Source organism: Heloderma suspectum, chromosome 2 (genome assembly GCF_057233095.1).
Source record: "Heloderma suspectum isolate Gila_16-S chromosome 2, 16-S_ref, whole genome shotgun sequence".
NCBI classification, from domain to species: domain Eukaryota; kingdom Metazoa; phylum Chordata; class Lepidosauria; order Squamata; family Helodermatidae; genus Heloderma; species Heloderma suspectum.
Genome location: NC_139459.1, coordinates 395,266,190 through 395,408,792, shown reverse-complemented (window position 1 = coordinate 395,408,792; position 142,603 = coordinate 395,266,190). Strand labels below are relative to the sequence as shown.

General features: G+C 47.1%; 3 protein-coding genes and 1 pseudogene across 7 annotated transcripts in view; 3 read left to right on the top strand and 1 right to left on the bottom strand.

The window, feature by feature from the left end:
* Window positions 1–25,800, top strand: part of LOC146356522 (uncharacterized) — a 29,327-nt gene extending 3,527 nt beyond the window's left edge. The window contains 14 exon segments of the mRNA XM_084830159.1: window positions 528–1,088; window positions 2,982–3,108; window positions 3,402–3,505; window positions 3,929–4,037; window positions 5,912–6,004; window positions 9,180–10,065; window positions 11,263–11,321; window positions 16,660–16,818; window positions 18,196–18,683; window positions 19,208–19,334; window positions 19,598–19,707; window positions 19,926–20,052; window positions 23,623–25,223; window positions 25,226–25,800. Of these exon segments, the coding sequence (XP_084686285.1) occupies window positions 708–1,088; window positions 2,982–3,108; window positions 3,402–3,505; window positions 3,929–4,037; window positions 5,912–6,004; window positions 9,180–10,065; window positions 11,263–11,321; window positions 16,660–16,818; window positions 18,196–18,683; window positions 19,208–19,334; window positions 19,598–19,707; window positions 19,926–20,052; window positions 23,623–25,223; window positions 25,226–25,348 (4,494 nt within the window). The 5' untranslated portion in view covers window positions 528–707 and the 3' untranslated portion in view covers window positions 25,349–25,800.
* A 14,103-nt stretch (window positions 25,801–39,903) lies between these two features.
* On the top strand, window positions 39,904–51,018 carry LOC146356521 (uncharacterized). Of its 4 annotated transcripts, none has more exons than XM_084841151.1 (5): window positions 39,904–40,088; window positions 45,304–45,430; window positions 45,734–45,840; window positions 47,059–47,185; window positions 48,716–51,018. In XM_084841151.1, the coding sequence occupies exons 2-5, from the start codon at window positions 45,397–45,399 to the stop codon at window positions 50,521–50,523; spliced, it is 2,076 nt and encodes a 691-aa protein (XP_084697277.1). In that variant the 5' UTR covers window positions 39,904–40,088; window positions 45,304–45,396; the 3' UTR covers window positions 50,524–51,018. The 4 variants fall into 4 exon arrangements, with proteins under 4 accessions (XP_084697277.1, XP_084697278.1, XP_084697276.1 ...); XM_084841150.1 differs by having other exon boundaries at window positions 40,037–40,088; window positions 45,173–45,430; XM_084841152.1 differs by lacking the exon at window positions 45,734–45,840 and having other exon boundaries at window positions 39,976–40,088; window positions 48,716–51,012.
* Window positions 51,019–78,367: 27,349 nt separating this feature from the next.
* On the top strand, window positions 78,368–124,532 carry LOC146356520 (uncharacterized; annotated as a pseudogene). Its single transcript, XR_014787125.1, has 15 exons — window positions 78,368–78,682; window positions 79,409–79,898; window positions 80,289–80,415; window positions 80,644–80,747; window positions 80,972–81,101; window positions 92,489–93,524; window positions 114,553–114,759; window positions 115,997–116,420; window positions 117,116–117,196; window positions 117,797–117,920; window positions 118,156–118,235; window positions 121,420–121,569; window positions 121,867–121,876; window positions 122,645–123,766; window positions 124,286–124,532. The product of XR_014787125.1 is annotated as an uncharacterized LOC146356520 (transcript).
* Window positions 124,533–130,025: 5,493 nt separating this feature from the next.
* On the bottom strand, window positions 130,026–140,928 carry LOC146356519 (uncharacterized). The gene is made up of 5 exons (XM_084841159.1): window positions 140,693–140,928; window positions 134,529–135,043; window positions 133,767–133,937; window positions 133,420–133,546; window positions 130,026–131,840 (listed from the first exon to the last, which is right to left on the bottom strand). Exons 1-5 carry the CDS (start codon window positions 140,700–140,702, stop codon window positions 130,435–130,437), a joined length of 2,229 nt encoding a protein of 742 aa, XP_084697285.1. The 5' UTR covers window positions 140,703–140,928; the 3' UTR covers window positions 130,026–130,434.
* Window positions 140,929–142,603: the final 1,675 nt, after the last annotated feature.

Sequence of the window (142,603 nt, the reverse complement as noted above, 5' to 3'; positions counted from 1 at the left end):
CAACAACCCTGTGAGGTAGGTTGGGCTAAGAGTCTGTGACTGGCCCAAAGTCACCCAGTGAGCTTCCATGGCTGAGTGGGGACTAGAACCCGGATCTCCCGGCTCCCAGTCCAGCAGTTTCGCCACTACACCACACTGGCTCTCTTGCTAAAATGCCATCAAGGTGGTGCACGGAAATTTAGAACAATTAAGCAGAGGGTTGAAGAAGATGACCTCCAGGGACCCTTCCAACTCTGTGTTGCTTTTGCAACCTTCTCCAAGCTGGTGCCCTCCCGATGTTTTGGACTTCAACTCCCATCAGCCTCAGCCAGCATGGTCAATGGTCAGGAATTTCGGGACTTGTAGTCCAAAATATCTGGAGGGTACTCGGATGGAGAAGGCTGTTCTACAAGACGTTGTTGGGGATGGACCAGTGGGCTGGGTGCTGTGCGTTGTCGTTCCAAACCTGATGTGGGTTTTTGGTCTGTGGGGCTGTGATGCAGGATCCACCTTTGCGTCTCCTCAACCTTTGTCTGCCTTTCTTATAGAGAGAAGCTTGGTTGCTGCCCAGAATCGGCTGCTGTTCCTTGAAAAGTACCTTCCAGCCTCAAGAGCATAATCATTCGCACCCCTTACAAGCTCTTCGCTCTGCTAGGCTTAATAACCGCACCCATTTGCCATAAGAAAGAAATTGGCCACAGAGCAAAGACATTAAGCAAAGAGTGAAGATGGAAGAGGAAGCAGGAAGAAGCTTTGACGTCACTGAGGCTCACAGCGGTGGGGAATTCTGGGAAAGAACAGTGCAGAGGATCATGGGTGGGAGCAACACTAGCTGGGCAGAACAACACAAGAGCTTCAGGGCGTTTTGTTACCAGGAGGCCGAGGGGCCCCGAGAGGTTTGCAGCCGAATCCATCAACTTTGTCACCAGTGGCTGAAGCCAGAAAGGCACACGAAAGCTCAGATGGTGGATCTGGTGATCCTGGAGCAGTTCCTGAAAGTCTTGCCCCCGGAGATGGAGAGCTGGGTCAGAGAGTATGAGCCAGTGACCAGTTCCCAGGCAGTGGCCCTGGCAGAAGGGTTTCTTCTCAGCCAGGTGGGAGAAGAGCAGGTGAGCGTGTTTTGTCCTGGTACCAAGAAGGGGCAGATGCTTTCAACAAAAACATCCCCATCAGTCGTTCATCTTCTTCTAGATTTGACCCTAGGAAGGAGTGACTCAACCCCCACAGGATAGTGGTTCTGAATAGGTGGCGCAGGCCATCCTTGGGGGATGGCGAGACAACTGAAGGGGGTTGTGAAGTTCCAGGGAAAGAAGGGATCTTTCCTCAGCCAGCAGTACAGACTGATGGGATTATTTAGCAATGATGCCTCCTTTTGGAAAGGCAGCAGAGAAAAAAAACAAAAAGGCAAAACAGAATGAGCGTTTACCAGTCCCACGTGCTCACAAGCTATTTTATAACAAGGAGACCACACTCTTCTTCAGTGAAGGAAAGAAAAACAGTTTTCTCACAATATTCTTGCATATACAGTGCAGGTACAGCGTAGAGTTTCAAAAAAGAGTTTGTTCAGACCGTTTTGTGTTCCATTCCACAGGCAGGAACAGAAGAGCAAACATACATGCTCCCAGCAATGGTGGAAGGTGGGGAGGGGGGGGAGAAATCACAGGAAACCACACTGTAGGCTATAGAGATCCTAAGGCTGGCTGTGGTCAAAATTCCCATGAACTAACTAACTGCAACACTGCCCCCTTCCCGTAACTTGTAGACGAGGTTGCAATATTCCCGTCACAGTCATCCCAGCAGAACAGGGGGTGTCTCCAGGGTCAATTTGCTGTGAGCTGGCTCCGTTTGGAGGTTGTCTGGGGCACGTGACGTCATGGCCATCCCATAGCCACCCTGGAGCTATTCGCAGAAAAACCAGATTTCCTGAGACTACTTTCAGTCCAGTTCTTTTCCTTTCTCCACGCTATAGTTGTTGTGTACCCCGACACCCTCATTGACCTTGGGTACGCTAGCCCTGGCCATGGGTGTGCCTCTCACCGTGACCCCGGTCAAGGGGTGTTTCCCAGCACAAATCAACTTGTGTCTACTCAGAAGTAACTTCCCACTGTTGTCAGTGAGGCTTGTTCCCTAGAAGCACACTCCCGAAGTTACTGAAATTCCCATCAATCGAAGTAGCGCACTTAGGAGCCTTAGAACACTGAGTAATTCCCCTGAAGGCTGTGAAGCTCGATCTCGAAGCTGCATTTCTTTGATGTTTGGTTCATTGCTTGTAGGAAGTAACTAATCTGCACCTTTGATCCTTTGCAGCATCACACAGCGGGAGCTTAATGGGGAAGGAGGAAGGGGGTAGAGCCTGGGCCAGGGGGGCAGGGAGGCTCTCTCATTGGTTGAGCTTCAGGGAGAAGGAGAAAAGGGGGTAGAGGCTGGAGGAGGGAGGCTCTCTCATTGGCTGAGCAGCCCTTGCAAATCTGATGACGTTCAGTTCCAATCCCCTCACCCCACCCAGAAGTATGTGCCTGAGAAGCGACTTATAAAGGTGCAGAGCACTCGTTCATGGAGCCCTGTGCGGACCAAAGCCGATTCCTTGACAAATCCGGGTAAGCCACCATTCACTTCTCCTTCCTTTGTCGTGGAGATCCCCTTCTCGATTAGCGGTTGTAGACACCAAAACGGCTGTGCTAACAGCCAAAGTTTCCAAGCGTTGGGAACATCTGGGAGCTTCTCCCTCTCCTCCCAGTTGGTTTCAGAAGGGACTTTAAAATGTCTCGTTCTGCTCCTTTCCTAATGCCCGGGTTGCATTATTAGACCCAACCCACAGATCCCTGTGGGCTCGCCTGTGGAGGTGTTGAAGGTTTTGGCAGGAAGAAAAGGTTTACAACAAGGTTGTCTGGGTCGTGATGGGAGTTGTAGTCCAACACATCTGGGAGGCAACAGGTTGGGGAAGGCTCCTTTACCTAATACCTCTTCCCCTTCCTTGCATGAACTCTTCACTCTTCTTTCAGGTGCAGGGGATGGGAGCCCAGACGGCCACGGGTTTCCCTGAGGCAAAGGGTGTTCCAGCAGACACCACACAAATGCCGATGTTCAGGGGGATCATGCAGGAGGCTGACGGAGGCCCCAGGTTCCTGGGTAAGGATTAGCAGGGCATATTCAAACATGGTCTCCTTCTCTCTCTTATGCCTGAGTTCCATGAGCTGCTTTTATGTTCTTGAGCATTTACGTGGGAAGACACTGTTCTCTCCAGCCTCTCTAACATATTTAAAAGGGAGTCTTGTTTCAACAGATTAAGACGTGATAGAAATGCAAACCAGCACTTTGAATGATGCCCAAAAGCTATGTGGAGAAAGCTTGACTGAGGAACTAAAACGCAAGACGTGCATCAAATATAAAATATTTTCCCGCCTTCTTTGTCTTCCTTGCAGGAAACAGAACGACACTGAGGGAGAGTGAAATGACACTGGGTGTTCCTTCTAGGCCTTCGTCTCTTTCTGCTGGCTTAGACATGGTCGCTGTGAAGTCAGGACAGGTAGGGGAGGGATCCTAAGGGATAAAGGAGAGGGACCATAGCTCAGTGGTAGAGGACCTGCTTTGCATGCAGAAGGTCCCGGGTTCGATCCCTGGCATCTCCAGGTAGGGCTAGGGAAGAATCCTGCCTGAAACCCTGGAGATCTGTCCCTGCCAGTCAGTATCGACCACACTGCTAGATGGACCAAGGGTCAATATAAGGCAGCTTCCTATGGTTGGGTTTTCCACTGCAAATCTTCCTGACCTTGAAAAAAGTCCCTGTCTTTGCTTCAGTCAAAGCTGCGCAGTAAGAAAGCTTTGCACGTGACCAAAGACGCTTTGGATCCTGCAACCAGCTCATCTTTACTGTCTTCTTGGGTTGTTACATTATCTGCTAGGATGAAATGTTTTCTTCTTCTTCTTCTTCTTCTTCTTGACCTTTGAGAAGGTGGCTGGGTATTCCAGAGAGGAGGAGTGGGCTCTGCTGGATCCAGGCCAGAGGGCTCTGCACAGGGGAGTCATGGAGGAGATCTGTGGAAATCTAGCCCCTCTAGGTAAGGTTTCCTCTTTCCCTTGGCTGATTGATAGATTGACAAAAATGGCTGGTCTGTGTTCCTGGGATATTCTATTATTCAAAAAATGTATTAGTTGCTATTCCAGCTGCAGCCCACATAAAACCATAAAAACAACTAAGGGCGCAATCCTATGCAGATAGGCGGCTGCCTCCGAACTCAGAGGCGAGTGCCTATCCAATGCAGGGCAGGAGAAGCGCAGAGGGGATCGTTCCCTCCATGCTTCTCCTGCCCTGAATTTGCGGCTAGACAGCTGATTTCGGCTGTCTAGCCACAGGAAGGCGGTGCAGGGGAGGAGGCTGCCGGACGACACATAGGATGTGTCGTGCCGACATTTCCGCCTTCCTTGCCCTGAAACGCCCCGTTTGGGCCACTCCATGCTCCTCTTGTGAGCGCAGAGCATGAGGCTGTTCGTGCTGCTTGCGAGGCAGTGCAGAAGTGGGGGAAGGTTGGTTCTCCAGGAACCGACCTCGGAGCGCAGGGAAAACCAGGTATCCTATGGCTGACTAGCGGCCATAAGATTGCTCCCTAAGAGTCTTCGTTGTTTTAATTGTGGTTATAATGCTTTTATATTTTATATTGTTTTATCCTGTGCTTTTTGGCTTTAATTTTTCTGAACCGCCCAGAGAGCTTCGGCTAATGAAATGAAATAGAAATAAATAAAATCTTGAGGCACCTTAAAGACTAATACATTTAGGGCGCAATCCAGTGGGGATGGTTGGCTGCCTCCAAACTCGGAGGCGACTGACTATCCAATGCAGGGCAGGCAGAGCGCAGAGGGGACCTTCTCCTCCGCATTCCGGCTGCCCTGCATTAGCAGCTAGATGGCCGATATCGGCTGTCTAGCCAGAACGGGGAGAGGCCAGATGGCGTATAGGAAGCGTTGTTACAACGCTTCTGCCATCCCCTCCGTGCCCCTGGGAACTCCCCCTTTTCCCACGCTCCACACTGCTCTTATGAGCACGGAGTCGGGAACAAGCCGCGTCTCATACGAGGCGGCAGGGGCGGGAAGGCAGTTTTCTGGGAACACCGCTATTCCTGAACGCTGAATAATCCTGTGGCTGTCCAGCCACTGTCTAGCAGCCATAGGATTGCGCCCTTATTCTGGCATAAGCTTTTCTGGACATTGTCCACTTCATCAAATGCATCAAGGGTTACCCTCAGCCACAAACGCCTGTCCATGAAAGCTTATGCTGGAATAAATGTGAGAGTCTGGAAGGTGCCACAGGACTCTTTGCTGGTTTTGTGCAACAGACTCATATGGCTATCCCTGTGTAAATCCATAAAAGTAATGGCAAAAGACTCTCACCCTCCTCTTCTGAGCTGGCAGGTTTGTGGAGTCTCTTCACCTCTTCCCTGATGGCCATCTTATAGCCCCTGTCGATGGACTCAGACTATCCAAGGAACTGCATTGATTCAACTTTGGAGGGAGCAGGATGTTCCAAGAGGGCCCTTCCTCCAAGCTGTTTTTTCTCTCACTTGTGGTATAGCCAAGAAATAGACTGACTGATGCTTCTTATTCCAAGCAGTAACCTTATGGGAGGGGCCATAGCTCAGTGTGATAGAGCACATGCTTGGCAGGCAGAAGGTCCCAAGTTCGATCCCCGGCTTCTCCCGGACAGCTGCTGCCAGTCCGTGTTGACAATACTGGGCTAGATGGACCAATGGCCTGAGTCAGCATAAGGCTTCCTATGTTCCTTCCTGCTGCGTTCCTACATGCAGGAGTTCCCAGTATATTGCCATCCTTCTTTTGATCTGTTGGGGAGGCTTCAACCTGGCTGTTTTTGAACCTCTGTATGTTTGCTATCGTTGGAACTCCCCAGAGTGATTTCTCTGCTTCTCTCCTCTTTAAAAAGGGCTTCTGGTTCCCAGATCTGACCACATCTTCTGGCAGAAAGAAGGAGAAGATCCATTTGTCGAGGGTACTGTGGAACGGGAGAGATCAGGAGGTAGGTGCTTACGGGTGCAATCCTATGCATGTTTTGACAGAAGAAGGTCCTACAACTCCCAGCATTCCCTAGCCAACCATGGTGGCTGGGGAATGCTGGGAGTTGTAGGACTTTTTTCTGTCTACACAAGCATAAGATTGAGCCCTATATGTGGTGGGATCCTTTCTCAGGCATATCAGGCTGTGCATTCTTCTGGCAGACATTTCTTCTGGCTAAATGTCACCCTTTTGAGAGATCTGTTGGAGAGATCTGTTGGAGAATCACTGGGGGGACAACTGGAATAGGAGTAATTTCAGTCATAGAATCACAGAACAGTAGGGTTGGAAGGGGCCTATAAGACAATTGAGTCCAACCCCCTGCTCAATGCAGGAGTCCAAGTCAAAGCACCCCTGACAGATTCCAGCCTCATCTTGAATGCCTCCAGTGTGGGAGAGCCCACCACCTTCCTACATCATGGGTTCCCTTGTCATATTGCTCTAACAGTCAGGAAATTTTTCCTGATGTTCAGCTGGAGTCTGGCTTCCTGTCACTTGAGCCCATGATTCCGTGTCCTGCACTCTGGGATGATCGAGAAGACATCCGGGCCTCCCTCCCTGTGACAACCTTGCAAGTACTTGAAGAGCGCTACCATATCTCCCCTCAGCCTTCTCAAGGCTAAACATGCCCAGTTCTTTCAGTCTCTCCTCATAGGGCTTTGTTTCCAGTCCCCTGATCATCTTTGTTGCCCTCCTCTGAACCCTCTCCGGTTTGTCGGCATCCTTCTTCAAGTGTGGTGCCCAGAACTGGACACAGTACTCCAGATGAGGCCTAACCAGTGCTGAGTAGAGGGGAACTAGTACTTCATAGGATTAGGAAGCTATACTTCTATTAATGCAGCCCCAAATAGCATTTGTCTTCTACTTTTTCATTCCTACAGACATAACTAGATTGAAACCAGTTTCAGTCCCTCCATGCTCAGTTCTTCATAGAATCATAGAACAGTGGGGTTGGAAGGGGCCCAAAAGACAATTGAGTCCAACCCCCTGCTCAATGCAGGAATCCAAGTCAGAGCATCCCCGACAAATGGCTGTCCAGCCTCATACTGAATGCCTCCAGCATGGGAGATGCCCACCACCCCCCTGGGTAATTGTTTCCATTGCCATATTGCTCTAACAGTCAGGACATTTTTCCTGATGTTCAGCTGGAATCTGGCTTCCTGTAACTTGAGCCCATTATTCCATGTCCTGCACTCTGGGATGTCCAAATAGAGGGGGAAATTTCTATTGAATATCAGGCCCTAAGACTAAGAATATCAGGCCCTAAGACTAATTCCACCTAAAACTAATGTCTTAGGTGGAAATTTCCAGCTGTGTTATTTGAGTACCTTCATCTGCAGATGCCAGTGACTGAACTTATGGTCTTAGGCATGCAAAGTACCTAAAGCTCTGTACACCACACTGATTGTCCATTCTACTGATCACCAGAGGCTATTTTAATGTTTTAGGCAGTATATGGGTAAGACTTTCCAAGAGTCCTTACCAGTTGTCCCTTTCTGATGGGGAACAGCTACCTGGGGTCTCTTTCTCCCTCAATTAAAAAATTCCCAGTTAGAATATATTATACTCTGCAACAATAAGGCTCAGAATTCGGTGTTCAGGTAGGAGATTCAGAACAGATAAAAGGAAGTCCTTCTTCACACAACACATACTTAAAGTATGGAACTTGCTATCACAAGATGAAGTGATGGCCACCAATCTGGATGGCTTTAAAAGGAGGTTGGACAAATTCCTGGAGAAGGCTATCAATGGCTACGAGTCCTGATGGCTAAGAGCTACCTCCAGTACCAGAGGCAGTGAACCTATGTACACCAGTTGCTGGGGAACATGGGTGGGAGGGTGGTGTTGCACTCACGTCTTACTTGTGAACAGAATGCTGGATGAGAAGGACCCTTGGTCTTTTTATGTTCTTACTTTTAAATACACATAATTACTGTGAAATGAACAGGGAACCAATAGTATTATTCCCTACACATTCCCCACCAATTGTCCTTTTTTGTCCGTCCGCTCCATCCCCCCACCTTGGAACTCCAGCTCCCTCGGAATCTTCACATATACCCCCCATACACATACTCTGCTCTTGGGAAAGTAGAGTCTTTTTAAAAGTTATAGGGGGGGGCATCACTTTGAAGAGGTTGCAGGAAGACGTATCTCCAAACTAAGTATTTCCCAGTCTGTTATTTATTTATTTTATTTAAGCTGGCTTTAGTATTAGTCCAAGCAGCAATTAATTGGTTTTGTTCCCAGATCTGAGGTCCTAGAGATGACCGATCAGGAAAGAGATCTTGGGTTTGTGGTGGACAGCTCAATGAAGATGTCAACCCAGTGTGCGGCCGCTGTAAAAAAAGGCAAACTCCATGTTAGGCATAATTAGAAAAGGGATTGAGAACAAAACGGCCCATATCATACTGCCCCTATACACATCTGTGGTGCGACCACACTTGGAATACTGTATCCAATTCTGGTCACCACAGCTAAAAAAAAAAAGATATTGTAGAGCTGGAAAAAGTGCAGAAAAGGGCAACTAAAATGATCCAGGGGCTGGAGCATCTCCCCTATGAGGGAAGGTTACAACAGCTGGGCTTGTTTAGCCTGGAAAAAAGGAGCGTAAGGGGGGACATGATAGAGGTATACAAAATTATGTGTGGTGTGGAGGAAGTGGATAAGGAGACATTTTTCTCCCTCTCTCAAAATACCAGAACCCAAAGGGGTCATCCCATGAAGCTGATTGGTGGGAGATTCAGGACAGATAAAATAAAAGCCTTCTTCACACAGTGCAAAGTTAAACTATGGGATTCTCTACCACAGGATGTAGTGATGGCCACCAATGTGGATGGCTTCAAAAGGGGGTTGGACAAATTCCTGGAGGAAAAGGCTACCAATGGCTACTAGTCCTGATGGCTATGAGCTACCTCCAGTACCAGGGGCAGTGAGCCTATGTACACCAGTTGCTGGGGAACATGGGTGGGAGGGTGCTATTGCACTCATGCCTTGCCTGTGGGTTCCCGGTCGACAGCTGGTTGGCCACTGTGTGAACAGAAAGCTGGACTAGATGGACCCTTGGTCTGATCTAGCATAGCTCTTCTTATGTTCTTATGTCCTGTTCCTTTGTGATCAGAATTCTCTTTTGATTCCTTCAGCTGATGGGAGGGAGATCAGCAAAGACAATGAACAGCAGAGAAGGAAAACTGAAGGAAAACAGATGTGGGGGATAAGATCCTTTTCTCTTGAAGGAGCTGACTTCCATGAAATTCCAATACTAGAAGAATGTCTTGAAGGAAATAAAAAGATTGTTTACAATAGGAAGAAACTGTTGAAAACTTCTGAGTGTGGAAGAACCTTCAGTCCACAGTTATACTTTACCAAACGTCAAAGAATTCAGACAGGAGAGAAGCCCTATAAATGCTCAGAGTGTGGGAACAGTTTCAGTAATAAAGCAAACCTTAAATCACATCAAAGAATCCACACCGGGGAGAAACCCTACAAATGCTCAGAGTGTGGGAAAAGTTTCAGTCATAGCATGAATCTTAAATCACATCAAAGAATCCACACAGGGGAGAAGCCTTACCAATGCTCAGAGTGTGGGAAGCATTTCAGTCATAGTATGAACCTTAAATCGCATCTAAGAGTCCACACAGGCGAGAAGCCCTATCAATGCTCAGAATGTGGAAAGAATTTCAGTCACAGCATGAACCTTAAATCACATCTAAGGGTCCACACAGGGGAGAAGCCCTATCAATGCTCAGAATGTGGAAAGTGTTTCAGTCACAGCATGAACCTTAAATCACATCAAAGGGTCCACACAGGGGAAAAGCCCTACAAATGCTCAGAGTGTGGACAGAGTTTCAGTCATAACATGAGCCTTAAACTGCATCAAAGAATTCACACAGGGGAGAAGCAATAGAAAAGTTGAGAGTGTGGAATGAGCTTCCGTCATTGCAAAAGCATGAGATCGCATCAAAGAACATACATAGGGAGGAACTGTGTAAATCTTAGCAATGCTGGGAATGTGGAAAGATCTTTCGGGTCAGCACAGCCCTTCATTTCGAAAGATTCAGAAAACCCAGGGGAAGTGTAGAAATAATTATAGAGGGGGGTTTTCTAGCCAAACACCTTTACCAACCAACAGAAATTCCTCACAGGGAACCAACTCTATCAATGCTGAAAACAAAATTGAAACTTTGATCGAGATGACTGGAGTACTGCAGTCAGTTGTTAGTTCTACTTGGGCATTAAACTCCTGTTGAAGCCAACATCTTCTAGCTTTTTCGATTAGTCTTGTGATTAGGCCTGTTGTGAACTAAGTTTGCCACCAGTGACATATGAGTCCGAACTCCCACAAGGAGAGAACCATAAGTACCACTGCCTGCTTGAGGTGTATTTTGTAAGCCAAAGGGCTTCCATAGTGGCATAATATTGTGTGTGTGTGTCTTGCTTCTCAAAACCCTGCATTGAGAGCATTTTTTTTAATCTCCCCATTCTGTCCACTTTCTCCAATAATGTCTAATTAAACAATGTCATGTTGGACCCTTCACTGCCTACTCTTTCTCATTAATCACTCCTCGGCCCCTCATGGCCTTGGAGTGCAAGGTTGTCCGAGAGCAGCAGTCCGTATCAAAGAAAGGAAGGATAGGATTGTCCCTCTCACATAGTACTAGCTTACCAGAACACTAGAATAGATTTCTCCCTCTCTCAAAATACTAGAACCCAAAGGGGTCTTCCCATGAAGCTGATTGGTGGGCGATTCAGGACAGATAAAAGGAAGGACTTCTTCACACTGTGCATAGTCAAAGTATGGAATTCACTAACACAAGACGTAGTGATGGCCACCAATTTGGATGGCTTTAAACGGAGGTTAGACAAATTCCTGGAGGAGAAGGCTATCAATGGTTACTAGTCCTAATGGCTCTATGCTGCCTCCAGTACCAGAGGCAGTGAGCCTATGTACACCAGTTGCTGGGGAACACGGGCAGGAGGGTGCTGTTGCCTTCATGTCCTGCTTGTGGGTTTTCCGTAGGCAGCTGGTCGGCCACTGTGTGAACAGAGCGCTGGTCTAGATGGACCCTTGGTCTGATCCAGCATGGCTCTTCCTATGTCCTTCTGTTGTTCTTCTGATGATGCTGTGATTTAAGTGAGCTTAAAATGCAAAACTGCACATGCTCAATTTTATTTTATTTTTTAGGTTGGCAAACGGTTCTGTTATTGCTCTATAATGACAAACAGGAGTGTAGAAGCAGTTGTAAATCAGGGAACAGAAATGTTAGTTGCGTGCTTCAGCAGAAGTAAGACACACAGCTATCTTAACGGGGGGTCCATAAGACCATTCAGAGTCTAAAAATTACCTAGCTGCACCGCTCTTCTGTTCTGAGCAAACAAGATCAGAGTGTATCCAGAGTAAATGCAAAAGCCATAAACGGGGGGGGGGGGGGGAGGCGTGTTGTAAGAGTCTTAATTAATCATTTATGAAGTGAAACACTTTCCTCACTTGGATGGTTGGGAAATCTGGGTGGGAAAAGGAGAATGTCCCCTTGAAATCAGGCTGGAATTCTGTCAGGGAAACAACACTATGCGCATTGGAGGCTGGGTGGCTCCGGTTTCAGAGGGGTGGTGATTCCATTCTGGGTTTTACTTCGAACCAGACCGACCTCTAAGGGTGCTATCCAAGGTGCTGTAGCCATTATGGGGATCATAAAATCATGGAATAGTAGGGTTGGAAGGAGCCTATAAGAGACTTGAGTCCAACCCCCTGCTCAACGCAGGAATCCAAGTCAGAGCATCCCTGACAGATGGCTGTCCAGCCTCGTCTGGAATGCCTCCACCTCCCTAGGTCATGGGTTCCATTGTCAGATAGGGTTCAGCACCTTGGATAGCATCTTTAGAGTCCTGGCTGGTTCTAACTAAAACCCAGAATGGGTTCACAGCCCCACCAAAATCGGAGCCGCCAGCCTCCGCTGACCAGCTCAGGGGAGCTATAGCCTCTGACACCGATTCTGAGTCAGAAGGGGACGCTGCAGAATCTGGCCCAGCCATGGGAAGCCAGGAGCCTGAGGACTCAGTTCCGTCAGGCGTCCCAGTGGCTTGCCAGCCGGGAGGAGAGCAGACCCAGGAGACTGATACAGCCGATCTGTCTCAACAGCCAAGAGACCTAACCATGGTGGAGGCCCCTGCTTCTCGACCATGGGAGCCTTCCATGGGAATTGGGAAGAGGTTTCTGCAGGACAAGGAGTTTCAGGGGTGTCTCCTGTACTGTGTCGTCAATTAAAGAGGGCAAGAGGCGACTCTACACATGGACATCACCACGTGGTCAATATCGAAATCAGATTGATTATGTCCTTTGCAGCCAAAGATGGAGAAGCTCCATACAGTCAGTAAAAACAAGACCTGGAGCTGACTGTGGCTCAGATCATGAGCTTCTTATTGCAAAATTTCGGCTTAAATTGAAGAACGTAGGGAAAACCACTAACCCATTCAGGTATGACCTCAATCATATCCCTTATGAATATACAGTGGAGGTGAGGAATAGATTTCAGGGATTAGACCTGATAGACAGAGTGCCTGAGGAACTATGGATGGAGGTCCGTCACATTGTTCAGGAGGCAGCAACTCAATCCATCCCAAAGAAAAATAAATGCAAGAAAGCCAAGTGGCTGTCTGATGAGGCTTTACAAGTAGCTCACGAAAGAAGGGAAGCGAAAAGCAAGGGAGAAAGGGGAAGATATACCCAACTGAATGCAGAGTTCCAGAGAATAGCAAGGAGAGAGAAGAAGGCCTTCTTAAATGAACAATGCAAAGAAATCGAGGAAAACAACAGAATGGGAAAGACTAGAGATCTCTTCAAGAAAATCGGAGATCTCAAGGGAACGTTTTGTGCAAAGACAGGCATGATAAAGGACAAAGAAGGCAGGGAACTAACATAAGCAGATGAGATTAAGAAGAGGTGGAAAGAATACATAGAAGAACTATACAGGAAAGATCTGAATGTCCCTGATAGCCATGATAGTGCGCTCACTGAACTTGAGCCGGACATCCTCGAGAGTGAAGTCAAGTGGGCCTTAGGAAGCATTACTAACAACAAAGCTAGCGGAGATGACAGTATTCCAGCTGAGCTATTTAAGATCCTAAAAGATGATGCTGTTAAAGTGCTGCACTCAATATGCCAACAAATTTGGAACACTCAGCAGTGGCCACAAGACTGGAAAAGGTCAGTTTACATTCCAATTCCAAAGAAGGGCAATGCCAAAGAGTGTTCGAACTACCGTACAATTGCGCTCATTTCACATGCCAGCAAGGTGATGCTCAAAATCCTACAAGCTAGGCTTCAGCAGTATGTGAACCGAGAACTACCGGAAGTACAAGCTGGGTTTCAAAGAGGCAGAGGAAAAGGAAAAAAAGGAAAGGTTCCTCCTGTGCAAGCACCGGGTCATTACTGACCCCTGGAGGGACGCCGCTTGTGCTGGCGTTTTCATGGCAGACTATAGCAGGGTGGTTTGCCATTGCCTTCCTCAGTCGCCAACGTTCGCTGAACCATCGATACAGCAAGATAATTCCAGAAAAAGTCTATTTCTGCTTCATTGACTACGCTGAAGCCTTTGATTGTGTGGATCACAACAAACTCTGGCAAATTCTGAAAGAGATGGGAGTACCAGACCACCTTACCTGTCTCCTGAGAAACCTGTACGAGGGACAAGTAGCAACAGTAAGAACCGGACATGGAACAACCGACTGGTTCAAAATTGGGAAAGGAGCACGACAAGGCTGCATATTGTCGCCCTGATTATTTAACTTATATGCAGAGTACATCATAAGAAACGCCAGGTTGGATGAATCGCAGGTCGGAATTAAGATTGCCGGGAGAATTATCAACAACCTCAGATACGCAGACGATACCACCCTAATGGCAGAAAGCGAAGAAGATCTAAAGAGCCTCTTGTTGAGGGTGAAAGTGGAGAGTGCAAAAGCTGGTTTGAAACTTAACATTAAAAAAACTAAGATCACGACATCTGGCCCCATCACCTCCTGGCATATAGAAGGGGAAGAAATGGAAGCAGTGACAGATTTTACTTTCTTGGTCTCCAAGATCACCGCAGACGGTGACTGTAGCCATGAAATTAAAAGATGCTTGCTCCTTGGGAGGAAACCTATGGCAAACCTAGACAGCATAGTAAGAAGCAGAGACATCACCTTGCCAACAAAGGTCCATATAATCAAAGCTATGGTTTTCCCAGTAGTAACGTATGGCTGTGAGAGCTGGACTATAAGGAAGGCTGAGTGCCAAAGAATCGATGCTTTCGAACTGTGGTGCTGGAGAAGACTCCTGCGATTCCCCCGAACTGCAAGGAGGTCAAATCAGTCAATCCTAAAGGAAATCAACCCTGAGTGCTCATTGGAAGGACAGATACTGAAGCTGAAGCTCAAATACTTTGGCCACCTAATGCGAAGAGAAAACTCCCTGGAAAAGACCCTGATGCTGGGAAAGACTGAAGGCAAAAGGAGAAGGGGACGGCAGAGGATGAGATGGCTAGATAGCATCACGGATGCAATGAATATGAACTTGAGCATGCTCCGGGAGAGAGCGCAGGACAGGAAGGCCTGGCGTGCTATGGTCCATGGGGTCACGAAGAGTCGGACACGACTGAACGACTGAACAACAAAAGGCACAAATCTATTTACCGGAATCATGGCAATAAAAGGCTTTACTGTGAATTGGGCCTCGTCTCTGGGAAGTCAGGTCTTGACACTGTACAGGATATCCGAGATCCCACATAACAGCCTTCCCCAACTTGATGTGTTGGACTAAGCTGGCTGGGGCATGGTTGGAGTTGTGGTACCAGGTTTGGGAAGGCTACCATATAGGATTGAAACCTTACGCATTCTCAGACTGTGGAAAGAGCTTCCGTCAGAATATAAACCTAAGATCACATCAAGAAATGTATACAAGAGAGAAACAGGAGAATACACTGATATCCAGTGTGGTGCAGTGGCTAGAGTGTTGGACTGGGGGTCGGGAGATCCGGGTTCTAGTCCCCACTCGGCCATGGAAGCTCACTAGGTGACTTTGGGCTAGTCACAGACTCTCAGCCCAACCTACCTCACAGGGTTCTTGTTGTGAGGCTAAAATGGAGAGGAGGGGGATTATGTACGCTGCCTTGGGTTTCTTAAAGAGGAAAAATGGCAGAATATATGTAGATGTAATAAATAAAAATAATAATAAATACCTGTTCGGAGTACTGAAAGAGCTCCAGACTCAATGAGTCACCATGCCTAGAAAAAGATATTGTAGAGCTGGAAAAAGTGCAGAAAGGGGCAAGTAAAATGATGAATGGGCTGGAGCATCTCCCCTATGAGAGAAGGTTACAACAGCTGGAATTGCTGAGCTTGGAAAAAAGGTGGGAAAGGGGAGGCATTATAGAGCTGTACACAATTATGCATGGTGTGGAGGCATTTTTCTCCAAAAAATGTTGCTACTCAAAACCCTGCATTGAGAGCATTTTTTTTAATCTCCCCATTCTGTCCACTTTCTCCAATAATGTCTAATTAAACAATGTCATGTTGGACCCTTCACTGCCTACTCTTTCTCATTAATCACTCCTCGGCCCCTCATGGCCTTGGAGTGCAAGGTTGTCCGAGAGCAGCAGTCCGTATCAAAGAAAGGAAGGATAGGATTGTCCCTCTCACATAGTACTAGCTTACCAGAACACTAGAATAGATTTCTCCCTCTCTCAAAATACTAGAACCCAAAGGGGTCTTCCCATGAAGCTGATTGGTGGGCGATTCAGGACAGATAAAAGGAAGGACTTCTTCACACTGTGCATAGTCAAAGTATGGAATTCACTAACACAAGACGTAGTGATGGCCACCAATTTGGATGGCTTTAAACGGAGGTTAGACAAATTCCTGGAGGAGAAGGCTATCAATGGTTACTAGTCCTAATGGCTCTATGCTGCCTCCAGTACCAGAGGCAGTGAGCCTATGTACACCAGTTGCTGGGGAACACGGGCAGGAGGGTGCTGTTGCCTTCATGTCCTGCTTGTGGGTTTTCCGTAGGCAGCTGGTCGGCCACTGTGTGAACAGAGCGCTGGTCTAGATGGACTCTTGGTCTGTTGTTCTTCTGATGATGCTGTGATTTAAGTGAGCTTAAAATGCAAAACTGCACATGCTCAATTTTATTTTATTTTTTAGGTTGGCAAACGGTTCTGTTATTGGCTGTGTGCTACCTCCAGTTTCAGAGCACTGAGCCTACGTACACCAGTTGCTGGGGAACATGGGTGGGAGGGTGCTGTTGCATTCATGCCCTGCTTGTGGGTTCCCGGTTGGCCACTGTGTGAACAGGATGCGGGACTGGATGGACCCTTGGCCTGATCTGGCACGGAATCACATCTGTCAGCCGAAAGCTGCACATTTTCCTCCCTCTCTCGCAAGACCAGAACCCCATGAAGCCGACTGGTGGGAGATGCAGGGCAGATCAAAGGAAGGGCTTCTTCACACGGCGCATACTTAAGCAAGAATGGCTTCCCAGGCTTTGCATTTGATCCACATGCAGCGGTGTGTGTTTTCTGGGAAATTTTGGATAATTTGTGGGGGGGTAATTTGCATTGCTTTCCGGTCTGGATTCAATGCAAGGGTTAAAGAGAGAGGGCGTGCTGGATCCTAGAGAGGCAGCTAAGGAGCATAGGCTGGCTGATGCCACTCACTTCCGGGGCCCCCCATGGGAAAGGAGCCTGGGATTTCCCACGCGCGCTGTGCGCAACCCGCAGCCTCTCTGCCCCTGCAAGAGATCTGGTGAGTGCAACGTGCATTGCGCTCCCAGGCAGGGTGGAGCGGGTGGAAAGTGCCCGGGCAGGAGCGGAGAAGCCCAGCCAGAGAACAGAGGCAGCGAAGGGCTGGGAGGCAGCTTTGGGGTAGGGGGTGGGTGGGTGGGAAGACAGGACCCCCCCCTTCCCCAGACGGCTGACCCCTTTGGGGTCCCTGCAGAAAGCCCACATCTTGCACCTGTTTCCTTCCCCTTGGTTAGGTCAGGGAATCCTGGAACGGAGGGAAAGGCTGGAAAAAGCCAGTGTGGTGTAGTGGCAAGAGCGTTGGACTGGGAGCTGGGAGATCCGGGTTCTGGTCCCCACTCGGCCATGGAAGCTCACTGGGTGACTTTGGGCCAGTCACAGACTCTCAGCCCAACCTACCTCACAGGGTTGTGGTTGTGAGGATAGAATGGAGAGGGGGAAGATAATGTAAGCCGCCTTGGGTCCCTTGCAAGAGGAATAAAGGCGGGATATAATTGCAATAATAAATAAATAATAAATAAATAAAAAGCTGACCCTGCCAGGCACCGAACCGGAAGGGTACTGGGTGGGGGTTCACGATTCCGGCAGGGAATTATATCTGTGAGCAGAAAGGGTGGGATTTTTCTCGCTCTCCGATAATCGTAGAACCCAAAGGGGTCATCCCACGAAGCTGATGGGCGGGAGATTCAGGACAGATCAAAGGAAGGCCTTCTTCACACAGCACAGAGTTCAGCTACGGAACTCACTTCCACAGGAGGTAGTGGTGACCACCAGTTTGGATGGCATTAAAAGGGGATTGGACAAATACATGGAAGAGAAAGCTATCAATGGCCATTAGCCCTGATGGCTATATGCTGCCTCCAGTATCCGAGGCAGTGAGTCTATGTATGCCAGTTGCTGGGGAACATAGAATTATAGAATGGTAGGGTTGGAAGGGGCCTATAAGACCCTCGAGTCCAACCCCCTGCTCAGCGCAGGACTCCCAAGTCCGAGCATCCCTGACAGGTGGCTGTCCAGCCTCATCTTGAATGCCTCATGGGTGGGAGGGTGCTGTTGCGCTCCTGTCCTGCTTGTGGGGTCCCGGTCGACAGCTGGTTGGCCACTGCGTGAACAGAATGCTGGACTAGATGGGCCCTTGGCCTGATCCAGCACGGAATCACATCTGTCAGCCGAAAGCTGCACATGTATTGTTGCATTTTATTTTGTTTTCCTGTTTTAAACTTTGTGAACAAGTAAACCTGGAGTGCCTTTACTTATAAAGTGAGCTTGCTGTTCCGATCCTAAGAGTGGGTGGAAGCCACAAGCCTGGTTCCTGTGGGAGGGGTTTGTGGGGACCGCAGCTTTATCTAATTAACGCAGCTCTACATTTTAATTCCTGCAGGGCATTCCTTGCCTCAGGAAGGAAGCTGGCAGCAAAGCAAAGAGATCCTTCGAGTGCTGTTTGTAGCAGAGACTGAAAAGGTGACGATGGAAGAGCAAAACTTTGCTGGCCCTAAGCCGGGAAAAGGCCTCTGTGTCATCCAGGAAGGGAGCAGTGCAGAGGCCTGGGAAAGAGGAGGGCAGGAGAACCTGGCTGGGAGCAACACCAGCTCAGACGCAGAGCGCTTTCGCTTCAGGGGGTTCTGCTACCGGGAGGCCGAGGGGCCCCGAGAGGCCTGCAGCCACCTCCACCACCTTTGCCTTCGGTGGCTGAAGCCAGAAAGGCACACGAAAGCTCAGATGCTGGACCTGGTGGTCCTGGAGCAGTTGCTGGCTGTCCTGCCCCCGGAGATGGAGAGCTGGGTCAGGGAGTGTGGAGCAGAGACCAGTTCCCAGGCGGTGGCCCTGGCAGAAGGTTTTCTCCTGAGCCAGGCAGAGGACAAGGAGCAGGTGAGAGCATTTCATCGTGGTAACAACAAGGGACTGAGATCTTAAAACTTCCCACCAGTAGCCCACCGTTTTCTGCATGTCCTCCAAAGAAGGGATCTCCCAATTTCCAATGCCCCCCTCCTCTGCCCCAGAAAGTTGTCCTTATTTGTAGAGCAGGCCTTTCTCAGAGGATCAGAGGACACTTGACGGGGTGTGTGAAGGTCCTTCTTCAACTAGCAGCAGTGTCCTCCCAACAGAACAGGAATAGGAATTTTGGCACCAAACTGCTATCCTCACAGCAGAAGATGCTGAGTGTCAGGGAATGTCTAGGAGTTTCTGCCTCTCCCCCTGATTGGTTCTAGAAGCGTGTTCCAGTCCTTCGCTTATGCCAGAGCTGCGAGGCTTGGAAGGTAGAATAACTTTAGAAGGACACCTAAATGCAAATAGATTGGCAAACACTGCTCATGGCCTTTACCTGACCCATTTTCTTCATTTCCTACTCCCTCTTCTCCCTTCCCTACCTGATTTCCTCACTCCTGTTCCAGGTGCAGGGGATCTTGGTCAAAGCATCCACAGATTTCCCTGAAGCAGAGAAGCCCCCCTCGGACACCACGCAGAGGCCGCTGTTCACATGGATCTCGCAGGAGGGTGATGGAAGTCCCACCTCACTGGGTAAGGATTAATGGGAAATATTTCAACATGGTCTCCCTCTCTCAATTACGCCTGAGGTGCATGAGCTGCTTTAATATCCTGCTTTGGGATGAGGAGAAACTCTTTTCTCTAGTCGTCTCTCTAAGATAGTCAGAAAAGAAGTTTTGTTTAGTAATGTGGAGAAAGATAGATTTCACTAAAAAAAAAAAAAACAACCCAAGCCTAAAATGGAAACAGCTTTTGAAGTTCAAAATCTCTTCCCAGTTTCTTTGCCTTCTTCATAGGAAATGGAACAACCTGCAGAGAGAGTGAACCGACACTGGGGGATCCTTCTAGGCCTCCTCCTCCTCCTCTCTATGGTGGAATAGAAACCTCTTCTGGACAGCCAGAACAGGTAGGGGTGGCTTGGGTGCCGCTGTCCCCTGCCCATCTCCCTGGTGCTGGAAGAATCTTACCCCTTCCCTTGGATCTTATCCAAGATGGCTGCTAGGAAGGCTTTGAATGTCACACTCGAAGCACTGGATCCTGCAGGAGAAGCTCCAACCACCTCACAGTTACCATCTTTTTGGATTGTTACATTACATGTAAGGAGAAAATTATTTCTTCTCTCAGGGTCCGGTGACCTTTGAGGAGGTGGCTGTGCGTTTCACGGAGGAGGAGTGGGCTCTGCTGGATCCAGGCCAGAGGGCTCTGCACAGAGACGTCACGGAGGAGAATTATGGGAACCTGGCTTCTCTGGGTAAGGAATGGGGCCCTCTGGGTAAGGCTTCCTCTTTGCCATGTTGACAGATCCTGGAAAGGGGAATTGTGGCTCTTCTTTGTTTTTACCAATATATTGTAAGGATGTCACTACAATGACCGTGTTCCTGAGATACTGTATTCCAGAGAAAGCTCAGAAGGTGATGTACACAGAGCCTTAAAAGCACAACACTCACTTCCTTCTCCTCTGAGCTGGCAGGATTGTGGAGACTTTCCAAGCCTTACCTGTTGGTCTTCTTACAGCCACTATGCGACTTGGATGTTGGTTTGGCTTTGGAGACAGTTGGATGTCCCTTCAGGCTGGGGCTTCCCATCCCTATGAAATGGCAAGACAGATGCCAGTGGCATGTTACCCGTGAGTGCCATTTTAGTATGAATTCAAAGCAAGGTCTAAAAGCAGCAAATACATTCTAGTAGCAGACTGATCCTTCTTTTTCCAAACAGTAACCTTCCACCTTCATTCCACCCCTGCTGCACTCCTCCATGCAGGAGTTACAAGATCTGCTTTCCTTCCTTTGACGTTTTTAGGGCTGTTTTGAAATTCTGAATGTTACACTTGTGCTCAAGGCACTACAATGGCTGCCTATTTGCTACTGGGCCAAATTTAAGGTTGCTGCTAGGATATGTAGCCCAAACATCTTAGAAGAATCTCCAATAGACCCATTCAATTCTTGAGGTCATAGAATCATAGAATAGTAGTAGGGTTGGAAGGGGCCTACAAGGCCATCGAGTCCAACCCCCTGTTCAGAGCAGGAATCCAAGTCAGAGCATCCCTGACAGATGGCTGTCCAGCCTCTTCTTGAATGCCTCCAGTGTGGGAGAGCCCACCACCTCCCTAGGTCATGGGTTCCATTGCCGTATTGCTCTAACAGTCAGGAAGTTTTTCCTGATGTTCAGCTGGAATCTGGCTTCCTGTAACTTGAGCCCATTATTCCGTGTGCTGCACTCTGGGATGATTGAGAAGAGATCCTGGCCTTCCTCTCTGTGACAATCTGGTCAACTGGTGAGGTGGTGTCACATGTTCCTGAGGCCCGCTCCATGATTGTTTAGAGTGGTGGTGCCCACTGTGTGGAATAATCTATTCCCTGAGATTAGATATGCACTGACAATTCTTACTTTTATGTGTCTGTTGAAGGCACATCTGGTCCTGAAATGTGAACTTGCTCAAAGTAGTTAGATGTTCTCTAAAGATCTCCTTACCTACCCCGGGCCGCAAGTTCCTCCTGATATCACTTGTTCTACTTGTCCCAGATTGAACATAACTCCCCTTTTATGAGAGTGGAAAAATACACATTGGTAGTTCTGCCTTCTCTCCTTCACCATCTTCCCTAAGCAGTGGATCTATCCCTTCCTTGATTTTCTTCTTGCTCAGACTCCTACTTAATTGTACATCCCGCTTTCATTCTCTTATACATATCCCTTTTGAGTCTCAGCTGTCCCTGTGCTAGTATCTGCTTTAAATGTACCCCACTTTTTCCTTCTCATGGGAATAGTTTGTGGTTGTGCTTTCGGTGTTTGAGTTTTCAGGATCTCCCATCCCTCTTGAACTCTATTATCTGTCATAATTTCTGGCTATGAGATCCTACTTGACAATTGTCTGAGCTTTTTGAAGTTGACTTTCCTGAAGTCCAACATTCATGCCAACTAAGCTTAGTTTCCACAGCCCTCGCTTTCATGATGTCGAAGATGACATGGTCACTTCCTCCCAGACTAGGATGTTCCATTCTTTGCAGAGTTAGGCTACCAGAGGATGTCAGGATAGTGGAAATCCTACCATTACTACTATGACTTGCTTCTGTGAAAGTTTTGTCATCTGTTCCAGGAAAGCACCATCCATGTCTTCTGACGGGCTGGTCAGTCCTAGTATACTGCCATAACCATATAATTGTTGTTTCTCACTCCTTACCCAATTGCTTTCGACAGGGCCTCCTTTCTCAGAATCATGAGTTTCTCTACAGTTGTATACATTCCTTACATATAACACTACTCCCCCTTCTTTCCTGTTGGGTCTAACTTTCAATATACTTCAGTGACGATATTCCAGTCATGAGTTTCATCCCAACGGGTCTCAGCGATGCCTATCAGATTGTAGTTAAAATCTTGTAGTCCGGAGGCACATGAGGCCGCCACCTTGCTGAACCTAAGCAGGTCTGAGTCTGGTCAGTGCTTGGAGGAGAGACCACCTGGGAACCACATGTAGCCACCATGAGTTCCATGATTGAAGAAAGGTGGGATATAAATGTAATAAAGAAATTAAATAAATAATTGTATTAGGCTTTCAAATTCATCCTGTTTTTTCCCATGCTCCCCGTGTTAGTATATAGACATTGGAGGCCATGGGCGTTCCACCTACCCAGTTTGCCAGCTGTATTTTCTCAGAAATTACTGGGCTCTATGTCCACTGTCTTCTATTTCTATTGTCCCCAGTACTTGGCTCAGTAGTTAGTTCTGGGCTTTTGCTATCCCCTCCTCAGAAGTAAACTTAACGCCTTCTCAATCAGGTTTGCAAAGTTCATCCATGAAACCAAAACTTTTCCAATGACACCGTGATCTGTGGCTAGATGAATCTTTGGCAGTTCTGTTGTCATGAACGGATAATTATATGATCAAGTCCTGTAACTTCCGCAAGGGTGGAGGATCAAATGTGATGATCCAGCCCTGGAGGCTAAAGAGAGTTTTCTGTGATGGCTGGGGGAGTTTCCTGCAGCGTCCTTCCAAGGCCTTGGGCTGTCAGTATGATTACTCCCAAAGACCCTTAACCAAATTGAACAGCCTTGTCACCTTCACAGTTTTCTGAGGAGCTGTAGGCAGTGAAACAGTTGGGTTGATGGCTAAAACACACATGGTGGAAAGTACTCTGGAGGCATGACCAAGCATAGATAATCCATTTATGAATGTATTCTGTGGCAGTAGGAAGCTTACTTTGCCGCCGTTATTGCATCTGCATAATGTTAGATATTAGAGATATTTACAGTGATTCATTGTCTCCTTGATGGAGTATGGCATATTCAGAAGCTTGGTGTGGACAGTTTGCTTTACATTCTGTGATAAAACTAGAGAGCAGGACAAAATTCATTTTAAAACATAGGTGTGGTAAAAACAGTAGCACAACCCAGCAAGATAGTTTAGAAGGATACCACGACTGATGGTTTCAAAAGCCGCTGAGACATCCAAACGAACCAGCAGGGTTAAACTCCCACTTTCCAGTTCCCAGTTAAGTATTCAGCCAAGACGAAATGGCAGATTTTATTATGAATTTTGATTGTAAAGTATTCTGTGTTTTTTTACTTCTTGTGAGCCACTTTGTAAGAGCTATCTCAGGAAACACATGGTGTGTGTGTGTATGTGTGTGGGGGGGGGCATATATTGGTATAAAGAAAATAGAAGCACTGTCTGCTACTCTGGGTGTCAGTTCTGTTGATCATCAGAGGATATTTAATGTATTTGGAAGGATCTGCCTCCCCATTAAGTATTTTTTTATCCTGTTAAGTCCTCAAACCATTGAGTTTGTTCTCTGATTTCAGGAGGATTTCTCTTTTTATTCTTTCAGGTGATTGCAGGGACAGCAATAAAAATAGCATACACCAGAGAAGGAAAGATGAAGAGAAGTGGGAAAACAAATGCATTTCTTTTGAAGGGTCAGATTTCTTTGAAATTCCAACACTAGAAGAACCTTTTGAAGGAAGTAAAAGGAATATTCACAATGAGGAGAGACAGTGGAAATGCTCAGAGGATGTCAAGAGTCAGCAAATTCACCTTACCAAAGGTCAAAGAATTCACGCAGCAGAGAAAAGATTTCAGTGCTTGGAGTGTGGAAAGCAATTCAGTTGCAACTCAGACCTTAACTTGCATAAAAGAATTCACACAGGAGAGAAGCCCTACAAATGCTTCGAGTGTGGAAAGCAGTTTAAACAGGCATCACACCTTAATTCCCATCAAATGATCCACACAGGCAAGAAGCCCTATACATGTTCTGAATGCGGAAAAAGTTTCACTCGCAGCACATACCGTAACTTGCATCAAAAAATGCACACAGGGGAAAAGCCCTTTCGGTGCTCTGAGTGTGGAAAGTGTTTTGGTCATAGCCCACAGCTTAAGCGACATCAAAGAATTCACTCAGGTGAGAAGCCCTATACATGCTCAGAGTGTGGAAAGAGCTTCAGTCAGAGCTGCCACCTTAAGTTGCATCAAAGCACTCACACAGGCGAGAAGCCCTTTAAATGCTCGGAATGTGGAAAGGGTTTCAGCCGCAGCATGAGCCTTAAAAACCATCACAGAATCCACACAGGGGAGAGGCCCTATCAATGCTCAGTATGTGGAAAGAGTTTCAGTCAGAGCATGAATCTTAAAGCACATCAAAACATCCACAGAGGGGAGAAGCCCTATAATTGCTTGGAGTGTGGGAAGAGTTTCATTGATACCATAAGACTTAAACTGCATCAAAGAATTCACACAGGAGAAAAGCCCTATAAATGTTCAGAGTGCGGAAAGAGCTTTGCTCGCAGGACACAGCTTAACTCACATAAAAGAATTCACACAGGAGAAAAGCCCTATAAATGCTCAGAGTGTGGACAGAGTTTCAGTCATAACAAAAGCCTTAAATCACATCAAAGAATTCACACAGGGGAGAAGCCTTATAAATGTTCAGAGTGTGGAAAGCCATTCAAACAGAGGTCACACCTTACCTCACATCAAAAAATCCACACGCAGGAAAGGCCATATAAATGCTCAGAATGTGGAAAGAGTTTCCGTGATAGGGTACAGCTTAAATCACATCAAAGAGATCACATAGGAGAGAAGCCCTATAAATGTTTTGAGTGTGGAAAGGGCTTCATTCGCACTTCACACCTTAAAACTCATGAAAGAATCCACACTGGGGATAAGCCCTATAAATGCTCAGAGTGTGGAAAGTGTTTCAGTCATAGCATAAGCCTTACATCCCATCAAAGTATCCATATAGGGGCAAAGCCCTATAAATGCTGCAAGTGTGGAAAGAGCTTCACTCAGAGTATGCACCTTAAAAACCATGAAAGGATTCACACAGGAGAGAAGCCTTATAAGTGCTCAGAATGTGGAAAGAGTTTTAGTCAGAGCATAAGCCTGAAATCGCATCAAAGAATTCATAAAGGGGAGAAGCTGTATCAGTGCTCAAACAGCGCGGAATGAGCTTCTACTATAGCAAAAGCATGAAATCACATCAACAAGCAGACATAGGGAAGAATCCTGAAAATCTTAATAGGGACTGGAATGTGGGAAAATCTTCAAGTGGAGCATAGCCCTTCATTGTAAAAGATTCAATTCCAGGAGAAAGAATATAAATAGGGTGGGATATTTGTCCATTTAGACCTTAATAACCAATAGAGAATTCACAAACAGGCCAGGTGGGCAAAATGTGGCCAAAAAAAAAAAGCCCAACAGCATGTGACTACGAAGAGGGAACTTTTCCAGGAGCCAGCCACTTAACAAGCTGTCTGATTAGTCTCAGCTCGGGCCCTTGCCTGGTCATCTATGATAAATAAATTTTGCCTGCCAGTGACTATGTGAGTCCCAATTCCCATGAGGATCGATCCATGAGTACAGCTACCTGCTCAAGGCACTTTTGTAAGCCAATATGTATTCAGATTGGAGATTAATGTTATATTTGGTTGGTTTTTTTTAATCTGAGATCATTTTTTTTTCCCCATTCCATTGATTCCCTGCCAGAATGTTTTCATTAAATGATATGACATTGATGCACCTTTTCTCTGTCTCCTCATTGTTACTGAGGGAAATAGGAGGGAGACAACTCCAGATGCTGAAAGGAGTTTTAAGAACATACGAAGAGCCATGCTGAATGAGGCCAAGGGTCCATCTAGTGCAGCATTCTGTTCACACAGTGGCCAACCAACTGTCGACCAGGAACTGACAAGCGAGACATGAGCACAACAGCACCCTCCCGCCCATGTTCCCCAGCCACTGGTGTACGTAGGCTCACTGCCTCTGGTACTGGAGGTAGCTCATAGCCATCAGGACTGGAAACCATTGATAGCCTTCTCCAGGAATTTGTCCAACCCCCTTTTAAAGCCATCCAAATGGGTGGCCATCACTACATCCTGTGGTAGCGAGTTCCATAGTTAACTATGCGCTGTGTGAAGAAGTCCTTTTCTTCCTCCTCGTTTCCTGTTAGTTGCTGAGGGTCAGGAGTCACCCCTCATTCCTGCCTGGCCTAAGAATCATAAAATAGAGTTGGAAGGGGCCTACAAGACCATTGAGTCCAACCCCCTGCTCAAGGCAGGAAGCCTGATTCCCAGGCGGTCTCCCATCCAAGTACTAGCTTACAAGATCGGACACATCCGTGCAAGGTTGCCTGAAGCCACTGGGGCTCTGGCAGCCGGATGTCCTTAATTCCAGCCTCCCCAAAGTCCATTTAAAAGGAAGCAGGAAGAGGCTCTTGGGAGGGTGTTCAGCAGCTCCTGTTTCAGGCTTGGTCCCTGTGCCTGGAAGTGTCTGGAGTGAGCTGGCCTGCCTCTTATTTGGCAAGTTTCAGTTGGTTCTGGCAGTCTGCAATATCTTTATTTTGCTGGAAAGTAGAACTCTTTATTTACAAGAGTTTGGCTTGTTGTTGCCTTAGCCCCCCCCGCCACCCACCCAGAAAACCTTTTTATATAACTTATCTGCATTCTTTTTTTCATTTATTATTTGGGTAAAGTACTTTACTTTAGGAACATAGGAAGCTGCCTTACACGTGAGTCAGACAGTTGGTCCATCAAGCCCAGTACTGTCGCCAGTTGGCAGAAGCTCTCGGGGTTTCAGGCGGGATTCTTTCCTTGCCCTACCTGGAGAAGCCGGGGATCGAACCTGGAGCCTGCTGCATGCCAAGCATGTGCGCTATCACACTGAGCCCTCCACCTTTCAAACTTGGTTTTCTTACCAAGAGGACTATTTAATCAATACTGCCTTAACTCTCCAGTGTGCCCATCCAATGTTCCAGCTGCTGTGTTTGCGTTCATTCCCTAGGTAGTTTGGTCAATGCTCTGCTGATCAGCTACCTTGGAAATGCAAAATCCTCTATAAAGGCATATGCCTGCTCTGTGGTTCTGACAGGTATTGGAATGACATTAAGTGTGAATCAAAATAACTTGAGAGAAGGTCTGGATATTTAAAAAAAAAAAAGTTCTTCAAAAATCAAACTATTTACAGCATAACAAGGTATGGTGTGAGAGCGTAAGAAAAAAATTACCAACTGTGTTAAGGGATAAAAAGCATGAAACATTTCTTAAGCTTTCTAGCAAAGGGCTGGATGCCCCAGATCTCGTCTGAGCTCAGAAGCTAAGCAGGGTCAGCCCCGGTTGGTACTTGGATGGGACACCGCCTGGGAATCCGGCTTCCTGCACTGAGCAGGAGGTTGGACTCAATGGTCTTGTAGGCCCCTTCCAACCCTATGATTCTAAGAGTATTTGAGCTGTTAGCCTTTCTTGGGAAATTGAATGTTTCTTACCCGAACGCTCTTTCTAAGCTTTCACAAAGGAGAAGTCAGGAAGAGGGTGCAGATCTTTCCTGACCCCAAGAGAAAGGGGAATCTGATGGAAGAACCTGGCTGCTGTTTGAATTTCCTCTACATTTATACTCTAAAATCTCACTGCATCGTAGAAATTATTAACTAGAAAAATATCACCAATGACCTATCTCAAATTCAGTTAGTAACTTGTATGGATGATGAACGTTCTTTTTATCTACTTTTGTTTTGGCACATGCTGAAACCGTTTTTGTTTCAACGGGTGTATCCTGACCTTTGAGGCTGACAGCGTACACTACTGCTAAAGCACATGGTGAATTAATTCCATTAACAAAAAATACCTTTCGGTTTAACATGTTAAGGGCTTTCCAAGCGTACTCAAGTGCCAGGAAATTACAGCTGTTAAGGGCCAGGCTCTTAACAGATGCTCTATTTAGGCAATGTGTACATGGCATGGTATTCTATGTGGTAGTTAGTTCCTATTATTATTATTATTATTATTATTATTATTATTATTATTATTTCTATACCACCCCATAGCTTTAGCACTTCCTTGGAGGTGGGTGGCTGTCACTAGCAGAGCTGTTAACACTGGGTCTGTTGGCTAGAGTAGACACATGGAGTCTATGCAACTAAGGGCACAATCCTATCGGGATAGGCAGCTGTCTCCAAACTCTGAGGCGACCACCCATTCAATGCAGGGCAGGAGCAACGCGGAGGGGATCGTCCCCTCCATGCTTCAGCCGCCCTGCATTCATAGCTAGACAGCCGATTTCGGCTGTCTATCCACAGGAAGTCGGAGCCGGGGGGGACGCCGGACGACACATAGGAAGCATCGGAACAGCATTTTCACCCTCCCTGCCCTGGCCTGCCCCCAGGAACGCCCTCTTTTCACTGCTCTGTGCTCCTCTGACAAGCATGGGGCCGATCCGCGCTGCCTACGAGGCAGTGCGGGAGGGGGTGGAGGTCGGTTCTCAGGGAACCCACCTATCCTATGGCTGTCTAACCGCTGGCTAGCGGCCACAGGATTGCGCCCTAAAGGTTTTTAAGCAGGCATTCAAGACTCTATTGTTCCGGCAGGCCTTCCCTTTTTAGAACTCTTGTTCCTTTTGCTGACATTTGTATACCGTTTTTAAGCTATGTTGTTTAAAGCTGTATCGTTTTATCGTTGGAGTTTAGTTTTTTGTTACATTGTTTTTAGTTCAAAGTTGTTTGCATATATTGTCCGTCTGCCTTTATGTAAATGGCTTTTACACTTTGCATATTATAATGTTTTAACTTTTGTAAACTGCCCAGAGAGCTTCAGCTATGGGGCAGTATGGAAATGTAATAATAAATAAACAAACAAACAAACCTAAGCTATCATTCAACATTAGAAGAACTTAACTGGAAACTGATCCTGCTTCAGAGATTGCTGGTTTTTTTTTTTTTAAAAGGGAACATTAACTTCTTTGCCTGTACAGGGACTGAAGCCATGTCTTTGGCACTGTTAGCACCACGTTCTTATCCAGGGCTGTGGAAAATAACTAAGGCAAGGCCATGTTGTCTCGCCTTCTTTCAACAGGGTTCAGGGGCCCCTTAAGAGAGCTGAAAATGACCAAGGCCCACCATTAACACAATGGTAGTGCGGGGGTGAAGCCAGACCCAAAATGGCAGCAGAAGGAGGCAGAGTTTGGCATTATCAGCTGGCAATAACTGCTGTCAATATAAGGTTCCTCCTGTGTCATTGCTGACACCTAGAGGGACGCCTGCTTGCGCCGGCGTTTTCTTGGCAGACTGCAGCGGGGTGGTTTGCCATCGCCTTCCTCAGCTATCAATATAGAGCTATACTTAATTCCTCTTTGGAAATGGCTAAATTCTTTGCCACAGGGATTTCCTTGTAGTTCCATAATTCAGTTAAGTACAGACACTGGCTCTGGAGGTATCCTGGCTCAGCCTTCCCATTTCTAGCAGAATCCTTGGCTCCAAGTGAAGGACTTTTTATGTCATGTTGTTTTCCTCCTCTCTCCACGTGCATCTCAAAGTATTCTTACTCATCTCCTGTAATTTCTTCTCCCTTCGTGCTTAATCTGTAACCTAACCCCCCGCATTGCCAGTTTCTTCAGTCTCTCCTTCCTGCTGGAGGTTCCGGATGATCTGCGTGAAGCCCACCTGGAAGTTTCGGAAACTTTGCTCTAAACTAAAAATGCTACCAAGTAGAGCAAGGCCGGCCACCTCCCTTGGAGGGGCCCTGCAGCTGAAGTACAGGCAGAGTCGCCACAAGTGGTGCGTCCATCCCTGTATGCTTGGTAAAAATAAAAAGTTGCACTTAATCACCTATTGAATATCTTACCTGCTGTGCACCTGGGAAGAGTACTAGGCCCTCAGCCCCTTACGAGGAACTTGGCAAACCCTTCCCGTTATAGAATACAAAGTTGCAGGGTGGCAGAAGCTGCACACTGGGTTGACATCATCAAGCTGTCCACCACAACCCCAAGATGATCGGGGACTGGAAACAAAGTCCTATGAAGAGACACTGAAAGAATTGGGCATGTTTAGGCTTGAGAAGAGAAGACTGAGGGGAGATAGGGTAGCGTTCTTCAAGTACTTGAAAGGCTGTCACAGACAGGAAGGCTAGGATCTCTTCTCGATCATCCCAGAGTGCAGGACACGGAATCATGGGCTCAAATGACAAGAAGCCAGATTCCGCCTGAACATCAGGAAAAACTTCCTGACCATTACAGCAATACGACAATGCAACCGATTAACTAGGGAGGTGGTGGGCTCTCCCACCCTGGAGGCATTCAAGATGAGGCTGGACAGCCATCTGTCCGGGATACTTTGACTTGGGCTTCTGCATTGAGCAGGGGGTTGGACTCGATGGTCTTATAGGCCCCTTCCAACCCTACTATCCTACGATTCTTGTGTGGCATGTTTTCATTTGTTTAACAAGTTGAAGGGGTATCCACTGTTTCCCATAGAATCCCACCCTTAAATCAACGGAACAAAATTTAATAGGGATAATCGCTAAGTTCTGCACCTAGGAAAAAGAAACCAAATGCACAGTTACAAGATGGGGGATACGTGGATAAGCGAGAAGGATCTTGGAATTGTTGTCAATCACAAGCTGAATATGAGCCAACAATGTGATGTGGCTGCAAAAAAGGCAAGTGCTATTGTGGGCTGCATTAATAGAAGTATAGCTTCCAAATCCTGGGAAGTACCAGTTCCCCTCTACTCAGCACTGGTTAGGCCTCATCTGGAGTACTGTGTCCAGTTCTGGGCACTGCACTTTAAGATGGTTGCAGACAAGGGTTCAGAGGAGGGCAACGAACAGGATCAGGGGACTGGAAACAAAGCCCTATGAGGAGAGACTGAAAGAACTGGGCATGTTTAGCCTTGAGAAGAGAAGGCTGAGGGGAGATAGGATAGTGCTCTTCAAGTACTTGAAAGGTTGTCACAGAGAGGAAGGCCAGGATCTCTTCTTGATCATCCCAGAGTGCAGGACATGGAATAATGGCCTCAAGTGACAGGAAGCCAGATTCCGGCTGAACATCAAGAAAAACATCCTGACTGTTAGAGCAAGACAACAAGGGAACCCATGACCGAGGGAGGCAGTGGGCTCTCCCACATTGGAGGCATTCAAGATGAGGCTGGACAAGCCACCTGTTAGGGATGCTTTGACTTGGATTCCTGCATTGACCTGGGGGTTGGACTCGATGGTCTTATAGGGCCCTTCCAACCCTACTATTCTATGATTCTATGAAAAGTGAAGCGGCAGCAGTGAGGCCTTGCAGTTTTGAGGCAAAAAGAAGCAAAATGAAGGAGGTGAAATTATTGTCCTACTACTGCTAAAAGGAGCCAAGATTGCAAACAGGCCTGAAATCTACCTCAGATCCTCAGAAGAGACAGGAGTGAAACCATTCAAGTGTAAAGGCTGGCTTTAATTTCAAGGCATTTTTCCTTACAGAGGCGGGGCATTTTTCTCCCTCTCATAGTACTAGAACCCACTGGGGTCATCCTATGAAGCTGATTGGTGGGAGATTCAGGACAGATCGAAGGAAGGACTTCACACAGCACATAGTTGAACTATGGAACTCGCTGCCACAGGATGCAGTGATGGCCACCAATCTGGGTGGCTTCAAAAGGGGGTTGGATAAATTCCTGGAGGAGAAGGCTATCCATGGCTCCTGGTCCTGATGGCTATGTGCTGCCTCCAGTATCAGAGGCAGTATGCTTATGTACGTCAGCTGCTGGGGAACATGGGCGAGTCGGTGCTGTTGCGCTCATATCCTGCTTGTGGGCTTCCTGTGGGCAGCTGGTTGGCCACTATGTGAACAGAACGTTGCACTAAATGGACCTTGGTCTGATCCATGATGTCTCTTCTTATGTTCTTATGAGTTTCAGATTTCGCCAGCTCTGACAGAATCACTTTTCAGGTTTTTCCAAAGCTAAATTGTAAATATGATGGGAACCATCCCACCTACTGCCTTCCACCCCCCCCCCACCCCAGTTTTTCTAATCTAGGTTTTAAGCTGCTGCTGGACATTTGCAGCAGCATAGTTTATGTGACTCCTATAGGCTAAAATCCCCTTCATGGATCACTGCCTTGTTGTGGCGAAGGGGCTTGCGTAACTCAGTGAAGCCATAAGCTATGCCGTGCAGGGCCACCCAAGACGGACAGGTCATGGCAGAGAGTTCTGACAAAATGTGGTCCACTGGAGAAGGAAATGGCAACCCACTCCAGTATTCTTGCCAAGAAAACCCCATGGAACGTATCACAAGGCTAAAAGAGATGACGCCGGAAGATGAGCCCCTCAGGTCAGAAGGTGTCCAATATGCTACTGGGGAAGAGCAGAGGGTATTTCCAAGTAGCGCCAGAAAGAGTGAAGCGGCTGGGCCAAACCCGAAAGGACACTCAGCTGTGGATGTGTCTGGTGGTGAAAAGAAAATCCGATGCTGCAAAGAACAATATTGTTTAGGAACCTGGAATGTCAGATCAATGAATCAAGGTAAGCTGGAGGTGGTCAAACATGAGATGGCAAGATTGAACATCGACATCTTGGGAATCAGCGAACTAAAATGGACAGGCATGGGCGAATTTAATTCAGGTGACCATCATATCTACTATTGTGGGCAAGAATCCCTTAGAAGAAATGGAGTAGCACTCATAGTCAACAAAAGGGTGGGAAAAGCAGTACTGGGGTACAATCTTAAAAATGATAGAATGATCTCAGTACGAATCCAAGGCAAACCATTCAACATCACAGTAATTCAAGTCTATGCCCCAACCACTGATGCCGAAGAAGCTGAGGTTGATCGGTTCTATGAAGACCTACAACACCTTCTAGAACTAACACCAAAAAAAGATGTCCTCTTCATCATAGGGGATTGGAATGCTAAAGTAGGAAGTCAAGAAATCACCGGGATAACAGGCAGGCATGGCCTTGGTGTACAAAATGAAGCAGGACAAAAGCTAATAGAGTTTTGCCAAGAGAACACGCTGATCATAGCAAACACTCTTTTCCAACAGCATAAGAGGCGACTCTACACATGGACGTCACCAGATGGTCAATATCGAAATCAGATTGATTATGTCCTTTGCAGCCAAAGATGGAGAAGCTCCATACAGTCAGCAAAAACAAGACCTGGAGCTGACTGTGGCTCAGATCATGAGCTGCTTCTTGCAAAATTTCGGCTTAAATTGAAGAACGTCGGGAAAACCACTAAACCGTTCAGGTATGACCTAAATCATATCCCTGATGAATATACAGTGGAGGTGAGGAATAGATTTCAGGGATTAGACCTGATAGACAGAGTGCCTGAGGAACTATGGACGGAGGTCCGTAACATTGTTCAGGAGGCAGCAACGAAATCCATCCCAAAGAAAAGGAAATGCAAGAAAGCAAAGTGGCTGTCTGATGAGGCTTTACAAGTAGCTGAGGAAAGAAGGGAAGCGAAAAGCAAGGGAGAAAGGGGAAGATATACCCAACTGAATGCAGAGTTCCAGAGAATAGCAAGGAGAGACAAGAAGGCCTTCTTAAATGAACAATGCAAAGAAATCGAGGAAAACAACAGAATGGGAAAGACTAGAGATCTCTTCAAGAAAATTGGAGATCTCAAGGGAACGTTTTGTGCAAAGACGGGCATGATAAAGGACAAAGAAGGCAGGGACCTAACAGAAGCAGATGAGATTAAGAAGAGGTGGCAAGAATACACAGAAGAACTATACAGGAAAGATCTGAATGTCCCTGATAGCCATGATAGTGCGGTCACTGAACTTGAGCCGGACATCCTAGAGAGTGAAGTCAAGTGGGCCTTAGGAAGCATTAGTAACAACAAAGCTAGCGGAGATGACAGTATTCCAGCCGAGCTATTTAAAATCCTAAAAGATGATGCTGTTAAAGTGCTGCATTCAATATGCCAACAAATCTGGAACACTCAACAGTGGCCACAAGACTGGAAAAGGTCAGTTTACATTCCAATTCCAAAGAAGGGCAACGCCAAAGAGTGTTCAAACTACCGCACAATTGCGCTCATTTCACATGCCAGCAAGGTGATGCTCAAAATCCTACAAGCTAGGCTTCAGCAGTATGCAAACCGAGAACTACCGGAAGTACAAGCTGGGTTTCGAAGAGGCAGAGGAACTAGAGATCAAATCGCCAACATTCGCTGCATCATGGAGAAAGCAAGAGAATTCCAGAAAAATGTCTATTTCTGCTTCATTGACTACGCTAAAGCCTTTGATTGTGTGGATCACAACAAACTGTGGCAAATTCTTAAAGTGATGGGAGTACCAGACCACCTTACCTGTCTGCTGAGAAACCTGTACGAGGGTCAAGAAGCAACAGTAAGAACCAGACATGGAACAACCGATTGGTTCAAAATTGGGAAAGGAGTACGACAAGGCTGCATATTGTCACCCTGCTTATTTAACTTATATGCAGAGTACATCATGAGAAATGCCGGGTTGGATGAATCAGAGGTCGGAATTAAGATTGCCGGGAGAATTATCAACAACCTCCGATATGCAGACGATACCACCCTAATGGCAGAAAGCGAAGAGGATCTCAAGAGCCTCTTGTTGAGGGTGAAAGAGGAGAGTGCAAAAGCTGGTTTGAAACTCAACATTAAAAAAACGAAGATCATGGCATCTGGCCCCATCACTTCCTGGCATATAGAAGGGGAAGAAATGGAAGCAGTGACAGATTTTACTTTCTTGGGCTCCAAGATCACCGCAGATGGTGACTGTAGCCCTGAAATTAAAAGACGCTTGCTCCTTGGGAGGAAAGCTATGGCCAACCTAGACAGCATAGTAAGAAGCAGAGACATCACCTTGCCGACAAAGGTCCGTCTAATCAAAGCTATGGTTTTCCCAGTAGTAATGTATGGCTGTGAGAGCTGGACTATAAGGAAGGCTGAGCGCCGAAGAATTGATGCTTTCGAACTGTGGTGCTGGAGAAGACTCTTACGAGTCCCCTGGACTGCAAGGAGGTCAAATCAGTCCATCCTAAAGGAAATCAACCCTGAGTGCTCATTGGAAGGACAGATACTGAAGCTGAAGCTCCAATATTTTGGCCACCTAATGCGAAGAGAAAACTCTCTGGAAAAGACCCTGATGCTGGGAAAGACTGAAGGCCAAAGGAGAAGGGGACGGCAGAGGATGAGATGGCTAGATAGCATCACGGATGCAATGAATATGAACTTGAGCACGCTCCGGGAGAGAGCGCAGGACAGGAAGGCCTGGCGTGCTATGGTCCATGGGGTCACGAAGAGTCGGACACGACTGAACGACTGAACAACAATAGGCTAAAATGGGTCAAAATTGCATGTTTAATAAAAACGACAAACAAGTTATACTGCTACTAGGCCAAAAGACACAGCACACGCAGGGGCTGGCCAACAAAAGCCCAATTTACAACGAAGTCTATGGGGAAAAAATGACAAAAGCTGTCAAAGTGCTCTAAGTTACTCGCCAATATTCAGACTACTGCAGATAAGCCATTTCTCACCCTTTCCACCTCAATGTGGCCATGGATTATCCTCAAACCCTCCTCTCCTACCGGCCAAGTTTCAGATTAATATGTTGAGCCATTTCCTGAATATTAACTATAGAACCACTAACATACTGAATATTAACCAATAGAACCACTATTAATATCACTACCATAGAAGCGGTAGTCAACCACTTGGGTCCTTGGCCACATTTGGCACTTGGAGAAACTGTCCTGGGCACCGCCACAAAATGGATGCCATGGGAGACATGGCAAGTCAGAAAGGATAACTTACTGTTCAAAAGACTGAGTACAAGGCAGAGATGGGGGCTCAACCCCAACACACTAAACAACTCCTTTGAACCTAGTTTTCAGCACCAATAGAAACCCATCTCACAGAAGGCAAACTTGTTTTCTTTTCCCACTGCCCCAGCTCATTACCCCTATGTCTTTTCTTCTCACACCCCAGTTCATCACCCATAGATATGTGCACTCTCACTCCTGTATTTTCAACAGTCAAAAAGCCTGCCAGTTTAAGGCCAGAGTTAAAACTATCTCATTTTGGCTCAAGTTCCACAAAAGCCAGGAAATGAGGAAATAAGGCTGATGCTTAACAGACATGCCTCATAGTCACAGATGATGTTGTGCAATGCGACAACTTGGGCTTGCTTACAACCCACCCCGCACTTTCCCTTGTCTTTGAGGCCCAAATACATATGGGGAGGGTAGAGTGCCTGCTGAGACCAGCAACAATCCCCCATTTTTTCCTGGTCCTGCATTGTCTTATTGTATTGCTAGAGGAATCCTAGGAACATAAGAAGAGCCATGCTGGAGCAGACCAGGGGTCCATCTAGCCCAGCATTCTGTTCACACAGTGGCCAAACAGCTGTCAATGAGGAACCCACGAGCAAGACACGAATGCAACAGAACCCTCCCGCCCATGTTCCCCAGCAACCGGTGTTCACAGGCATACTGCCTCTGATCCTGGAGGTAGCACATCACCATCAGAAATAGTAGCCATTGGTAGCCTTATCCTGCATGAATTTGCCCAATCCTCTTTTAAAGCATCAAAACTGGAGGCCATCACTACATCTTGCAGTGGTGAATTCCATCGTTTAATTCTGCGCTGTGTGAAAAGTTTGTCCTGAACTTCCATTTGTTTGTCCTAAATCTCCCACCCGTCAGCTTCATGAGATGAACCTGGGCTCTAGTATTATAAGAGAGGGAGAAAAATGTCTCTCCCACCCACTTTCTCCTCACCACATGTTATTTTGTATACCTCTATCGTCTCTCCCCTGTTGTAATCTTCCCTCATAGGGGAGTTGCTCCAGCCCTCTGATGGTTTTGGTTGCCTTTTTCTGCACTTTCTTTTAATCTACAATGTCCTTTTTGAGGTGCAGTCACCACAACGATGGGCAATATTCTCTCTCTGCTCACACCGTAGATTTGTGTAGCTGGAGTATGCCCTTGGCAATGTTATTTTCAGCTCCTTTTGTAATTATGCCTAACATTATATTTGCCTTTTTCTCACAGCAGCTGCACACTGGGTCGACATTTTCATATTCACTGTCCTGCCCTGTAGGGCAGCAGAGACCACATCTGCTCCATCTTCTGCACAGCAGGCCTTCAGATATTTGGAGGGCCCTATCACATAAGAACATAAGACGAGCCCTGCTGGATCAGACCAAGGGTCCATCCAGTCCAGCATTTTGTTCACACAGTAGCCGACCAGCTGTCGACCGGGAACCCGCAAGCAGGGCATGAGCGCAACAGCACCCTCCCACCCATGTTCCCCAGCAACTGCTGTACATAGGCTCACTGCCTCTGGTACTGGAGGTAGCTCATAGCCATCAGGACTAGTAGCCATTGGTAGCCTTTTCTTCCAGGAATTTGTCCAACCCCCTGTTAAAGCCATCCAAATTGGTGGCCATCACTACATCCTGTGGTAGCAAATACTTTTAAATACTTCTATATCCCAGATGGGATGAGTGGACACTCTTATTTATTTATTTAAGGGTATTTTATTTTTTTTGCGAAGAGAAAACTCCCTGGAAAAGACCCTGATGCTGGGAAAGACTGAAGGCAAAAGGAGAAGGGGACGGCAGAGGATGAGATGGCTAGATAGCATCACGGATGCAATGAATATGAACTTGAGCACGCTCCGGGAGAGAGCGGAGGACAGGAAGGCCTGGCGTGCTATGGTCCATGGGGTCACGAAGAGTCGGACACGACTGAACGACTGAACAACAACAACAACAACAATTTTATTTTTTTAATGTGTATTATTATTATTATTAGGGGCCGCGGTGGCTTAGTGGTTAAGACGCTGAACTGCAGACCGGAAGGTTGGCAGGACAGCAATTCGAGACCCAAGTGCTGCGTGACAGAGTGAGCTCCCGTCTTCAGTCCCAGCTTCTGCCAACCTAGCAGTTCGAAAGCAAGAAATTGCAAGTAGATAAATGGGTGCCGCTTTGGCGGGAAAGGTAACAGCATTCCGTGCACCTCGGTGTTCAGTCATGCCGGCCACATGACCATGGAAGCGTCTTCGGACAGCGCTGGCTCTTCGGCTTAGGAATGGAGATGAGTACCACACCCTAGAGTCGGACACGACTGGTTGGGGACACCTTTACCTTTATTATTATTATCATCATCATTTCTATACCGCCCCATAGCTGTAAGTTCTCTGGGCGGTTTACAGGCATTAAAACATTAAAATACAATATGCAAAGTTTAAGAGCCATTTACATAAAAGCACACAGACAATATACCACATTATACCACATATAACTAAAAACAACTTTGGACAGTCAGTCATAATTAAAGACATATCCAGGACCAATTAAACTCATCATGTGCTGCCAAATGCCTGGGGAAAGAGAGAGGTCTTAACCTGGCACCAACAAGATAACAATGTTGGAGCCAGAGTGGTGGTGTTCAGTCGTGTCCAACTCTTCGTGACCCCATGGACCATAGCACGCCAGGCCTTCCTGTCCTGCGCTCTCTCCCGGAGTGTGCTCAAGTTCATATTCGTTGCATCAGTGATGCTATCTAGCCATCTCATCCTCTGCCGTCCCCTTCTCCTTTTGCCTTCAATCTTTCCCAGCATCAGCGTACCCACCCTTAAAAAAAGCACTTTCCATGAGGCCGCCACCTTGCTGAAGCTAAGCAGGTCTGGGTCTGGTCAGTGTTTGGAGGGGAGACCACCTGGGAACCACATGTAGCCATCTTGTGTTCCATGATGGAAGAAAGGTGGAATATAAACACAATAAATGAATACATACATACATACACACTTTCTTCAGGAAAGGGTGCCACTGTTGTACCATCCTAAGCTGTACAAAAGCATTCCTGGTCATAGTCAAGAGACACTTCGATGAGTGGAAATATCTAGGACAGAAGTCCCTAAACATAGAGAGCCAGTGCGGAGTTGTGGGTAGAGTGTTGGACTGGGAGCCGGGAGATCTGGGTTCTAGTCTCCACTGGGCCTTGGAAGCTCTTCTGGTGACTCTGGGCCAGTCAGAGACTCTCAGCCCAACCTACCTCACAGGGTTGTTGTTGTGAGGATAAAATGGAGAGGAGGAGGATTATGTACACTGCCTTGGGTTCCTTCAGGAGGAGAAAAGGAGGGATATAAAACGTAATAAATAATGTTTGGTGCGGAGGGGGTGGTTCTTTTCACTAAAGATCAGTCTGGCATTGCTTTTCTGCCCCCTTCCTTGGCCTATGGAAGAGGATATGGCTCCCTGGTGCATTCTCACGAACATACTTTTGTCCAGCAGTACATCTGCGCATGCATCCAGACAGAGAGTTGAGGACGTGGCAGAAGCCACTGCTCTCTGTATGACCGTCATAACGGTGGTGATTTCATCTTCTTCTTGCCAAAGCTCCAGGGATTTCCCCAAAGCTCGCTTTTCCTGAGACCAATAATGCAGACATCGCAACCTGGTGCGGCGTGTGGGGAGTCCTTGCCCTGAGCATGAAAGGAATGGCAAATAAACATTTTGTGCACCACACTTGGGTCGTGGTTTAGAGCAGGTGGGGATGCCGCTGGTCTGAGGCTTAATAATATCCCCTTTGGATCAGAAGCCCCGGCTGGACGGCAGCTGAATTAGCTAAGTCACCGGCTGCAGCCTTGGTCTTGCAAGAGGGTTTGGGCTTCCCCCAAGGGGGCCACCACTAGGGAGGTGACTAACGTAGGCATGACCATTGCATGCACCAAACCCTTCCCACATTCCCCAAGCAATGTAAAATGCGGAGGGAAGGGGGGAAGTGACGCCCCCAGCTCACATCCCTTTATTTTTATAGGAAGGGTGGTGGTGGTGGCTTTCAGCCTTTCCCCCTCTCTGTATTGCCCCTCCCACTCGCCTTCCAGCGAGACTCCATCTAAGGGTTAAAGAGAGGGAGAGAACGTGGCTGTTCCTAGAGAGGCCGCTGAAGAGCCAAGGCTGATTCATGCCACTCACTGCCGGCCCCTCCCTCCTACTCCCCATGAGAAAAGAGCCTGGGATTTTCCACGCCCCGTAGCCTCTCTTCCCTGCAAAGGAGCTGGTGAGTGCAAAATGCTCTGAGGTCCCAGGGATGGTGGGAGTGGGTGGAAAGTGCCCGGGGCAGGAGCAGAGAAGCCCTGCTGGGGAATAGAGGCAGCCAAGGGCGAGGAGGCAGCTTTGGGGTGGGTGGGAAGAGAGACCCCCCCTCCCCCGATGGCTGACCCCTTTGGGGCCCCCGCAGAACAGCCCTGTTTTGTTGCTTTCCCCCTCCTCTCTGTTAAGCCAGGGAATCCTGACAGCACCTTCCTGGGGTAGAAGGAAAGACTGCAAAATGTGATGTGACTGCAAAAATGGCCAATACTACAAGCGAGAAGGACCTTGGAATTGTGGTAGATCACAAGCTGAAAATGAGCCAACGGTCTGATGTGGCTGCAAAAAAAGCCAATGCTATTTTGGGCTGCATTAATAGAAGCGTAGCTTCCAAATCCGGGGAAGTACTAGTTCCCCTCAACGCAGCACTGGTTAGGCATCGTCTGGAGTACTGTGTCCAGTTCTGGGCACCGCACTTTAAGAAGGATGCAGACAAGCTGGAGAGGGTTCAGGGGAGGGCAACAAAGATGGTCAGGGGACTGGAAACAAAGTCCTATGAAGAGACACTGAAAGAATTGGGCATGTTTAGCCTTGAGAAGAGAAGACTGAGGGGAGATAGGGTAGCGCTCTTCAAGTACTTGAAAGGCTGTCACAGAGAGGAAGGCCAGGATCTCTTCTCCATCATCCCAGAATGCAGGACACGGAATAATGGGCTCAAGTGACAGGAAGCCAGATTCCGGCTGAACATCAGGAAAAACGTCCTGACTGTTAGAGCAATACGACAATGGAACCCATGACCCAGAGAGGTGGTGGGCTCTCCCACACTGGAGGCAGTCAAGACGAGGCTGGACAGCCACCTGTCAGGGATGCTCTGACTTGGATTCCTGCATTGATCAGGGGGTTGGACTCGATGGTCTTGTAGGCCCGTCCTACCCTGCTATTCTATGATTCTATGAAGAACTGGGTGTGGAGGGACTGAAACTGGTTTCAATCTAGTTATGTCTGTAGGAATGAAAAAGTAGAAGGGATCTGCTAAAGCAGTGGCTCTCAGCTCGTTTCAGTCCACGGACAACCAGGCCAATCAAAACATTTTATGGACCACCTCCTTGTTGTTTTATTTGGCTGAGACATGATTTAAAAGGACAGACACATTTTGGTTTGAAATTTATTTATTTCTTAGATGTTTTGATTCTCTTCTCATCGACAAACTTTTCAGTGTTAGGAGTGGTACTTGATACTGCACAATGAATATCACTTTCCACTGTGAGCCGATTCATCTGTTTGGACTTAACATGCAAGGAATATGAAAATCCCATCCCGCACATATGAGCCAATGGCAAAAGAAATCTGACTGCATGTGCTGACAGATTTGGGTGACTCCTGGTCATGCTGGCCCCAAATTTCTCTATGGTCAACTGCTTGTAAACATCTTGGGTCGCAAAATCACGCCAACCTGATAAATTCAACAAATGTAAAATCCCCATACAAAAAAACCACAAATGAAATAGAAAAGTGTGTAGTAAATTAACAAACATAAAGTTGACAATTGTGTGCAAACTTACATTTTACAACAGAAATTATAAAGAAACTAAAACAGCACATTGAACACAAAAGAAATGACATGATAACCACTCAGCACGAGAGCGGGACCTACGCTCACAAACCACACATATCTGGACAGGTCGCTCCCACCTTCCCATCAAAAACAAGTTTTTAGTTGTGGCCCAGCCATTAAGTGGCAGTTCTGTTGTCCGAAAGTGTTCACATGAAAATAATGGGTTTTATTGTGCTGTTTTCCTCCTGTAAAAAAAGTTAAGTTGTGTAAACACACTGAATCTAAAACATTTTTATTCGAACTGTATAAATATAGATACCCACAAAATTTCTCTGACTATCGTATCTATAAAATTTTATACAGTTATATATTCGTGTGGACCACTGAAAGAGTCACCATGGACTACCACGGAGAACCACTGTGCTACAGGGTTTTTAGGGGTGGGTATGTGGGTGAAGCTGGTTTGAAACTCAACATTAAAAAAACTAAGATCATGGCATCTGGCCCCATCACTTCCTGGCATATAGAAGGGGAAGAAATGGAAGCAGTGACAGATTTTATTTTCTTGGGCTCCAAATTCACCGCAGATGGTGACTGTAGCCATGAAATCAAATTACAAGATGCTTGCTCCTTGGGAGGAAAGCTATGGCCAACCTAGACAGCATAGTAAGAAGCAGAGACATCCCCTTGCCGACAAAGGTCCGTCTAATCAAAGCTATGGTTTTCCCAGTAGCAACGTATGGCTGTGAGAGCTGGACTATAAGGAAGGCTGAGCACCGAAGAATTGATGCTTTCGAACTGCGGTGCTGGAGAAGAGTCTTACGAGTCCCCTGGGCTGCAAGGAGGTCAGATCAGTTAGTCCTAAAGGAAATCAACCCTGACTGCTCATTGGAAGGACAGATACTGAAGCTGAAGCTCAAATATTTTGGCCACCTAATGCGAAGAGAAAACTCCCTGGAAAAGACCCTGATGCTGGGAAAGACTGAAGGCAAAAGGAGAAGGGGACGGCAGAGGATGAGATGGCTAGATAGCATCACCGATGCAATGAATATGGACTTGAGCACGCTCCAGGAGAGAGCGCAGGACAGGAAGGCCTGGCGTGCTATGGTCCATGGGGTCACGAATAGTCGGACACGACTTAACGACTGAACAACAACAACAACAATGTGGGTGAAGCAGACACAACTGGTCCAGGCGGGAGGGCAGATAAATGGGATAGAACGTTAGGGAGGGGTTGCTGAGGGTTGGTGCAGTGCTAGAGATGCTGAAGAACATAAGGTCCATCTAGCCCAGCATTTTGTTCACATGGTTGCTAACCAGCAAGTGCACAGAATCATAGAATAGTAGGGTTGGAAGGGGCCTATAAGATCATCGAGTCCAACCCCCTGCTCAGTGCAGGAATCCAAGTCAGAGCATCCCTGATGGGGCTGTCCAGCTTCATCTGCAGTGCTAGAGATGCTCCATCCACAGGTCTCATTGTGAACCAGGTGAAGGTTTGGCTTCGTGCCTCTCGGGAGGAGAAACGCCCTGTCGCCACCCGTCTCTGGTGTCCCTCTGAGTCTTGTTGTGCAAAGGTGTCTTTCTTAGCCAGAATTACCTGTTTGCTTGGCGAGTGTAATATATATACACAGAGATGGGCGTGTGGCCTTTGCAAGATGTGATCGTCTCACACTAAATTCAGGCAGTCCTTGCCTCAAGAAGGAAATTGGCCGTAGAGCAAGGAGGCCCTTTCAGTCCTATTGGGAAGTGAGATGGAGAAGAGAGTGAAGATGGAAGAGCAAGACTTCTCTGGCCCTAAGGCAGGAAAAAGGCCCTGTACCATCCAGGAAGGGAGCAGTGTGGCGCTCTGGGAAAGAAGAGCGAAGGAGAACCTGGGTGGGAGCAATATCCGTCCAAAGGTACCTTTGCTACCTCGAGGCTGAGGGCCCCAAGGGGTTTGCAGCCAACTCCACCACCTTTGCCATCAGTGGCTGAAGCCAGGAAGCTCAGATGCTGGACCTGGTGGTTCTGGAGCAGTTCCTGACTGTCCTGCCCCCAGAGATGGAGAACTGGGCCAGGGAGTGTGGAGCGGAGACTAGTTCCCAGGCGGTAGACCTGGCAGAAGGTTTCCTCATGAGCCAGGCAGAGGACAAGGAGCAGGTGAGAGCATTTCATCCTGATCCCTCCAAAAATCCCCTCCAGTGCCCCGATTTCTGGATGTCACCCAAAGTAAGGACGTCACAGTCTCCCACCACAGGATTGTGGTTCTGATTGTGTAGATCAGGTCCTCCTGAGAAGATCAGAAGCTATGGGCATGGTTTTGTGAAGTTCCAGGGAAGGAGGCGATCCGTCTTCACCCTGCAGAGTCCTCCTAACGGAACAGGTATCATTTGTAGGCACAGAACTGCTCTGCTTAAAGTGGAAGCTGTCAGGCTTCAGGGAATGTGTGGGAGTTTCTCCTCCTCCCTCTGGTTGGTTTTAGGAGATGGCTTCATAAGCCCTTCTCTCCTCTTCTATTGCCAGGGATGAATTATTAGCCCCAATCCACGGATGTTTATGTGCCGATTGCATGTGTGTTGCAGGACTCGGAAGGTACCTCATTGAAAATGAGGTTCTGGCTTTGCCCCGGTGGGCAAGAGAGCATAACCAGAGCTGACTTAAGGCTATTTAGCAGTTCAATATGTTTGAAAATATATTTTAAAGCTTAAGCAGGAAAACAGTGAATACCCCTTCAACTTGTGTGGCATGATTCATTTGTTTAACAAGAATCATAGAATAGTAGGGTTGGAAGGGGCCTTCAAGACCATCAAGTCCAACCCCCTGCTCAATGCAGGAATCCAAGTCAAAGCATCCTTGACAGGTGGCTGTCCAGCTTCGTCTTGAATGCCTCCAGTGTGGGAGAGCCCACCACCTCCCTAGGTAATTGGGTTCATTGTCCTGTTGCTCTAACAGTCAGGAAGTTTTTCCTGATGTTCAGCCAGAATCTGGCTTCCTGCTACTTGAGCCCATTGTTCCGTGTCCTGCACTCTGGGATGATGGAGAAGAGATCCTGGCCTTCCTCTCTGTGACAACCTTTTCAAGTACTTGAAGAGTGCTACCCTATCTTTCCTCAGTCTTCTCAAGGCTAAACATGCCCAGTTCCTTCAGTCTCTCCTCATAGGGCTTTGTTTCCAGTCCCCTGATCATCTTTGTTGCCCTCCTCTGAACCCTCTCCAATTTGTCTGCATCTTTCTTCAAGTGTGGTGCCCAGAACTGGACACAGTACTCAAGATGAGGCCTAACCAGTGCTGAGTAGAGGGGAACTAGTACTTCCTGGGATTTGGAAGCTATGCTTCTATTAATGCAGCCCAAAATAGCATTTGCCTTCTTTGCAGCCACGTCATGTTGTTGGCTCATATTCAGCTTGTGATCTACCACAATTCTACCAAGTAATCCCATCTTGTAACTGTGCATTGGGTTTCTTTTTCCTAGGTGCAGAACTTGGCATTTATCCCTATTCAGTGTCATTCTGTTTTTTTCAGCCCAGCACTCCAGCCCAGCAACCAGATATGAATGGTTTATGAAGGAAAACACTGTTCTTGGGTTTGCCCACCCCCATTCCTCTCTTTTGCTAATCTCTCTTCCCTACCTGGGGTTGTCCTTCCTGTTCAAGGTGCAAAGGTTGTTGGCCAAAGCATCCACAGATTTCCCTGCCACAGAGGTGCCGCCTTCAGAGTCCAGGCAGAAGTCGCTGTTCAGTTGGATCATGCAGGAGAGGGGTGGAGGCCCCACCTCGCTGGGTAAGGATTAGTGGGGCATATTTCAACACGGTCTCCCCCTCTGTTATAGCTCAGGTCCATGAGTAGTTTTAATGTTCCTCTTGAGCCAATGTGTGGGGAGGAGACTCTTCTCTCCAGTCTCTCTAACATGCTCAAAAAAGGATGTTTTGTTTCAACAGATTAAGACGTTTTATAAATATGAACCAGTGCTTTGAATTATGCCCAAAAACAATGTGGAGAAAGATAGATTTCACTCAAGGAACTGAAATGCAAAATGCTTTTGGAGTACAAAATCTTTTCCCACCATCTTTGCCTTCCTCCCAGGAAACGGAATGGCCTGCAGAGAGAGTGAACTCACACTGCGGGTTCCTTCTAGGCCTCATCCTCCTCTCTGTGGTGGAATAGATACAGCTTCTGTGCAGCCAGAGCAGGTAGGGAAGCCCTGGGTGCCTCTGTCCCCTTTCCCTTTGCTTCTCTCCAAGATAGCTGCGAATGTCACTCACAAAGCTCTAGATCCTGCAAATGAACCTCCAACTAACTCACCTTCATAGGCCGCGTGCAGATGTCACTTCAAACCATGGTGGCGTAATAAGCTGCTCACAGTAGCGTATTTTTTAAATACTCCATGATGCTCTGCCACGCAACTGGGCTAACAAGCTGCTGTCTTATTAAGCTACTGTGCCTAAACTGACCCATCCTCCCACCCAACCAGTGGCGCTGTTTCACCCATCGACAAAGGAGTGAAAATCCTGGGTGACTGAGCATGTTTAGCTTTGAGAAGAGAAGACTGAGGGGAGATATGATAGCACTCTTCAAGAACTTGAAAGGTTGTCACAGAGAAGAAGGCCAGGACCTCTTCTCGATCATCCCAGAGTGCAGGACACGGAATAATGGGCTCAAGTTACAGGAAGCCAGATTCCGGCTGAGCATCAGGAAAATCTTCCTGACTGTTAGAGCAATATGACAATGGAACCATTACCTAGGGAGGTGGTGGGCTCTCCCACACTGGAGGCGTTCAAGACTAGGCTTGACAGCCATCTGTCGGGGATGCTCTGACTTAGATTCCTGCATTGAGCAGGGGGTTGGACTCAGTGGCCTTGTAGGCCCCTTCCAACCCCACCATTCTATGATTCTATGACTCACAAAGGAGTGCAAAATTAGGGGAGGCTGCCTATGAACTTTTTCCCGATCCTGCAAACTTCCAAGGCTTTTGATGGTGGATTGGGTGCCCCTGACTAGGGGAGGCTTATTTCCCACCCCATAGACAGTGCCAAAATGGAGGATTTCAGATGTTCCCATTATACAGAGGAGCGCAGAGGCAGCAGTCTGAATCAGTCTTGCCACACAACTCTGTAGGGGAGCAAAATAACCCATGGTGCCCGACAGACGACATGATAACCCACGTTAGGTTAAAAAAACAAAACCTGGGTTATCAGACCCTGAGTTATGAGACCCTGGGTTATCAGACCATGGCCAAATAAGCCACTGAGGGTTAAAAAAATTCCTGACAGATGAAACAATAACCCACAATGGGTTAAATAAGCCATCATGGCTTATTTAACCTATCGTGGGTTATCATGTCGTCCGAACCTAGTCATGGTTTGCTACATTATGTGTAAGGAGAACATGATTTCTTCCCCTTCTTTCAGGGTCCAGTGTCCTTTGAGGAGGTGGCTGTGCATTTCACAGAGGAGGAGTGGGCTCTGCTGGATCCGGACCAGAGGGCTCTGCACAAGGACGTCATGGAGGAGATCTGTTGGAATCTTGCTTCTCTGGGTAGGGCTTCCTCTTTGCCTTGGCTGACAGATCCTGGAAGGAGGAACTGTTCAGCTCTAAGATGTTTTGAATGTTGCTCTGTGCAGGTGCAGAATCTCTATGTGTGCGTTCACAGATGACCACTTGAAGAACCGCAGTTACAGATAAGGAACCTTATGCGTAGCCACCACAAGATTGGAGGATCAAATTTGACGCTGGAGGCTAATGAATCCCAAGGGCTTACTGAATTTACTGCAGGAGACTGGGGGATGGAGGGGTTTCTGCATTTTCCTGCCAAGAACTTGCACGCTCTCTCTCTCTCTCTCTCTCTCTGGAATCCTGTGATCATGGCTCTCTACGATTGCTCCAAAATGCCCCCAACCAAACCAAACAGTCTTCCCACATGAACAGCATTCTGAGGAGCTGAAATTATTGAAACAGCTAGGTTGATGGCTAGAACACATAGAGTGCAAAATGCTGTGTAGTCCCAACCAAACACAGATAAGAGCCCATTGATGGACTTATCCTCTATTGCTACCATTAATGCATTTGCGTAATGTTGGAGATATTTAATGTGGTTAATGGTCTCCTTGGTGGAGGGATGTACAGGACAGCAGTGTACGGAGCACTGAGGAGCATGCTGTGGTCAGTTTGCTTTACACTTTGTGATAAAATTGCTTGCATTTGCACCAGCTCAGATGCCCTTTTTCTAACAGAAAAGATGGTGTCCTAACAGATGGAGTGAGGGGACCATCTTATCATGGTGTTATAGATATTTTTGAGCTTGTGCAACCTGAGGCACAACATCCATCCTCTGGATACATGCATGACTTTGGTAATAAAAGCAGCCAAGCTGGGCTTAGGGACTTGGATTTCAGAGGTGTTTTGTCCCTCTTTAACAGAGGGCATGGTCTCCAACGTTCTGAAGGAGATAATGGTGGGGACTTGGTTATAGAAATCAAGGCTGGACCAAATGATTACCTCCAGATCTCTATGCTGCCCTTTGGGGGCAAAGTATGGGACAAGATGGTAGCCTCCCAACTTCACGTGGTTTTGAAGGATATTGACTATATGCATCCCAGATTTTGGCTTGGGTTTGTGACTAGCCACGTCCTCCATGGGAGCCATTTTTTGGTGGTGCCCATAAGAGTTTCTCAAATTCTCAAATGTGCTCACAGTCCAAAAAGATTGGGGACCTTGATAGGTTAGATTTTTTTTAACCAGATCTATGTTTTAAAACAAATTTTGTGCTGCTGCCAGGTTTTTATTATGAATCTTGGTTTTATTGTATTTTATGTATTTTCTTTTTTTGTGTGAGCTGCCTTATCAGGGCTTTGCCCTAAAATACATTCTATAAATATTGGTATGAAGAAAAGTTATGAATGCTGATTTGGTTGCAAGATCATCAGACGATATTTAATATATTTGGGATATTTAATATATTTGGAAGGATCTGCCTCCCCACTAAGTATTTTTATCCTGCTAGTCAAACCAGCAAACCATTGCATTTGTTCCCTGATTTCAGAAAGGTTTCTCTTTTTATTCTTTCAGCCGATGGGAGGGAGAGCAATAAAAATGGTGTACACCAGAGAAGAAAAACTGAAGATGAAGAGAAGTGGGGGAATAAAACAATCCCTTTGGGAGGTTCTGGCTTCCATGAATTTCCAATACTAGAAGACCCGTTTGAAGGAAGCAAAGGGAACATTCACAATGGGGAGAAATTGTGGAAATGCTCTGACTTTGGAAAGTTCTTTAGCCAACAGATACACCTTACAGAATGTCAAAGAATTCACACAGAAGAGAAAAGATGTAAATGCTTGGAGTGTGAAAAGCAATTCGATTGCAGTTCAGACCTTAATTTGCATAAAATAATTCAATTAAGGGAGAAGCCCTATAAATGCTCTGAATGTGGAAAAAGCTTCAGTCGCAGTGCATATCGTAACTTCCATCAAAGAATGCACATGGACGAAAAGCCCTTTAAATGCTGTGAGTGTGGGAAGGGTTTCATTGATAGCCCACAGCTTAAGCGACATCAAATAATTCACTTGGGTGAGAAGCCCTATAAATGCTCAGAGTGTGGAAAGAGCTTCAGTCAGAGCTGCCACCTTAAGTTGCATCAAAGCACTCACACAGGCGAGAAGCCCTTTAAATGCTCGGAATGTGGGAAGGGTTTCAGCCGCAGCATGAGCCTTAAAAACCATCACAGAATCCACACAGGGGAGAGGCCCTATCAATGCACAGTATGTGGAAAGAGTTTCAGTCAGAGCATGAACCTGAAATCACATCAAAATATCCACACAGGGGAGAAGCCCTACATCTGCTCTGAGTGTGGAAAGAGTTTCATTGATAGCATAAGCCTTAAACTGCATCAAAGAATTCACACAGGGGAGAAGCCCTATGACTGTTTAGAGTGTGGAAAGAGCTTTGCTCGCAGCACACAACTTAGCTCACATAAAAGAATTCACACAGGAGAAAAGCCCTATAAATGCTCAGAGTGTGGAAAGAGTTTTAGTCATAGCCTGAGCCTTAAATCACATCGTAGAATTCACACAGTGGACAAACCATATAAATGCTCTGAGTGTGGAAAGCAATTCAATCAGAGATTACACCTTGCCTCGCATCACACAATCCACACAGGGGCTAGGCCCTATAAATGCTCAGAGTGTGGGAAGCAGTTCAATCAGAGATCACACCTGAATTCCCATCAAACGATCCATACAGGTGAGAAGCCCTATAAATGCTCTCTATGTGGGAAGAGCTTTCGTCGCAGCACACACTGTAACTTGCATCAACAAATCCACACAGGTGAGAAGCTCTATAAATGCTCAGAGTGTGGAGAGAGTTTTAGTGATAGCATACACCTTAAATCACATCAAAAAATTCACCTAGGGGAGAAGTCCTATAAATGCTTAGAGTGCGGAAGGAGTTTCACTCGAAGTTCGCACCTTAAAACCCATGAAAGAATCCACACTGGGGAGAGGCCATATAAATGCTCAGAGTGTGGAAAGAGTTTCAGTCATAGCATAAGCCTCAAATCACATCAAAGTATCCATACAGGGGAGAAGCCCTATAAATGCTTAGAGTGTGGAAAGAGCTTCAATCAGAGTACACACCTTAAAAACCATAAAAGGATTCACACAGGCGAGAAGCCCTATAAATGCTCAGAGTGTGGAAAGAGCTTCAATCAGAGTACACACCTTAAAAACCATAAAAGGATTCACACAGGCGAGAAGTCCTATAAATGCTTAGAATGTGGAAAGAGTTTCAGTCAAAGTGTAAGCCTTAAATTGCATCATAAAATTCATGCAGAGGAGAAGCTCTATCAATGCTCAAGAGTGTGGAATGAGCGTCCATCATAGCAAAAGCATGAAATCACATCAACGAGCAGACATAGGGAAGAATCCTGAAAATCCTAATAGCGACTGGAATATGGGAAAATCTTCATTTGGAGCATAGCCCTTCATTTTAAAAGATTCAGCTCCAGAAAGAATATACGCAATTAGAGTAGGATCTTTGAGCAATCACACCTTAATTACCAGTAGAGAATGCGCACAGGGACCAAGTGTATCCCCTGAACATGTGGAAGAAACATTCATCAGATGTTTTCCTGGAACTAGCATCGTACAGGCTAGCTGATCAGTCTTGGTTTAGGCGCTGTGAGCCCCGCTTTGCAGTGACTATGTGAGGATCAATCCATGAGCAGAGCTATTTGATCAAGGCAATTTTGTAAGCCAGTGTGTCTCCATATTGGAAATTAGTATTTGGTTTGTTTCTTGAAATGTGTGATCATTTTTTTTGTCCCCATTCTATTAATTCTGCGCCAGAATGTTTTCATTAAATTATACGATACTGTTTGGCTGTTTTTAATTGTCATGAGGATAGATCCAAGAGACAGCTACCTGATCGAGACATATTCCGTAAGCCAATGGGCCTCCGTCTTGGAGTCTACACACGTGTGGTTTGTTGCTTAAAATCTGCGTTGAGATCATCTTTCTTCTCCCTGGTTTCTTCATTCTGTGCTAGATGTTGACTGGCTTATTCTTCATCTCTTTGTTTTGAATGTTGCTGAGTTTCAGGATTCTCTCATTCCTGCCTGGCTTAAGAGTGCAAGTTATCTGAAGCCACAAGAGCTCTAAGCAACCTTTTGTCTTTTTGCTGCAGCCCCCCAGCAGCCCTTTTAAAAGGAAAAAGTCATTGGGAGTTGTCATGTTTCCAGCTTTTTGAGGAGAAAGTTTCACACCCCGGTGGTTTGATCAACACTAAGCTGATGTCTAACTAGGCAATCCAAAACTCCTTGTAATCCCCTGCTTTGTAGTTCTGACAGGTACTGTACTGACTATAAGTGTGAATCAAAATCACTTGATGATGATAATTTTTTAAAACTTCCCTCTCTAGGAACGGGCACAGTTGGTGTACTAGCCTCAGTTGTGCAAATATACTCCTGGCCCCCACTGAGACCTGAAACCAGGCTCAGAGCTGAATTCAGGAGTACACCCAAGCTGCAAGCCCGAGTCTTCAGGGAGAGTGGAACCCAGTCCAGCACAGGTCGAATCTCAATTCCCTGATCTGCCTTTTGATTAACCAGGAGATTCTCTTTCTTGTGTGGATTAAGCTTCAGAGGGCTTTGCCCTCATCTATCCATTACTGACATCAGATGCTGATTTAGGATTGAAATGGAAAGGAGAGGCAGAGTTAGGTGTTATCAGCATACTGGTGGCACCAAACTCCGGAAACCTTTCACAGCAGTGTCGTCTATATCTTAAATAGCATGTAGGACAGGTAGTCTGAGTGACACCACAGGCCAGTGGTCACAGCAGCAAACAGGAATACCCCAGCACCACCTTCTGAAACGGCCCCTCCAAAAAGCCTCCAACTCCAATCTCAGATACATGCCTCAGAAGGATACCCTGGTTGATGCTATCGAAAGCCACTGAGAGGTCCAACAGAACCGATCCCCCAGTCCAGTTCCTGGCATACATCATCCCCCAGGATGACTGGGAAGAAATGACCTGTATATGACTCTTGGTGTTGTGTAGGGTTTATGTTGTGCAGCCTCTGCCAGGCTACAGTGTATCTGAGTAGGTCTGAGGCCTTGTTTTGTTACTGTCAAAGGCCTGTGTAGTAGTCGCTTAGTGACGTTCTGAATGGGGAGAGACAATCGCTTTGATTAAATGGGGCCCGGATCAGGTAAATTTAGTTCTGATTGGCTGGGGATTCTAGCAAGGTGGGAAAGAGTATATGGGAAATGACAGTTAAGGTATGAGAGTTAACAGTTGGAGTTAGTCTCTGTGTAGTGAGGGAGGAAGAAGGTCTGCTGGTTAGTAGGTGGTGTTTTGGAAGGGCTAGGAGAAAGCTGAGGAGAAATAGCTAAGGCCTGGATTTTAAGCTATTCCTTCTCTGTGGGATAACCATACATGGCTGGTGAAGATCAGGTGTAGGGAGCAGAAGGCTGTGTGATGCCAAGAGGTTGCCAGAAGATCTTGCCAGAAGAAAGTTATACAAGCTGGCGGTAAAACCCAGATAAACTGTCCAAACAGCCAGAAATACAACAGGGAGAGCTTGGGTGTCAGAGGAAGACTGAACCCACAAGCTGGACCTGGTTGTAAGAGTATTTGGCCTGAGGTAAAAAGTAATTAAGAGGCTTGTAGCAGCAACAGTGTCTCTTGAGTCCTAATGAATTGTCATGAAGCAGTCTTTTGAAAACACCAGAGTAAATATTAGTAATCCTTGATGCACAAAATAACCCTGCAATAAACAATACCATTGATGTGAGAGTGGCTTTTGTCTGTGGTGTTTGCCACTTCCGTTTTATTATAGCTTTGAATCATTTTAATATAAATAGAGCAAATAAGAGAGAACATAAGAAGAGCCATTTTGGATCAGACCAAGGGTTCATCTAGTCCAGGATTCTGTTCACACCAGCGGCCAACCAGCTGTCGACCGGGAACCCACAAGCAGGGCACAAGCACAACAGCACCCTCCTACCGATATTCCCCAGCAGCTGGTGTACAGAGGCCCACTGCCTATAGTACTGGAGGAAACACACGGCCATCAAGACTAGAAGCCATTGATAGCCTTTTCCTCCAGGAACTTGTCTAACCCCCTTTTAAAGCCATCCAAATGGGTGGCCATCACTACATCCTGTGGTAGCGAGTTCCATAGTTCATGCGCTGTGTGAAGAAGTCCTTCCTTTTACCTGTCATGAATCTCCCACCAATCAGCTTCATAGGACAACCCCAGGTTCTAGTATTATGAGAGAGGGAGAAAAATGCCTCCCATCCGTATTCTCCACACCATGCCTAATTTTGTAGCCCTCTATCATGTTTCCCCTTACCCTCCTTTTTTCCATGCTAAACAAGCCCAGCTGTTGTTATCTCACAGAAGAGATGCTCCAGCCCCTTGATCATAGAAATCCTATGGTTCCAGGAGAGCATCACAGGGACCATGGGATTCTTTGGAGTCCCCCCTTTGATGCCGTAGACACTGCTACGACCTCGGAAGGGGGAGCTCAGGTATCTGATCCCTGCCCCCCTCTCCATCCTCCCTTGCAGCTGCCGTGGAAAGAACTACGCCAGCTGCTTCCCGAAGCGGCAAAAACAGCATCAGAGAGGTCAGGAAGGAAGCATGCTGGTGGGTGGGGAGGGGAGGGGAGAGCGGAGGCCAGATTATGAAGAATCCTATGTCTTCTAGAGCCCCATTCCCGCCCCTGCCAGTGCTTCCTTAGAGGCCCGACTAGAGAAAAAAGCAAAACACGGAGGATGGAGAGGTGGAAATTGGATTGGATACTCGGAAGCCCCCAATTTCGGAGACTTCCTTCTCATCAGGGTGCAATCCTGTGCCTCCTTGGAGAGGAGGGCCTCTCTTTCCAAAGTGAGAGGCGGAGGCCTCCCTGGTGCAGCCACAGAAAGCTCCATTAGGGTTGTTGACTGGCCCCCAGTGTTCTGAGGGTTATGGGGATCAAAATGGTGTGTGTCAGGGTAGATTGGGGGAGGCTCATTTCCTCGACACGTACCCCAAATGGCAGAAAAGCTACTGCAACCCTGAATCTGGTGCCATTGTTCTCCTTCCCATTGAAACCAATGGGAAGGGAAATAAAGGAAAGCAAAGAAAAGCCAGTGAGGGGGAAAGCAAAGAATAAAAAGGAACACACACTCTCCTTTCTGACCTGGCTGGCATGAGTCTGGCAGGGCTTAGGAAGCAGATTACGGCTTGGGGCCAGGTTATCTGAAGGATCGCCTCCTCCAATATGAGGATCATCTTCAGGAGTCTGTGAGCCCCTGCCAAAGGAAGTGAGGTGGGTAGCTACCAGGAAGAGGGCCTTTTCTGCTGTGGCACCCCGGCTATGGATTGAGCTCCCTAGAGAGGTTCGCCTGGCACCTACATTGTATTCCTTCTGGCGCCAGGTGAAGACCTTTGTATTCTGCTATTTTAGCATTTTAGCACTCTAGTCTTTATTTATTTATTTATTTATTTATTTATTTATTTCTATACCGCCCAATAGCTGAAGCTCATTTTATCTCTGGTGTTTTAAATCTGTATTTTAAATCTCTGCATTGCTGCTAGGTTTTATTCTGGTTGTACTGTTCTATTAGCTTGATTGATAACTGGCAAATAGAGGGAGAAAACATGGAGGCAGTGACAGACTTTGTCTTTCTAGGCGCAAAGATTACTGCAGATGCTGACTGCAGCCAGGAAATCAGAAGACGTTTACTTCTTGGGAGGACAGCAATGACAAATCTTGATAAAACAGTGAAGAGCAGAGACATCACACTGACAACAAAGGTCCGCATAGTTCAAGCAATGGTATTCCCCGTAGTAACCTATGGCTGCGAGAGCTGGACCATAAGGAAGGCTGAGCGAAGGAAGATAGATGCTTCTGAACTGTGATGCTGGAGGAAAATCCTGAGAGTGCCTTGGACTGCAAGAAGATCAAACTAGTCCATACTCCAGGAAATAAAGCCAGACTGCTCACTTGAGGGAATGATATGAAAGGCAAAACTGAAGTACTTTGGCCACATAATGAGAAGACAGGATACCCTGGAGAAGATGCTGATGCTAAGGAAAGTGGAAGGCAAAAGGAAGAGGGACCGACCAAGGGCAAGGTGGATGGATGATATTCTGGAGGTGATGGACTCGACCTTGGGGGAGCCGGGGGTGGCGACGGCCGACAGGAAGCTCTGGCGTGGGCTGGTCCATGAAGTCACGAAGAGTCGGGAGCGACTGAACAAATAAACAACAACAACTGTTCTACTGTGGTTTTAAGCTTTCATATTTTATATCGTTTTATGCTGCGCTCTGTGGTTTTAATTTTTGTGAGCGTCAGCTATTGGGCAGTATAGAAATGAAATAAATAATTAAATAAAAATAAAACTAGGACATGGCGATTCCTCCGTCGTGGGCTACCCCATAAAATATTTCAAGAGACTGAGAGACTGCCCATGCCTAGAGCTCAAGGTGGTTGACAATGTGCTAATTATTCTGCTTGTGCAAATGGCAGCCTTGCTAAACAGAGATAACCAGGAGCTGAATCTGCGGAGGGGAGCGGGAAGAAAGGGGCCAAATAAACAGCAATGGTTTTTGCTGGTCCCTGTTTGTATACATCCTAAAGAAGATCATGGAAGACAATACTGGGCTGAATTCATCAGCTATCTGATATAAGCACACTGCAGTGTCTCCACCTGTGAATATAAACACAATTTGATTTTTAAAAACTGCTTCCTATAAAAAGGTCAGGCCAAGGTCCTCTTTCTATCCTCACTCTCCCATGTCAAGAGTACGGAATTGTATCAGTGAGTTCTTGCAAACATGTTTTCTCCAGCCGCACACCTGGATCCGGGTAGAGAGTCCAGGAACTTGGAGATGTGATTTAACGTCTTCCTTTTATAATGATCAAAATCATGCTGATTTATTATGATGACTCTCTCCAAAGCTCACGGGATTTTTCCAAAGCTCATCTTTGAGTCCACTGACATAAACATCAGAATCGAGAGCAAAGTGAGGTGAGGAGACATGATAGCTGTCTTCAAAGATCTGAAGGGCTGTCATGAATGTAGAAGGTGGAGCAGAGGGGGTCTCTGTTGCCCCAGAGGGCAGGACCAGAACCAATAGGGGGACATTGCAGGGAAGCAGATTTCAGCTAAACATTAGGAGAATCTTTCTAATTTCAAGAGCTGTTTGAGAGTGGAACAGACTACCTCGGGAGTTGGTGTGCTCTCCCTATGTGATTTAAGCAGAGACTGGAAGACAGGGATGCTGTATTTTCATCCAGCATTATAGATCCTGCACTGAGCAAGAGGTTGGATCAAATGACCTCCAAGCTCCCTTGCAACTATAAAATGCTGTGATTCTATGACCGTTTGAGTTGCAGCTGAAGGAAAGTGGAACCAAATCCACTGTGACTCTATCAGACCTTCAGTTTTAAAAGGGTGAAACTGTTGTATTTGCCATGCACACACAACTGTGGAGACAGTGGGAGGCTGTGACCCTTGGTGGGAGAATTGGTGGTGTGTGAGTGTGTGTGGGGGGGTGTTACAACTATTTTCATCTATTAAAATGAGACAATGTGTCATTTTAGCTTCTGCATGTGTTTGCATGTGAAGCGGTGCTGCATATATGCGTGTGAGAGAGAGCAGGGAGGGAGGGCTGATTTGCAGTCTGAAATAGCATCAGTGGACTACATTCCAGGGTTGTTGCAAGTGTCTCCAGGCATCTCTACACCAGCCTAAAATCCTGCATTTAAAATGGGACTTTCTGCTTCTGTTTTAAATGCAGGATCACAACGACTCCCTTTTTCGCCCGCTTCCTTTCCCCCTTTCATTGGTCTCGCTCCTCTTCTTGCCACTTTTCCTCTTTTCACGGAGGAAACTGAAGCGGAACACAATGGGGTAATTTAATAGCTCATCTGCAATCTGTTTAAAAATGGAACAAATGGCATTTAGTGCAGGAGACGCCCTGGAGGTTCCTGGCATCATGTAAAGAGCCCGCAAACTTCCGTGAAGGAGCAATCTCAATCGCAGGATAAAAGCTCCGTGTGAAGAAAGCCATCACCTTTTACATCCCATCCTCCTGGGCAATGTACAGACAGCAGCACTAGACTACATTGTACGCTTAGTACATGTCTTGAAACAATTGGACAAACTTTGAAGGTAATAATACACACAGGGATAATAAGGGGCTAAGAAGAAAAATAGCCTGTAGATATGGCATATTTTCAGTACCTTAAAGCACAATATAAATGCTAAGAATTATAGAGCTGCAGGAAATTAACATCTCCCATTCAAGAGGGCTCATGTAACAGAGTTATTCATTCATTTGTTTGTTTTTTGTTTATTTATTTAAAACACAGAAATTCTAGGATGGCCTGCTAAAACTGAGACAAAATGACTTGCACAAGCCAGGAATGTAGTCCAGTTTTTCTGGCAGACTTCATCGAACAGGGCAGAAATCTTAAAAGAGATTCAGAGTAGATTACTAGAGGAATTTAGGAATTTAGAGGCATTTGGGGTGGGTTAGGGTATTTTAGAAAATGTTTTTATTGTAGAATTTTATTGTTTTAAACTGTTTTTATTGTATGTTGTACATCGCCCAGAGTGGCTGGGTGACCAGCCAGATGGGCGATTAATAAATTTAATAATAATTATATATATATATATATATATATATATATATATATATATACTTCCTCATTCAGAGGCTGATTACTACATTTTAGCACAACTGCATCCAATGCCCCGCACACACAGAGAGACACCTTCTTCTAAGTATCAGATATGACCAGAGCTACAATTGTACAAAGCCCTAAAATTAATGAAGCTTTAATCGTTGATTTAGGACCAAGTTATATTAGGGTTTTTTTCTTCTGGGTACGGCAACATCTGACTAACAGAGCACTCATTGTCCTGACAGTAGGTCCCCCTCAGTTTGAAAGGTTGCCCGTGCCTAATTCCAGCCCTGGAAAGTACACGTGCACTAGTTTTGTTTTAAACTGAATAATGGCTATTGACCCTGGAACAAACCTACCTGTCCCCGACCCTGCACACACATAAACCATTAAGTGATACCTCGACTATCTGAGGCAGTATGCCTCCGTCCACCAGTTGCTGGAGAACACGAGCGAGAGGGTGCAGTTGCGCTCATGTTCCGCTTCTGTGTGTCCCATGGACAGCTGGTCAGCTACTGTGTGAACAGAATGCTGGACTAGATGGAGGGGAGATAGGATAGCGCTCTTCGAGAACTTGAAAGGTCGTCACGGAGGGGAAGGCCAGGATCTCTTCTCCATCATCCCAGAGTGCAGGACACAGAAGAATGGGCTGAAGTTGCAGGAAGCCGGATTCCAGCTGAACATCAGGAAAAGCTTCCTGACTGTTAGAGCAACACAACAATGGAACCAATGACCAAGGGAGGTGGTGGGCTCTCCCACACTAGAGGCATTCAAGATGAGGCTGGACAGCCACCTGTCAGGGATGCTCTGACTTAGATTCCTGCACTGAGCAGAGGGTTGGACTCGATGGTCTTGTAGGCCCCTTTCAACTCTACTATTCTATGCTTCTATGCTTATGTTCTTAAGTGGAGATTAGGTGTTGTATTCAGGCTTTGGCTCAGGATCAACATAAACAAGGTTCTAGAAACAGTGAAGAGAGCTATATTGCCCTGAAAGACTCATAGAGTCTAAGAAGCAGGAATTGAATATTTCAGTTTCATTGAAGACAAGATGACCATGCGACACTTTCTCCCCCGCAGAGAACGTCATGAAAGGTACCGGACCATCCTCTCTCTCCTGCAAATCAACCAGAATCCCAGGCTCTTGCCCAACATCACCCTGGGCTACAATGCCTATGAGAACTATTTCGATGCAAGAATTACTCCTGATGCCCTTTTGGACCTGCTCTGTACAGGACTCGCAAATGTCTCCAACTACAGCTGTGGAAGGCAGAATCCCGTTGGCTGTTCTTGAAGGGGTCAACTCTGAAACCTCCATACAGATTTCAACTATATTAGGCATCTAGAAAATCCCACGTGTGTGTGTGTGTGTGTGAGAGAGAGAGAGAGAGAGAGAGAGAGAGAAAGAGAGAAATCACCCACAGAGTCTAACTCTGCTTGGGGTTGTATCCAGAGAAAATGTTTTCAGAGAACTTCACTGGGAACATCCCCTCCCTATAAGGGCACACTTTTTTTGTGCATGGTAGGGCACCAAAAGTTAAAGCTGCCACACCCAGGTTACAATCTTGACCGGGTGGGGTGGGGGGAGCACATTGGCTATTTGTGATAGAAGCATCCAGTGCAGGCTGGTTGCTCCGATGTCAGTGGAGCTGTAAATCTGTTCTGGGTTTCAGTCAAAGTGAGTCAGAACTCTAAAGGAGCCATCCAAGGTGCTGAATCCATACTCAGCTGTTTCATTTCTACATGTCCAGGCATTGTTTCAGGCTTCCAGTTAAACCTGGGGTTAGAGCAACATCAGGTGGTTTCTAATGTTGTGTTTGCTTTCCATAACAAAAGGCTAGATTCACCGGATTTCGTCTGATCTCAGAAGCTAAGCAGGGTCAGCCCTGGTTAGTACTTGGATGGGAGACCGCCTGGGAATCAGGCTTCCTGCACTGAGCAGGAGGTTGGACTCAATCGTCTTGTAGGCCCCTTTGGACTCTATGATCCTATGATCCCTAACATGTTTTCCTTTGTGTTGCTTGTTTTTACCCCTAGACCCTGCCCCTTTCCTGGTGCGTGGAAAGCTGTCACCTTGGTTCAGGGAGGAAGGCCACTTTGCTGCTATGACTGTGCGCCCTGTGCAGAAGAGGCCATCTCCACTCGGGAAGCTGGATGATGCCAGATGAAAGGCCTTGCGATGCCTGAGGAAAGAGCTAAGATTCACCTAGATATTTTCTGTGAAGGTATTTTTAAAGGCATTTCTAAACTTGGATCCTTTCTTGTACTATCCAAATTCTATTTCACAAGCCAAGTCACAAGAAGTGGGTGACCAGCCAGATGGGCGATTAATAAATTTAATAATAATAATAATAATAATAATAATAATAATAATAATAATAATAATAGGAGAATGGACACACCAGGAGGAACATGAGAGAATGGGCACACCAGGAGAATGGACACACCACAGGAACCAGCTTCACTGTGCATGGGGCTTCCCACCTTGGGGAAGTCCACCAGCAGCAAATCTGCTCCAGCCAGCTTCCCCTGTCCTGTGCCTTCTTCCACTGGGTGAGGATGCAGGGCAGGCAAAGCACACTCATACGGCACTTGCGGAAATTTCCGAGTGATCAGCTTGGACTGGTCACAGTTTGGACTTCATCTTCCCTACGCAGGGAAGGCGGAAGATAAGCAAAGCACTCTAGGCCAGCACTTGCAGGAGCTCCAGCAAACGCCAGCCGAGTGTGCAGTGGCTGATCCCTGAAGGGTTCTCTCCAGTCTGTGACTGGAGATAACAAAGAGATTCCCCTTTGTGCCACCTGCCCTACCCAGGCCTCCTTGTAGACTCTAGGGAATGGGTAGGCTTGGGGAAGGGGCTGCACTGGGAACACCATGGCCAGGTTAGACCCACTGGCTTGATCTTGCACACCCGTTCGTTAGGGAATAATCCAAATATTGTGATCAAATTAGCAGACAAAGGAGGAACCATAACGATTTTGAAGAGACAAGATTATTTACATTGAATAGACAGAATTGTTTAAATTAAGAATCATTGCATGAATGATTCTTAATCGTATATGCATATTAGTCATGATCTAGGAAAGGATGGTAGGATCATCATTAAATTTTTTGGACAAGGGGTAGCTACCTTGGGACAATATTTAGTTGGAGAATATGCAACAGTTCCAATATTTTATATATTATGAAGAATTCATAAAGAAGGATTTCCTCCTCCAAAAAAACCACTGGTGTCAGGATCTAGTTTGGAACCCTCAGGATTGTGGAAATAATCCTTTAAGCTCATCCCTAACGTGCTGTGTGTACCCCAGAATAGCAACGCAGTTATAAGAGTGCCGTTGACATCTGCATAAGGTGTTCAACAGATGCTTGTGCTTGTGTTTAGTGTGAACCAGAGTTGCTCCATGTTTGTACGCTAGCCCACCTTGTGAGAAGCAAATTACAGCCTGTCAGCAGCTTCTCTGAGAATTGTTAGGGAGGAACAAGAGGAATCAAAAACTGTTCACTGATTCACGATATGCTTTTAGAGTAGTTCATGATTTTGGTCAATTATAAGAAAAGAGAGCATTCATGACTTCTGCAGGAACCTCCATTAAAAATAGAAATATATTTCAGATTTGTTAAAAAGCAGTTCTCCTGCCATCTTCCATTGCTATTATTTAATGTGCAGCTCATACATATGAGCAAGATGTTGTGTCTCACTCACATTTCCATGCTGATACAGCTGCAAAAGGCTACTGCACAAATATCTTGTTAATCTTTGGGACCTCAACATGACCCCAAACATAATGAATCCAAGTGGAGTCGCACAGGTTGTTTTTTACACCCCTACTCCCTTTGGCGCTCCCCAGGCGGCCACTTGGTAGTTCCTGGGTCACTCCATTTCCTCTTGGCCGACATGCTTCATCCCTTTTCGCATGCTGGCAGGGAAGGATAGGCCATCTGTCAGGCCATCTGTCTCTGTTGCATCACCTGTCAGTCCCACAATGCAGGACATCTTGTGAAGGTTGAGCAAGGATGTAGAGGTCTCTCTAAAGGTCCGTTAGAATTTTAGAGATGAAGACGATCTCTTGTTGTTTCAGTCTTGTCAAGCTTAAAAGAAGAAATAAGCCCAAACACAGGCTTCGCCAAGAGCGTGTGCTGAATTGTGTGCTATTGTAAAAAGATGTTACAGGTTCGCATATACCATACAATATGAGAAAGGCAAAATTGTAGCTTAGGCTCCACTTGTGTGCTTACCAGAAAAGAAGATATTTTTGAACAAAAGAATGCAAGTAAAACTGGATGTTTGTGAAGAGATAGTGTATGTGCTGATGTTATGTTATGAACAATGTTCATCATTGTTATGATGAAAATGGGATTTTTATATGGTTAAAAAGTAAGTGTCAACTTTTGCTGAAAGTCACCGGTAAGAAGCAAGTAGACTGAAAGCCTAGAGGGGACCAGGTTGGGGAAAGCTGGAGTAGAGGCTTGTAGAAAACCAGAGTGTAATAGTAATGTTGCAAGGCATAGCGAACTAATGAAGGTCAAGCAAGAGTTGCACAGAGAGTGAGAGGAGTGGCTTTCTGTGTAGAACTGATCACCATAAATCATTTATGGGTCAGGATGTACCCCAAACTAGTGAGTTGCTTCAGAACGTGTGCTTTGTTCCATTGATACAAGAAGTATATACTGAAATTGCTCCTTTTGTTTATGCTGTTACTGTATAAATTTAATCTCTGAGCACGTGCAGATGTCTTTCTGACTATGCTGTTACAACTCCTTAAGAGTGTTTTGAATCAGCTAGCCTCTCCGCTCAAATAGTCAAAAACTGTTGATATCTGTACTGACTCTCGTCTGAGGAAAGAATTCCTCACCCACGCTTGCAAGCTATTCAGCTTGAAACCTTGTCCCGTCCTGACTTATTTGACATTCCATTTCAAAACCCTGATTGAGAACTCTTTGTCGATGAGTCCTGTATGCATGACCAAACCGGTAATTTTGTTGCTGGGTACAATATTGTGACACCTTTTGAGCTCACTGAATTATCACCGGCAGGCCAATGAAATTTTTGTCCTCACCTCCCGAGTATGACGACTCCCCCTACACTCATTCATTGACCATAGACTATTGTAAGGAATTAATGAAGTATGTTAAAAACTTTCATTCACAGTTTGAAGGAGCACATCATTGCACCCAAGCATGAGCAGTGTCACAGCCTAAAAGTTAGAGATTGGGTCTATGTGAAAAGATATCAAAGCCAGAATTGCCTAGAGCCCAGGGAGAAGGGCCCTCGCCAGGTACTGCTCTCCACTCATGCAGCGAAAAGCTGGAAGAAATACCTGCCTAAATACACACTTCCCAGTGTAAATGTGCACCCCACACCAAGACCTTCCCCGGTTTACTCAGTCAAACACTCCACGACTGCTGATTTAGTGCTTGGAGAAGCAGAACTGACTTTTTCTTTGTCTTACAGCTCTGGAAACAGACTAACTCTCTCCACAGATACACTCTATCCTTTCAGGGACTGCCTTTAGATGTTAAAACATTAAAAAGTTGCGCTTCAGCCCTTGTGAGAAGGGCCATATCAGGTGCTACTAGCCACTCCAACCGCTGTCAAAGTAGCTGAAAAGGAAGCCTGGATCCACCATACTGGATGCAAGCGTGCCATTCCACCCGATGACCACAAGGTAGCCAAAACCTCCACCTTCCCCGGGCCAGAGGAGCTGTGACAGACAGCCCTGCCAAGTCAGGGCCAGAAGAAGCTGGCCCTTCTTGACATCACAGGATCAAGCCACACTTCCCCTGACCAGGAAACAGGGAGTCTTCGGCAACCAACTTCGTAGGAACAGTGCTAAGCCACCTGACCGCGACAAGGGTGTGCCGGAAGCAGACAACGAGAGTGCCGCATCACATGCTTAGGCAACACACCTAGATGGACTCAAGTTGAAATTCCAGCGCTGTCCTAAGCATGTTTCTTTACTGTACCCCAACCATTTTAGCCAGAGATCAACAGTGTGCAGTTGCTAACTGTAAGGTACAATGCCCTATTCTTGTAGCCAAACCTGTTCCTTTGCGTATACTGCAAAGTTATGAGTATAGTCACCTGAGCCAGTTCCTGTGAGTTGAGGTCCAAACACATATTTACATTTATTAAGAGTTGTAGCTGCCAAAATCAACCACCCTTGTTATGTTTGTGCTCACACCCCTACTCATAGCCATAATAGAGTCCCTCTAGTTGGTGTCCCAATGACCATTTTACAGTTGGCACAAGCACGGCGTCTATGCAAAATGACACCATTTCCACTTTGAGGCTGCCAGCAAGAGTTTGGTGGTTATGTGGGCGCACAGCAACACTTGCGCTCCCATCTTTGAGTGCTCCATGGCAATGCGCCCCAGGGCTTGTTGTGCTAGGAATGCAAATTGTCACAGACCTTCCCCAGGGCTGCCAACGCAACAAACGCAATTGGGCCGGGTGTAGTCGTGGCCTCATACCTACATATGGAGTTGCAAAGAATTATGCCGACATCTGTGCTCTATCTGAATCCCTCGCTCAGTTCATTAATGAAAGTGTTGTTGTTGTTGTTGTTGTTGTTGTTGTTCAGTCGTTCAGTCGTGTCCGACTCTTCGTGACCCCATGGACCATAGCACGCCAGGCCTTCCTGTCCTGCGCTCTCTCCCGGAGCGTGCTCAAGTTCATATTCATTGCATCCGTGATGCTATCTAGCCATCTCATCCTCTGCCGTCCCCTTCTCCTTTTGCCTTCAGTCTTTCCCAGCATCAGGGTCTTTTCCAGGGAGTTTTCTCTTCGCATTAGGTGGCCAAAATATTGGAGCTTCAGCTTCATTATCTGTCCTTCCAATGAGCACTCAGGGTTGATTTCCTTTAGGATGGACTGATTTGACCTCCTTGCAGTCCGGGGGACTCGTAAGAGTCTTCTCCAGCACCACAGTTCGAAAGCATCAATTCTTCGGCGCTCAGCCTTCCTTATAGTCCAGCTCTCACAGCCATACATTACTACTGGGAAAACCATAGCTTTGATTAGACGGACCTTTGTCGGCAAGGTGATGTCTCTGCTTCTTACTATGCTGTCTAGGTTGGCCATAGCTTTCCTCCCAAGGAGCAAGCGTCTTTTAATTTCATGGCTACAGTCACCGTCTGCGGTGATCTTGGAGCCCAAGAAAGTAAAATCTGTCACTGCTTCCATTTCTTCCCCTTCTATATGCCAGGAAGTGATAGGGCCAGATGACATGATCTTAGTTTTTTTAATGTTGAGTTTCAAACCAGCTTTTGCACTCTCCTCTTTCACCCTCAACAAGAGGCTCTTGAGATCCTCTTCGCTTTCTGCCATTAGGGTGGTATCGTCTGCATATCGGAGGTTGTTGATAATTCTCCCGGCAATCTTAATTCCGACCTGTGATTCATCCAACCCGGCATTTCTCATGATGTACTCTGCATATAAGTTAAATAAGCAGGGTGACAATATGCAGCCTTGTCGTACTCCTTTCCCAATTTTGAACCAATCGGTTGTTCCATGTCTGGTTCTTACTGTTGCTTCTTGACCCTCGTACAGGTTTCTCAGGAGACGGGTAAGGTGGTCTGGTACTCCCATCACTTTCAGAATTTGCCACAGTTTGTTGTGATCCGCACAATCAAAGGCTTTAGCGTAGTCAATGAAGCAGAAATAGACGTTTTTCTGGAATTCTCTTGCTTTCTCCATGATGCAGCGAATGTTGGCGATTTGATCTCTAGTTCCTCTGCCTCTTCGAAACCCAGCTTGTACTTCCGGTAGTTCTCGGTTCACATACTGCTGAAGCCTAGCTTGTAGGATTTTGAGCATCACCTTGCTGGCATGTGAAATGAGCGCAATTGTGCGGTAGTTTGAACACTCTTTGGCGTTGCCCTTCTTTGGAATTGGAATGTAAACTGACCTTTTCCAGTCTTGTGGCCACTGTTGAGTGTTCCAGATTTGTTGGCATATTGAATGCAGCACTTTAACAGCATCATCTTTTAGGATTTTAAATAGCTCGGCTGGAATACTGTCATCTCCGCTAGCTTTGTTGTTACTAATGCTTCCTAAGGCCCACTTGACTTCACTCTCTAGGATGTCCGGCTCAAGTTCAGTGACCGCACTATCATGGCTATCAGGGACATTCAGATCTTTCCTGTATAGTTCTTCTGTGTATTCTTGCCACCTCTTCTTAATCTCATCTGCTTCTGTTAGGTCCCTGCCTTCTTTGTCCTTTATCATGCCCGTCTTTGCACAAAACGTTCCCTTGAGATCTCCGATTTTCTTGAAGAGATCTCTAGTCTTTCCCATTCTGTTGTTTTCCTCGATTTCTTTGCATTGTTCATTTAAGAAGGCCTTCTTGTCTCTCCTTGCTATTCTCTGGAACTCTGCATTCAGTTGGGTATATCTTCCCCTTTCTCCCTTGCTTTTCGCTTCCCTTCTTTCGTGAGCTACTTGTAAAGCCTCATCAGACAGCCACTTGGCTTTCTTGCATTTCTTTTTCTTTGGGACGGATTTTGTTGCTGCCTCCTGAACAATGTTACGGACCTCCGTCCATAGTTCCTCAGGCACTCTGTCTATCAGGTCTAATCCCTGAAATCTATTCCTCACCTCCACTGTATATTCATCAGGGATATGACTGAGGTCATACCTGAACGGTTTAGTGGTTTTCCCGACGTTCTTCAATTTAAGCCGAAATTTTGCAAGAAGCAGCTCATGATCTGAGCCACAGTCAGCTCCAGGTCTTGTTTTTACTGACTGTATGGAGCTTCTCCATCTTTGGCTGCAAAGGACATAATCAATCTGATTTCGATATTGACCATCTGGTGACGTCCATGTGTAGAGTCGCCTCTTGTGCTGTTGGAAAAGAGTGTTTGCTATGATCAGCATGTTCTCTTGGCAAAACTCTATTAGCTTTTGTCCTGCTTCATTTTGTACACTAAGGCCATGCCTGCCTGTTATCCCGGTGATTTCTTGACTTCCTACTTTAGCATTCCAATCCCCTAGGATGAAGAGGACATCTTTTTTTGGTGTTAGTTCTAGAAGGTGTTGTAGGTCTTCATAGAACCGATCAACCTCAGCTTCTTCGGCCTCAGTGGTTGGGGCATAGACTTGAATTACTGTGATGTTGAATGGTTTGCCTTGGATTCGTACTGAGATCATTCTATCATTTTTAAGATTGTACCCCAGTACTGCTTTTCCCACCCTTTTGTTGACTATGAGTGCTACTCCATTTCTTCTAAGGGATTCATGGCCACAATAGTAGATATGATGGTCACCTGAATTAAATTCGCCCATGCCTGTCCATTTTAGTTTGCTGATTCCCAAGATATCGATGTTCAATCTTGCCATCTCATGTTTGACCACCTCCAGCTTACCTTGATTCATTGATCTGACATTCCAGGTTCCTAAACAATATTGTTCTTTACAGCATCGGATTTTCTTTTCACCGCCAGACACATCCACAGCTGAGTGTCCTTTCAGCTTTGGCCCAGCCGCTTCACTCTTTCTGGCGCTACTTGGAAATACCCTCTGCTCTTCCCCAGTAGCATATTGGACACCTTCCGACCTGAGGGGCTCATCTTCCGGCGTCATATCTTTTAGCCTTGTGATACGTTCCATGGGGTTTTCTTGGCAAGAATACTGGAGTGGGTTGCCATTTCCTTCTCCAGTGGACCACATTTTGTCAGAACTCTCCGCCATGACCTGTCCGTCTTGGGTGGCCCTGCACGGCATAGCTTATGGCTTCACTGAGTTACGCAAGCCCCTTCGCCACAACAAGGCAGTGATCCATGAAGGGGAATGAAAGTGTTGCAATTACCAAATCCCTCTCCACTGAACTAGCCGAGGCAAATCTAGTAGCCTTGCAAAATAGGCTAGCTCTAGACTATCTCTTAGCCTCGCAAGGAGGTGAGTGTGCTTTAACTGGGAATGAGTGTTGCACTCGAATAACGGATAACCAACCCGACATCTTGCACCATCTCAATAATATAAACAGAATCTCTAAAGATAGTTCACACATAGGTAAAGATACCTTTGGAAATTGGCTGAATTCTTGGTTTCCTTCTACTACTTGGGTAAGAAAGTTAGTCATTGCTTTGGTTATTTTTCTTTGCATAATTAATTGCTATTACATGCTTTGTGCACTGTTATATAAGCCTTGTTTCTCCATTATATAAGCACTGTCAACTTCCTACGGGCAGCTATGCCTATTGAAATGTCTCATCCAACTCATCGCTTTAAACATAAAGAATTCTATTCGTGATCCAAGAATGTACAAAGGGTACTACTTGGCTCCAAGGGAGGATTGTGGAAAGAATCCTTTAAGCTCAACCCTAATGCGTTGTGTGTACCCCAGAATAGCAACGCAGTTATAAGAGTGCCGTTGACATCTGCATAAGGTGCTCAACAGATGTTTGTGCTTGTGTTTAGTGTGAACCAGAGGTGCTCCATGTTTGTACGCTAGCCCACCTTGTGTTTACACCGTAGTGTGTGAGAAGCAAATTACAGCCCGTCAGCAGTTTCTCTGAGAATTGTTAGGGAGGATGGGTTCCTCCCTAGGCTGCGGGCTGATAATATTGTACTTCGTGCAGTAACTGAGTGTCAGTAGCTGGCAAGCTTCCACCCTGTCCAGGGAAGGAACATTCAGCCCCTTTCCAGATAACAGACTGTGTTAATGCCTCCAAGTAATGCAGCTACTACAGCATGGCTAGAGTTCTTCCCTATATGTGACGTATTTCTCTGTAAATAAGTTTACCCTACTGAATAGTCAAGGCAATCTGCCCCTTTGCTGACAGAGTGCCTTGCTGGCCATGCAATAAAGCGCTTTTAGATCCAGAAGTCTTACACATGTCAAGTGTGATCCACTGACCGGCTAGACAACGAACAAAGAGCATGTTCTGCTCATACAACAGGATCTAGTTTGTAAACCGCCCAGAGAGCTTTAGCTATTGGGCGGTATAGAAATGTGTTGTTGTTTATTCGGTCAGTTGCTTCCAACTCTTGGTGACTTCATGGATTTCCACACCAGAGCTTCCTGTTGGCTGTCGTGGAAATAATTCTATGTAATTATTTATTACATAGAAATGTAATAAATAATAATAATAATAAAAAAAATAATCACAATATTATGCTTCTTTTGAATGATATTTTATCTATTTTATATCCCGGATAGTAATCATTCTATAATTTATTTTATTTTATTTCATTTCATTTATAATATTTCAATACCGCCCCATAGCCAAAGCTCTCTGGGCAGTTCACAGAAATTAAAAGCCATTAAAATACATTATATAAAATATAAAAACCATTCACATAACGACATAAAACAAATAAACCGCACAAGAACAACATTTATCTAAAACTATTTAAGTTTTGTACAACATCTAGCAGTACAAGAACGTTTGATATTAGCGTCTTATATATGGCTCTATTCCTTCTGCAGGAGCATGACCATTGATGAAATATTTTCTGCATCAGAGATCCAGTGACGATCCTTCTACTACACATTTTTTGTTGCTGGAGATTTTGGATATGGTCGTTTAAAATACCTTTAAATTTGACTATTTTAAAATGAAGGGGGTTGCTATGGGAAGTCTAGCTGTATAGCTAACTTGTACATGCTATTGTGAAGAAAGGCCTGTATATAGCTTGTCCTTCTGTAAGGCCTTTTGTGAGGCCTCTGAGAAGCTATAACGTATCTGAGTAGGCCTGAGGCCTTGTTTTGTTACTGTCAAAGCCCTGTGTGGTAGTTGCTTAGTGACGATCTGAAGTGGAAGAGAGACAGTTGCTTTGATTAGATGGGGCCTGCATCAAGGACATTCAATTCTGATTGGCTGGGGATTCTAGCTAGGCCAAAAAGAGCGGTTGGGAAATGGCAGTTATGACAGTTGACAGTGTAGCCAGAGAAGGAAGAGTTCTGCCGGTTGGAGTGGGGTGTTTCAAAAGGGCTAAGAGAAAGCTGAGGAGAAAGCGAATAGCTTAGGCCTGGATGCTAAGCTATTCCTTCTCTGGGGGATAACCCTACGTGACTGGTAAAGATCAGGAGTAAGGAGCAGTTGGCTGTGTGATGCCAAGAAGCTGCCCTAAGATCTTGCCAGAAGAAAGTTATACAAGCTGGCGGTAAAACCCAGATAAGCTGTCCACACAGCCAGAAATACAACAGGGGGAGCGTGGGTGTCAGAGGAAGACTGAACCCACAAGCTGGACCTGGTTGTAAGGGTATTTGGCTGGGGTGAAGGTTTAGGGAATTTGGTCTGAGGTAAAAGACGCCATTACGAGGCTTGTAGCAGCAACGGTGTCTCTTCAGTCCTAAAGAACGGTTCTTCACTAAGCAGTCCTTTGAAACCCCCAAAATAAATAGTAGTAATCCCTTATGTACAAAATATCCCTTTAATAAATTGCTTGTTTAATTGTTCAACTTTTTTTTTCTTTTCTGTACCATATGCCTACTGCCTATATAATACGTCTCTTGAGGGTGTAGCTATTAATAGGTGTACTTTCCTGGAATTTTGGAGCTTGAGTGAACATGGAAAGCTCTTAAAACAATGTGTTATACCAAATGTTGTTTTTTTTTTCTTTTCTTGTTCTATTTCTTGAATAATGCTTGGCATGCAGGGTATGGAGAAAGTGGATAGGGAGACATTTTTCTCCTTCATAATACTAGAACACAATGGGGTCATCCTATAAAGCTGATGGGTGGGAGATACAGGACAGATAAAAGAAGGACGTCTTCACACAGCACAGAGTTCGACTATGGAATTTGCGATCACAGGAGGTAGTGATGGCCACCAACTTGGATAGTTTTAAAAGGGGGTTGGACAAACTCCTGGAACAGAAGGCTATCAATGGCTACTAGTCTGGATGGCTATGTGTACCTTCAGTACCAGAGGCAGTGAGCCTATGTACACCAGTTGCTGGGGAACATGGGCGGGAAGGTGGTTGGCCCCTGTGTGAACAGAATGCTGTGCTAGATGAACCCTTGGTCTGATCCAGCAAGGCTCTTCTTAGGTTCTTAGAGTTCCTTTGGTCCGGAAATACAGGCATTTGCTATAAATAAGAACCCCCATAGGTGGGCCTGCCCAGTGAAGGAGCAGTTTCCACATAGGGAAGAGGAACTTGCTGGGGAGAGGAAACCTCCCAGAGTTGAAATAACTGTCCTTTTGAAACAAAAATAAATCCATATGCACAGCATTTCATTTGTTATGGCAACAAAATCCTATGTGACCCTATGGAATTGTTTCTCGGGGGCATGATTTAGTAATCACAAAATGAAGGATCTGCTTCCCCCTCTTGTCTCCCCCTCCCGTGCTTTAGATGATATCGGATTGCTTTTAAGCAGCTGAAGACAACTATACTACTGGCTAATTTGCTGGCTGCTTGTTATAACGATCACCGGGATTTTGTGTAAAAAATTCTTTCAGAATTCTGGACATTTATTGAGTAGTGCTAAATTTCCTGAAATAATAACCAGCAGTTCATATTAAAATTCATGTATCACACTATTTCTTTGTTGGAATAAATGCGTGTCTTAAAAATGTATGTTAAAGGGCCTCTCAGCCTTCTAAATGGTGTCCGAGGGCCAAAACAGACATTACTTTAAAGACATTCCTAACAGCGACAGCTTTTTCATTTGTACTCCAGAGTAGCGGCACAGACCATGATCTAGTCTGGGACCCTGGGTGGGCGGGCTTTAACTTTTTCCCTCTGTTATGGCCCAATCTGGAAGACACACACACACCCCTACATTTTCTACTGCAAAATATCGATCCATGAAGCAAAACTTCCAACTCTACCACTCTATGTTGACCGTCTTGGTTGTCAGTTGAGTACTAGTATTGTGGAATGGTAACTTCCACTGCATGGTGGTTTCACTCGCACAGACTCCATGTGTCTATTCCAGCCAACAGACAAATCTGGGGCTGTCGTCCCTCTCTGCCACTGACAGCCATCCAGCTCCAAGGTAGCGATGAAGCGGGAACTAACCACAGCATAAGATACTATACCATATTCATATTGACTAAATCAGGGGTAGGCAACGTGGCAACCAAGATCACTAGGGTGCCCCTGACACCTTTCTTGAAGCCCGCTAAGGTACCATATCCCTCCTCCTCCTCCTCATTAAATTGCCACATTTTCTTACTGGCAGCTGCGATTGCTGTGAAATAGGTTTCTGTTGGTTCTGAAAAACAACAGAAGGGCCATAGCTCAGTGTGACAGAGCACGTCCTTGGTGTGCAGGAGGCCCCAGGTTCGATCCCCAGCTTCTCCAGGTAGGGCGAGGAAAGCACCCTGCTTTAAATCCTGGAGACCCGCTGCCAGTCCGTGCTGACAATACTGGGCTCGATGACCCAATGGTCAGTATAAGGCAGCTTCCTATGTTCCTAAAACTGTGGGTTCAAAGGAGTTATTTAGTGTGTTGGGGCACTTCTGTGCTGCACTCAGTCTTTGGGAGAGGTTACTTGTCCTTTGCCATGCCTTTCATGGCAGCCATTTTGCAGTGGTGCCCAGGACAGTCTCTCATATTGCCAAATGTGCTCATGGCCCAGACAGGTTACCTACCCCTGGCCCAAATAATGTGTTTTATGTCTTATAGCCTTGGATTATAGCTAATATGTAAAAATATACAAGAGAAACACCCAACCATAGGGGATGTTAAGAAGTATGCTTTAATTTACATGGACATGCATATCACATACATGTAAACCAAACACATACACAGGGGATCTTTTGGTGTTGAACTCTGGCCGCTTAGGAAAACCTGATACCCCCACAAGCTGAGAGTCAGAGACCGCCACGAGGTCTGTGAAAGCAATTCTGTTTTATTAAAGAAGAGTTTAGAATGAGTTAGCATCACACATCGGATTTAGAATCATACATATATCAGGGGAATTAGAACCATACACTAACACTGAGAAGGCGAAAGATAACAAGCATTTAAAGTAAGTAACGAAGCTAGATACACTGGGATGCCTAGAATCATAGATCCTGTGTGTGTGTGTGTGCACGTCCATGCATGTATTAAAAAAAAAAGGTGCTAGAAGTGGGGCACCTCAAAGGGGACAGTTTTAAATCCTAGCAAGAGTGTGTATGTAGCTGATCATACAGACGGGGAAAAGGAAGAACTTTCAGCCCAGGATAATTTAAATAGGGGAGAAACAGAGTATTTGGGGGGACTGTGAGAGAATTTTGGAAGAGGGGGTTAGAGCAAATGCAGGGGGGTTGGAAGAAAATGGATGGAGAGCATTTGTGTAAAAAAGCAAAAGGGAGCTCCGAGCCAAGGGGTTTTGGAGTTTGGAATCCAGTGGAATATTAAGAAAAAGGGAAGAAATAATTGGAGAATGGACCACTTAGGGGGTTGCTCTTTTTATCCCTCCTCTCCGGATTTAGTAATCAAAATAAAACAAGTTCTTTCCGGTTGCTCATTGGATGCTGGAAAATGGTTTTTCGGTGGCAGACATTAAGGGAAGAAAGAAGAGAATGGGCTCCCTTTGCCTTCCTGATGTGAAGAACTGGTGGGAGTTGATGGGTAGTATTTCTGCATAATATCTCTGGCTATCACAGGTCCAGGTGAGCAAGATAACCAAGGGGATTGTGGTGATTGCCTCAAAACAAAGATGACAGAAGAGTCATGTAGGCATGTTTTACACAATATTAGATTTTGGGACTCACAGCTTTAAAAAGGGTCTTGAATTCTTAATTTGTCCATTTGGCTTAAACAAGGTTAGAAATCACCATAAAATATTTCTTGGTGGGGGGTTTCTATGGTTGTCCTGAGGCAGGATCTGAAATTTGCAAGTGTTAACACAGAGGAATGAAGGCAATCAGAGCACAATGGCTGGCCAGAAAGTTGTATGAAAAGTCTGCAGCTCTGCTTAGGATGTATAAGCCTCAATATCAGATGGAACCTGCTTTTCTGCTGTTCTCCAAGACCAAAAAACCCCTGCTCCCCTTTCAGATTCAGGCCCCTTCTTCTCAAAACAGCAGAATTTGGGGGTACTTCATAAGAGGGTCTTTTAAAAAAAACAGAAAAAAAATCTGGGACTTTTTCAGATAAGTTGTGAACTCCCTTGAACATCTTCAGCAGATTTGGGGACTCTATTTTCCACTTGATAATTTAGCCACTTAACAGGCAGAAGAAGATAGGTTGTATGTGAATGGTGTCTGATTTCTTCTAAATGGTGTCTGATTTCTTCTGAATTAATCATGGTATTTCATCCTTTCTTTTTTCCATTGAGTTTTTCGTTTTCAATTTGAGTTTGCCTGATCAATGCATTCTAGGCTTAGCCTTTTCAAAGCATAATGAAATTCAATAAACAAAAAAACCCCTTTCAGTTTAACACGTTGTATTAAGGGCTTTAGCAGTGACAGATTTTATTTTCTTGGGCTCCAAGATCACCGCAGACGGTGACTGTAGCCATGAAATTAAAAGACGCTTGCTCAATGGGAGGAAAGCTATGGCAAACCTAGACAGCATAGTAAGAAGCAGAGACATCCCCTTGCTGACAAAGGTCCATATAATCAAAGCTATGGTTTTCCCAGTAGTAACGTATGGCTGTGAGAGCTGGACTATAAGGAAGGCTGAGCGCAGAAGAACGGATGTTTTCGAACTGTGGTGCTGGAGAAGACTCTTACGAGTCCCCTGGACTGCAAGGTCGTCAAATCAGTCAATCCTAAAGGAAATCAACCCTGACTGCTTACTGGAAGGACAGATACTGAAGCTGAAGCTCAAATATTTTGGCCACCTAATGCGAAGAGAAAAGTCACTGGAAAAGACCCTGATGCTGGGAAAGATTGAAGGCAAAAGGAGAAGGGGACGGCAGAGGATGAGATGGCTAGATAGCATCACCGATGCAATGAATATGAACTTGAGCACACTCCGGGAGAGAGCGGAGGACAGGAAGGCCTGGCGTGCTATGGTCCATGGGGTCAAGAAGAGTCGGACACGACTTAACGACTGAACAACAGTTAAGGGCTTTCCACATTCACTCAGGCTCCAAAATGTGGGGAAATTACAGCTGTTAAGGCCAGCTTCCAACACATTATTTAGGCAATATACATATTGTGTGGTGTGGTAAGTTCCAGCTTCACCACTACCTTGTAGCTGGCAGTGGTGAAGCCAGTGGCTCTCAGTGGCAGAGTGGTGGCTGTCCGTGGCAAAGTTGTGGACCTAAATCCCATATTTGTCTGTTCACTGGAATAGATACATCCACATAGACCATAGAATGAGAGTTGGAAGGGACCTTGAAGTTCAGCTGGATACCAGTTGTTTTCCGGGCCAAATTCAAGGTGTTGGTTTTGACCCTTAAAACCCTATACGGTTCCGGCCCAGCCTATCTCAAGGAGTGCCTCCAGCAACATCAGACAGGCCACTCAACAAGATCAGCCTTGGATGGCCTTCTCTCTGTCCCATCAGCCAGGACAGCTAGGCTGGTGAGGACGAGGGAGAGGGCCTTCTCTGTGGTGGCACCCAGTCTGTGGAACTCCCCTCCTAGGGAACTCTGCCATGCCCCCTCTTTAATGAGCTTCCGCCATGCATTGAAAACTTGGTTGTTTAGGCAAGCATTTGGGGTGGGTTAGGGTATTTTTAAATGATGTTTTAATGTTTAATTTTACTGTTTTAAATTGTACTGTTGTACGTCGCCCGGAGTGGCCAGGTGACTGGCCAGATCGGCCATTAAGAAATTTAATTAATTAATAAATAAACATTTTAAAGCATCTTTCCTTTTTAGCAAAATGAGATTAGAACATTTAGCCAAGAGTAAGCTGCAATATACTGCCTTGTTTACTACCTGTGAGCAGCAGAAACTTTGGGAATTCTTCTTCTTGGTGCCTTTTAATTGACAAATATTTTTTCTGCTGCTATAGATTTGCTGGTTTTAGCTAAAACAAATTATTGGAAAAGTATATAAGTACAAAATAACTATAGATCGAATACACACATACAACATACAAGGCATAATACAGTCTGATAAGAATCATATGATAAAGAGGAATTTTATCAAAACACAAAAATGTTCAGCAGCAGCATTGGATCATGCCAGGAATTTAACATATAGCAAATAACTGGTCTCTGTGATTGTCCACAGTGGTCCTCTGATAAACAGTTAGTTTAACTAATTCAAGATCTCTCCATCAGGCTGCTTGAATCCCATTGAATTCCATGGGATAGAAACAGTCTAACTGTGCACAGGATTGCAGCCTTTGTGAGTTCTTCTGGTGCCTTCTAATTGACAGATATTATAATCTGCTGCTACAGATTTGCTGGCTTTAGCTAATTTTAACATACCAGTTATTTTAGGATGTGTTCAGTATTTTATTGTAGGCAGCCCTGACAATGCGTTTGAAGGGGTGGGGTTGGATTTCTGATGGTGAAAATACACATTGCAATCCTATGTCTGCTCTGAAGGAATAGATTCCCCTGTCTTTCAATACTAGTCAACACAAGAAATAATCTCTCATAATCTTGAACGGTGGGAGTCAATGTTTTGCCGTCCTCAAAGTTTTGGATGAAAACCAGGGAGTCCCAGATCCAAAACCCCACTTAGCCTTGAAGTTCACTGGATGAACTCCAATATCAGAGGCAGTATGCCTATGTGCACCAATTCCTTGGGAACATGGGCAAGAGGGTGCTGATGCACTCATGTCTCCTGCTTGTGGGTTCCCGGTCAACATTTATTTATTTCATTTCTATACCGCCCAATAGCTGAAGCTCTTTAGGCAGTTCACAAAAATTAAAACCAAAAAGCACACAGTAAAACAATATAAAATATAAAAACATTAAAACCACAATATAACACTACAACCAGAATAAAACCAGAGTAAAACCTAGCAGCAACAGCTGGCTGGCCACTGTGTGAACAGAATGCTGGACTAGATGGACCCTTGGCTTGATCCAGCAGGGCTCTTCTCATGTTCTTATGGGTTTCTGTTCATTTGTTGTCCACCTGGCTGCCCAACAATCTCCCTGGTCAAACTGTCCAAGGTGGTCATTTTCTGTAATTTTGAGTTTTAAGGACAACACACACACAAATAAACAAAGAGACAAACAACATGTTTACAGCAAATCAAAGACAATATATGTTTTATCCATGATTGAAGGTAGATCAAGTTAATTCATCTAAGGGCGCAATCCTATGCAGGTTTAGCCAGAGAAAAGCCCTACAACTTCCCAGCATTCCCCAGCCAACAAAGGCTGGCTGTGGGATACTGGGAGTTGTAGAACTTTTCTCTGGCTAAACCTGCATAGGATTGCGCCCTATAAAAGTCTTTCTAGACAGCACCATGTGCATTCAGCAGGCATCGTACTTTTCTTCATTAACACTAACCGACTACACAGGGTTGTTGTGAGGATCCAATATGAGCGGGGAAGAACCCTGCACATCACCCAGCGCTCCTCGGAGAAGGAACGGGCTATCAGCGTGCGAAATCAAACGTTTCATTACAGAGGATTCCAAAGAAAGCCCATCTTGCTTTCCACTTGCAAAGAAGGCCGATGCTATTTTGGGCTGCATTAATAGAAGCATCGCTTCCAAATCCCGGGAACTACTAGTTCCCCTCTTCTCAGCACTGGTTAGGCCTCATCTGGAGTACTGTGTCCAGTTCTGGGCACCACACTTTAAGAAGGATGCAGACAAGCTGGAGAGGGTTCAGAGGAGGGCAAGGAAGATGATCAGGGGACTGGAAACAAAGCCCTATGAGGAGAGACTGGAAGAACTGGGCATGTTTAGCCCTGAGAAGACTGAGGGGAGATAGGATGGCGCTCTTCAAGTACTTGAAAGGCTGTCACAGAGAGGAAGGCCGGGATCTCTTCTCCACCATCCCAGAGTGCAGGACACGGAATAATGGGCTCAAGTTGCAGGAGGCCAGATTTCGGCTGAACATCAGGAAAAACTTCCTGACTGTCAGAGCAATAGGACAATGGAACGGATAATAGAATCATAGAACAGCAGGGTTGGAAGGGGCCTACAAGGCCATCCAGTCCAACCCCCTGCTCAGTGCAGGATCCAAGTCAGATTACCCAGGGAGGCGGTGGGCTGTCCCAGCCTGGAGGCATTCAAGGCGAGGCTGGGCGGCCACCTGTCAGGGATGCTCTGACTTGGGACTCCTGCCTTGAGCAGCGGGGTGGGCTCGATGCTCTCGTAGGGCCCCTCCCGCCCTACTATCCTGCGATGCCATGATTTTTTGCCATGATGTGTTGCTCCGCTCTCTTTGCGCTGGAGGAAACGCTGGGGAGGGAGTCTGCATGCAAACATCTCCCAGCCCCCTTCACTGGCGGTGCAGCTTCTGCTGCCCCCCCACCCCACCGCTTCTTTGCAAAAAGAAGCGTCTCTCCCCCACCCACCCCGCGCCCCTTTGCATTCATCAGACCCTTCCCAGCTTCCCCATGGAACGCAATGCAAGGGGGGGGGAGAGGAAGTCCCTCCTCCTCTTCACATCCCTTTGTACCTCCAGGCAGGCAGGCAGGCGGTGGTGTGTCCCCCCCCCCCCCGTTCCCTGCGCGAGGAGGAAGCCGCGGCAGGGCTTGCACGAAGCAGGCAGCCCAGAGAAAAGCCCCCCGCGCGCCCCGCCTTGCAGGGCTCGACCCACGTTTCTGCAAGAGGCCCTGGCGGGGCCAGACATCGGGCCCCCGGGACCGCGCTGCCCGAGGGCGAGGGAGGGCGCGCCGCTGCCCGGGCAGAGCTTTCGGGGAGGGGCGCCTCCGCCCGCCGCTTCCTGCCCCTCCCTCTCCCCGTGGCTGCGATCCGCAGCCCCTCCTCCCGTGCAAGGCAGCGGCTGAGCGGCCAGGCCGGCGCGGCTCGGGCCGGACCTGGGGGGCGAAGTCCAGCGACCCGCCGCGCCGCGCCCGCCCCCGAAAAAGAGAAGCGGGGGCTGGTGAGTGCAAAGCGCGTTGGGGTCCCCGGGATGGTGGGATTAGGAGCAACGTGCCCCCGGGGGGGGGAGGCCTAGCCGCGGGGAGGACAGGCAGCAAGGGCAGGGGGCACGTTTTGCAGAAAGGGGGAGAGCGCCCCCCGCGAATGGCCCGTTTAGGGCCCCTCCAGGAGACCCCCATCTCGCCGCGCCCCGAAGCCAGGAAGTCTCCGCAGCCCCTTCCTGGGAGAGAAGAAAAGGCTGCAGAACCCAGGCCCTGTGACTCTGGAGGCACTGAAACCGGTTTCAAACTAGTTCAGCGTGTGGAATATTGGCACACTAGGAGGGATCTGCTGGTGGGCTTTGGGGGGGGGAAGCGGGGGGGAGCGGGGCGGGGGGGGCGTCGAGGGGACTTGTGGGGGCTGGTGCAGGGCTAGAGATGCTCCATCGGCTGGTCGGGTTGGAGAAGGGATGTGCTAGAGGGGCTGGGGGGGGGAGCAGACACTGCCGCGGTGGGGAGGGGGAGTTGTGGGGTTGGCGCAATAAACTGGGCCAGATTAAGGTTTGGGTCTGAGCATCTTGGACTCCCTGTGTCTCTAGGGCCCCTCCGAGTGGTGTTAACCTGCCTTTCTTAGCCGGAATGTGCTTTTTGTCAGTGGATGTTGTGTATATATATATATATATATATATATATTCACACAGAGAGGCTTGTAGGCTTTGTAATACATGTTCCAAACACATAAAATGCAGGCAGTCCTTGCCTCAAGGAGGAAATTGGCGACAAAGGAAGGAGATCCTTCGAACCCTTTTGGCAGCGGAGATGGAGAAGAGGGTGAAGATGGAACAGCAAGACTTCAGCAGCCCTGGGGAAGGAAAAGGCCCCCGAATCATCCAGGAAGGGAGCAGTGCGGAGCTCTGGGAAAGAGGAGCGCAGGAGAACCTGGCTGGGAGCAGCGCCAGCTCAGATGTGGAGCGTCGGCGCTTCAGGGGGTTCTGCTACCGGGAGGCCGAGGGGCCCCGAGAGGCCTGCAGCCGACTCCACCACCTTTGCCGTCGGTGGCTGAAGCCAGAAAGATGCACAAAAGCTCAGATGCTGGACCTGGTGATCCTGGAGCAGTTCCTGACTGTCCTTCCCCCGGAGATGGAGAGCTGGGTCAGGGAGTGTGGAGCGGAGACCAGTTCCCAGGCGGTGGCCCTGGCAGAAGGTTTCCTCCTCAGCCAGGCAGAGGACAAAGAGCAGGTGAGAGCATTTCAGACAGTCGAAGGGATTCGTGCAGTTCCAGGGAAGGAGGGGATCCTTCTTCCACCAGCGGAACAGAATTATAGTGGAAGCTGGGTGTCAGGGCACTTCTGGGAGCATCTTTCTCTCCTCCCAGTTGGTTTTAGGAGGGAGTTTCGGACGAACTTTTCTAGTGTTCTTCTCATGCTAGTGATACATTTTTGGCCCAAATCCTTATTCGCCCACCTGCCAAAGGCACGGCTTCAGGGCTTAGTAAGTAGAATAACCTTAGAAGGGGACCTGAATGCAAATAGATTGGCGAACCCTGCCCGAGGCCTTTCCCTGACCCCACTGTTTCCTTTCCTAATCCCTTTTCCCCCTTCACTGCCTGGCTCCTCGTTCCTTTTCCAGGTGCAGGGAATATTAGCCAAAGCAGCCACGGATGTCCCTGAGGCAGAGAAGCCCCCCTCGGACACCACACAGAGGCCGCTGTTCAAGTGGACCTTGCAGGAGGTTGATGGAGGTCCCAGCTTCCTGGGTGAGGATTAGTGGGGCGGATGTCAACATGGGGAGGCGGCTCTCCTCTCTAACGTGTTCCGAAAAGGAGTTGTGTTTCAATAGATTCGACGTTATAAAAACGATAACCAGCACTTTGAATTATATCCAAACGCAGTTGAAAAAGATCGATTCCGCTCAAGGAACTAAAATGCAAAATCCTTATGAAATTAAAAAAAATGTTTTCCCACCCTTTTTGTGTTCCTCGCAGGAAATGGAACAATATTCGAACAGAGTGAAATAACGCTGGGGGTTCCTTCTAGGCCTCCTTTGCTTTGTGGTGGAGTGGAGACAGCTTCTCTGCAGCCAGAGCAGGTAAGAGAGGCCTGGTTGCCTCTGTCCCCTGCACATCTTTCTCGGCCTGGACAAATCTCCCCCTTTCCCTTTGCTTCTGTCCACGGTGGCTGCTAGGAAGGCTTTGAAAGTCACTCCTGAAGCTCTGGATCCTGCAAATTAACCTCCAACCACCTCACATTTATTGGCTTTTTGGACTGCTACATTACGTGTAAGGAGAAAACCATTCCTTCTTCTTCTTTCAGGATCCAGTGACCTTTGAGGAGGTGGCTGTGCATTTCACAGAGGAGGAGGAATGGGCTCTGCTGGATCTAGGCCAGAGGACTCTGCATAGGGATGTCATGGAGGAGAATTATGGGAATCTGGCTTCTCTGGGTAAGGAATGGGACCCCTCTGGGTAAGCCTTTCTCTCTGCCTTGTTGACAGATCCTGGAAGGGGGAATTGCAGCTTTTCTTTGTATCAGTGCATTGTGAGGATGTCACTGAGGGCAACATCCATTCCTAGGATGTTCTGTTCCAGATAAAGCTCACAAGGTGCTGTACATAAAGCCTTAAATTATAGGTAGAACATTCACATCCTTCTGCTGAGCTGGCAGGATTGTTGAGTCTCTACCCGCCCTTACCTGTTGGCCTTCTTATAGCCAATATGAACTTGGATGTTGGTTTGACTTTGGAGAAAAATAGGATCTCCTTCCAAGGTAGGGCTCCCCATCCCTATGAAGCGGCCAAGACATATGCCACTGGCATGGCACTTTACCTGTGACTGCCTTTTTAGTATGAATTAAAAACAAGGTTTAAAAGCAGCAAATAAGTTCTAGTAGCAGACTGCTCCTTCTTACATCTGAAGGTTATCTGAAGGATCGCCTCCTCTCCTATGTGCCTGCCCAGACCCTAAGATTATCCTTATGGGCCCTTCTCCGGGAGCCCCCACCAAAGGAAGTGAGGCAGGTGGCTACCAGGAAGAGGGCCTTTTCTGCTGTGGCCCCCCAGCTGTGGAACGACCTCCCTAGAGTGGTTCGCCTGGCGCCTACGTTGTTCTCCTTCCGGCGCCAGGTGAAGACCTTTTTATTCTCCCAGCATTTTAGCTTCCTAGTCTTTTATCTCTGGTGTTTTAAATGTGTATTTTAAATCTCTGCATTGCTGCTAGGTTTTATTCTGGTTGTACTGTTCTATTGTGGTTTTAAGCTTTCATATTTTATATTGTTTTATGCTGTGCTCTGTGGTTTTAATGTTTGTGAACCGCCCAGAGAGCTTCAGCTATTGGGAGGTATAGAAATGAAATAAATAAAATAAAAATACGTACTCTAGGAAACAGAATCAAGAATTGAAAATAGTGTCTGTGCCCTGTTGTCCTGTAAGTACTTTGGCTGGTGGGTCTTTCAGCTAGGATGGCTGTCCACAGGCAGCCATACCACAGATCTACGGTTATTAGTTGGTCATTCTTCCAGTTTGCAATTACTCATCAAGCAGTGACCATCAGTACTGCTTCTTTATATGGGGTATCTTTATGTCCTCCCATAAGCAGGGAAAGCAGGGCCTTTTTGGGATTGAGCTGCAAGTGGGATTTTATTTTTATTTTTTTCACATTTGCCAATATTTCTGGATTATGTCTCATTTCCACTGTAGAGGATAAAAAGATCCAGCTCCAGTACAATTATGCCAACACTTTGGGTTTACTCTGGTATAAATGTTACTCAGTAATAGAGGAGGTAGATGCCCATCTGTAGATTCCAAGAAAATTATTTAGAAGTATTCTAGCCGAGATTGACCTTAAAGGTTTTTTGGACCATATAGGGTTCTGTATCCCTTCATATTTTTTTCTTTGAGATCTGCCTTCCAGCTAGCTTTCATTCCAGTAACAGTTCCCATGGTTTCTATAATCAAGTACTTTATCTGTGCGGTATGTCCCTTGGTGTCAGATTCCACTTTGATTATGAACTTTTCAAATTAGGTTAACGTTCCAATCTCTTGAGACTTTACCATAACAGTAGAGGTGAAATGCAGAATTTGGTACAGTTGGAACCAAGAATAATGTATATTGCCAAACTGGTTGACCATAGAATCATAGAATAGTAGGGTTGGAAGGGACCTATAAGACCATCGAGTCCAACTCCCTGCTGAATGCAGGAATCCAAGTCAGAGCATCCCTGACAGATGGCTGTCCAGCCTCATCTTGAATGCCTCCAGGGTGGGAGAGCCCACCACTTCCCTAGGTCATTGGTTCCATTGTCGTATTGCTCTATAGTCAGGACATTTTTCTTTGAGGCCCAGTTCTTGGTTGTGTATTATTATAGAGATCTCTGAATCTATATAATTCACATGATTCCCAGCTCTTGAAGTATTGTTCTTTGTCAGCGCTGGCAAATAATGGGGGTGTTAAAAAAAAGCGGGGGGGGAGTAAGCGGAGACCTCAATGGGCTTAGCTTTTTATTCCATTTTTTCCCAATTTTCAGAGTAAGATTCAAGAAAGGGTGTTGGATACTTTTATCCAGTGATATGCTTTGTATTAAGGATGGAAGGCCTTGAATCGGAGTTTTACTCCAGTCATCACCCTTCATGAACACCCACAAGTTTGGATTATTTTGGTGGTTCAAGCTAATCAGTTGTTTAAGCTGGTACATTTCATAATAAATTCTTAAATTTGGCAAGTGTATACCCTCTAGCAGGTAGCTTATAGTGAGAATTTAATGATTCTAGGTTTCTTACCATTGAGTACGTATTTGTTTAACATTTTCTGCCAAGTTTTAATTTATCTTCTGAAGGTGGGATCGGAAGGACTTGAAAGAGGTCTAAATATTTTGGTCATAGAATCGTTTTTATAGCTGCTACTCTTCCTAGCCATGATAAATGTAGTTTGGTCCAATTTCTAAGAGTTAATTTAGTGTATTTAACTAGGGGAGGAAAGCTGAGTTTCAGTGGATTCATAGAATTGGTTGATTTTAACAGGTTTTGATTCCTATGGATTTACTAATGTCCGGTTTTATTTCTTTACATAAATTAAGAGCCAAAAGTTCTGATTTTTTTTTTAATGTTTATACTTAAATCTTGCAACCTCCCCAAATTTACTAAATTCTTCAATGTCTCTTAAGACAGATAATTTTGATTTTGTAAGGGTTGAAATTAAATAATCTGTAAATAAGAAGATTTAATGGTCTGTTTCAGTTTTATATATTCCATGAATTTCCTTGTTGTTGTGCTTGCAGTTCAATATAATGCGCGAATAAAAGTGGTGACAGCGTTCTTTCTTGGTACCTTGGTAATGTTTATTAACATAACATATGGGTTTCCTGCGGGCAGCTGGTTGGCCACTGTGTGAACAGAATGCTGGACTAGATGCACCTTGGACTGATCCAGCATAGCTCTTTCTTATATTCTTATTGAGTTTGAATTATAGTTATTAATTCTGATAATTGTCTTATTATTAAACATATAGTCTCGATATAGTATTTACAAAGGGGATTCCACTGTTTAATTTTTTAAGGAGTTTGAACAGGAACACATCAAAAGCTTTGTTCACATCCATTGATTGCTTTGATGGCTTCTTTTTTCAGAAAGATGTATTACGCTGAGAACTTTGCAGATAGGGTTTACTATGTTCTGCCCTTGAATAAACCCAGTCTGGTTTGGGTTGATAGATGTTGGAGCTGGCTTGCTTCATCTTTCAGTTAAGATGGATGTAAATATTTTGTAGTCTTGATTGGTTAAAGCTGTACGTCAGAAATTTGATTTGAATTTGTAGCATATATGAATCCTATAGTCAAGTCTTATGTTTCTAGATCTTGAATTTGCATATCAAAATTCCCTGCTACCAAAATGGCCATTCCTCTGGCTTTCGAAGTCTGTGAAATTCTTTCCTATCCATGTTGAACTTAAAAGATTATCGCTTTCCTTTTTGAAATGCATTTCTCATACTTCTCTCCCATGAAATGTTAAATCTGTGTTTAGGAAGCAATGTCTTCCTAAATGTTTTATTGTGTGCTGTTTGGTTTTAATTTTTGTGAACCGCCCAGAGAGCTTCGGCTATTGGGTGGTATAGAAATTAAATAAATAAATAAATGTCTTCTCGGGTGCCATTTGAAGTTGAAGGACCTAGGTATGTCTGTTCGGCTGGACCATCAACGTGTTCAGGGTTGGTCTTTTTTCCTATATAGTTTTGTACCTTTGTCCATCCATTGTCTTATGAGGTTAGGTCTAACGGCCCTATCCTCTTCCTCAATTGTTGGATAGGATGGATCTGGCTGGTGATTTAGAATTTGTAGCACTCGTTTTGCTTCTGGAATTGTAGAGTGACCAGAATTTTCATGGGAAAGCCCCAGCGATTGGGAATTCCTGCATTGCGAAGCGGGATGGTGAAGAATGTATAGTGTGTGTTTTTTCTGTAGCGTTTCAAAAGCTAAGTTTGGATATAGCTGGAGTGTATTGCCCTTGTATTGTGTAGTTCCTTTAGAGATGTGAAGGCCTGGAAAAACCCCAGAAAAATTAGGAAAAACGATTTTTTCCACGGACCATTTTTGTTTTTTTCTGAAAAATTGAACAACTTTGGATTATGAAATATTTTCTTTTAGAATTTAAGACAAGGTGTTTATATATTGTCACCCAGGTTTTACTCCTCCCAAAACGATTTCTAAAAACTATGTAATAAGAACACTTTTATATAAGGACTAAAGATGTAAAATGTCTAGAAATCAAGCCATGGGGAGAAATGCTTGTTTTTTTAAAAAAATCCTGTCTGTAAGATTCCCAACATAGTTATTTTTTCCATTCCTTATTCAAATGCATCTAAAGTATATTTTACTAATAGATATTTATGCTCAGTTTCCCAACATGTTGGTAGAGTCAACGTTATGCATTCTTGACAGTAAATGTGCAGTCTTGACAGTTTGGGTTTTGTTTTATAGAGTCCTCTGTTTCTGGGCTTGTTTTGTGTAGATGCTGTAGCTGTCAATTAATGTAGGTCTAATCTAAACCCACATGTGAAAAAAACACTGTAGGTTATCCAGCTACTGTCATCAGATATGACTGAACAGCATGTGGGTTATCCCACGTGTGTGTGTGTGTGGCGGGGGGGGGTTAATTGATTTTGAGGCTTGGGTCTATAGAACTCACTGCCACAGTTTCTAATCAAGTTCTCAGTTAGACCTCACCACTTGGGAATGCTGCCTCAGCTATAAAACCTTTTAACTGCTGCCGTTGGAATTTAGGTTTTAATCTATGAAGCCTTACACGACTTGGGACCACAATACCTGACGGAGTGCCTCTCCCGACACAAACCTACCCGTACACTACACTCAACGTCTAAGGTCCTCCTCTGGCTGCCTACTCCGAGGGAAGCTCGGAAGATGGTAACAAGGGTGAGGGCCTTCTCGGTGGTGGCCCCCCAATTATGAGATTGAAATGATCTCCCCGATGAGGCCCACCTGGCGCCAACATTGTTATCTTTTTAGTGCCAGGTTAAGACCTTTCTCTTCTCCCACGCATTTGGCAGCATATGATAAGTTTGAGTCGATCCTGGAATGTCTTATGGTTATGGTTGTTTGTTTTTGAGATTGTTTGTTTGAAGTTGTTTTAGATATATGTTTCTTTTGTGTATATTGTCTGTTCATGTGTCTTTTATGTAAATGGTTTTTAATCTCTGTATACTGTGTTTTTAATGTTTTTAATCCTTGTAAACTGCCCAGAGAGCTCTGGCTATTGGGCGGTATAGAAATGTTATATCATTATTGTTGTTGTTGTTATTGTTATTATACCTCTCTAACTGAAAAGAAACTCAGTAGCCTGGTTCCTATGGCGTAGGCATGGGATTGACACTACCACTAGAGACAGCTTTTCAAAATGAACAAAAAATGAGATGTTCATTAACAGAAATTATTTACAAAAGTGAATAAAATGTCAGTCTTCAAATCATAGGTTGAAATTGCTTAAAGGATTTTTAATATAATTACTTACCATTCCTAAACTGAGTCTTTCCTGGCTAAATAAAATCCCAATAGCTTTTCCTTCAGGTCAAATGAACCTGAGCTCCACCCCACAAACAGGAACAGATTTAGGAATTTCCCTAAACTCCCTTACAAATAGGAACAGATGCTGTCCACTAGTCTTCCTCTGCCTCCAGTTCTTCCTGCTCCTTCTGGCTTCCAGGACGATTCAGATCTTTCAGGGACCACCCTCTGGTCAGACGAACCTAGAATATGTTATGTATATCTTGGGTTTGCTCATAAAATCATCATGTTTGGTATACTAAATGTAAAAATATAGTTCATTCAGACAATAATTACAAATTTCATAACTGAGTTTACTGTTAAAATTTTTAAAATCTAACAATAATTTTAAGAGCAAACACAGTTATACATAACTTCAGATGTTTTGGACTACAGTGCCCAGCATTCCTGACCATTAGCCATTCTCCTTGAGGCTGATGGGAACCGAAGTCCAAAATATCTGGAGGGCACCAGCTTGAGGAAGGCTGTCTTAAAGCAACAAAGTGAGTTTGGATCTGTGAAGGGCATTAAAAAAAATAAGTATTGCTGATTTTTCTGTTTGCCCAAATTTCTGTTTTCCCCTGAAAAAAACAGATCCCCCCCCCCCATGGCCTCAAAATGTCCAAAAATGTTACATCTCTAGTACCTTTCTTTCTTGCAGTCTGCAGTGGTTTGTATTTGAGGGAGCTGTTAACAAATTTTATCATAATGTCTAAGAACATAAGAAGAGCCATGCTGGATCAGGCCAAGGGTCCATCTATTCCAGCATTCTGTGTACACAGCGACCCACCAGCTGTCAACCAGGATCCCACAAACAGGGCATGAGTGCAACATCACCTTCCCACCCATGTTCCCCAGCAACTGGTGTAGATAGGCTCACTGCCTCTGGTCCTGGAGGGAGCACATAGCAATCTGCCTCTGGTCCTAGAGGGAACACATAGCAATCAAGACTTGTTGTTGTTGTTAAGTTGTGTCCGACTCTTCGTGACCCTGTGGACCATAGCACGCCAGGCCTTCCTGTCCTCCGCTCTCTCCCAGAGTGTGCTCAAGTTCATATTCATTGCATCGGTGATGCTATCTAGCCATCTCATCCTCTGCCGTCCCCTTCTCCTTTTGCCTCCAATCTTTCCCAGCATCAGGGTCTTTTCCAGTGACTTTTCTCTTCGCATTAGGTGGCCAAAATATTTGAGCTTCAGCTTCAGTATCTGTCCTTCCAATGAGCAGTCAGGGTTGATTTCCTTTAGGATTGACTGATTTGACCTCCTTGCAGTCCAGGGGACTCGTAAGAGTCTTCTCCAGCACCACAGTTCGAAAGCATCAATTCTTCGGCGCTCAGCCTTCCTTATAGTCCAGCTCTCACAGCCATACATTACTACTGGGAAAACCATAGCTTTGATTAGACGGACCTTTGTCAGCAAGGGGATGTCTCCGCTTCTTACTATGCTGCCTAGGTTTGCCATAGCTTTCCTCCCAAGGAGCAAGCGTCTTTTAATTTCATGGCTACAGGCACCGTCTGCGGTGATCTTGGAGCCCAAGAAGATAAAATCTGTCACTGCTTCCATTTCTTCCCCTTCTATATGCCAGGAAGTGATGGGGCCAGATGCCATGATCTTAGTTTTTTTAATGTTGAGTTTCAAACCAGCTTTTGCACTCTCCACTTCCACCCTCAACAAGAGGCTCTTGAGATCCTCTTTGCTTTCTGCCATTAGGGTGGTATCGTCTGTGTATCTGAGGTTGTTGATAACTCTCCCGGCAATCTTAATTCCGACCTGTGATTCATCCAACCCGGCGTTTCTCATGATGTACTCTGCATATAAATTAAATAAGCAGGGCGACAATATACAGCCTTGTCGTACTCCTTTCCCAGTTTGGAACCAATCGGTTGTTCCATGTCCGGTTCTTACTGTTGCTTCTTGACCCTCGTACAGGTTTCTCAGGAGACAGGTAAGGTGGTCTGGTACTCCCATCACTTTCAGAATTTGCCACAGTTTGTTGTGATCCACACAATCAAAGGATTTAGCGTAGTCAATGAAGTAGAAATAGACGTTTTTCTGGAATTCTCTTGCTTTCTCCATGATCCAGCGAATGTTGGCGATTTGATCTCTAGTTCCTCTGTCTCTTCAAATCCCCATTTGTACTTCCGGTAGTTCTCGGTTCACATGCTGCTGAAGCCTAGCTTGTAGGATTTTGAGCATCACCTTGCTGGTATGTGAAATAAGCGCAATTGTGCGGTAGTTTGAACACTCTTTGGCGTTGCCCTTCTTTGGAATTGGAACATAAACTGACCTTTTCCAGTCTTGTGGCCACTGTTGAGTGTTCCAAATCTGTTGGCATATTGAGTGAAGCACTTTAACAGCATCATCTTTTAGGATCTTAAATAGCTCAGCTGGAATACTGTCATCTCCGCTAGCTTTGTTGTTAGTAATGCTTCCTAAGGCCCACTTGACTTCACTCTCGAGGATGTCCGGCTCAAGTTCAATGACCGCACTATCATGGCTATCAGGGACGTACAGATCTTTCCTGTATAGTTCTTCTGTGTATTCTTTCCATCTCTTCTGAATCTCATCTGCTTCTGTTAGGTCCCTGCCTTCTTTGTCCTTTATCATGCCCGTCTTTGCACAAAACGTTCCCTTGAGATCTCCGATTTTCTTGAAAAGATCTCTAGTCTTTCCCATTCTGTTGTTTTCCTCGATTTCTTTGCATTGTTCATTTAAGAAGGCCTTCTTGCCTCTCCTTGCTATTCTCTGGAACTCTGCATTCAGTTGGGTATATCTTCCCCTTTCTCCCTTGCTTTTCGCTTCCCTTCTTTCCTCAGCTACTTGTAAAGCCTCATCAGGCAGCCACTTAGTTTTCTTGCATTTCTTTTTCTTTGGGATGGATTGAGTTGCTGCCTCCTGAACAATGTTACGGAACTCCGTCCATAGTTCCTCTGGCACTCTATCAGGTCTAATCCCTTAAATCCATTCCTCACCTCCACTGTATATTCTTAAGGGATATGATTGAGGTCATACCTGAACGGTTTAGTGGTTTTCCCTACGTTCTTCAATTTAAGCTGAAATTTTGCAAGAAGAAGCTCATGATCTGAGCAACAGTCAGCTCCAGGTCTTGTTTTTACTGACTATATGGAGCTTCTCCATCTTTGGCTGCAAAGTATATAATCAATCTGATTTCGATATTGACCATCTGGTGATGTCCATGTGTAGAGTCGCCTCTTGGGCTGTTGGAAAAGAGTGTTTGTGATGATCAGCGTGTTCTCTTGGCAAAACTCTATTAGCCTTTGTCCTGCTTCATTTTGTACACCAAGGCCATGCCTGCCTGTTATCCCGGTGATTTCTTGACTTCCTACTTTAGCATTCCAATCCCCTAGGATGAAGAGGACATCTTTTTTTGGTGTTAGTTCTAGAAGGTGTTGTAGGTCTTCATAGAACCGATCAACCTCAGCTTCTTCAGCCTCAGTGGTTGGGGTAGTAGCCATTGATAGCCTTTTCCTCTAGGTATTTGTCCATCCCCCTTTTAAAGCCATCCAATCTGGTGGCCATCACTACATCCTGTGGAAGTGAATTCCGTAGTTTAACTGCGCGCTGTGTGAAGAAGTCCTTCCATTGATCTGTCCTGAATCTCCCACCAGTGAGCTTCAAGGGATGACCCCGGGTTCTAGTATTTTGAGAGAGAGAGAAAAGTGCCTCCCTATTCACATTCTCCACACCATACATAGTTTTGTAGACCTCTGTTGTGTCTCATTGTCCTCTTACCCGGAGATTCTGCCTTCAATTGTGGTTCCCCAAGTCAAATATGTGTTTGTGTAAGGAAGTATGAGATCTTTAAGGGCTCCTATTTCTGCTTGGCAATGAGTGCTGATTCGAGGGCTTCGCTTGCTTTCTTGAGGCATCCTGCACTGCTTTTAAGAACTCCTCCATGTTCTCCTCGAGTGGCTTGAATGAGTTTTTCCACTCTAGCATCAGGTTGCTTTTCAGCGTAGCTATTTGGTTTGATATTTCAGAGACACTGGTTGTTGTTCCCCGCTTCTTTTTCCGCTGTGGGTGCCATATTTGGCTCTTCTTCTCCAAGGTGATCCACACTTTCTCCATTGTTTTTGGTCTCAAAGTATGATTTTAGACCTCCGTATGTTTTTAGACCTCCGTTACGGTGTGTTGGAGCATTCTGGGTCATACCCTGTCCAGATGTATCAAAGGAATGGGAATCTTTCCTAGATTTGCTTTGCTTATTAAATAAATTCTCATGTTTGGGGGAAGGGCTCTACTTCTGCATTGCTTTCTTGTAGGGGTTACATCACGTCCCCTCTCTGAAGTACTCTTTATTTTTAACATAAAATAATAAACGCTTAAAGAATAATGAAGCAAAACTTTTAAGAACAGTAAAACATTAAAACAACTACGTAATTTAGAAGCCTTAATTGAAAAGATGTACCTTCATTTCCTTTTTAAAAGCGTAGTGACTGGGAGCCAGTCAGTCGTAGTTCTTGAAGGAGCATGTTCCAGAGTTTGGGAGCAACACAGGAGAAAGCCTTTCCTTTCATCATCAAACACACCTCTGTGGGTACTAGTGACCTCAAGGCTTTAATAAATGAGACAGGTGGAGCTATTCAAAATGGTATGTGGTCTCCTTGGTGAAGGGTCACTAGAGCAGAGTAGGGTGTGTTCAGAAGCCTGGACCCAAGGAGTTGTCTGACCTGTCTTTTTGGGCCAAAGTTTGGGTGATGCAACCTGAGGATGTGAATTGCTTGGAGGGATGAGGCCTTCCGCCATTTCTCTGGATCTATGCCCTTCTTGACTAATAAAAGCATCCAGGTTGTGGTTAGGGGTTTCAGAGGTGATTAATTCCACTTTGACAGAGAGCATGATCCCCCTATTTTAAAGGATTCCATGGTGCAGCCTTTCATAAGCAAACCAAGTCTGGACCCAAGAAGTTGTGTTATTTATATCCCAATCTCTTACCTGCCTTTTTGAGCTGAGGCATGGGAAAGGATAGTGCCCGCTCAGCACCAGGTGATCTTGGAGGAGACTGACTATTTGGATCGCAGATACCCTCTTGGGTTTCTGATGGGAAGAGCCTTGGTCGCCCTGGTGGACGACACATGCCGGGAGCTCATATGAGGACGTTCAACCCTGTTGATTCCTTTGGATCTCTCCCCATCGACCATTCTGGCTTGCTAAACAATCTTGCTCAGTTTGGTTATTGATTTTTTTTTTTAACCACACCTACATTATAAAATCAGTGTTGAGCCGCTGACTTGTTTTATTATGAATTTACTCTGTCTTATCTTTTCCGTATTGTGAGCCGCCTGGTAAGGAGGGTTTGCAGATCACAGCAGTCACACCACCTTGCTAATATATGTGTTCTGGCTTTTTCCACTTGGTTGATCCCCAGCTTGGTTCATGCAACATCCAAACCCGGAACTCCCTGGCTCGCCTCTCCCCCGACTAGCCACACTGATAACCCAGGGTTTGTTCTTGCTGCTGTTGCTGCCAGGAGCCAAGTAAAAGCAATCGCGCTACACGCGCTAGTACATTGGCTTGCTCACGGTTACCTGATTTTTCTGTTAAAAAAACTGCTGCTGTGTGATGTGCAAACCATACCACTATGTCCTAAAAGGCCGCCTGTAAATATTATAATAAATAAAATAAAAACCCTGTGTCCAGCTCTGGTTGTCAGTTCTGTCAATTATCAGAGCCTGTTTAATATATTTGGGAGGATTATTCCTCCCCGTGATTCTGATAATCAAAATAGCAACTCATTGGGTTTGTTCTCTTTTTCTTCTTTCAGCTGATAGGAAGGAGAGCAATAAATATGACGTCCACCAGAGGATAAAAACGGAAGATGAGGAGAATTCAGGAAACACATCCAGTTCATTTGAAGGGGCTGATTACCACGAATATCCCATACCAGGAGAACCTTTCGAAGCAAACAAAAATAATATTCATAATGGGGAGAAACTGTGGAAATGCTCTGGTTGTGGAAAGTGTTTCACTGAGGAAATACACGTTATTGAATGTGAAAGAATTCACACAAAACGGAAAACATTTCAATCCTTGGAGTGTGAAAATCAGTTCAGTTCCAGCTCAGACCTTACCTTTCATCAAAGACTTCACAGAGGGGAGAAGCCCTATGAGTGCTTAGAGTGTGGGAAGAGATATCGTTGTTCCAGAAGCCTTAAATCACATCAGCGAATTCACACAGGGGAGGAGCCGTATAAATGTTCTGTGTGCGGAAAGTCTTTAGTGAACAGCAAAACCCTTGAGATGCACGAAAGAATTCACACGGGCGAGAATCTATATAAATGCCTGGAGTGTGGGAAGACTTTCAATTGGAGCTCAAACCTTAAATCCCATCAAAGAATCCACACAGGGGAGACGCCCTATAAATGCTTTGAGTGCGGAATGAGCTTCAGAGAAAGCAGAGTCCTTAAAATCCATCAAAGGATTCACACAGGGGAAGAGCCATACAAATGCTCTGAGTGTGGAAAGATTTTACGCAACAGCAGAAACCTGAAGCTGCATGAAAGAATCCACACCGGCGAGAAGCCCTATAAATGCCTAGAGTGTGGGAGGAGTTTCCATTGGAGCTCACACCTTAAATCCCATCAAATAATCCACACAGGGGAAAAGCCCTATGAATGCTTAGAGTGTGGAAAGGGCTTCACGCTCAGCACAAACCTCAAAACACATCAAAGAATTCACACAGGGGAGAAGTTGATAAATGCCCCCTGGGGTTGTGAACAAGCAGGTTCGCCGTTGCAACCTGCTTATCCACCTGCCTTTCACTCTGGCCCAGACAATGGAGACGGTGAGCAGATGGAGTGGTAGTAATGATGAGAAGGTGGGTAAGGAGCAATAGAAGCTGGTGACAATGGTGGGAAGTGGACCCACTGAAGGAGGGGTATTGTTGGGGGTAGTACATTATAATTGTCTTCAAATTTTTACAAGTATTCTAATAAAATTTCTACACCGTGCAACATTTCGATCGAATGACGTGTGCTTTGATTTTCCCCCTCGAACACTTCAGGTCAAATGCTTGTGGCGTGTTGGGACAAAAAAGTAACATGAGGTACTCTCTTTTTTTAGTTTACCACATACAAGTAAAATAAACACATTGAGGAGGCAATCCTATGGCAGCTGGACAGTGGCTAGTTGGCCGTAGGATTTTTTGCTTCTTGGGAACCAACCTCGGAGCCAGTGCTACAAAGTCTGTTCCAGAAAACCACCTCCCTCACCACCTTGTAGGATGTGCAGTTTGTCCCCAGCTCCGTGCTCGGAAGAGCAGCAGAGGGCAGGGGGAAAATGAATTCCTGAGGGCAGGGGTGGCGGAAGCGCTGGTACGACACTTCCTATGTGCCATCCGGCCTCCCCTTCTGCCCCGAGCCGCTGTGGCCTGCTCCAGCGAGACAGCTGAAATTGGCCGTCTAGCCACAAATGCAGGGTGGCTGGAGTGCGGAGCAGAAGATCCCTCCCACGCTCTGCCCACCCAACATTGGATAGTTGGTCGCCTCCAAGTTCGGAGGTGGCCAACTATCCCCATAGGATTGCATCTTCCTTTATATCACTAAGGCAGCCTTCACCAACCTAGTGCCCTTGAAACGTGTTGGACTTCAACTCCCATCAGCCGTCAACCTAGTGCCCTCGAAACGTGTTGGACTTCATCTCCCATCAGCTGTCAACCTAGTGCCCTCGAAACGTGTTGGACTTCAACTCCCATCAGCCATCAACCTAGTGTCCTCGAAACGTGTTGGACTTCAACTCCCATCAGCCGTCAACCTAGTGCCCTCGAAACGTGTTGGACTTCAACTCCCATCAGCCATCAACCTAGTGCCCTTGAAACGTGTTGGACTTCAGCTCCCATCAGCTGTCAACCTAGTGCCCTTGAAACGTGTTGGACTTCAACTCCCATCAGCTGCCAATCTAGTGTCCTTGAAATGTGTTGGATTTCAACTCCCATCAGCTGTCAAACTAGTGCCTTCAAAATGTGTTGGACTTCAACTCCCATCAGCCCTAGCCAGCATGCCCAAGAGTCAGGAATGCTGGGAGCTGTAGTCCCAAATATCTGGAGGGCACCAGGTTGGGGAAGGCTGTTCTAGGGCTTCATAAAATTTTCCAGTGCGGATTGAAAAATGTCCCATGCAAACTGCCCAAGGCAACATTAATTTGCATAGGAACATTCTCTGGAAAATTTCAGAATTTACCCAAACCAACATCATTACTTGGCATGCGTATGAAAGTGGCGCCTGGGGCTCGCCCTGCGATTTCACCCATCTAGCTGGGGCTGTGCAGGATTTGGGGGAAGGGGGCTGGGGCGGCCAGAGGATTTTCATAAGCTGGCTACCCTGGGCTTCTCCCCTCCCTGCTCACAGAACTGCCCCCTTTCCCTCTTCTGCGGGAGCAGTTCTCTCCATGTCAGCTGGGAGGGACAAAGGAGCACGGATTCCCTGGGAATCTGAACAATCCTATTCCCCACACCCCACCGACTCTGCCTAGGGGCCATAAGATTGCTCCTTTAACAAATCATATTTTAATTTAAATGTGTCTGTGTCCTTGAAGATGGCGATATCATCTTCAGTCACTATTTTGCACCAGGGGGTGTTAGCGGCCATGGGTTCCCTGATGGAACACACCAGGCTGCCACTGTTTCTTTAGCTGCTGAAAAGGCCTTTGACATTTCTGTGAACCACCCCGAGAGCTTCGGCTGTTGGGCGGTGTAGAAATATAAGTACTGAAATGACAAAATTCATTGGAAATGTATGTTTGCCACATTGAGTAATTTTGGCTTCCCTGCAGAATTTTTGGAATGGGTCAGAATTTTATATTCATCCCCAAGAGCTAGAATTGTCACTGTCTCTTTTGGGCTTTCTTTTCACTTGGGAGCAGTACCAGACAGGTATTTTTTGGATCATACAATAGTAGGGTTGGAAGAGGCCTATAAGAACATCGAGTCCAACCCCCTGCTCAATGCAGGAATCCAAGTCAGAGCAGCCCTGACAGATGGCTGTCCAGCCTCATCTTGAATGCCTCCAGTGTGGAAGAGCCCACCACCTCCTGAGGTCATTGGTTCCATCGTACTGCTCTAATAGGATGTTTTTCCTGATTTTCAGCCGGAATCTGGCTTCCTGTCACTTCAGCCCATTCCTCCATGTCCTGCACTCTGGGATGATCGAGAAGAGATCCTGGCCGTCCTCCCCGTGACAATCTTTCAAGGACTTGAAAAGCGCTATCCTGTCTCCCCTCAGACTTCTCAAGGCTAAACATGCCCAGTTCTTTCAGTCTCTCCTCCTAGGGCTTTGTTTCCAGTCCCCTGATAGGGAGTAGGTGCCATTTTGTTTTAGAAAGGGATTATAGATATAGACACACACACACACACACACACACACTATAAAATGAGCATCTGTAACCAAGATTTCTCCACAGGAATCTTGGCTAGCTCATTGTGCTGATCATCATGCTATTATTTGGTTAGAATGGAAATGCAGTTTTGTACAACTGAAAGAAAGGCACTCTGTTTATACATAGGATTGTATATCTCCCTTCCACCCCACCCCGCAAAGTGAACTCCTGTTTTTATTAAAGCTTTCTGTCCACCGGCACATGCCTTATACTGAGTAAGGCCCTTGGTCTGTCTAGCCAAGTATTGTGAACACTGACTGGCAGCAAAGGCTCTAGACCCTAGGGCTTCAGGCCAGATTCTTTCCTAGCCCTATCTGGAGATACCGGGGATTGAACCTGGGACCTTCTACATGCCAAGCGTGCGCTCCACCACTGAGCTACAACCCTTCCTATGTCTGGATAATGGCAACTGACAAACAGAACAGCCCCAGATTCCTTCCCCTGCAACCACGTGGACCCACTTTTCTCAGAGACCTGGTTGAGGAGGAGAAAAACAAATCCTCTTGTTTGCCTAAAGTGTTACTTAAAGGAGTAACACTACGGAGGAATTTTGGAGGGCATGTGAGGGTTGCACATACTGAAATTAACTTGATGCGGTTGGGGGGGCGGGGGCGCTGAGGTCTTTTTCTTCCTTTTGAAAACTGTAAGAACTCTTTAAAAGCCCCAGCACTTCCTGGATTATGATAGCCCTAAGCCTTTTTCTTTTTTTAGAATAATCTGCTGCCTGCAGCTTTATGGCAGAAATTAAAGTGGAGGGTGGGAAAGGAATTTATGGAGGTTAATTAAATTGTTTGCTGTGCAGAACCCACCGAGCATCCGCAGAACATTCCAGCATGGGACAGTAAAATCAGATGCCGGTATTTCATAGGGAGCTCTTCCTGCCCTTCCCTCTCCCACTTCAGAACTGGATTGCAAGCAAGCTCCCAGCAGCGGACATGTAGAAAAGTAGGGGGAGAGAGAAAGGAATGAGCAGACTGGAAGGAAAGGTGGCAGTCGCCCCTCTAGTTTAAAAGGCTGGTGCCTCCATGCTACACTTCCTATTAGTCTACTCAGGGACTGAGTCCTAAGGTCTCCTAGTAACTGGAAGGCTACTGAGCTCAGAGGAGGAAAACAGGATGATGATAGCAATTGGGCACCACTCAAAAGATCTGGAGCCTATGCCCAGGTGGCTCTGTTTTGACACTGCCCATGGTTCCACGAATTATGGGAGTTGGGGGAAATGCCCAGGGGGAGGGAAGCCCAGCCCCAGAAGAGAGGCAGCAAAACGCAGGGAGGAACATTTTGTGTGTGGAGGAGAAAGAGACACTGCCCCCAGCCCATTTGTGGTCCCTCCAGGAGACCTACATCTTGTAGCTCCCCCCACCTCTCTAAAAACCCGTCCAAGAATCCACACAGTGGAGAAGCTCTATAAATGCTTAGAGTACGAAATGAGCTTCACTCTCAGCATGCGCCGTAGAAGACATCAAAGAATTCACCTTGGGGAGCAGCGTTATCAATGCTCAAGAGTGCGGAAAGAGCATCCATGACTGCAAATGCATGATACTGCATCCAAGAACACGCCTCGTGAAGGATCTGTAAACCCGAGCAATGTCTGGAATGTGGGAAGAATGGAGCGCATTAAATGGAGCGCAGCCCTTTATTTTAAAAGATTCAAGCACTCAATAAACAAAACAAAACTTGTCAGTTAAGATGGTGTGCCGAGCTTTCTGTGTTTTCTGTGTGTCAGGGTTGCCTCTGAGCATAGGCAGTGGCTGAGTAGCTCAGATTCCGAAGAGAAACCACAAAACATGGGGGAGGAACTTTCCCAGACCCTTCCAGATGGGGAGAGACAGACTCCACAGGTTTCAATAGTCCAGCTGGATGGAGAGGGCCTCTCTTCACACACCCCTGTGAGTGATAGCGTAGAGATGCGTAGAGGGGTGGGGGAGATCTCCCTCTATCTCGTGAGGTCTCTATGCGTAGCTGTTCCAGCCGGGCCAATTGGGCAGATTGCCTAAGCTCTGGCCCCGCCATCTCTCTCTTGGCTCTGCGTCTGCGCCTGGCATCTAAGAATTCAGGCTCTCCAAGCCCCACCTCTCCCTGTTTGCTATCTCTCACAGGGGTGTGCGAAGAGAGGCCCTCTCCGTCCAGCGGGACTATTGAAACCTGAGGAGTCTGCCTCTCCTGGTCTGGAAGAGTCTGGGAAAGTTCCTCTTCCATGTTTTGCGGTTCCTCTTCAGAATCTGAGCTACTCTGCCACTGCCTATGCTCAGAGGCACCCCTGACACTGTGGCTGGTTCCAGATTCACCACTACCGTGGAGCTGGGTGGCTGTCAGTGGCAGAGAGAGGGACTGCAGTCCCAAATCTGTCTGTTTATTAGAAGTCATGCTTGGAATCTGTGCAACTAAAGCTGTTGTGCAACATGTTACAAGTACCCACCTGGCAACAAATACCACCCACATAGAGTGATGGAGAAATAACTGATGGAAGGAGCAGTCCTATCACCCCTAGACAGAGTCTGGGGGTCATAGGATTTTTCGGATCCCTCGATCCGAGGCAGGAGATGGCGCTCCATTGTCAGAGCCAGGAGTCCAAGGAGCTGAGGCCGCCCCAGCCTCTTTCCCCCGCACTCCGACACACCCCAGCTACACAGGTGAAAAAGCTATCATGCTACAGAAGCTACCATACCATGTTACAAGTACCCCCCCTGGCAACCAATAACAACTACGTAGATTGACAGAGAAATAACTAAGGGAGCAATCTTATGATCCCTAGACAGAGTCCAGGGGCCATAGGAGATTTTGGATTCCTGGATCCGAGGTCGGATTCAGTGCTTTGACCTCAAACTCGGGAATCCAAGCTCCCCGTCCCTCCCCCTCACAGGCACACCAGCTGCCGCTCCGAGCTCGCAAAAGCAACCTTGGAGAAGAGGGAAAGGGGGCGTTTCTGTGGGCACGGAGGGGGGGTGAAGGGACCGGGGAGGCCGGCTGATGACATATCCTCAGGCCTCCTCCTCTCCTGCTCTGATGCGCCCCAGCTAGATAGGTGAAAAAGCCCATTTAGCCAAAATGCCGAGTGGGAGGAGCGCAGAGGTCATAGAATCACAGAGCAGTAGGGTTGGAAGGGGCCTATGAGACCATTGAGCCCAGCCCCCTGCTCGATGCAGGAATCTAAGTCAAAGCATCCCTGACAGATGGCTGTCAGGGATCATGATGGCCTCCGCATTCCTCCTGCCCTGCAAGGGATGCCTGTGTGCCTCCGAGTTCAGAGACGGACAGGCATCCTGATTTTAGGACACCCTAAAGCAACCTGAGTGGCGGCTGGGGAAACACAGGCAATGAAAACGTACAACAGGAACTTTGAACACTGCGCTCTGAAAACTAGTTGTGCGCAGTGGATTCTAAAAAAAATGCAGCCTCAGAGATGAACTCAGAGCAGTTCCTTTGTGTCGCAAGAGCTGTATGCACTCTTAATACCCTTCTGATGAATATTTAGCTCAGAAGTCTTTGGAGTTTTATTTAAGTATCTCGAAAGGCTGTCGCACCAACCTGCATAATATGCTTTGACTGCTGAGCTCGTGTTCCTTTCTTTGTTCAACATCACGTCAGTGGCACATGAGAAAGAAAACAACTCAGAAATGTCCTGTGATAAGACATTTTACTCATTTTTAAGAAAGGCACGCTCCTCAAAGAATTCTTTAAAATATTTTTGAAAGGTGATTTGCTTTTTAAAACAACTTTGCATTTTCTGGGGTCTCTGCTTTTGTATCAGATCTTATGATCATGTAAAGATTGCTTGAGATCTTGAAGTAAAATATAAAAAGACACACCTGATCTCAGAATCCTGTATGAAAAAGAACATCTGTGGTCGATACCAGGATTCAGGGAACCTCCATTTCCTTGGTGGCCTGTTCTTCTTTGTAAATTGAACAGGAGCAGTTCCCCAGTGGTCTAGAACTTTGCAAAATACTAAATTCTCATCTCATAAAATCCCTTGGCAAGAGCAAAATTCCTCGGCAAAGACCCTCTCCAGGAATCACTGTTTGGATCTCAGAGGGTGACTCTCATCCTCCTCCCCAGGTGTTGAGCTGGGTGAGATGCCTGCTCCTTCCAGCCCAGAAGCAAGACAGAACTGTAGCTTTACCCAGCCGTAAACAACAGCCCTGTCGTGTTGGACACAACACGGTGCTTCAGTATCCGTAGAACATGAGCAAGCGCTGCAGTGCAGATTCGGGGTGTGTTGGAGATGGACTGCAACATTTCATTGTGTGCCTGTGGGTGGATCTGTTTACTTACAAAGACTCAGGTAGAATTCTGAAGGCTAAGGGTGATCAGCCAGTTGGGTACTATGGATTGCGGGAAACCCATTGGGTCCATAGACATCAGGACTGGATCTTTACTGCCCATTCCTATGCATGCGCAAAAGTTGGTGAAGCACAGGGACTATGGAAGTCCCCATTTTGAATTTTGCCCCTGCCAGGAACACATTTGGTGGCCTCTCTCCCAGCGTCAGTTCATCCATGGCCAATATGGGAGATAAAAAAATGACTTATTTATTTATTTATAATATTTCTTGGCCACCTTTCAGGGCAGAAGCCCTCCCAAGGTGGCTCACAGCAATAAAATACATGAAAACAGTTAAAATATTAAAAGTGATAAAAAACATAAAAGCCAACAATAAAAGCAGCAACAATGTTAACAGCAGTAGCAGCAACAATAGCAGTCATATCACAAGAAGGCCAAGGTAGAATAATAGGTTTTCAAGGCCTTCTTAAAAGTCTGCAATGATGGAGCATGGCGGACCTCCGATGGCTGCTTGTTCCAAAGGTGTGGTGCCACTGCAGAGAAGGCCCTCTCCCGTGCGATCACCTACCTGACTGCTGTCACGGGTGGGCAAATGAGAAGCATCTCTCTTTCTGATCTTAAAGTGCGGGCAGGCACTTACCTTATAACATACCTTATAACATTAGTAGGCAGTTGGATGCCCATGGCCACCAGCATGTTAACAGACACGTTTCTTGGTCCCTGCTGGTGTGCCTACCCTGCCCACTCTTGTACTGTAAATTAACAATTTTCAAAGTGTTTTTTTTTTTACCGGCCACTAAGCTTGCTTCAAAGAGCCAGCAGAGTATAGCAAGAGCCAATGTTGTAGAGTGGTTAGAGCGCTGGACTGGGACCTGGGAGATATGGGTTCTGGTCCCCACTCTGCCATTATTTATTATTTATTTATTTACAATTTCATATACCGTTCCATATCCAGAACAGATCTTGAAGCAGTGAAGACAAGAGAAAAAATGGCAATGAAGCTCACCGAGTGACTTTGGGCCAGTCACTGCCCGGGTTTACAGTCAGCCACCGTGCAATGGGTTCACATGGGGGTGCTTCTGCTAATCCCACCGCAAGGTAGCTGCCACACTTGGGGAGGGGGAATTGGCCACGGGGGCTGTTGGCGGGTCCATCTGAAGAGGCACATCAAAACCCCCTTGTTCCATTGCTTCCATAGACCACGTGACCACAAACTCTTGCTGAAACTTAAATTTATTACTCAAAAGGTGTCACGTTACATCACTGACAGTCCACACAAAACAAAATTTACGCTGCCAGTCTGCGCCTAGGAAAAAGAAACCCAATGCAGAGTTACAAGATGGGGGATACGTGGCTCAACAACACTACAAGCGAGAAGGATCTTGGAATTGTTGTCGATCACAAGCTGAATATGAGCCAACCATGTGATGTGGCTGCAAAAAAGGCAAATGCTCTTTTGGTCTGCATTCATAGAAGCATTGCTTCCAAATCCCGGGAAGGACTAGTTCCCCTCTACTCAGCACTGGTTAGGCCTCATCTGGAATACTGTGTCCAGTTCTGGGCACCGCACTTTAAGAAGGATGCAGACAAACTGGGGAGGGTTCAGAGGAGGGCAACAAAGATGATCAGGGGACTGGAAACAAAGCCCTATGAGGAGAGACTGAAGGAACTGGGCATGTTTAGCCTTGAGAAGAGAAGACTGAGGGGAGACATGATAGCACTCTTCAAGTACTTGAAAGGCTGTCACAGAGAGGAAGGCCAGGATCTCTTCTTGATCGTCCCAGAGTGCAGGACACGGAATAATGGGCTCAAGTTACAGGAAGCCAGATTCCGGCTGAACATTAGGAAAAATGTCCTGGAGGCATTCAAGACGAGGCTGGACAGCCACCTGTCAGAGATGCTCTGACTTGGACTCCTGCATTGAGCAGGGGGCTGGACTCGGCCTTATAGGCTCCTTCCAACCCCACTATTCTATGATTCTATGATTTTGCATCTCTTATTGTCTGCTTGCATCTCCTTTGTGCAAGGTTGTGCTGCCTTTCCCCCCCTCATTTGGGCAACACTTCCATTTTCTGAAGGAAGCCTTCTTTTCTCTAATAGCTTCCTTGACACTGCTCATGAACCATGCTGGTGACCTCTTGGACTTGCTGCCACCTTTCCTAACCTGTGGTATACATTTTACTACAGCATTTTGTAGGAATTTTGTAGGGATCTCACCCTCTTGACTGCCCCTTTCACCTTCCTTTTCAGAACTTCACTCATTTTCAAGATGTTTCCTCTTTTGAAGTCAAATGTGACTGTTGGACTTCCTGGGCAATTCTCCATTTAAATAAATATATTAAATCTGACAGCGCTGTGGTCACTGTTTCCAATTGGTTCGACAGCAATTACATCTTATAGTAGGTCATGGGTGACACCACTTAGGATTAAGTCCAGGGTCGCCTCCCACCCCCTCTGGTCAATTCTACGATGGATGGGGAGTATGGTGTGTGTATGACAGAGGTAGAGAGTAGGTTTATGGGCTCAGACCCACCTCTGCCTTGTCTTCAGTCCTTTGGGTTACTTGTTCCTTGTGGCTAGCCACACCTGCCATGGCAACCATTTTGTGGTGATGCCCAGGACAGATTCTGTAAGGGCTATGGACATGCTGAGTATTATTACTATGTCTACTCAGTGGACTCCCTCCCATGTCAGTGGGTGTAGAATTCCAACCCTAATAATGTTATTACCTGAGAGTAAGGCCCATTAATCTTGGTGGAGCTGCCTTCTGAGAAGACATGGGAGTCCATTGGTGTTACCAAGAGGAAACTTTTTTAAAAAGTCAGTATCTTCAAATAAGGATATTTGTAGAACAATACAAAAGGGAAACTGATGACATATTGAGATGTAATAAAATTTGCAGTTGAATACTGACAATAAGGAAGATTCAGTGTAATTGTTATACTTTAAAATGAGGAGGAGTTCTAAATACTACAGTCTCTGCTGAGATATGGAGGTTATTTTGTTTTAGGAAAGTTTGTGTGCGTGTTGGTGCTCACTCTTTTCTCTGATTTTAAGGCTGTGTTAATGTTTTCTGTGTGGGAAATATTTGTTATTATTATGAGGCCATCATGTAATACATTCAGATCAATTCCATCTTTCAATACTAGCTAGCACAAGAAAGGGTCTCTCATCATCGTGAAATGTGGGAAATGTCTCTGTGTGTGTTTTGTCGTGCTCATAGTGTCGGACTAAGATCAGAGAGATCTGGATCCAAAACCCTACTCAACCATGAAGCTTGCTGGATGCTCCTGGGCCAGTCATTCTCTCCCGCACTAACCTTCCTCACAGGGTTGTTGTGAGGATCAAAAAAATTTGCATTGGGGAGGAGCACCCAGTACAGCACCCAGAGCTACTCGGAGGAGGAAGCAGATATAAATGTACTAAATAAAATGTCATTCCAATATGTTCCAAGAAAAGGCCATCATGCAACGTTCCTGATGGAAGTGTAGAGAAAGTAATTGTCCATTATCTTGGACCATCTGTGCCTCATGGAAATATGAAAAATATCCCATGAGATACCATACAGATACCATGCCGTCTGTATTGTCAGAAGCTGTGCAGCAGAACATTTTGGCCTAGGCTAGGTGATTGCTTTATTCCCATGTAGGATTATAATATAATGCATCTTGTTCATTGGCTTGTAAGAGGTACCCCAGAAACTCAATAATATATTATTTTATTTTATTTTTGTATGATAAACAGTCTAATCCCCAGAACAAGCACCAGAATTACATTTCATCTCCACATTTCTACACTACTTTGTCTTCCAACAGGTTAGCAATAATACCCCCAAACAGGTTAAAAATAATATCCCCCAAACAAATACAATACACCAGACACAATAAAACAAATAACATTCAATACAGTTTCCATTCAATACCTAAAAAGGAAAACAGTTGCGCTGGAGAACAAGGTCAAGAGCTCTTTACCTCATGATACAATATTTATTTAATTGCTACTTTTATATCCCACCTTCCTTGACGAAGCTGGTAGTTAAATATAACGGTCTCCCCCAATTTTGTCCTTGCAACAGCCCTGTGCGGTAGGTTAGGCTGACAGCTATGAATGGCCAAAGGTCATTGTAAACTTTATTTATTTTATTTATTAGATTTATTAGCCGCCCATCTGGCTAGCTACCCAGCCAGTCTAGGCAGTGTACAATACAAATAACAACACAAAATACAATATAATCAACTAAACAAAACAACATTGCTCTAGAAAAACCTCTAACCCACCCCAAATGCCCTCCTGAACAGCCAGTTTTTCAAAGCCTGGTGGAAGCTCATCAAAGAGGGGGCATGGCGGAGGTCATTAGGGAGGGAATTCCACAAAGTGGGGGCCACCACAGAAAAGGCCCTCTCCCTAGTCCTCACCAGCCTAGCTGTCCTGGATGATGGGACAGACAGAAGGCCTTCCAAAGCCAATCCCGTTGAGTAGCCTGTCTGGTGTTGCTGGAGGCACTCCTTGAGATAGACTGGGCCAGAACCGTATAGGGTTTTAAAGGTCAATACCAACACTTTGAATTGGGCCCAGAAAACAACTGGTAACTAGTGCAACTCCTTCAGCACTGGAGTGATGCAGTCTTGCCGACGGCTACCTTTGATCTGCACCAGCTGCAACTTCCGAACAGTCTTCAAGGGTTACCCCACAGACAGCGCATTACAGTAGACCAAAACTTCATCATGGAGAGGGTCTCCAGTCTGATATTTTAAGCACTACACTACACCACACCACATGACAACTATGGGCTTCACTTGGAAACTATCTTTGCAAATCTTCCCTCTGGATTCTGTGAAAATTTCATGACTAACTGCATCAGTTCCATCTAATCCAATGACAAGTGGCATATTTGATTGCTTTCACTCACTCAGAAGTTGTCATGCTGGGCTATTTCCCCACAACTGTTTGTGGCTCATTTGGAAGTTGCCATTCCGGCCTATTTTGAGGAATATGGTCTATGGCCCAGAACGGCTATTGAAACATGCTTTCCGCGGAACTTTTGTGGCTTATGATACCAATCCCATCTAGTCTGGTGTGACTGACTGGTGAGTTTGGTTGAGTTGGCTCACTTGGACGTTGCTGTTCCGGGTCATTTTTCTTGAGTACAGGCTGTTGCCCAGAACGGGTATCTGAATGTGGCTCCTGTGGACATTTTGTGGCTTATAGCATCCCTGCCACGGAGTTACGTTCAACTGGTGAGTCCGGTTGATTTGGCTCATTCAGAAGTAGCCATTCAGGCCAAGTCATTCTGTTCGTAATGTGTTCCGGGCATTACAGGGTTGAGCATAATATATTATTTCAAGGGTTTTAGTCCTAAAATATTGTTCTCAAGTGTCTCTAACCTATGCCGGTATAGGGGACCGATATAGGGGGCTTTTGCAAACAACAGAATGGGAAGGACTAGAGATCTCTTCAAGAAAATCGGAGATCTCAAGGGAACGTTTTGTGCAAAGACGGGCATGATAAAGGACAAAGAAGGCAGGGACCTAACAGAAGCAGATGAGATTAAGAAGAGGTGGAAAGAATACACAGAAGAACTATACAGGAAAGATTTGTATGTCCCTGATAGCCATGAGAGTGCGGTCACTGAACTTGAGCCGGACATCCTCGAGAGTGAAGTCAAGTGGGCCTTAGGAAGCATTACTAACAACAAAGCTAGCGGAGATGACAGTCTTCCAGCTGAGCTATTTAAAATCCTAAAAGATGATGCTGTTAAAGTGCTGCACTCAATATGGCAACAAATTTGGAACACTCAGCAGTGGCCACAAGACTGGAAAAGGTCAGTTTACAGTCCAATTCCAAAGAAGGGCAACACCAAAGAGAGTTCAAACTACCGTACAATTGCGCTCATTTCACATGCCAGCAAGGTGATGCTCTCAATCCTACAAGCTAGGCTTCAGCAGTATGTGAACCGAGAACTACTGGAAGTACAAGCTGGGTTTCGAAGAGGCAGAGGAACTAGAGATCAAATCGCCAACATTCACTGGATCATGGAGAAAGCAAGAGAATTCCAGAAAAATGCCTATTTCTGCTTCATTGACTACGCTAAAGCCTTTGATTGTGTGGATCACAACAAACTGTGGCAAATTCTTAAAGAGATGGGAGTACCAGACCATCTTACCTGTCTCCTGAGAAACCTGTACGAGGGTCAAGAAGCAACAGTAAGAACCGGACATGGAACAACCGATTGGTTCAAAATTGGGAAAGGAGTATGACAAGGATGCATATTGTTGCCCTGCTTATTTAACTTATATGCAGAGTACATCATGAGAAACGCCAGGTTGGATGAATCACAGGTCGGAATTAAGATTGCCGGGAGAATTATCAACAACCTCAGATACGCAGACGATACCACCCTAATGGCAGAAAGCAAAGAGGATCTCAAGAGCCTCTTGTTGAGTTGAGAAAGAGGAGAGTGCAAAAGCTGGTTTGAAACTCAACATTAAAAAAACTAAGATCGTGGCATCTGGCCCCATCACCTCCTGGCATACAGAAGGGGAAGAAATGGAAGCAGTGACAGATTTTATTTTCTTGGGCTCCAAGATCACCACAGACGGTGACTGTAGCCATGAAATTAGAAGACTTGGGAGGAAAGCTATGGCACACCTAGACAGCGTAGTAAGAAGCAGAGATATCACCTTGCTGACAACAGTCCGTCTAATCAAAGCTATGGTTTTCCCAGTAGCAACATATGGCCTGTGAGAGCTGGACTATAAGGACGGCTGAGCGCTGAAGAATGGATGCTTTCGAACTGTGGTGCTGGAGAAGACTCTTACGAGTCCCCTGGACTGCAAGGAGGTCAAATCAGTCAATCCTAAAGGAAATCAACCCTGACTGCTCATTGGAAGGACAGATACTGAAACTGAAGCTCAAATACTTTGGCCACCTAATGCGAAGAGAAAACTCCCTGGAAAAGACCCTGATGCTGGGAAAGATCGAAGGCAAAAGGAGAAGGGGCCGGCAGAAGATGAGATGGCTAGACAGCATCACCGATGCAATGAATATGAACTTGAGCACGCTCTGGGAGAGAGCGCAGGACAGGAAGGCCTGGCGTGCTCTGGTCATAGAATCATAGAATAGTAGGGTTGGAAGGGGCCTACAAGGCTATCGAGTCCAACCCCCTGCTCAATGCAGGAATCCAAGTCAGAGCATCCCCGACAAATGGCTGTCCAGCCTCGTCTTGAAGGCCTCCAGTGTGGGAGAGCCCACCACCTCCCCATTTATTTTATTTATTTATTAAATTTATTAATCGCCCATCTGGCTGGTCACCCAGCCACTCTGGGCGATGTACAACACACCATAAAACAATTTAAAACAATAAAATTCTACCATAATTTTTTTTTAAAAAAATACCCTAACCCACCCCAAATGCCTGCCTGAACAACCAAGTTTTTAATGCACGACGGAAGCTCATTAAAGAGGGGGCATGACGGATTTCCCTAGGGAGGGAGTTCCACAGAGTGGGGGCCACCACAGAAAAGGCCCTCTCCCTCGTCCCCACCAGCCTAGCTGTCCTGGCTGATGGGACAGAGAGAAGGCCATCCGAGGCTGATCTTGTTGAGCGGCCTGTTGGTGCTGCTGGAGGCGCTCCTTAAGATAGGCTGGGCCGGAACCATATAGGGTTTTAAAGGTCAAAACCAACACCTTGAATTTGGCCCGGAAAACAACTGGTAACCAGTGCAACTCCTTCAGCACTGGAGTGACATGATCTCGCCGGCGGCTGCCTTTAATCAGTCGAGCCGCCGCGTTCTGTACCAGCTGCAGCTTCCGAACCGTCTTCAAGGGTAACCCCACGTAGAGCGCATTACAGTAGTCTAAACGAGAGGAGACCAGGGCATGTACTACCGATGGGAGCAGATGGTCGGGAAGGAAGGGGCGCAGCCGCCGTATCAGATGGAGTTGATACAGCGCTGTCTGGCTCACAGCTGACACCTGAGCCTCCATGGACAGCTGGGAGTCCAAAATGACCCCCAGGCTGCGGACCTGGTCTTTCAAGGGTAGCCGTACCCCATTCACCACCAGGTCAACATCCCCCAGCCTCCTCTTGTGTCCCACCAAAAGTGCCTCGGTCTTGTCAGGGTTCAGCTTCAGCTTATTCCTCCCCATCCAGCCACTCACTGTCTCCAGACATTTGGACAGGGATTCTACGGCCAACCTTGGTGAAGATTTGAATGAGAGGTAGAGCTGCGTGTCATCCGCATATTGATGACACTGCACCCCAAACCTCCTGATGATAGCCCCCAGCGGCTTCACATAGATGTTAAATAGCATCGGGGAGAGGATGGAACCCTGTGGCACCCCACAAGTAAGTGGCCACGGGTCCGAAACCTCCTCTCCCAGTGCTACCCTCTGGTACCTGCCGGAGAGGAAGGACCAGAACCACCGCAATACAGTGTCTCCAATGCCCAACCCCTCCAGGCGGTCCAGGAGGATACCATGGTCAACGGTATCAAAAGCCGCTGAGAGGTCGAGGAGAACAAGGAAGGAGCATTCACCCCTATCCAGAGCCCTCCTCATATCATCCACCAAGGCGACCAAGGCCGTTTCTGTCCCATGCCCAGGCCTGAAGCCCGACTGAAATGGGTCTAGATAATCAGTTTCTTCCAAGTGTGCCTTCAACTGCACCACCACCACCCGCTCAATCACCTTGCCCAAAAATGGCAGATTTGAGACTGGGCGAAAGTTGTTCAGAACTTGAGGATCCAAGGAGGGCTTCTTTAAGAGCGGTCTTATCACTGCCTCCTTGAGGGCTGATGGCATCACTCCCTCCTCAAGGGAGGCATTCACCACCGCCTTGATCCCCTCACCAAGTCTCTCTCTGCAGCCCATAATGAGCCAAGATGGGCAAGGATCAAGTAAGCAGGTGGTCAGCCTTACAGATGAAAGCACTCCCCAGGTAATTGGTTCCATTGTCGTATTGCTCTTACAGTCAGGAAGTTTTTCCTGATGTTCAGCCGGAATCTGGCTTCCTGTCACTTGAGCCCATTATTCCGTGTCCTGCACTCTGGGATGATCAAGAAGAGATCCTGGCCTTCTTCTCTGTGACAACCTTTCAAGTACTTGAAGAGTGCTATCATATCTCCCCTCAGTCTTCTCTTCTCAAGGCTAAACATGCCCAGTTCTTTCAGTCTCTCTTCATAGGGCTTTGTTTCCAGTCCCCTGATCATCTTTGTTGCCCTCCTTTGAACCCTCTCCAGTTTGTCTGCATCCTTCTTAAAGTGTGGTGCCCAGAACTGGACACAGTACTCCAGATGAGGCCTAACCAGTGCTGAGTAGAGGGGAACTAGTACTTCCCGGGATTTGGAAGCGATGCTTCTATGAATGCAGCCCAAAATAGCATTTGCCTTTTTTGCAGCCACATCACATGGTTGGCTCATATTCAGCTTGTGATCAACAACAATTCCAAGATCCTTCTCGCTTGTAGTGTGGTTGAGCCACGTATCCCCCATCTTGTAACTGTGCATTTGGTTTCTTTTTCCTAGGTGCAGAACTTGGCATTTGTCCCTATTAAATGTCATTCTGTTGTTTTCTGCCCAGCGCTCCAGTCTATCCAGTTCACTTTGAATTTTGTTTCTGTCTTCCAAAGTATTAGCTATCCCTCCCAATTTTGTGTCATCTGCAAATTTGATCAGCATTCCCTGCACCTCCTCCTCCAAGTCATTAATAAAAATGTTGAAGAGCACTGGGCCCAGGACTGAGCCCTGCGGTACCCCACTCGTTACCTCTCCCCAGTTTGAGAAGGTCCCACTGACAAGCACTCTTTGAGTCCGATTCTGTAGCCAACTGTGGATCCACCGGATCGTTGTTTCATCCAGCCCACTTTGAGCTAGTTTGCTCATCAGGATATCATGGGGCACTTTGTCAAAAGCTTTGCTGAAGTCGAGGTATATGATGTCTACAGCATTCCCACGGTCTACAAGGGAGGTGACTTGATCAAAAAATGAGATCAGATTTGTCTGGCAGGACTTGTTTTTGACAAATCCATGTTGGCTTCGAGTAATCACGGCATTGTTGTCAAGGTGCTTCCAGATGGATTGCTTTATCATCTGCTCCAGAATTTTCCCAGGGATTGATGTCAGACTGACTGGTCTGTAGTTCCCAGGTTCCTCCTTTTTACCCTTGTTGAAGATAGGGACAACTTTAGTCCTCCTCCAGTCATCTGGCACTTCCCCCGTCCTCCATGATTTCTCAAAGAGAATAGACAGCAGTTCTGAGAGTTCTTCTGCCAGTTCCTTTATGACTCTAGGGTGCAGTTCATCTGGCCCTGGAGATGTGAACTCATTCAAAGTAATTCGGTGTTCCTTCACCATATGCCTGTCGATCTCAAGCTGCAATCCTGCCCCTTCAGCCTGTACTTCGCCTTTGCCAGGGGGCTCATAGACCCTCTTTTGGGAGAAGACTGAGCCAAAGTAGGAATTGAGCACCTCTGCCTTTTCTTTGTCATCTGTTATCGTTTTGCCATCCTTATTTAATAGGTGAACCACCATTTCTTTCCTCTGCCTTTTACTATGCACGTAGCTGAAGAAAGCCTTTTTGTTGTTTTTAGCATCCCTCGCTAACCTCAGCTCATTCTCAGCTTTAGCCTTCCTGACGCCATCCCTGCAATTCTGTGCTATCTGCCTGTACTCTTCCTTTGTTACTTGGCCTTCTTTCCACTTCCTATCTGTGTCCTTTTTTGTTTTCAGGTCATCCCTAAGCTTTTTGTGAAGCCACATTGGCTTCTTCTGTTGTCTTCCACCTTTTCTTCTTGTTGGAATTGCTTGTGATTGTGCCTTGAGAATTTCCTTTTTTAAAAGCTCCCACCCATCTTGGACTCCTTTTCTTGCTAGCATCGCTTGCCATGGGACCTTACTGATCATTGTTCTGAGTTTATGAAAATCAGCTTTCCTAAAATCCAGGGTACGCGTTTGACTACACTCGGCCTTTGCTTCCCTTAGAACCAAGAACTCAAGTGCAACATGGTCGCTTTCCCCCAGAGGTCCTGTAACTGCTACTTTATCCACTAAGTCATCTCTGTTGGTTAGGATCAAGTCAAGGATAGCCGATCCTCTAGTTCCTTCCTCTACTTTCTGTAGGAGGAAGTTATCCACCACACAAGTCAGGAATTTCCTGGAGGGGCCATGTTTTGCAGAATTTGTCTCCCAACAAATATCGGGGAAATTGAAGTCCCCCATTACTACTACATCATGCTTCCTTAAAACATTGGCTATTTGCTTTTCAAAAGTTTCATCCTTGTCTTCTCCTTGATTGGGTGGCCGGTAGTAGACTCCGACCACCAGGTTCCTTTTATTCTTTGCTCCATTTATTTCAACCCAGATGCTCTCGATGGGGCTACCAATCTCCTCCTCCTGTATTTCTGTGCAGAGAGATGTATTTTTCACATACAGTGCAACCCCGCCTCCCTTTCTGTTCCTCCTGTTCTTTTTGAACAAGTTATATCCTTCAATTGCTGTATTCCAGTCATGAGAGTCATCCCACCAAGTCTCAGTTATACCTCTCAGGTCATAATTTCCCTCTTGTATTAAGAGTTCAAGTTCGTTCTGTTTGTTTCCCATACTCTGGGCATTAGTATATAGACCTCGAAGACCATGTGCTTCATAGTCTGGCTTTCTTCCTACATGTGTCTGAAGACTATTATTGGGTGCTATCAGAGCTGTTCTCTCCGTTGCAGTGCATGCGCCTATGTCCATTGTTACCCCCAACATTACATCTCTCTTCCCCGTAGGATTCAGTTTAAAGCCCTCCTGATGAAGTTCTTCATGCTGTGGCCAAACACAGTCTTCCCATCCTTTGTGAGGTGCAACCCATCCATAGCCAACAGCCCATCTTCCAGGAAGTATAGCCCGTGGTCCCAGAATCCAAATCTCTCTCGTCGGCACCACCTTCGTAGCCAGTCATTCACCCGGAGTATTTTTCATTCCCTTTCTATCCCTCTTCTAACTACTGGAAGGATGGATGAGAAAACTATCTGGGCCCCAAAGTTCTTGAGTTTCCTTCCCAAAGCTTCAAAGTCTGACGTGAGCTCTTCGTAGCTCCGCTTGGCGGTATCATTTGTTCCCACATGGATGAGAAGAAAGGGATACCTGTCAGTGGGCTTTATGAGTGCAGGCAACCTTTCAGTCACGTCTCTAATCTGTCCTCCCGGGAGACAACATACCTGGCGAGTCCATGGGTCTTCGCGACATACTTGGGTCTCGATCCCACGCAGCAAGGAGTCTCCCACTACTACCACTCTTCTCTTTTTCTTCTTGTAGGCCTGGGTTTCATCGCCTGTGTTTGACTGACCTTTAGCCTCTTGCTCACTCTCATGCAGGTTCCCCTGTGATTCTTCCTCTGCAGGCTGTCCTCCAGTCTCATCCGCAAGTACCTGGAATTGGTTCCACAGCTCCACTGCTTCCACTGGTGCAGAGTGGCGTCTAGTTCTTCTTCTCCTAACTGTCACCCTTTTCCAAGGAGTATCCTCTATTCCATTTTTCTTCACCTCAGCATTTCCCACTGCCTCATCTTGCTGTTGCTCTTCAAGCTTCTGGTCTGCCCTTTGCTGCTGTAGTTCCCCCATTCTGTCCAAGAACTCTTCGTGTTCTCTTATTCCCCGGAGGGTCGACAGTCGCCGCCCCAGTCCACTTACTTTTTCCTCCAGCAGCGTGATCAACTTGCACTTGTTGCAGGTGTAGGCCATGTTGTTCTCAGGCAAGAAAACAAACATTGCACACACCTTGTAGGTCACCACCACTGGAGAGTCTTGTCCTTCCATAGCCTCTTTTCCCTTTTTGTGTCTAGCTTTGTGATTGTTCTAGACTAGCCTGTGCCTGCTCCTCTACTCAGTAGAGGTTAAAAGCAGAGTCCCACTGGTGTGAAAGTGCGTGTTACAAGACAAATAAATGGAAAAAAGTTAGTTAAAATAACAAATAAAAATAATTTTAAAAAAAATGTTAGGGGCCTCCCCCTTGACCTCCCCTGCCGAACTCCCCTGGCCAACTCCTGTTTGCTCCCCCTGTTCACTCGCTCTGTTCACTCGCTCTCTGGGAGCTTGCCTGCTTCTGTAGTCCCTGGACCAGCTGGAGCAGCTTGCTCTGCTCTGCTCTGCTCTGCTGGGAGGCGGGAAACAGACTGAAGCTTCCCGCCCAGTCAGCTGCTGGGAGTACTCAGGCCACACCCCTCCAATTCAGTTGGAGCTCTCAGAAGCACCTGGTGAGCTCACAGCCAATCAGAAGGATAAAGGGCAGCTCCCTGGGCTTCCTGCAACCTACTTACCTCTTAGCCTCTGTCTCCTTTGTCTCTTCAACCACTGCCACTCCCCTGGCCAACTCCTGTTTGCTCCCCCTGTCCGCTTGCTCTGTTCGCTCGCTCTCTGGGAGCTTGCCTGCTTCTGTAGTCCCTGGACCAGCTGGAGCAGCTTGCTCTGCTCTGCTGGGAGGCGGGAAACAGACTGAAGCTTCCCACCCAGTCAGCTGCTGGGAGTACTCAGGCCACACCCCTCCAATTCAGTTGGAGCTCTCAGAAGCACCTGGTGAGCTCACAGCCAATCAGAAGGATAAAGGGCAGCCCCCTGGGCTTCCTGCAACCTACTTACCTCTTAGCCTTTGTCTCCTTTGTCTCCTTTGTCTCTTCAACCACTGCCACTCCCCTGGCCAACTCCTGTTTGCTCCCCCTGTCCGCTTGCTCTGTTCGCTCGCTCTCTGGGAGCTTGCCTGCTTCTGTAGTCCCTGGACCAGCTGGAGCAGCTTGCTCTGCTCTGCTCTGCTCTGCTCTGCTCAGCTGGGAGGCGGGAAACAGGTCCGTGGGGTCACGAAGCGTCGGACACGGCTTAAGGACTGAACAACAACAGCACTGTCCCCCCAGCTTTCTGTTAACTCGAGTGCAGTCACGGTGGGGTTTTCCTGCAATCCTTTTAGCTGGAGATGCTGGGGGGGGGGGGTGAATCTGCATGCAAAGCTCTGAGCAAGCCCCCCATACACACACACACACACACACACACTCTTCCCCTCCCTCTTTGTAACCACCAGACTCTTCCGAGTTCCCCAAGGAATCGGATTGACACGGAAAGGGGGGGGGCGGCGACGGGGAGACAGTCTCTCCCCCAGTGTGCACCCCTTTGTGTTTTTCTCCCTCGCCCTCGCCCTCGAATAGGTTCCTGCGAGAGAAAGAGGAGGCGGCAGCAGACAGGGGGTCTCTCCGCGCAGGGTCCCCGCTGCAGCCCCCCTCCCTGCAGGACCCGGGACGGAGCCACGTGTCTGCAAGGAGCGCTTTCGGGGGAGGGTCCTCCGCCCCTCGCTTCCCGCCCCCTCTCTCCTCGTGGGGGCGATCCGCAGCCCCTCCTCGCTTGCAAGGCAACAGGTAAGTGCCCAGGGTGGGACGGCTCGGGCTGGGCCTGGGGGCTGAAGTCCAGCGACCCCCAGCACTCGGAAGGGGGGCGCTAATGGGAGCTGGGGAGTGGTGGGAGTGGGAGAAAAACGCTTAGGGGGAGAGAAGCCCATGGGGGCGGGAGAAGAGGGGCAGCAAAGAGCGGGGGGCAGTTTTGCAAAAGGGGGGAGAGTACCCCCCCCAGTGAATGGTCCATTTGGGCCCCTCTATTAGAACATAAGACAAGCCATGCTGGATCAGAGCCAGAGTCCATCTCGTCCAGCGTTCTGTTCACACAGTGGCAACCAGCTGTCAACTGGGAACCCACAAGCAGGACACGAGTGCAACCGCACCCTCCCACCTATGTTCCCCAGCAACTGCTGTACCTGGGCTCACTGCCTCTGGTCCTGGAGGTAGCACATAGCCATCAGGACTAGTAGCCGTTGACTTGGATTCCTGCATTGAGCAGGGGGTTGGACTGGATGGTCTTGTAGACCCCTTCCAACCCTACTATTCTACGATTCTATGATAGCCTTTTCCTCCAGGAATTTGTCCATCCCCCTTTTAAAGCCCTCCAAATGAGTGGCCATCACTACATTCTGTGGTGGCGAGTTCCATAGTTTAACTCTGCGCTGTGTGAAGAAGCCCTTCCTTTGATCTGTCCTGAATCTCCCCCCAGGAGACCCACATCTTGTAGCTTTCCCACTCCTCTCTCTGAAGCTAGGAAGTCCCAACAGCCCCTTTATGGGAGAGAAGGGAAACACTTCACAATGTGGGAGCTGTGAATCTGGAAGTATTGAATCTGGTTTCAAACTACTTTGAGTTTGGAGGATTGAAAATGAGAAGGGATCAGCAAGTGGGTTGGGGGAGTGAAGCAGAGGGGGGAGGGGGCTCGAGGGGAGGGGGTTGGGTTGGTTCAGGGCTAGAGATACTGCATCCACCAGTCTGGTTGCAGAAGGGATGTGCTAGAGGGTTTTTCGGGGGGCGGGGTGTGAAGCACACACAGCTGTTGTGGACAGGGAGGGTAGCTCAAGGAAAGAGAATGTCGGGGAGGGAGGTTGTTGGCTCAATAAACTGTAAACCAGATGAAGGTTTAGGGCAGAGCATCTTAGGCGGAGGAAGCCCCTGATTCTCACGTCCACCTTCTCTAATGTCCCTCTCCGTCGTGGTGTTCACCTGCCTTCCGTAGCCAGAATCGTCTTTTTCCTTGATGAGTGTAATTTATACACAGAGAGAGGTTCGTAGCCTTCTTGATTCATGATCTACTTGCATCAGATTCAGGCATGCTTTGCCTCAAGAAAGAAACTGGCAGCCAAGCAAGGAGATCCGCTAGGTCCTTTTGGCAGCAGAGAGCGAAGATGGAAGAGCGAGATTTGGCTGACCCTGAGGCAGGAAAAGGCCCCTGTACCATCCAGGGAGGGAGCAGTGCAGAGGCCTGGGGAAGAGGAGGGCAGGAGAACCTGTCTGGGAGCAGCCCCAGCTCAGATGTGTCAGATGCAGAGCACCGGAACTTCCAGGGGTTCTGCTACCGGGAGGCCAAGGGGCCCCGAGAGGTCCACAGCCGACCCCACCACCTTTGCCGTCAGTGGCTGAAGCCAGGAAGACAAACGAAAGCTCAGATGCTGGACCTGGTGGTCCTGGAGCAGTTCCTGGCCGTCCTGCCCCCGGAGATGGAGAGCTGGGTCAGGGAGTGTGGAGCGGAGACCAGTTCCCAGGCGGTGGCCCTAGCAGAAGGGTTCCTCCTGAGCCAGGCAGAGGGCAAGGTGCAGGTGAGAGCATTTCCTCCTGATCGCTCCAAAGGAGTGTGGTCTTAAAAATCTCTACCAACTATTTCTGGATGTCTCTCAAGGTAGTGGTGTCCCCATCTCCACCCCACACCCACCGGTTCTGAATGTGTATAGCAGGCCCACTTTAAGGCATCACAAAGTACTCAAAAGAGATTGTGATGTTCCAGGGAAGGAGGGGATCCTTCTTCCAGCAGCAGCAGAGTTGTCCCAGCAGAACGGGATTAACAGTTGTAGGCACCAATTTTCTGTGCTTGCAGTGGAAACTGCTGAGTGTCAGGGAACTTCTCGGAGCTTCTTTCTCTCTTCTCAGTTGTTTTTAGGAGGAAGTCTTGGGTGCACTTTTCAAATCTTCTAATTCTAGGAATACATTTTTGGCCCAGATCCTTCTGTGTTAACATGCCAAAGGCACAGTGACAGGCCTTAGGAAGCAGAACAACTTTAGAAGGGGACCTGAATGAAAATAGATTGGCAAATAACTGTTCTTGTCCTTTCCCTGTTTGATTTCTTTCCTTTCCTCATCCCTCTTCCCCTTCCACTGCCTGGGCTCCTCGTTCCTTCTCCAGGTGGAGGGGATTTCAGCCGAAGCGGCCATGGACGTCACTGAGGCGGAGAAGGCCCCCCCGGACACCACGCAGAGGCTGCTGGTCAGGTGGACCTTGCAGGAGGGTGACGGAGGTGCCAGCTTCCCGGGTGAGGATTAGTGGGGCAGATTTCCACATGGGAAGGAGTGACTTCTCCCTAACATATTCAAAAAAAGGAGTCATATTTCAATAGATTCAGACTTTATAGAAATAAAAGCCAGCCCTTTGAATTACACCCAAATGCAATCTGGAAAAAGACAGATTCCACTCAAGGACATACAGTGCAAAAATGCTTATAAACAAAATATTTTCTCACCTTGTTTGTCTCCCTCACAGGGAATGGAACGACCTGCAGATAGACTGAACTGACACGGGGAAGTCCTTCTAGGCCTCCTTCACTTTGTGGTGGAGCGGAAGCAGTTTCTCTGCAGCCAGAACAGGTAGGGGAGGCTGGGGTGCCTCTGTCCCCGCACATCTCTCTCGGCCTGGATGTTTCTCCCCCTTTCCTGTTTCTCCTATAAAAGATGGCTGCTAGGAAGGCTTTGAATGTCACTCAGGAAGCTCTAGATCCTGCAAAGGAACCTCCATCCACCTCACCTTTATAGTCTTCAGAGATTGCTACATTATGCATAAAGAGAATCTGATTTCTTCGTCTTCTCTCAGGGTCCGGTGACCTTTGTGGAGGTGGCTGTGCGTTTCACGGAGGAGTGGGCTGTGCTGGATCCAGGCCAGAGGGCTCTGCACAGGGATGTCATGGAGGAGATTCGTGGGAACCTGGCTTCTCTGGGTAAGGGATGGGCCCCTCTGGGTCAGGTTTCCTCTTTGCCTAGTTGACAGATCCTGGAAGGGGGAATTGAGGCTCTCCTTTTCTGTATCAAAAGATGACAATGGCATCCTTCCGTGGACCTTTTTTGGGCTGGTATAGAGAGACGCTTCAGAAACTCTGAACGTTTGTGATAGTGGGAAATGCCAGTAGTAATTCTGCTATTTCTACCCTCTTTAAAAGGCCTTCCGGTTCCCAGATCTGACCTCATCTCCTGGCAGGAAAGAAAAGGGAAAGTTCCATTTCTTGGGGCCTCTAAAGAAGGAGAGACATCAGCAGGTATGTGCTTAGATCTGCCAGGATCCTTTGTCAGGTCTATCGGGTTATTTTTTCTCCCAGCAGATAATGTCGTCTGGCTAAATGTCACCTACTTGACACTATTTATTGATTTATTGATTTACAATATTTATATACCTCTCCACACCAGTGATTTCAGAGCAGTGAACAACAAGATAAAAGAATAAAACGCCATATTTAAACAATTAAAACCTTTTAAAAGTAACAGATTCTGAAATTAATAAATCGCGGCTGGTCGCTCAAGAAAGGCCTCTCAAAATAACAATGTCTTCAAGGAGGTGTCAAAAACAACACAACGTTGGTGCCTGCCTGATCTCCAAAGGCAGGGAGTTCCACAGTAAGGGGGCCACGGCACTGAAGGCTTTTTTCCTGGTGGACTCCAACCGGGCCATGGGTTGGAGGTCATCACATGCTCTCTGATGACCTCAGTGACCGGGCAGGTTGGTAAAGAAGAAAGCACTCTCTCAGGTATCCTTGTCCCAAGTTGTTTAGTGGTAATACCTTAAACCTGGCCCAGTAGCGAATAGGCATCCAGTGCTTACATTTGAGACATCTCTCAGAGAAACAGTCAAGGGAATACCTTGGAAGACAAAAACAAAATTCAAAGCGATCTTGATAGACTGGAGCGCTGGACAGAAAACAACAGAATGACATTTAATAGGGATAAATGCCAAGTTCTGCACCTAGGAAAAAGAAACCCAATGCACAGTTACAAGATGGGGGATACGTGGCTCAACAACACTACAAGCGAGAAGGATCTTGGAATTGTTATCAATCACAAGCTGAATATGAGCCAACAATGTGATGTGGCTGCAAAAAAGGCAAATGCTCTTTTGGGCTGCATTAATAGAAGCATAGCTTCCAAATCCCAGGAAGTACTAGTCCCCCTCTACTCAGCACTGGTTAGGCCTCATCTGGAGTACTGTGTCCAGTTCTGGGTACCACACTTTAAGAAGGATGCAGACAAGCTGGAGAGGGTTCAGAGGAGGGCAAGGAAGATGATCAGGGGACTGGAAACAAAGCCCTATGAGGAGAGACAGAAAGAACTGGGCATGTTTAGCCTTGAGAAGAGAAGACTGAGGGGAGATATGATACCGCCCTTCAAGTTCTTGAAAGGCTGTCACAGAGAGGAAGGCCAGGATCTCTTCTTGATCATCCCAGAGTGCAGGACACGGAATAATGGGCTCAAGTTACAGGAAGCCAGATTCCGGCTGAACACCAAGAAGAATGTCCTGACTGTTAGAGCAAGATGACAATGGAACCAATGACCTAGGGAGGTGGTGGGCTCTCCCACGCTGGAGGCATTCAAGACAAGGCTGGACAGCCATCTGTCAGGGATGCTCTGACTTGGATTCCTGCAGTGAGCAGGGGGTTGGACTCGATGGTCTTGTAGGCCCCTTCCAACCCTACTATTGTATGAGTCTATGAATAGGCAGAGGGAAGTCTGTCAAATGGGAAAGGCATCATTTGTGTTTTAAGTGTGTGTGTGTTGGGGGGCTGGAAACACATCTATAGAATAAAAGTTCTTAAGAACTTTCATAGAATAAAAGTTCAACGCTAACAGTTTTCCCAGTAGTACCTAGTAGGGCTGGGATTGCTCGTCCAAGGTCTCAGGTGGAGATCTTCCCAACATCCTCGTTGAATGCCTTCATTCGGAGATGCCAGGATCGAACCTGTGACCTTTGGCATGAAAAGCATTGCATCTCCCTATGACGTGCCCTGTTCCCAGTCCACCAGTTCGGAGTGCCTGTACCATGCACTGGGAACTCAAGGCAGCCCAGGGGTTCTGTTGAAGTTTCACCCACCCTCCTGCCCAACAGTCTCCATGGCCAAAGGGGATTTATGTATTTCTTTGTTTTTTAACATTATAAAACAATAGAAGCTTAAAGCAATAAGGGACAAGAAGGTTAAAAATAATAAAACATTAAAAGAACTACGTAATTTAGAACCCTGAATTAAAAAGATGCCTCTTCACTTCCATTCTACAAGCCAAAAGAGTCGTAGGGCCAATCATAGTTTGTGAAGGAGCACGTTCCTCAGTTTGAGAGCAACACAGGAGAAAAAGCCTCTTCTCTCATGCCCGTCAAACACACCTCTGCGGGTACTGGTGCCCTCAAGATCTTAATTACTGGGCAGGTTCATAATGAGATAGGCGGAGCTCTTCAAGGAGCTTAATGGTCTCCTCAGTGGGGGCCAGAGGAGCAGAGGAGGGCATGTTCAGGATCCTGCTGCAATTTGTGTGCTGCACACTTGGAGGGAAAACCTTCTTGCCTTCGAACCATCTAGGGTGAACGGTTCTGACAAAGTCGGAGACGGGTGGGGCTAGGGCCCATTCTTGTCATGTTCATATAAATATTTTACAGCTTGTGCAGACTGAAGATGTGCGTGAGCTGTTCTGAGGGATGAGGCCTTCCACCTGTTCTCTGGATCCATGCCCTTCTTATAGAATCATAGAATAGTAGGGTTGGAAGGGGCCTATAAGACCATCGAGTCCAACCCCCTGCTCAAGGCAGGAATCCAAGTCAGAGCATCCCTGACAGGTGGCTGTCCAGCTCCATCTTGAATGCCTCCAGCGTGGGAGAGCCCACTACCTCCCTAGGTCATTGGTCCATTCTAGTATTGCTCTAACAGTCAGGACATTTTTCCTGATGTTCAGCCGGAATCTGGCTTCCTGTCACTTGAGCCCATGATTCCATGTCCTGCACTCTGGGATGATCGAGAAGAGATCCTGGCCTTCCTCTCTGTGACAGCCTTTCAAGGACTTGAAGAGCCCTATCCTATCTCCCCTCAGTCTTCTCAAGGCTAAACATGCCCAGTTCTTTCCATCTCTCCTCATAGGGCTTTGTTTCCAGTCCCCTGATCATCTTCCTTGCCCTCCTCTGAACCCTCTCCAGCTTGTCTGCATCCTTCTTAAAGTGTGGTGCCCAGAACTGGACACAGTACTCCAGATGAGGCCTAACCAGTGCTGAGTAGAGGGGAACTAGTACTTCACAGGATTTGGAAGCTATACTTCTATTAATGCAGCCCTATTCTTGAGTAATAAAATCAGCCAGGATGGGTTTAGGGATTTTGGAGGCGATTAATTCCACTTGGACAGAGACATGGTCCCCCCTAATGTAAAGGTAATGTAAACCTCCCAATCTCTTACTTGCCTGATTGGGCCAAGGCACGGGAGAGGGTACTGGTCTCTCAACGCCGGGTAGACTTGGAGGAGACTGATCCCAGACTCCCTCCTGGGTTTGTGAAGGAAAGAGCCTTGGTCACCTTTGCAGATGACACACAGCAGGAATGTTTTCAGCTACATTATGAAATGGAAGTTTGAGCTGCTGGCTGGCTTTTGCTATGAGTTTATTCTATCTTAACTTTTTACGTATTCTTGTGAGCCGCCTTGTGAGGACTGGGACGGGTTCGCACATCACAGCAGTCCAGAGATGTCTTAAGCCCACGTGTGCCAGGAGCAAGCCACCTTGCTAGTGTCTGCAGCTTGACGTCTTCTGCTTGGTTCATCCCTGGCTTGGTTCGCGTGATGTCCAGACCCGGAACTCGGGCTTGCCTCTCCCCACACTCACCACGCTCAGAAGTCTGCGTTTTTTCTTGCTGGTCCTGCTGCCAGGAGGAGCCAGGTGAGGAAATCAAGCTATATGCACACTGGCTTTCTCACAGTTACCCAGGGTATAAAACAACCATAAAAACATTGCTGTGATATGCAAAGTGCTGGTATTAACATTCAAGACCTAAACAGCTTGGGGCCAGGTTATCTGAAGGATCGTCTCCTCTAATATGTACCTGCCTTGACTCTAATATCATCTTTAGGGGTCCTTGTCCGGGAGCCCCTGCCAAAGGAAGTGAGGTGGGCAGCTACCAGGAAAAGGGCCTTTTCTGCTGTGGCACCCTGGCTGTGGAATGAGCTCCCTAGAGAGGTTCGCCCGGCACCTCCATTGTACTCATTTTTGACACCAGGTGAAGACCTTTTTATTTTCACAGCATTTTAGCGCTCTAGTGTTTTAGCTTTGTTTTAAATCTGTATTTTAAATCTCTGTATTGCTGCTAAGTTTTATTCTGGTTGTACTTTTATATTGTAGTTTTAAGCTTTCATAATTTATATCATTTTATGCAGTATTTTCTAGTTTTAGATTTTATGACCCTCCCAGAGACTTTCAGCTATTGGGCGGTATAGAAATAAATAAATAAATAAAACCATGCCAGTATGTCCTAAAAGGCTGCTTATAAGTACTGTAATGAATGCAGTAAAAACCCTGTATCCCATTCTGGATGTCAGTTCTATTGAATATCAGAGGCTATTTCATGTAGTTGGAAGGATTCTTACAACCCGCTATTCTGATAATCAAAATAACAATTGATTGGGTTTGTTCTCTTTTTTCTTTTTTCAGCTGATGGGAAGGAGAGCAATAAAAATGACATACACCAGAGAATAAAAATTGAAGATGAAGAGAATTCAGGAAACTCACTCAGTTCATTTGAAGGGGCTGAATTCCATGAATGTCCAATAATAGAGGAAGATTTTGAAGCAAGCAAAAGGAATATTCATAATCAGGAGAAACTGTGGAAATGTTGTGAGTGTGAAAGGAGTTTCACTGAGGAGATACACCTAATTGAATGTGAAAGAATTTACACAAAAGGGAAAGCATTTTGGTGCCTAGAGATTTTAGTTGACAGCAGAAACCCTAAGACGCATGGAAGAATTCACACAGGCAAGAAGTTGCATAAATGCTTAAGAGTGTGGGAAGAGTTTCGATTGGAGCTCAAAGCTTAAAATCCATCAAAGACTCCACACAGGGGAAACACCATATAAATGCTCAGAGTGTGGAAAGAGCTTCAGAGAAAGCAGAGTCCTTAAAACCCATCGAAGAATTCACACAGGGGAGGAGCCCTATAAATGCCCTGAGTGTGGAAAGGCTTTAGTTGACAGCAGAAGCCTTAAACTGCATCAAAGAATCCACACAGGGGAGAAGCCCTATAAATGCTTAGAGTGTGGGAAGAGTTTCCGTTGGAGTGCAGACCTTAAAAACATCAAAGACTCCACACAGGGGAAACACCATATAAATGCTCAGAGTGCGGAAAGACCTTCAGAGAAATCAGAGCCCTTAAAACCCATAGCAGGATTCACACAGGGGAGGAACCCTATAAATGCCCTGAGTGTGGAAAGAGCTTCACTCTCAGTATGAGCTTTAAAAGACATGAAATAATTCAGACAAGAGCTATGACCTATATGTGCTTGCAGTGCAGAAAGAGCTTCAGTGACAGTGGAACTCTTAGAAAACATGTAAGCATTCACATGGGGGACAAGCCCTAACAATGCTGAGCGTGTGGAATGAGCTTTACTCTCAGCCCACACCTTAAGAGACATCAAAGAAGTCCACGCGGGAGCAGAACTATCAGTGCTCAGAGTTCAGAAAGCATTTCTGTGACAGCAAAAGCATGACATCGCATCAAACAACACACCGAGGGAGGAATCTAAATCCTAGCAATGTGAGAAGATCTTCAAATGGAGTGTATTTTAAATCGTTTTCAAGTCCAGAACAGAAAACATACTCAATTAAAAAAAAAATTAAGTTTGGTTTAACATATCTGATAAGGCCTTTCTGTGTTCACCCAAACTCCAATATTCCGGAAAATTATAGCTGTCAAGGGCCACGCCTTTAACAATGTGTCCTTTTGGCAATATGTGTATGGTATGGTATTCTGTGCTGTGGTTGGCTCCAGGTTCACCCCTTGGAGTTGGCTGGCAGTCAGTGGCAGAGTGGTGGACTCAAGTCCTAGATTTGTCTGTTCCCTGGAATAGGCACATGAGTCTATGCAACTGAAGCTATCATGCCACTGAAGCTGCCATTCCATGTTACAAGAACCCGGCTGACAACCAATGACAACCACATCGAATGATAGAGAAATAACTAAGGGAGCAAGATAGAGTCTTGGGGCCATAGGAGATTTTGGATTCCTGGATCCCAGGTCAAATTCAGCGCTCTGACCTCAGACTTGGGAATCCGAGCTCCCCGTCCCTCCCCTCACAGGTGTGCCGGCTGCCACTCTGAGCTCGCAAAAGCAACCTCAGAGAGGAGGGAAAGGGGGTGTTTCCGTGGGCAGGGAGCGGAGGCGAAGGGACTGGGGAGGCTGGCTGACAACATACCCTCAGGCCCCCTCAACCTCCTGCTGTCCTGCTCTGATGGGCCCCAGCTAGATAGGAGAGCAAGTCTGTCAAGCCAAAATGCAGAGCGGGAGGAACACGGAGGCAAAGATTGCCCCCACCGCTCCTCCTGATCTGCATACGATGCCTGCCAGCCTCCGAACATGATTGCGCCCTTGCTGGCTGGGGAAACACAGGCAATGGAAACGTACAACAGGAGCTTTGAACACTGCACTCTGAAAATGATAGTTGTTTGCAGTGGTTTCAAAAAAAAATGCAGCCTTAGAAATGATGGAATGCAGTTTGTGTAGCAAAAGCTAGTATGCACTCTAAATCCCCTTGGGAGGAATATTTGCCCCCCAGAGTCTTAGGACTTTTATTTAAGAAGCTTGAAAGAACGTTGCTCCACGCTGCATAATATCTACCTTGCAAATATACATCCTAAATTAATATATCTTGGTGTCTACCTCTCAAACAAGCGACAAGATTCATAAAAGAGCTGTTGAAACGTTACAATGCATTCTCATGTGAAGGGTGAATCTGGTTTGACTCTAGTAAAGGCATTCACGTTGATATGCTACTACCTTCCACTGATGAACCTGCTATTTTTAAACCAAGTAATGTGGGTAAAACAAGGTTGAATTCCATCTAAAGTCAGGAAAATAGAACATATGCTTCAAATATGGTGTTTGAAGGAAGGAGGGCTGTTGGTGTGATATGTTCTGCTTATGATGTAAATAAGTGAAGAGCACAAAGTGTTTTGGGTCGGAATTAAGATGGCTGGGAGAATTATCAACAACCTCTGATATGCAGACGACACCACCCTAATGGCAGAAAGCGAAGAAAATCTAAAGAGCCTCTTGTTGAGGGTGAAAGTGGAGAGTGCAAAAGCTGGTTTGAAACTCAACATTAAAAAAACGAAGATCATGGCATCTGGCCCCATCACTTCCTGGCATATAGAAGGGGAAGAAATGGAAGCACTGACAGATTTTATCTTCTTGGGCTCCAAGATCACTGCAGACGGTGCCTGTAGCCATGAAATTAAAAGATGCTTGCTCCTTGGGAGGAAAGCTATGGCAAACCTAGACAGCATAGTAAGAAGCAGAGACATCACCTTGCTGACCAAGGTTCATATAATCAAAGCTATGGTTTTCCCAGTAGCAACATATGGCTGTGAGAGCTGGACTATAAGGAAGGCTGAGTGCCAAAGAATTGATGCCTTCGAACTGTGGTGCTGGAGAAGACTCTTACAAGTCCCCTGGACTGCAAGGAGGTCAAATCAGTCCATCCTAAAGGAAATCAACCCTGACTGCTCACTGGAAGGACAGATACTGAAGCTGAAGCTCAAATATTTTGGCCACCTAATGCGAAGAGTGAGCACGCTCCGGGAGAGAGTGCAGGACAGGAAGGCCTGGCGTGCTATGGTCCATGGGGTCACGAAGAGTCGGATACAACTGAACAACAACAACAACAACAATGCAAAGAGAAAACTCTCTGGAAAAGACCCTGATGCTGGGAAAGATTGAAGGCAAAAGGAGAAGGGGACAGCAGAGGATGAGATGGCTAGATAGCATCACCAATGCAATGAATATGAACTTGAGCACGCTCCGGGAGAGAGCGGAGGACAGGAAGGCCTGGCGTGCTATGGCCCATGAGGTCACGAAGAGTCGGACACGACTTAACGACTGAACAACAACAACAACTAGTAGCGGGTGGCTACTAGGAGGAGGGCTTTTTCTGTTGTGGCACCCCGGCTCTGGAATGAGCTCCCTAGTGAGGTTCGCCTGGCGCCTACATTGTACTCTTTTCGGCGCCAGGTGAAGACCTTTTTGTTTTCCCAGGCATTTTAGCATTTTAGCTTTCTAAATTTTTATCTTTGCTGTTTTAAATCTGTATTTTAAACTCCTGTACTGCTGCTAGGTTTTATTGTGGTTGTATTGTTATATTGTGGTTTTAATGTTCTATATATTTTAAATTGTTTTATTGTGTGTTGTTTGGTTTTAGTTTTTGTGAACCGCCCAGAGAGCTTCGGCTATTGGGCGGTATAGAAATGAAATAAATAAATAAATAAATAAATAAATAAATAAACAACTGAATGACACATCAGGGTTAAGCTAGCAAAGAAAATACAACTTTTGGTGGAGGATGCAGATGTGACTTTAAATGAAATATGCCTGTTTAAGGTATATGAAATAAATATATTACTCCCAAATCACTGCTGGGAATACTTTTTCAGAAAAAAATATTTAATTGTTACAGTGTAACAATTGCTTGAGTTCCATACTTTGTGTAAGCAGGTCATAAGGAATTAAAGAACTCAGGAATGTCCTATGAGGAAAATTCTGAGAGTGCCTTGGACTGCAAGAAGATCAAACCAGTCCATCCTCCAGGAAATAAAGCCAGACTGCTCACTTGAGGGAAGGATATGAAAGGCAAAACTGAAGTACTTTGGCCACATAATGAGAAGACAGGATACCCTGGAGAAGATAGGGAAAGTGGAAGGCAAAAGGAAGAGGGGCCGACCAAGGGCAAGGTGGATGGATGATATTCTGGAGGTGACGGGCTCGACCTTGGGGGAGCTGGGGGTGGCAACGGCCGACAGAAAGCTCTGGCATGGGCTGTTCCATGAAGTCACGAAGAGTCAGAAGCGACTGAATGAATAAACAACAAAAAGACATTATATTCATTCTTAAGAAAGGCATATTCCTAAAATAACCCTTTAAAGGGTTTTTGAAAGGTGATTTGCTTGTTACAACTTTGTATTTTTGTATATGGTCTATGCTCTTATATCAGATTTTATGGTCATATAAAGATTGCTTGAGATTTTGAAGTAAAAGATAAAAACACACACCTGATCTCAGAGTCCTATATGAAAAAGGACATCTGTTGTCGATAGCAGATTCAGGGAACTTGCATTGTCTCTGTGGCAATTAGTTCTTTGGAAATCAAACAGGAGCAGTTACTTGGTGGTCTAGGACCATGCTAAATACTAAAGGCTCATCTCAGAGCATCTCTGGGTGTCAGGATCTGCTCAGTCTGGGAAGTTCTGCAGCGCCACCTGGGGGCCAGATACAGAAGACAGCCTGGCTCACAGTACTTGCAGGATTAGGTCCTGGCCCAGCAGGGGCACCCAGGTCCTCTAATGCAGACCAGCTGGGAGCCTCAGGGAGCCCTATAGGGAGCTTCCTGGTCTGTTCAAACCATGCCACAGCAACACAAGTCATCCTCCTGGCAGCATCCTGTTCTAGTTGCTCATTGCTGATCTTTGCTATGCCTTGCTGGTTTGTAGCCCTGCCTGTCTGGACTCTGCTTTCGTCTCTGGCCCAGCCACACTTTGTTTGGGTCTGACCCTTGCCCGGGGAACCTCTGCTTTCTGCCCACCGCCATCCCTCCTGGTCCCGGTGTACTCGCCAAGGCCACCCGCCACCCACACTCCAGATCTGACACTAGGCAAGGACAAATCCATCACACCCTCTCCGAGTATCTCTCTTTGGATCACAGATAATAAGCTTCATCACAGGCTGCTGAAGCAAATTTCAGAGACTCTCGCCTGCTTGCTCCTTGTCGATCAGGAGAAGGCTCATTTATTTTTGCAGGCCATTTAGAAATCTGTGATCTTAATGCTGTAAACCACCGTTTTTGTGTCATTTAACTGTCTGCTTCTATTCCTGTTTCTCTAGTTTTGTTTTGTTTTTTGATGCTGCCAACTGTTTTTTTATGGTACGGTTCTTTTAAGAAATGTTACAGATATGTGAAGGCATGCTAACTATCTCTTCCCCCACCACTTGACTCTTGCATTGCACAAGGCTGCTTAAAGGATTGAGGAGGGATGTGTATAAAATGAAATGTGTGTTTTACACCCATGCTGCCCAGGCTTGGACCTGGGTGAGGTGTTTGCTCTTTCCCACCCAGAAGCACGACAGAAGTGTAGCTCCAGCAAGCCACAAAGAGGAGCTCTCTAGTGTTAACCAGAACACAATGGCTTCTGGTATCCAACAGATCACGAGCAAGCTCTGTAGCGTGGATTCAGGGTGTGTTGGAGACAGACTGTGCCTGCTCCCTTCCTGGATGGTACGGGGGCCATTTCCTTCCCCAGGGCCAGCAAAGTCTTGCTCTTCCATCCTCACTTTCTTCTCCACCTCTGCTGCCAACAGGCCTTGAAGGGTCTCCTTACTTTGCTGCCCATTTCTTTCTTGAGACAAAGAGTGCCTGAATCTGATGTGAGGGGACCATCTATTACAAAGGCTACAAGCCTTTCTCCGTATATCAATCACTGTTACCCAGGAAAATGATTCTGCCTAAGAAAAGCAGGTGAACACCATGACTGAGAAGGACATTAGAGATGGTGGGAGTGAGAGTCAGGGGGTTTCTCCTTCTAAGATGAACCACCCAGAGAGCTTCAGCTATTGAGCGGTATAGAAGTGAAATAAATAAGATGCTTAGACCCAAACCTTCATCTGGTTCAGTTTATTGAGTTCTGCCTCAAAGGTAGCAATCAACAACTTAAGTACTTTGGACTGCAGGAAACCCATAGGTTTAGGCATCAGGACTGGAGTTTTTCTGAACATTCCTATGCATGTGTGAGAGTTGGTGTAGCACAGTCGCAATGGAAGTCCCCTGTTTCAATTCTGTGGTAGCAGATGATGGACATCTTTTTCGGTGCCTGTTGATATGCCCTACCCACTTTTCTTTTTTAACACATTTTCTTACCAGCAACACTGCTTCAAAGAACCAGTGTGGTGTATAGCAAACTTGTGTATGTGATTGTTGAGAAATGCCCGTCATTCTGCAAGGTTTATTTTGTGTGGCCTCTGTCAGGCTACAGTGTATCTGAGGTTTGAGGCCTTGTTTTGTTACTGTCAAAAGGCTGTGTGGTAGTTGCCTAGTGACGTTCTAAAGGGGAAGAGAGCCAGTTGCTTTGATTAGATGGGGCCTGCATCAAGGACATTCAATTCTGATTGGCTGGGGATTCTAGCTAGGCCGAAAAGAGGGGTTGGGAAATGGCAGTTATGACAGTTGACAGTCTGTGGTAGCCAGAGAAGGAAGAGTTCTGCCGGTTGGAGTGGGGTGTTTCAAAAGGACCAGGAGAAAGCAAATAGCTTAGGCCTGGATGTTAAGCTATTCCTTCTCTGGGGGATAACCCTACGTGACAGGTGAAGATCAGGAGTAGGGAGCAGGTGGCTGTGTGATGCCAAGAGGCTGCCCTAAGGTCTTCCCAGAGGAAAGTTATACAAGCAGTGAGAAGCAGTGTAGTGTAGTGGTTCGAGTATTAGACTGGGACTCAGGAGGTCTGGCTGCCACTCCCCAATCGCCCATGAAGCTCACTGGGTGATTTTGAGCCAGTCACTAGCTGGGTTTGCTTACAGCAGGCCATGGGTTCGGGGTGGCTACGGCAAAAAACCACCCTGCCTGGGTTCGCAGGACACAAGCAGCTGAGGTGCTGGGGGCAATTTCGCCAGTCCCTCCGGCATGCGAACGCCAGACGTGAGGAGGGGAAATAAGCCACTGTAGCATATTTCCACCCCGTTACTGTGCAAACCACGTCACTGATTCTCAGCCTAACCTACCTCACTGGGTTGTTGTGAGGATGAGGCAGAGAGGGGGAGGATCATGAAAGGAAGTGAACAGACTGTATTGGCCCCTTTATTAAAAAAAAAACAACCACAACCAAAAAACACTGGCATGTGTTAGAGACACTGGAGAATATTATAGGACAGAAATCCTTTCAATATATTATATTTAAACCATAATGCCCAGGACCCATATGTTGGTGACCACCGATCACCTCTCTACTGTGTACACAGTCAGATTTCTCTTACAACCAGATACTATCGAGAGTCAGTTCCATTTGAAGATCTTCCCCCATTGCAGACATTGCTAGGATTTACTGATCTCGCCCTGTGTGCATTCTCCGATACCAGTTCAGGCATTTGCAATCATGAAAGCTCTTTCCGCACTCCACTGCTCCCCAAGGCGAATTCTTTGACAACTCTTAAGGCACGTGCCAAAAGCGACGCTCATTCCACACTCTAAGCATTAATAGAGCTTCTCCACTGTGTGGGTTATTTGATGGGCTTTAAGGTTCAAATTGCGAGGGAAGTTCTTTCCGCACTCTAAACATTTATAAGGCTTCTCCCCTGTGTGGATTCTTTGATGGGTTTTAAGGTTCGAAGTGCGACTGAAGCTCTTTCCACACTCTAAACATTTATAAGGCTTCTCCCCTGTGTGGACTCTTTGATGAATGTAAAGGTGTGAGATCCAACTGAAACTCTTCCCACACTCCAAGCATTTACAGGGCTTCTCCCCGGTGTGGATTCTTTGATGGGTTTTAAGGTTCGAAGTGCAACTGAAGCTCTTTCCACACTCCAAGCATTTATAGGGCTTCTCGCCCGTGTGAATTCTTTGGTGTGTTTTAAGGCGCGTGCTAAGAGTGAAACTCATTCCGCACTCTAAACATTTATAAGGCTTCTCCCCTGTGTGGGTTCTCTGATGAATGTAAAGGTGTGAGCTCCGACTGAAACTCTTTCCGCACTCTAAGCATTTATAGGGCTTCTCCCCCGTGTGAATTCTTTCATGCCTTTTACAAGATGTGCTGTTAGTGAAGCTCTTTCCACACGCTAAGCAAATATAGAGCTTCTCCCCTGTGTGGATTCTTTGATGAGTGTAAAGGTGTGATCTCCAACTGAAGCTCTTTCCACACTCTAAGCATTTATAGGGCTTCTCGCCCGTGTGGATTCTTTGGTGTCCTTTAAGGTCTGAGCGCTGACTGAAGCTCTTTCCACACTCCAAGCATTTATAGGGCTTCTCACCCGTGTGAATGTTTTGATGTCTTTTAAGGTGCGTGCTATGAGTGAAGCTCATTCCGCACCCAGAGCATTTATACGGCTTCTCCCCTGTGTGGATTCGGTGATGGGTGTTAAGAGCTGAGCGCCGATTGAAACTCTTTCCACACTCCAAGCATTTGTAGGGCTTCTCACCCGTGTGAATTTTTTGATGGGTTTTAAGTCCTGAGCTTTGACTGAAACTCTTCCCGCACTCTAAACATTTATATGGATTTTCCCCAGAGTGTATTCTTTGATGGATTTTAAGCTGTGAGTTCCAACGGAAACTCTTCCCACACTCTAAGCACTGATGCAACTTCTTGCCTGTGTGAATTCTTCCATGCATCTTCAGGTTTCTGCCATCAGGTTTCCCTTTGGTGTGATTTTTTTCACATTCAATAAGTCGTGTCTCCTCAGTGAAACTCTTTCCACACTCACAGCATTTCCATGGTTTCTCCTGATTATGAATATTCCCTTTGTTTGCTTCAAAAAGCTCTTCTGGTATTGGACATTCGTGGAAATCAGCCCCGTCAAACAAACTGGATGTGTTCCCAGACTTCTCTTCATCTTCAGGGTTTTTTTTCTGGTGGATGTCATTTTTATTGCTCTCCTTCCCATCCGCTGAAAGAAGAAAAAAGAGAACAAACTCAATGAACTGCTGTTTTGATTGTCAGAGTAGTGGGGAGGGAGAATCCTTCTAAATACATTAAATAGCCTCCAATACTCAGTATTCCCGACAACTGAAGTGGGACATGGGACTTTCATTTCTTGCAATATTTCTAGGTGGCGTTTTGGGACATACGGGCAAGGTTTGCACATTGCAGAGCAACACGTAATTTTTTAACACTGGGTATCCGTGAGGAAACCAGTGTGCTGGTGTATGTAGCGGGATTGCTGTCCCTTGGCACATCCTGGCAGCACGGGCAGGAAGAACGAACCCTGGGTTGTGGTTATAGCCTGGCAACCCTAGGTCGAAAAACTCCCCGGATTGCTGTGATGTGCAAACCCTCCCAGTCTTTAAAAGGTGACTCCCACACAATGACAAAGATAAGACTGAGCAGCTCAAAATTCATTTGATAACGTAGGTCCTGTTAAAAAAAAAAACAGCAACCAATCTGAGCAGCACTGTTTAAAAGGATACAATGGCTGATGGTATCAAAAGCTGCTCAGAGATCCAAAAGAATCAGCAGGGTTGAACTTCACCACACCAGTCCCTGGCGTATGTCGTCCGGTAGGATGACCGCAGTTCTTTGCATCACAACCCCAGGAGAGAATCCGGGATCCAAACAGTCAGTCTCCTCCAAGACCACCTGGCGTTGAGAGGCCACTGCCCTCTCCCATGCCTTGGCCCCAAAAGGCAGGTTAGAGACTGGGAAATAACTAACAGAACTCCTTGGGTCCAGTGCTGGTTTTTTCAACAACAGCTGCAGCATGGAAACTTTGACATTAGCGGGGTCCCTGCCCTCTGTCCAAGTGGCATGAATCAGTTCAGAACTTCTAATCCCAACCCGGCTGCTTTTATTACTCAAGAAGGGCCTGCATCCGGAGCAAAAGTGGTAGGCCTCATACCTCAGAGCAGCTCCTCCATATCCTGAGGGTGCACAAGCTAAAAAAATATCCCTAATAATGTGCCCTAGCCTCATTCGGCACTGCCTCTGTCAGAGCCGGGGCATCGGAATTGGTGTGACTGTGAGCAATTTTGCCCCTCCAAGTGTGCACGACACAGATCTCCGGAGGCTTCGGAACACCGCCTACTCTGCTCCACTGAGCCTCCGTCAAGTAAACCATTAACCACTGTGAGGGATCAGCAGGGCTGAATGCCTCTTTCCCAGTGCCCGTCAGACCCCTCGCTGTGCTGCCTGGACACCCCATGCCCTCCCAACTGGTCTCCTTCCTCAGAGGCCCCAAGAAATCGATCTTCTTCTTTTCTTTCCTGCCAGGAGACGGACAGCTTCGGGAACTAGAAGGCCTTTTAAAGAGGGTAGAAATAGCAAAATTACTTCTGATGCTTCCCATTATAACAAACATGCAGAAATTCTGAAGCTTCCCCTCTTGATACTAGCCCCCCAAAAAGGTCAAAAGAAGGATGCCATCTTCAATGACCTCACAATGCTCCGATATAAAGAAGAGCCTCAATTCCCCCTTCCAAGATCTGTCCAAGGCAAAGAGGAAGCCTGACCCAGAGGGGCCCATCCCTTACCCAGAGCAGCCAGGGTCCCACAAATCTCCTCCATGACGTCCCTGTGCAGAGCCCTCTGGCCTGGATCCAGCAGAGCCCACTCCTCCTCCGTGAAACGCACAGCCACCTCCTCAAAGGTCACCAGACCCTGAAAGTAAGGGAAGAAATCACGTTCTCTTCACACGTAATGTAGCAATCCATGAAGACAATAAAGGTAAAGGGGTTGGAGGTCCCTTTGCAGGATATCTAGAGCTTCATGAGTGACAGTCAAAGCCTTCCTAGCAGTCATCTTGGATAGGAGAAAAGGGGGAGATTCGTGCCGGCCTAGAGAGAGGTGCAGGGGACAGAGGCACCCCGGCCTCCCCTACCTGCTCTGGCTGCAGAGAAGCCATTTCCGCTCCACCACAAAGTGAAGGGGGCCTAGAAGGAGCCCCCGCTGTCCGTTCACTCTCTCTGCAAGGTGTTCCACGTGTGGTGTCCGAGGAGGCCTTCTCCACCTCAGGGACGTCCGTGGCTGCCTTGGCTGATATCCCCTCCACCTGGAAAGGAACGGGGAGCCCAGGCAATCAAGGGGGAAAAGGGATTAGGACAGGAAAGAACGGGGACAGGACAGTGTTTGCCAGTCTATTTGCATCCAGGGCTCCTTGTAAAGGTGTTCTGCTTCCTAAGCCCTGTAGCTGTAGATCTGGCAGGGAAGCACAAAAGGATTTGGGCCCAAAGGTATCCCTAGCATTCAAAGAAGATGAGAAAAGCCCATCCAAAACTCCCTCCTAAAACCAACTGGGAGGAGAGAAAGAAGCTCCCAGACGTTGCCTGACGCTCTGCTGTTTCTATGGCAGGCACAGAACTTTAGTGCTTACAACCACTAATCCTGTTCTGTTGGGACGACTGGGCTGCTAGTGGAAGGAGGATCCCCTCTTTCCCCGGAACGTCATGATCTCCTTAGGTGCTTTGTGACCCCCTACGGAGGGCCTGCTATACACATCTGGAACTGGTGGTTGGTTGGAAGAAGGGTTGGGGGTGAGACTGGAACATGGCTCCCTTGACTGGCAGCTAGAAAACGCTGGGACACTGGCGGGGGATTTTTAAGACCACTCTCCTTTGGAGCGATCAGGGTGAAATGCTCTCACCTGCTCCTTGTCCTCTGCCTGGCTCAGGAGGAAACCTTCTGCCAGGGCCACCGCCTGGGAACTGGTCTCCGCTCCACACTCTCTGACCCAGCTCTCCATCTCCGGGGGAAGGACGGCCAGGAACTGCTCCAGGACCACCAGGTCTAGCATCTGAGCTTTTGTGCGCCTTTCTGGATTCAGCCACTGACGGCAAAGGTGGTGGAGTCGGCTGCAGGCCTCTCGGGGCCCCTCGGCCTCCTGGTACCAGAATCCCCTGAAGCGCCAGCACTCTGTGGCTGAGCTGGTGCTGCTCCCAGCCAGGTTCTCCTGCGCTCCTCTTTCCCAGAGCTCCGCACTGCTCCCTTCCTGGATGATTTGGGGGGCCTTTCCTGCCTCAGGTCTTGCCAAGTCTCGCTCTTCCATCTTCACTGTCTGCTGCCAACAGGACTCAAAGGATCTCCTTTCTTTGCAGCCAATTTCTTTCCTTAGGCAAGGAGGGCCTGAATCTGATGCAAGTGGATCACCTGCTACAAAGCCTGTGAGCCCCCCCCCCCCACATATGTTACGCTCACCAAGGGAAAGGAGCAGTCTGGCTAAGAAGGGCAGGTGAGTACCACGACTCAGAGGGACACTCCGATAGCAGGCAGGAGTCAGGGAGTTCTTCCTGCTGAGATGCTCAGACTCAAAGCTTCATCTGGTTCACAAGCCAAATGTGTGTGTGAGGGAGGGAGGGAGGGAGGGAGGGAGGGAGGGAGGGAGGGAGAGACGGGGGGTGGGGGCCTATGTGTATGAGGAGTGCTGACTGATAGTACTGTTTTGGTAGCCACTTTGAGCACTTTTTGCGGAAATGCGGCACATGAATTAGATGATGATGATGGGATGTGTGCATGCATTTCTGGTGCTTGTGTTGTGGGCTTTCAATTCATGTGGAGGGGAGGGGAGGGGTCCTTGCATATTTTTAAAAAATCAATTCATTAAATGGGGTCTTTTTATATTAAAAAAAATCAATTCCTGAAGTACGGGGGCCTTGCATATATTTTAAAATTAATGACTGGTGCCGCAGAGCCCTGCAGATTTTAAAAAACCAATTATTGTGGAGGCGGTCCCTGGATATTTTACAAAGCCAAGTTGTAATGCGGTGGGTCCTCGCATGTTAAAAAAAAAATCATTTTGGGGATTGGGGGTCTTTTTAATTTTTTTGAAAATCAACTTCTGGTGCTGTGGGCCCTTGCATATCTTTTAAAATCTATTTGTGGTGCTTGGGGGTCATTTCATCTGTTCTCAAAATCATTGACTTTTGCTATAATATTGCTATAATAATGCCTTGATTAGGCCAAGAAAAAGTTCATAGACATGTGCAAGATTTTGAGATCTCCAGAGGATTGAGAAGTGGGGGGTGGGGATGAAGAGGGGGGGAAAACCCATGACTATTTATTTAGTTATTAAATGTCTTAATCGCCCATCTTAAGTCACCCGGCCACTCTGGGTGATGTACAATAATACAAGCAGTTTAAAAACAATAAAATTACACATTAAAATATCATTTTCTAAAATTTCCCTAGCCCACCCCAAATACCTGCCTGAACAACCAAGTTTTCAACGTGTGGCGGAAGCTCATTAAAGAGGGGGCATGGCGGAGTTCCCTAGGGAGGGAGTTCCACAGACTGGGGGCCACCACAGAGAAGGCCCTCTCCCTCGTCCTCTCCAGCCTAGCTGTCCTGGCTGATGGGACAGAGAGAAGGCCATCCGAGGCTGATCTTGTTGAGCGGCCTGTTGGTGTTGCTGGAGGCGCTCCTTGAGATAGGCTGGGCTGGAGCCGTATAGGGTTTTAAAGGTCAAAACCAACACCTTGAATTTGGCCCGGAAAACAACTGGTGACCAGTGCAACTCCTTCAGTTTATGAAGTGACATCTGCATGTTTAGGCCAGTCCCAGCATGGAAAGAGGGGTCCATCCCTCCAACCACTTGGTAATACTACTGCAGTTGGCTTCATATTTTAATATTTAGAACAACATCTAACATTTCCTGCTTCAGCTGTTAATCTTCAGCTGTTTATCTAGGCCAGCTCTGGTGGATGCCTTGTGATGGATATAAAAAGATAAGAATTTTTGGTTGCTTTGTGTTCCAAAGGCTGCTTTTTTGTGTTGCTCTGAGAATATCACATCTTATTTTATTGCTGTTATTGCTATTCTATCTGTGCAGATTCTCTCCTCCCATGTGTCATCCTAAAGTTATTTGATTCTCTGTGGAATCGGAGTCGTTGCTGGAACAGGAGACCAGGGATCCAAAGGTGTACTTTGGTGTGGCTATGTGATCCCCCCACCCACCCTTTGCATGTTTTGAGCCTGTTTTCTCTTTCTGTGGAATGGCTTGCGGGCTGTTGGGCATTCAGAAACTGAGAATGTAGGAACATGAGAAGAGCCCTGCTGGATCAGACCAAAGGACCATCTAGTCTAGCATTCTGTTCACACAGTGGCCAACCAGCTGGCGACCGGGAACCCACAAGGAAGACATGAATGCAACAGCACCCTCCTGCCCATGTTCCCCAGCAACTGGTGCACATTGGCATACTGCCCCTGATCCTGGAGGTGGCATGTAGCCATCAGGTCTAGTAGCCACTGCTCTACGTCGACTGATCCCCTTGGCTCCACCTCTGCTGACCGGCCCTCCGCCCCACCAGTCAGACTGGCCACCGGCCTCCACTGTTCACAACTGGGCCAGCGAATGGAGCATCTCTGGCCCTGCACCAACCCTCCAGCCTCTCTCCCTGACCCACAGCTCTGCCTCTCATAGCGTCCCAACGCCCACTAGCAGATCCTTTCTACTCTTTCCGTCCTCCAAATGTGAACAAGTTTCATACTGGTTTCAGTGGGACATACTAAAACAAATGACAGTACTGGCCCATAGGGAAACCATGAATGCCCATAGGGAAACACAGGCTTCTATCTCCCCATAGGAGCATCCTGAATGACCATAAGGAAGCGTAAGCTTCTACTTGCCCACAGGGAGATCCTGAATGCCCCTCTGGGGAGGTCGAATCTTGTATTTCCCTGTGGGCGTTCATGGCTTCCCTACGGGGAGGTCGAATCTTGTATTTCCCTGTGGGCGTTCATGGCTTCCCTACGGGGAGGTCGAATCCTGTGTTTCCCTGTGGGCGTTCATGGCTTCCCTACGGGGAGGTCGAATCCTGCGTTTCCCTGTGGGCGTTCATGGCTTCCCTACGGGGAGGTCGAATCCCGTGCTTCCCTGTGGGCGTTCATGGCTTCCCTATGGGGAGGTCGAATCCCGTGCTTCCCTGTGGGCGTTCATGGCTTCCCTCCGGGGAGGTCGAATCCCGTGCTTCCCTGTGGGCGTTCATGGCTTCCCTACGGGGTGGTCGAATCCCGTGCTTCCCTGTGGGCGTTCATGGCTTCCCTATGGGGAGGTCGAATCCCGTGCTTCCCTGTGGGCGTTCATGGCTTCCCTCCGGGGAGGTCGAATCCCGTGCTTCCCTGTGGGCGTTCATGGCTTCCCTCCGGGGAGGTCGAATCCTGTGCTTCCCTGTGGGCGTTCATGGCTTCCCTCCGGGGAGGTCGAATCCCGTGCTTCCCTGTGGGCGTTCATGGCTTCCCTCCGGGGAGGTCGAATCCCGTGCTTCCCTGTGGGCGTTCATGGCTTCCCTATGGGGAGGTCGAATCCCGTGCTTCCCTGTGGGCGTTCATGGCTTCCCTCCGGGGAGGTCGAATCCCGTGCTTCCCTGTGGGCGTTCATGGCTTCCCTCCGGGGAGGTCGAATCCCGTGCTTCCCTGTGGGCGTTCATGGCTTCCCTATGGGGAGGTCGAATCCCGTGCTTCCCTGTGGGCGTTCATGGCTTCCCTATGGGGAGGTCGAATCCCGTGCTTCCCTGTGGGCGTTCATGGCTTCCCTATGGGGAGGTCGAATCCTGTGTTTCCCTGTGGGTGTTCATGGTTTCCCTATGGGGAGGTTGAATCCTGTGCTTCCCTGTGGGCGTTCATGGCTTCCCTACGGGGAGGTCGAATCCTGCGCTTCCCTGTGGGCGTTCATGGCTTCCCTCCGGGGAGGTCGAATCCTGCGGTTCCCTGTGGGCGTTCATGGCTTCCCTCCGGGGAGGTCGAATCCTGTGCTTCCCTGTGGGCGTCCATGGCTTCCCTCCGGGGAGGTCGAATCCTGTGCTTCCCTGTGGGCGTTCATGGCTTCCCTCCGGGGAGGTCGAATCCTGTGCTTCCCTGTGGGCGTCCATGGCTTCCCTCCGGGGAGGTCGAATCCTGTGCTTCCCTGTGGGCGTCCATGGCTTCCCTCCGGGGAGGTCGAATCCTGTGCTTCCCTGTGGGCGTCCATGGCTTCCCTCCGGGGAGGTCGAATCCTGTGCTTCCCTGTGGGCGTTCATGGCTTCCCTATGGGGAGGTCGAATCCTGTGCTTCCCTGTGGGCGTTCATGGCTTCCCTCCGGGGAGGTCGAATCCTGTGCTTCCCTGTGGGCGTCCATGGCTTCCCTCCGGGGAGGTCGAATCCTGTGCTTCCCTGTGGGCGTTCATGGCTTCCCTACGGGGAGGTGGAATCCTGTGCTTCCCTGTGGGCGTTCATGGCTTCCCTCCGGGGAGGTCGAATCCTGTGCTTCCCTGTGGGCGTTCATGGCTTCCCTCCGGGGAGGTCGAATCCTGTGCTTCCCTGTGGGCGTCCATGGCTTCCCTCTGGGGAGGTCGAATCCTGTGCTTCCCTGTGGGCGTTCATGGCTTCCCTCCGGGGAGGTCGAATCCTGTGCTTCCCTGTGGGCGTCCATGGCTTCCCTCCGGGGAGGTCGAATCCTGTGCTTCCCTGTGGGCGTCCATGGCTTCCCTCCGGGGAGGTCGAATCCTGTGCTTCCCTGTGGGCGTTCATGGCTTCCCTCCGGGGAGGTCGAATCCTGTGCTTCCCTGTGGGCGTCCATGGCTTCCCTCCGGGGAGGTCGAATCCTGTGCTTCCCTGTGGGCGTTCATGGCTTCCCTACGGGGAGGTGGAATCCTGTGCTTCCCTGTGGGCGTTCATGGCTTCCCTACGGGGAGGTCGAATCCCGTGCTTCCCTGTGGGCGTTCATGGCTTCCCTCCGGGGAGGTCGAATCCTGTGCTTCCCTGTGGGCGTCCATGGCTTCCCTCCGGGGAGGTCGAATCCTGTGCTTCCCTGTGGGCGTCCATGGCTTCCCTCCGGGGAGGTCGAATCCTGCGCTTCCCTGTGGGCGTTCATGGCTTCCCTACGGGGAGGTCGAATCCTGTGCTTCCCTGTGGGCGTCCATGGCTTCCCTCCGGGGAGGTCGAATCCTGTGCTTCCCTGTGGGCGTCCATGGCTTCCCTCCGGGGAGGTCGAATCCTGTGCTTCCCTGTGGGCGTCCATGGCTTCCCTCCGGGGAGGTTGAATCCTGCGCTTCCCTGTGGGCGTTCATGGCTTCCCTACGGGGAGGTCGAATCCTGTGCTTCCCTGTGGGCGTCCATGGCTTCCCTCCGGGGAGGTCGAATCCTGTGCTTCCCTGTGGGCGTCCATGGCTTCCCTCCGGGGAGGTTGAATCCTGTGCTTCCCTGTGGGCGTTCATGGCTTCCCTCCGGGGAGGTCGAATCCTGCGCTTCCCTGTGGGCGTCCATGGCTTCCCTCCGGGGAGGTCGAATCCTGTGCTTCCCTGTGGGCGTTCATGGCTTCCCTCCGGGGAGGTCGAATCCTGTGCTTCCCTGTGGGCGTCCATGGCTTCCCTCCGGGGAGGTCGAATCCTGCGCTTCCCTGTGGGCGTTCATGGCTTCCCTCCGGGGAGGTCGAATCCTGTGCTTCCCTGTGGGCGTCCATGGCTTCCCTCCGGGGAGGTCGAATCCTGCGCTTCCCTGTGGGCGTTCATGGCTTCCCTATGGGCAACTACTGTGATTTGTTTCGGTACGTCCCGTTTCAGGGCCTCCGGACTCGGAGGGATCTGGGTCTTGCAGTCTTTTCTTGTCTTCCAGGAAGGGGCTGTTGAGGCTCCCTGGCTTCAGCGAGACGAGGGGGAAAGCGACGCGATGGGGGTCTCCTGGGGGGGGGGCAAATGGCCCAGCCGGGGGGGCACTCCCCCCCACCCTAAAACTCCACCCCGCCCTTTGTGGCCTCCCCCCCGCGTGGGCTTCCCTCCCTCCTGGGCTTTTTCCTCCCTCTCCCATCATCCTGGGGACCCCACTACACTTCGCACGCACCAGCTCCCATCCGGGGCCCTCGCGGGGCTGCGGGTCCCTTCGTCTCCCCAAAGCTCTCTGCAGGGAGCGGCACGCCCGCGCTTCGCCCTCGGACGGAGACTCCCCGGACGGTCCAGCGCCTGGCCCTTGCAGCAACGTGGGTCTTTCCTGCGCCCTCCGGGGAGAGAGTCTGGAGCGGGACTCCTGCGCTGCGATCTCCCCTCTTCGTTGCTGCTGCCGCCTTCTCTTTCGCACCTGGGGGCGGGGGGGGAGGGACACCGTCCGCCTTCCTGGAGTTACGAGGGGGTGTGAACTGGGGGAGGGTCTTCCTCTCCTCCCCCTCCCCTTCCATCCCATCCCTCGGGGAAGCTGGGAAGGGGCTGGGTGAATGCAAGGGGGGAGGGGAGGGGAGGGGATGGGGGAGATGTTTCTGCCTTGGGGGCAAACTCGACCAGGCAAATGGTAAAGAGGTGTGGGGGGGGGCTTGCCCAGAAATGTGTATGCAGATTCTCCCCGCAACATTTCCTCCAGCTAAAAAGACTTCAGAAAAAAACGACATGGGGACTGCAAAGCTGATAGGAAGATGGCCTTTTCTTGGAATATACTGGAAGGACGCATTCTGGCGTTGCTTAGCTTAGAAAAAAGGCGAGGAGCTAGGCAAATTCGCCAGTCACAGCTGCCTAGATGGGACTGATGCCACAGAAGGAATGTTCAAGGATCCAGGAGAATGAACCAGCACATCTGTGTCCCAAGAGAGCAAAACCAACCAAATCCAGCATTCATCCATGACGGATTGATGCTCGAAGCCATGGAGCTTCCAGTCCGGTGCTCTAAGCACTACACCACACTGTCTCTTTGAAGGCAGCTCAGCTGCCAGGAAGAGAACCTGAGAATTAAAGACCAGTGGGTGGGGAAAGGCACACTGTCAGGCACCAATAATGGTGTCCAGGAGCAGGCTGGTGTCCATGGGCATCACCTTGCCTCCTCCCGCTGCAAGGCATGCCATTTTTATTATCTCCCATTCTACAGATGGGGGAACTGAGGCGAGGAGAGAGGCTTGCCTGAGGCTACCAAATGAGTTTATGGCAAGGGCGGAATTCAAACTGGGGACTTCCACAGCCTCTGTGCTACACCGTCTCTCACGCATGGATAGGAACGTGCAGCAAAACCTTATGCCTATCAACCCTATGGGTTTCCTGCCGTCCAAAGTAACCCATTGGTTGATCACCCTCAAACTTCACAGTGTTTGTAAGTAAACAGATCCACCTGCAGACTCACAATGAAATGCTGCAGTCCATCTCCAACACACCCTGAATCCATGTTACAGCACTTTCTTGTGTTCTGTCTGCTCGATACTGGAGCGCTGTGTCGTGCTCTCCGCTATAGAGCTCATGTCTGTGGCTGGCTAAAGCTACAGTTCTGTATTGCTGCAGGGCTGGAAAGAGCAAACACCCCACCCAGGGCCCAGTCTGGGCAAGGGTGTGTGTGTAAAACACACCTTTACTTGGGGGGGGGGGTTGTAATCACTCCCTCCATCCCTGCTCTGCATGGGAGAATTTGGGGAGAAACAGGGGTGAGGGAACAAGGGTTTGAATGCACTCCTCTCATTACCTTAATTTTACCCACAACTCTCCAGAATTCTTTAAGCAGCCTGGTGCAATGAGCAAAGGGCTGGATGCACCTGATCTTGGAAGCTAAGCACGGTCAGCCCTGGTTCGTCCTTGGATGGGACACCACCTGGGAATCGGGCTTCCTGCATTGAGCAGGGGGTTGGACTCGATGGCCTTGTAGGCCCCTTCCAACCCTATGATTCTATGAAATTAAAGTGTCTGATGATGGAGAGATAATTAGGATGCCTTCTCATGTCTGTAACGTTTCATTTAAAAAACCACCATACCATAAAATAACAGTTGGCAGCATCAAAGAATTAGA

Coding starts and splice junctions, on each gene's coding strand:
- LOC146356521 (XM_084841150.1), top strand. CDS start 45,211: ATGAAGGAAAACACTGTTCTTGGGTTTGCCCACCCCCATTCCTCTCTT. Junction 45,841..47,058: donor CTTCTGTGCAGCCAGAGCAG/GTAGGGAAGCCC, acceptor CCCTTCTTTCAG/GGTCCAGTGTCCTTTGAGGA. Junction 47,186..48,715: donor TTGGAATCTTGCTTCTCTGG/GTAGGGCTTCCT, acceptor TTATTCTTTCAG/CCGATGGGAGGGAGAGCAAT.
- LOC146356519 (XM_084841159.1), bottom strand. Junction 133,938..134,528: donor AGGCAGAGGACAAGGAGCAG/GTGAGAGCATTT, acceptor GTTCCTTTCCAG/GTGGAGGGGATATCAGCCAA. Junction 133,547..133,766: donor CTTCTCTGCAGCCAGAGCAG/GTAGGGGAGGCC, acceptor CCTTACTTTCAG/GGTCTGGTGACCTTTGAGGA.